Source organism: Salvelinus fontinalis, chromosome 2, assembly GCF_029448725.1.
Source record: "Salvelinus fontinalis isolate EN_2023a chromosome 2, ASM2944872v1, whole genome shotgun sequence".
NCBI lineage: Eukaryota > Metazoa > Chordata > Actinopteri > Salmoniformes > Salmonidae > Salvelinus > Salvelinus fontinalis.
Genome location: NC_074666.1, coordinates 72,932,382 through 73,076,560, shown reverse-complemented (window position 1 = coordinate 73,076,560; position 144,179 = coordinate 72,932,382). Strand labels below are relative to the sequence as shown.

Here is a 144,179-nt window from a genome sequence, read left to right as displayed (position 1 = left end):
AGGAAAATACCCTTGAGGTTAGAAACCTCATTGGCAGGGGGGACCTGGCAAGAGGTCACTAGGAAGTAGTACGCGTGTACACTCAACACAAGAGCATAATACCAGCGGTACACTGTGGTTATTGGGCCTTCAGTGGGGGAAAAAATCTTCCAAAACATTGTACCAAACAAAACAATTAAGAAAAACTCAGACAGCACCCACACTAACGTTACCAGCCACAACTACCATCCTGCCTACACAACCTATGGTAGCCTAACGCCATCACTATGACACTATCACCAAAAACGACCACAGTGACACATCAAAGGATACGAGTTTGACAGGCTTGTGATGCTGAAAGGACAGTGACTGTAATACCGGTGCACTCCATGTAGAAGAGCACACTTTTTGTAAAACACGTGAGCCAATAGAAAGACAGCAGTCACACACAGCATTATGTTAAAGAATATGCCAGTAAGTCCCAATCATAAGAATACAAAAACACAAAAATTAGGCTAAGCAATTCCAAATCTAAGTGTACAACCATTACTTCCCATTGCAAAACATCGTTATCATGTTCAGCACACAAAGTTACCAGTGATCTAAAGTTTAAATGCAAAAAGGTTTCACACGCATAACACATATTTTTAAAGCGATAGCTAACAAGTGAGCTGCCATTTGAAAAAATAACAGTTCCAATCACCAGATGATCATTTGAAATGTTACTTCTTGTTGAAAGTTAATCTTGAAAAGGGCGACGCTAACACATTAGCTTCAACATCCTCTTCGAAAACACCTGCTACTTAAGCCGCCATTGCACACCAGCCTACAACAAAAACGAGCTAGCTTAGACCTTGGGAAAACTACTGCTCTTGAGAAGGTGGAAGTTTCCATGGGTTTCTGTAAAAATAGTCTCACCCATTACAAGTAAAAATGTGATTGATTGATTCCACGGTCACTCCAAAATACAGCTCTAATACAGTTTAATGGAAGATGCTTTCTATCAACCTTCTGAGGGCCTAGCTAATAGTGACCTATCTAGCTAGATTTATCTCCCCAGAGCACCAAATAAAAATGATCAGTGCTATCCGGGATCCTTGGGACACCCTTACCCTAAACACTAACCCTTTGTAACGCTCGTCGTAATGTGGAAGAGAGGAGGACCAAATGGCAGCGTGGTATGTATCCATATTTATTTGAATACTCTTCAATACGAACAAAACAATAAACAGAACGAAACCAACGACGCTACAATCCTGAACTAGTGAACATAGAAAAAACAATGAACAGGAACAATCACCCACAAACAAACAGTGAAAACAGGCTACCTTAATATGGTTCCCAATCAGAGACAATGAAAAACACCTGCCTCTGATTGAGAACCATATTAGGCCAAACAACAAACCCAACATAGAAACACATAACATAGAATGCCCATCCAGCTCACGTCCTGACCAACTAAACAAAGACTAAACAAAGGAAATAAGGTCAGGAAGGTGACACCCTAACCCTGATTGGATCTTTTTTCTCCTCAGTTTTAACCCTTTCCTATCCAACACAAATTGAAGAGATTAAATCAGAATGTCATTTAAAATAATAATATAATAATATTATTGATAGTCAAAATAGAAATTAAAACAACATTTAAATTTAAAAAATACAACAATTATTTTATAAATCCTTGGCCTTCTCTGAAGGTGTAGAAGGCATTGACGTATAAAAGAACTGAAGACTGCTTCCAGACTTGACACCCTTGTTTTCAACTTAATCTACTCACGTTCGCATACCCCGTTTCGTGGTTGCTGCCATATGCTTTACAAAGCTTATACCACCTGTGCACTACCAAAGGTGGTACAAAGATGATAACAAAAATGTATATGGCAGATTTTTTTTATTCTACTTCTCTATGGGGCCATCAACGGGAATATCTTTTTGTCCTCAACTTCAGCTAAACTGCAGTACCGAAAGTGCCCTCTAAGCACAGTGGAAAGTGTGCTTCCAGACCGGAACTCTGGCCCCCTGGTAGAAGGCCTTGACGGTTCCCACTGCACAATACAATACTGTAACGACCCTGGGTGCGGCAGAGTCGATTTCCGCGCTTATAAACCCCTGGTCGTTACACTACATTCACAATGGTCAACAACATTTTACTTTATCAGACCTTTAAACTCAGCAAGAAATACCCTCTCCTGCAATTTTATGGTATTTTGTAAACACTAGGTAAAGTGTTTACACATTACAGCATATCAATTAGTATTTGGTGTTTTATATAACTTGCACTTCAAGGAGCCTTAAGAAAGGCTTCCAAACTGGTTGCAACTACAGTGCCAAACAGACCAAAATGACATTGCATTTAAGGTTTAAGGCTCCAATCTGTCCCCTAAACATTTTAAGTTGATAGGGCATTATAACCACATACGAGTTATATTGGTACGGCATTCTCAGTCATGGGTGCAACAAATATAGCCTCTTACAAGACCCGCCTCATAATATGTTAAGGAGCCAGAAACAACAATACCGTGCTCCCACTCACATTCCCACAATGCACCATCATTTACAGTGTGATGTAGTAAAGTGCAGTAAAGTGTTTCAGGTTTGTTTACTTTCGATAATAACAAAAATTACAGTATAAATTACAGTTTTCTGTTACAGTGTAGGTAATGTTATTTTCAATACTTGATCATTGTCTAAACTCCAACTCTTTGTAATGCACCAATCTATAGCTAATAATTGACTTTAGTCAGGTTGTTGAGTCAATATACATTCTTTCCTCATTTGTGTTCCATTGAAGTGCCCTGTTACGATCTCATCGCTTACAGTTAGTTTAGCTTGGCACAATGTATGTTGACTTGGGAAAAAACTTGATAACAGTTGGTGACGATTGATCTTTGCAACATAATCCCTTTGTTTAATTCAATCAGGATTCAAGGAGAGCTCCTTGGCAGGGAAAATGGTTCATTCGAATTGGCTAGAATTTGCTACAGAAAAACAAAATTTGCACAAGTGCTCTCTATTGAATTATTCTCATGTTTCTCTGTCATGAGTCGTGACTGCACCATGTGAATGACTCGTGCTCCCTGACTGGGTGTGTTCCTCAATGTTAAGCAAAAATTCCATATTGCGTCGTCAGAAATGTATTTGTGGTGCAGTAGGCAATTTTTCCCACTAGAGGGCAATGCTGGTCTTTACTAGGCTATACTTTACTTTGCCATATAGGCTCTGCATTAGAGATTTTGCACCAGGATTCATACTTGTGTCCTCTACCTAGCATAATTACTACTCAGAATGTAACAGTTTTGTGCACCGCTATATGTGAGACATGTATTCGCGGTTGCCTCTAATGTGCCAGCTTCTCTTATGATGTGTTAAATCTATCTTAAATGGTCCATTTACTTTAGTCGTAGACACCTAGAGTAGTCACACACTGACATGAATTTATTGTTACCTCATATTCTCTCAATAAACTTAGTTAAATGGATGAAGAGAAAAAAGACATGATTGTTGACTGGTCAATTGTATTGTGTATACTATTTGCAGACATGTGCATCAAAGATACATGGTAAGACTCCCTGTTTTTTGCGGAGGGAGGATGAAAGAGAAAAATACATTTGGATGAATAAAGTCACACTGACTCTTGATCCTAAACAGCTCATCATTAAATATCGATGAACCCTCCAGAGTCAGCTACATCCACCCAGCCTCAGACATAAATAGCATTCAGAAGAATACAATGATCTGTCTCACTATCACTGCAGACCCAGGTGACCTTGAGACTAATTATTCTCTATGGCAAGTTTGCATCATTTGCTAGAAAGGCCCACAGGAGGAGCCATGCTCCCTGGTTGAGGGCAAACAACAGCCGCAGCATTAATTCAACTTATCCACTCGACTGCTGAGAGAGGCTGCATGGGATGAGACCCTTCAGGTTTTGAAGATTCATTTGTCTCTTATTCACAAAGTACACCTATACTTGTTTGATCCAAACGCTGCGTTTCCCCTCTGTCTCACCTTCTCCTCAAAGGAAATAGATCATATTACATTTATTTGGTAGGCTGGATTTACTTATACTCTATTGCTCTCCCATATCCTTTGACAAGGCCTCCGTATTTATTCATCGCTACTGAAGAGAAACACGTAGCACACCACTCAACAGTCTCGTTTCGTTGTGTATGTAATTCCGGGACACTCCATTTAGTATGATAGGTTACGTTTGGTATGGTTACACAAGACAGATGGTTACTTAAGGCAAAAACGTAAGGTGGGTGGTTTGTCGGGGTGGATGGGTAAGTGTATAACACAAACATCTAGCAACCCATAGGTTGCATGTTGAAATCTCATCATGGACAACTTTAGCATTTGAGCTAATTAGAAACTTTTCAACTACTTACTACTTTTTTGCTACTTTGCAACTACTTAGCATGTTAGTTAACCCTTCCCCTAACCTTAACCCTTTTAGCTAACCCTTTCCCCTAACCCTAACCCTAACCCTTCAATCTAACTCCTAAACTTAAGCCTAACCTTAGGCCTAACCCCTAACCCTACCTAACGTTATCGACCTAGCTAGAATTCATAACATATCATAACATATCATAACATATCATAACATATCATAACAAATTCATAACATATTGTACATTTAGCAAATTCGTAACATATAATACAAATTGTAATTCATAACATATCATCCAAAATGGGTGATGGACATCCACAAATTAATACATACCATACGAAATGTAACATATCATACTAAATGGATTATCACGGGTTTACTTAAGGAATAATGTGAAATGCTCTGAGACGAGGTTGCACTCAAAGGAGAGGCATATGTAGTCTCCTGATGCTTCTTGTTCCTGGCTCCCATGCTACTTTGAAGTCAATGTCTTGCACTGTGCCACCCCTGCTAAAGTGTGTCAGGGAGATAGACAAAGCGAGAGAAAGAAAGAGAGACAGAGGGAGTAACAGAGAGAGAAACAGAGAGGGAGAGAGAGCACTAATGCATGCAGTTGGGAAGGTGTGGATTGTATAAACAGATCAATAGCTCAGGCAGGTCTTATTTCTGACAGATTTGTTTTCCCAGTCTGGTAATTGGCAGGGATGGAGCCCGCCACACTCCCTGGTTGATCTCAAGGTGCTCTGTTTGCCTTCTTTGCTGATGTCTGCCTTGGATTGTTCATTGAAGGTTGTTGATGGCTTCCGATTGAACTGAGACTGGACACATGGTTTGGCTCTATATTAAAGTATGGGGGCTCACTGAGGATTAAGTTTAAGAAAGCTGTCTTTCATTATATCCTCTTTGAATCTTTAAATCTCATACGAGCCTGGCCTTATCTATTAGTAATGGTGAAGGATCAGACCCATCTCTACATCTTCAGTCAGTGCATGTTTCTCTCTCTCTAGCTGAGTGGTTACTATCATGGGTAAAACCAAACCCGTAAGGTTATGTCTCTCGGATTACATTTTCTGAATGGATCTTCGACAGGGAAGCTAAGAATCATTATGCAAACAGAGTTATGAAAAAGGTTTGATTTCAGGTCATAGTCAGTTTTGAGTACCAGGGATTCTAAATAGCCTTTTTGAAAGTGAGTTTCTTAGGTAACTTTTTGGGATGTGCCCTGTAGGTGTCATCTCAGTTTAAACTCTGTCACTGCTGTTCTGCATGAGTGCAGTTCTTTCAATGAGAAATACAACCATTCAGGCAGAACAGAAGACTTTCTTTATGGCAGAGGCTATGCCCGTATGGCACCATCAGAGTCCTAGATGAACTCACTCCAGAAGATTCTAAAGTTAGAAGATTCAAAATATTTTCATTTAATTAGTCGGTGGTGACTCGACATCTTCCGTAGTGGTTGAGATGGGCATCGGATACACTCCTACTGTCAGCTGGAACACACAGTGTTGCTGGATATGTGGAGCAAGAGGCTGAAAAGCCCTAGTCAGCCCAACCTACACTACTGTCAGTTGGAACACACAGTGTTGGTGGATATGTGTAGCAAGAGGCTGAGAAGCCCTAGTCAGCCCAACCTACACTACTGTCAGTTGGAACACACAGTGTTGCTGGATATGTGGAGCAAGAGGCTGAGAAGCTCTAGTCACCCCAACCTACACTACTGTCAGCTGGAACACAGTGTTGGTGGATATGTGGAGCAGGAGGCTGAGAAGCTCTAGTCAGCCCAACCTACACTACTGTCAGCTGGAACACAGTGTTGCTGGATATGTGGAGCAGGAGGCTGAGAAGCTCTAGTCAGCCCAACCTACACTACTGTCAGCTGGAACACAGTGCTGCTGGATATGTGGAGCAGGAGGCTGAGAAGCTCTAGTCAGCCCAACCTACACTACTGTCAGCTGGAACACACAGTGTTGCTGGATATGTGGAGCAAGAGGCTGAGAAGCTCTAGTCAGCCCAACCTACACTACTGTCAGCTGGAACACACAGTGTTGCTGGATATGTGGAGCAAGAGGCTGAGAAGCTCTAGTCAGCCCAACCTACACTACTGTCAGCATCCCCTAGATGTAATTTGAGGTCAAGACGCTTTCAAGAGTGCCGATGCCGATGTTCTCTGCAGCCTTACACTTGAAAATGAAAATTAATTTAGCAAAGACAATACGATTTTAGAGGACTGCTGTACATCCAACTCCCATTCACACAGACCTCACAGAGGTCTGTGTGAACGGGAGTTGGATGTAGAGTCCCAAACAAAAAGATTGAATGGCCTTTGGTGGTTAACAAACTTTTATTGTCTGCCATCCCTTCTGCTCTATATAATCCCCTTAAAAGCAATAAAGCCGGTATGGTGTCAGCACCAAAGTGGGGTTGAGAGAGTTTCATTCGGAGGTTGCAAGCTGTCCACGTCGGGTAAAGCAATATACTGCAAGTTATGATTGTGCTTCATGAGAATCTGACCTCTAATTCCAGGTATTAAGAGAAAGGCTAATGGCATCAAAGGGTCAGACCATCCTGAGCCTTGGGAAATAAGAGCAATCGATAAGGGGTCAAAGAGATAAACAAGGTGCAGGCAACCCAGAAGTACGTATCTCTGCCTGTAAATATCTCTGTTCTCTGACAAACAACACTTTATCATGCCAGTGCTGTAGATTTATACTCTTGAAGGATGCCCATGAAGTGAGGAAAGGTTTGCCTGTGACACTAGACGTCAAAGGGTACAGTATATTACCAACCGTGTGGGGAGGAGGGTTTGTTTGTCTCGACACTGCCAAACTATGGCAAGGGATGTGTCTCCCTTGGACAGCCCCCCCCCCCCCCCCCCGTAACCTCCTAGCCGTAACTATAGATGCTTTTGAAATGCTAATCCCCCTGTGAGCGGTGGGTCCAGTCGATGGTATTGATCCAACATGCCCATCAGCATTGTGAAGAAGGTCCCTCGTTCTCATGGGAAAGTGCTCTACCATCCCTCCTCATTCTTACAGACCTCGATGACTTGTTTGTACCAAAAGGGGAATGGAGTGCTCAGAGTTTAGTCAGGGATAACCTTCAATGACAGATTGATGGCTAAGGCAGTGCAGATGTTGAAGTCTAATAAAGACAAAGGAGGCCTATTTTGCCTCATGCTTAAAATCCAATATGGCAGCTAGACTGTTACCTGTTAGTATTCTCTGTGGGGTATGTAGCCTTGCATACTTTAAATTAACAGGGAACTGGTAGAAGAATACCTATGTTAGTATGTAGAAAGTAAGTATAAAGTTTTCACTTTAATGTATTGCTTTTAAAGGGAATTTGCAATATTTTGGTATATAGTGAACACTTGGCCTCTGTCACAATGGCTTCTCTAAATATATTTGTGAGTGAATGTATTATTATCTTCAAATGCTTTTGAATGTCAGTCTGAGGGGAAGGTTCATCCTTGTGTCCAAGTGCAACCTCCTCGATTTTGAAGTGAGAGGCAACATGGCAGTTGGATATTACACTGCCCAGACAGAAACCCTGGAGACTAGCTTCAATAACAATAAGAGGTGGCTAGGTGATGTGGCTTTCTGTCCCCTCAAACCAATGTTTGTCCTCATGAGGTGAATCCAGTACATTGTTTCACATCTTGTTAGATTATGCTGGACTTCCCATTCAGCAAAGTCTAACTATTGCTGTCAGCATCTATTCATCCTTGAAATGTGTAGGTGGCTGACGTTCACAGTTTTTTGCAGATTGTTTTCACAACCGTTTACAAAGTGTTTAAATCGCACCAATAGCCTCAATGATTCAAAACCCTACAAATAGCAACAAATGGTTCTAAGACAACAAGTGAATGTTGTTCATGTCAAAACTGGTAACTATCAAACTCTTCCTAGATATATAGCCTAATGGTGGATGTTGTCAGGCAAGGCGGTTATTGGACAACACCATGAAATGAATACACTGAGAATACAAAACATTAGGAACACCTGCTCTTTCCATGACATAGACTAACCAGGTGAATCCAGGTGAAAGCTATGATCCCTTATTGATGTCACTTATTAAATCCACTTCAATCAGTGTAGATGAAGGGGAGGAGACAGGTTAAAGAAGGATTTAAGCCTTGAGACATTTGAGACATGCATTGTTGAGACATGCATTGTGTATACAGTATGTTCCATTCAGAGGGTAAATGGGAAAGAGAAAAGATTGAAGTGCCTTTGAGTAGGGTGTCGAGAACTGTAACGCTGTTGTTTTCTTTCACACTCAACAGTGTCCCTTGTGTATCAAGAATGGTCCAATGTTTGATCTACTCATTGAACCTTTTGGATAATATTTCACATTGATCAATTCCTTTGGCTGTGGAAGACTCACATTTTAGTTTAAAGACTTTGTTGTTCTGTTCAGGCTCCAATTCTGATCTGTCCAGACAAAGGAACACTCATGCCCCAGGATTATGTCGATAATATAGATTTTGTCTCTTATTTTCATCCTTTTTTTGAGAGAAAATAGATTTCTTTATTTCCTCACCAAAACGGGAATGAAAATGTCATCACAGTGACCCCTCAAGTCAAATCTCCTCATATTATTACATAATATATCTGTTTCTTAATCTGAATATAACTGATGTATATCATGCAATCAATCTACGTATCATACTGTAACACATTTCATATTGGGTTAAAATATGATAGTCACAGCTTTTTGATTTATAGCCTTGTCAATGTACTCTGGGGGTTTGTTTTATGAGAAACAGTTTTTGGTGGTACGTAATAACATGCTTAACATTGTCAGTATTAACATATTCTAGGAAGCCTTAATTTTTCTGCTCTCACAGTTCATTATAAAGTGGTATTTACTGAGGGACTAAGATACTGAATAATTCATGAGTGTTTTTCTTCCTTTGTATCAGTTTTTGCCTTCTACAAACTGTCTTCCTGCATTTGAAGCATTGTTAAGCCTCTTCAGACTTCAGGGACAGCACAGCCATAATAATAACACATAATTTGACCTTAACGCTGTTATCTTTTCACAATGGGATACGCACATTCATTACTTCTGTGTGGTGTTGTGGTGTTTATCAAATAACATATTAGTCATAGCTTCAAAACCAGTTTAAAGGTCAGTATACAATTTCTTCTCAGAAGATCTTAAGTTTTACCCTTGTCACGTTCCTGACCTATTTATGTTAGTTTTTGTGTGTTAGTTGGTCAGGACGTGAGGTTGGGTGGGCATTCTATGTTATCTGTTTCTATGTTGGTTTCGGTTTGCCTGGTATGGCTCTTGATTAGAGGCAGGTGGTTTGCGTTTGCCTCTAATTAAGAGTCATATTTAGGTAGGGCATTCTCACTGTTTGTTTGTGGGTGATTGTCTCCTGTGTCTGTATGTATGTTCGTACCACATAGGACTGTAGCGTTTGTTTGTTTCGTTTCGTTTCGATGTCGTCCGTTTCCTGTACGTAAGTTTATGTTTAGTTATGTAAGTTTATGTTCAGGTTTCGTTCAACGTCGTTTTGTTATTTTGTAGTTTTGAAAGTGTTTTGTTTCGTTTCGTGTTGCCATCATATTGTATAATAAAGATGGCTTATTTCCTAAAGCCTGCGTTTTGGTCTTCAGATCCCTCTCTCCTCACCTCATCCGAGGATGAGGAGAGCGTCACCCGTTACAGAATCACCCACCAACACGCTAAGACCAAGCGGCAAGGGAAAACGAAACGGAGTAAGGGACAAAACAAGGATTTCTGGACATGGGAACAGATAATGAATGGAGAAGGTCCCTGGGCTAAGGCAGGAGAAGATCGCCGTTCTCAGGAAGAGAGGGAGGCAGCTAAAGCCCAGGAACGGTGGTTTGAGGAGGCAGCAAGGAGACGTGGCTGGAAGCCCGAAAAGCCATGGAAACAGGTGGAGGCACTGAGGAGAGCAGAGGCTACCGGAGAGAGGAACCGGAGCTATGAGGGAACGCGTCTGGCACGGAAGCCGAAAAAGCCCGTGAGTAATTCCCAAAAATTTCTTGGGGGGGGGCTAGGAGATAGTGGGCCAAGGGCAGGTAGGAGACCTGCGCCCACTTCCCAGGCTTACCGTGGAGAGTGGGAGTACGGGCAGGCGCCGTGTTACGCAGTAGAGCGCACGGTGTCTCCTGTACGAGTGCATAGCCCGGTGCGGGTTATTCCACCTCCCCGCACTGGGAGGGCTAGATTGAGTATTGAGCCAGGTGTCATGAGGCCGGCTCAACGCGTCTGGTCTCCAGTGCGTCTCCTCGGGCCGGCATACATGGCACCGGCCTTACGCATGGTTTCTCCGGTTCGCCTACATAGGCCGGTGCGGGTTATTCCACCTCCCCGCACTGGTCGGGCAACCGGGAGCATTCAACCAGGTAAGGTCGGGCAGGCTCAATGCTCAAGAGAGCCAGTACGCCTCCACGGTCCGGTATTTCCGGCACCACCTCCCCGCCCCAGCCTAGTACCTTCAGTGTATACACTACGCACTAGGCTACCAGTGCGTATCCTGAGCCCTGTTCCTCCTCCACGCACTCTCCCTGTAGTGCATGTATCTAGCCCGGTGCCTCCAGTTCCGGCCCCACGCACTAAGCTACCAGTGCGTCTCCAGAGCCCTGTACACACTGTATATTCTCCCCCTACTAATCCTGATGTGCTTGTCCTCAGCCCGGCGTCACCAGTGCCGGTACCACGCATCAGGGATAGAGTAGGCTTTGAGAATACAGTGTGCCCTGTCCCTGCTCCCCGCACTAGTAGGAAGGTGCTTGTCATTAGCACGGTGCCTCCAGTTCTGGCACCACGCACCAGGTCTACAGTGCGCCATATCCGGCCAGAGCCATCCGTCTCCCCAGCGCCATCTGAGCCATCCGTCTCCCCAGCGCCATCTGAGCCATCCGTCTCCCCAGCGCCATCTGAGCCATCCGTCTCCCCAGCGCCATCTGAGCCATCCGTCTCCCCAGCGCCGTCTGAGCCATCCGTCTGCCAGGAGCCTGCAAAGCCGCCCATCTGCCATGAGCCTGCAAAGCCGCCCGTCTGCCATGAGCCTACAGAGCCGTCAGCCAGACAGGAGCCGCTAGAGCCATCAGCCAGACAGGAGCCGCTAGAGCCGTCAGCCAGACAGGATCTGCCAGAGCCGCCAACCAGACAGGATCTGCCAGAGCCGCCAACCAGACAGGATCTGCCAGAGCCGCCAACCAGACAGGATCTGCCAGAGCCGCAAACCAGACAGGATCTGCCAGAGCCGCCAGCGAGCCATGAGCAGCCAGAGCCGTCAGAGCGCCATGAGCAGCCAGAGCCGTCAGAGAGCCATGAGCAGCCAGAGCCGTCAGAGCGCCATGAGCAGCCAGAGCCGTCAGAGCGCCATGAGCAGCCAGAGCCGTCAGAGCGCCATGAGCAGCCAGAGCCGTCAGAGCGCCATGAGCGTCGAGAGACGTCAGCCTGCCATGAGCGTCGAGAGCCGTCAGCCTGCCATGAGCGTCGAGAGCCGTCAGCCTGCCATGAGCGTCGAGAGCCGTCAGCCTGCCATGAGCGTCGAGAGCCGTCAGCCTGCCATGAGCGTCGAGAGCCGTCAGCCTGCCATGAGCGTCGAGAGCCGTCAGCCTGCCATGAGCGTCGAGAGCCGTCAGCCAGCCATGAGCGTCGAGATTCGTCAGTCAGCCATGAGCTGACCTTCAGCCTGAAAAGGCTAGATACCCAGAACTGCCCATCAGTCCAGAGCTGTCTCTCTGTCCGGAGCTGCCTTTCAGTCCGGAGTTGCCCCTCTATCCTGATCTCCCTCTCTATCTTTATCTACCTCTATAGTCTTATCTATCCCTCTGTCTTGGTTTATCTCTCTGTCCCGGTATTGTCATTATTAGATATGTTATTAGGAGGATTTTGTGGGGGAAGTAAGAGGGTGGACATTCTTGAAGGGAGGGGGCTAGGATGGATTATGGTGGGGTGGGAACCGCGCCCGGAGCCTGAGCCACCACCGTGGTTAGATGCCCACCCAGACCCTCCCCTAGACTTTGTGCTGGTGCGTCCGGAGTTCGCACCTTGTGGGGGGGGTACTGTCACGTTCCTGACCTATTTATGTTAGTTTTTGTGTGTTAGTTGGTCAGGACGTGAGGTTGGGTGGGCATTCTATGTTATCTGTTTCTATGTTGGTTTCGGTTTGCCTGGTATGGCTGGTGGTTTGCGTTTGCCTCTAATTAAGAGTCATATTTAGGTAGGGCATTCTCACTGTTTGTTTGTGGGTGATTGTCTCCTGTGTCTGTATGTATGTTCGTACCACATAGGACTGTAGCGTTTGTTTGTTTCGTTTCGTTTCGATGTCGTCCGTTTCCTGTACGTAAGTTTATGTTTAGTTATGTAAGTTTATGTTCAGGTTTCGTTCAACGTCGTTTTGTTATTTTGTAGTTTTGAAAGTGTTTTGTTTCGTGTTGCCATCATATTGTATAATAAAGATGGCTTATTTCCTAAAGCCTGCGTTTTGGTCTTCAGATCCCTCTCTCCTCACCTCATCCGAGGATGAGGAGAGCGTCACCCGTTACAACCCTCTCCTTTTCTCTCCAGACTTGACGGAGCAGCTTCAGTGTACTTTGACTCGATACTAAAGTGATTCTTCACATTCAATAATTAAGATAAGATGAAAGGTGTGTTCTCCAGTGTGGACTCATAATGGTGAAAGAGTGACAAAGGAAGGTTGAGTCTTTTAGAGGTGGTGTTTAGGCTTTTTAATAATCCGCACTCCATGGATTTCACTCCTGCAGAAATCAAGGTCACGGAGTGTCTTCAGAATCTAGGACGCCTCGCCCTGTGAGACCTGCCGTTCATCTCACACCTATTATCATGGTGTGGTGGCAGAACGGCGGTTCCAACACCTGTAGACCGTGTGCACCACAATACTGCTATGTCAGTTGCAATTGGGGAGATAACAGGATGTTCATTGTGTAGGCAAAATGGTTAGACCTCCTCAAAGTTTACTATGCAATCTGCTCAAATGTTAGTTGGATATTTGTTGCACAGGGAATAGTGAAATGGGACATGGGGATTTTGATAGGAGTTTTGGTAGATTGAAGGGGAATTTTGTGCATATATGCCAACCATTCTAGCTGAATTTCATAAACCTGTGTGTGCATTTGTGTGTGCGTGCGTGTGTGTTAAATATACCTAGTGCTTGGTGAATGGGTCTTCGGCCTCATGTTGCACTCTCCACTCCAGCATTGTTGATTAATGGATTGGATTTGTGAACTTTTGAACTACCGATCTGCTGGAGGCCTTTCAGCGTTGTTTGCTTTAGAGAAACTTAAAAGGGAACAAGAGTATTTTTCCTTTTGTGTGCTCCCGCAGTGAAATCCTCTGAGGGATCTCAGCCTAGTTCCCTAGATTAAATTGTTCTGCCGTAGAGGGGAGCTGTTAAACAAGCAGAGAGCTCTTGCAAAAGTAAATTGCCCCCTTTGCAAATATAAAAAAATATAGAGTTAACACACTTCTTAGGACCTTCATGGCCCTTGATGAGAATGTATTTGTTGCATGCTGTGCACACAAGTGGAACCACAAGAAGTTATGTAATACAGTGAGTCATGAGAGGATTTCTCTCTCTTTCTCTCTTCTTGGTTAGTCCCGCATCTTGTTGACAGAGGAAGGTGCTGTGAACGCTCCATTTACAGCATATTAAACTACATGGAGGCTAACACCTCGACTTTAGTTCTCTCTTTAGACAGAAGAAACAGGTCCCAGCTCTCCTGCTCCTCTGTTACCATCATAAACAGTGTAGTTGATTTAAACAATCCTGCTCAGTTAAGGAGAGATCGAAATTTACACAACAGTTACCCGGAGGAAGATGGGGGAGGGTCATGCTTTTCAAATTTCAGTCAGGGGGAAGGTTTAGTATTTTTTTCAATTTAGTTCAGGGGGAGGATTATGTCATTTGTAATTGATTAAAACATTTTAATTTAACTAGGCAAGTCAGTTAAGAACAAATTCTTATTTACAATGACGGCCTACCCCAGACCACACTGTGCCAATTGTGCGCTGCCCTAAGGGACTCCCAATCATGGCCGAATATGATGCAGCCTGGATTTGAACCAGGGACTGCAGTGACATCTCTTGCACTGAGATGCAGTGCCTTAGACCGCTGCACCACACAGGAGCCCACAAAATTGCTCAGGGTTTGAGAATTAGTTGGTTATTATAGTACCTCATGTGTCCCGATGATGCCCCTCATCCCTGATCCTCGACTGGGCGCGCAATATCAACTGCACCTAGTGTGGTCTCAATCAAATGATCTATAGGCTATTCTATAGGCTATAGGCCTAAGTTATATGAAGAGCATGCTCAGAGAAGCACAGGACAAAGTTATATTTCCTTAGAAATTGTACTTCCTTCCCGAGTTTTTGAGCTGCTGGGATCGTGTATATAAAATAGGCTACACTACGTTACACACTGCAATTCCCAATCATGAGCCTCGGCCTTCCCTTCTCTTGCTTTGTGCTGCCAAACCAATGATTGTGCTGTGTATGGTGGCACTTCAGGAGGCAAGGCAATTTGCAACAACAAAAAATAAACAATATCTGTGCACGCTGACTAGGCCGACTGATGTCCTGTTCAGTTTGAGAGGGAGAGTGTGAAGATGAGAAGGAGGACCGAAGGTAAGCATACTACAGCTATAATTAATTTAAATAAAAACAATATGTTTCGTTGCCCACAATGAAGCTATTTATCAGAGTTATTGACCTCACAATAAGCCATATTCTAGTATTTTACATAACTTACATTACTATGAAGCGGCAGTTGCTGAGATGACAGCACATGGGTGCTGAAAGTAGGCTAATTCGAGGTGGCCTAATTCATTTAAACAGTCTTCATTTTAATTTGACTTTAGGCTACTAACAACATGAGGGCTTTGTGATGGAGCCTATTTCTTCCTATTCAAGAAAATATTTCACAGACAAGATTATAGTCTACTATCCATAGATTTTGTCAGCCAATTCCTTCAGTCACCATTAGGATTTAATATTTTCCCGGTATTTTACAAATGTTCCATCCCGAAAAAAAAATCACTTTTCTCCCGGTATTTCCCGACAAAACCAGCAGTGTCATTCAAACACATATAACTACTGTATATCTGGATTTGATTAGAGCTTCAATTGGCATGAAAATTCCAGCCTGATGCTACCTGAGTCTGATGAAGGGAACCATGTTGTGCTTGAAAGTGAGATTCCTGTACAAGAAGGGCTAGCTTTGCACTAGTAGCTAAGCTAAAAAGGGGAGAGCAGGCATCTGTCCTTTGTTCACACTGAAATCCCGCACCATGTGGAAATCCCGTTGATTTCAGCTTTCAGGGATAAGTGACCACTGGCGGTGAAGGTTCGCCAGTCATTTTTGGAAAAAAATCCATGTGAGGGCACACGCCTTCTCACCTCTGTTACAACGGGTTACACTGTATGATATCCAACCAATCTCAACTGATTGGATATGTTTTCTCATTCAATTTAACAAGGAAGATAAATGGCCAAACAAACCTTCTTCCAGGTTGATCATTTGGATAAGGACCAAATTAGTTTGTTCCAACCAATGAGACAATTTAAACGTTCCCACATTAACTTCTCTGATCTGCGGATACCGGATGCGGGTTTGAATTCGACAACATACGGTGATCGCCACAAATAGTCATATTAAACATTCCTGAAAATACAAGTGTCTCACATGCTTCAAAAGCCTAGAATCTTGCTAATCCAACTGCGTTGTCAGATTTAAAAAAGGGATTATCTGAGCACAGAGCCCCATACCAAACTACTTTTTCAACCAGCACAGGCGTAACAAAATCACAGATAGCAATGAAATAAATCGTTTACCTTTGAAGAGCTTGCTCTGTTTGCAATCCCAAGGCTCATTGTTACACAATAAATGGTCTTTTGTTCGGTTAAATCCATTTTTATAGCCTAACACGAATTATTTTGTGAATGCTTATCTCGTTGAATTTCGTGTCATTCAATTTTCGACTAAACATTCGACGTAAATACACAGACTAAACCTGACTTTATCCAGTCATGTTTGGTTTCCTTGCAATCAACTGTTTGTTTGTAACACAACCAAACTTGATGGGTCATTTCGTGGGACGTATTGACCCGAAAGAAACGATTGGAAGACAACAAGTAACGACCTCATTGTGCACCAATTATATGACCGCTGTTTCGTTGATTGACTGTATTTTTACCCAATGACCACTGATCGTCTTGAAATCTAGCTGGGTAGATAGCCAATGAGCAGAGGTAAACGGCAATACCTAATGGTTCTCCATTGGAAGACCAACCCATATAGTAAACTCCAGCGTAAAGACGGTCTTTTACAGTTGCATTTTCATACTGGAAGGAGCGAAGCTTGTTACGCACAGCATTATTTTGCTAACTCGCATCTTCAGCTGTTTATATATCTAACATGGCGAATAAGTCAGGGAAAGCTAAATCTAAGACTAGATATACGAATGTAGACAAAATTATAGAGGAAATTGATGGTGAAAGTGAGACAGATCTGCTTTTGGAAGAGGACTCCATTAGCGACCATAGCTATGATTCTCAAATGGTGGCATATTTTTTGAACGGAGAGGATATTGTTTTGGACTGGTAAGTTCTTCTCATGTTAATGCCGTTGTTTGAAATTAATAATATAAAATATTATTTGTGATTGTTTTTACATTTTATTTGCAATATATAAAAATGTAATGAAATGTGTAAAGTACACGTTGGCTATTCATTGTGAGTGAGGGTATGTTTGTATGTATGTGAACGACCCATAGCCTATGTTTGTCTGTGTATATACACTGCTCAAAAAAATAAAGGGAACACTTAAACAACAAAATGTAACTCCAAGTCAATCACACTTCTGTGAAATCAAACTGTCCACTTAGGAAGCAACACTGATTGACAATAAATTTCACATGCTGCTGTGCAAATGAAATAGACAAAAGGTGGAAATTATAGGCAATTAGCAAGACACCCCCAAAAAAGGAGTGATTCTGCAGGTGGTGACCACAGACCACTTCTCAGTTCCTATGCTTCCTGGCTGATGTTTTGGTCACTTTTGAATGCTGGCGGTGCTCTCACACTAGTGGTAGCATGAGACGGAGTCTACAACCCACACAAGTGGCTCAGGTAGTGCAGTTCATCCAGGATGGCACATCAATGCTAGCTGTGGCAAAAAGGTTTGCTGTGTCTGTCACTCCCTCATGGAGTCTGTTTCTGACCGTTTGAGCAGACACATGCACATTTGTGGCCTGCTGGAGGTCATTTTGCAGGGCTCTGGCAGTGCACCTCCTTGCACAAAGGCGGAGGTAGCAGTCCTGCTGCTGGGTTGTTGCCCTCCTACGGCCTCCTCCACGTCTCCTGATGTACTGGCCTGTCTCCTGGTAGCGCCTCCATGCTCTGGACACTACGCTGACAGACACAGCAAACCTTTTTGCCACAGCTAGCATTGATGTGCCATCCTGGATGAACTGCACTACCTGAGCCACTTGTGTGGGTTGTAGACTCCGTCTCATGCTACCACTAGAGTGAGAGCACCGCCAGCATTCAAAAGTCAAAAGTCAAAAACCAGGAGACAGGCCAGTACATCAGGAGACGTGGAGGAGGCCGTAGGAGGGCAACAACCCAGCAGCAGGACCGCTACCTCCGCCTTTGTGCAAGGAGGTGCACTGCCAGAGCCCTGCAAAATGACCTCCAGCAGGCCACAAATGTGCATGTGTCTGCTCAAACGGTCAGAAACAGACTCCATGAGGGAGTGACAGACACAGCAAACCTTTTTGCCACAGCTAGCATTGATGTGCCATCCTGGATGAACTGCACTACCTGAGCCACTTGTGTGGGTTGTAGACTCCGTCTCATGCTACCACTAGAGTGAGAGCACCGCCAGCATTCAAAAGTGACCAAAACATCAGCCAGGAAGCATAGGAACTGAGAAGTGGTCTGTGGTCACCACCTGCAGAATCACTCCTTTTTTGGGGGTGTCTTGCTAATTGCCTATAATTTCCACCTTTTGTCTATTTCATTTGCACAGCAGCATGTGAAATTTATTGTCAATCAGTGTTGCTTCCTAAGTGGACAGTTTGATTTCACAGAAGTGTGATTGACTTGGAGTTACATTGTGTTGTTTAAGTGTTCCCTTTATTTTTTTGAGCAGTGTATATAAAAATGGTACGGTGTAGAATGCAACAGCAAACTCACATCTCAACACAGCGACCATATATATATATATGTTTGCTGTGGTCAGTATATATATATATATATGGTCAGTCTGCTGCTCCATCCCACCCCCACATGAAATAGCCTATTTGAGGCAGGCCAACAACAATGGCCAAAGTGAAATGGAACAGCAATTTATGTTCCCTGTACTCAATATATCTGTTTATTATACCTGTTGATACAGGGCTCATATGTGAAACTATTCTAACTGAATATTTTCTTTCACAGTGACACTGACTCCAACTGGGAGCCCCCAGTGCCAACTTGTCCATCCCCCTCTGAAGCTGGTTCATCCAGCTGGACCCCTGCTGTCTCTGGCTCCACACCTTCCGGGCCATCTAGAGGTGTGAAGGCACTGACAAAGAAGCGGAGGAGGGGAAGTGTGCCACCTGTTAACAAAGGGACAGAAGAGCGTTTGCACACTGTCCTAGAAGATGATGTGGAGCCACCCCAACCAACTTTTAGGCCGAAAAGGAAGCCAGGACCTCAGGTGAACACGACCACAACTCACACCCCCCTTCAGCTTTTTTAGCTGTTTTTCACACAATCTGTTGTAGATTTGCTAGCACGGTGGCTAGGAAAAACTCCCTAGAAAGGCCAAAACCTAGGAAGAAACCTAGAGAGGAACCGGGCTATGAGGGGTGGCCAGTCCTCTTCTGGCTGTGCCGGGTGGAGATCACAGTGGTTGTAGAGGGTGCAACAGGACAGCACCTCAAGAGTAAATATGAACAGTTTAGGGCTCCATAGCCGCAGGCAGAACACTTGAAACTGGAGCAGCAGCATGACCAGGTGGACTGGGGACAGCAAGTAGTCATCAGGCCAGGTAGTCCTGAGGCATGGTCCTAGGGCTCAGGTCCTCCGAGAGAAAGAGAGAGAGAGAAGTTAGAAGCTTAATATGCATAACCTATCATTTATTAGCTAAGTATAATGATAATACTGCATTGAATGTATTACCTGAAAGAGGTCATCTAGGACATCTATCTATATATATATATACATCTCTGTACATTCAGAGAATAGCTGGTTTCTGTATTACAGTATTCATACCACTGACAGACTTTTATAAAAGGTGTTTTGACTGCAACTAAATCAATTGTAATTTGGATTTTGTATACGCTCATAGGTATATATATCTTGAAGTGGATTATCTATTTTGGATGCAATTTGAATGGAACTGATGGAGTGAGAAAGACTAAAATCAAATCAAATTTATTGGTCACATACACATATTTAGCAGATGTTATTGCGAGTGTAGTGAAATGCTTGTGTTTCTAGGTCCAACAGTGCAGCAGTATCTAACAGTTCACAACAATACACATTAATCTAAAAGTAAAAGAATGGAATTAAGAAATATATAAATATTAGATTGACCAATGTTGGAGTGGATTTGACTAAAATACAGTAGAATAGAATACAGTATATACATATGAGATGAGTAAAACAGTATGTAAACATTATTTAAACATTATTAAAGTGACTAGTGTTCCATTATTAAAACGGCCAGTGATTCCATGTCTATGTATATAGGGCACTAGCCTCTAAGGTGCAGGGTTACGTAACCGGTTGGAAGCTGGCGTGTGATAGGCTGTTTTAAAACTCTGCAGCTGCAATCAAAAAATGTATGTTTACAATCAAAAAATAAGGTGCCCCTCGAAAGCCAGATGGAGATGTGTAAATTAGACGCACACTCAGTCCTTATATTACTGTAGCATAGACTATGCTGCAGCAGCAAATGCAGGCCTACCAGTCACAAGAAAGAAAGTTACCATGATGAGATGATAGGTCTCAATGCATTGTGAACTGCGCTCCAGACTGAGATGTCCCCACCCTGGGCCCACCCTGGGCTTTCTGTCCCCACCCTGGGCGTTGATGACTGATCATGCAGATAGCAGAGAGAAGACCGTAGAGAAGCCAGATTTAGACATTGCATATGATTTAACAGTTCCATTTTACATCATGCTGTTCATATAAATAATGTATTATAATTGACCAGTTTCTCACAGTTATTTATTCCTGGAAAAGGGGGTGGGTTTGGGTGGTAAATCTCGGTAATAGCAGTTCCTGCTACTCAACCCTAGTCTCCATGCACTCCTTAAATATCCCAGTGTCAGTGAAGAGCTTGGTGTGTTGAGTTAAAACCAGGGCTGAATTGAGGAAATGGCTGATTATATAACGCGATCTGTAACAACACTTTAGTCCACAATGCTTTAAGTAAGAAACAAGCTGTAATATGTTGAGAGACGTGACAGATGCATATAAGATATCTTTGATTTGTCTCTATGATATTCAGAGGCTGCGCTACAACCTTTGATAGGAGATTCAAAAAATGTACTTTGCTTGGGAAGTAATGTGTGATTCTGTCACTATCAATTGATGTTTGACATTTCAACAGGCTATATAACAACATACTGAATCTAAATCAGTCAGGAGCAAGCCAGGTAGCCTAAGAAGGAACGGAAATAAATACTTTTGTTTATAATATTATTATTTCAAGGCTATAGCCTGCCATTTAAGAAATCAATTGTGAAGCATTTGTGACATGCTACAGGCTGGCAGGAGAACTCAGCATTTCAACAACACATCAACAACAGCACATCAACAACATGCCTATAAATAATTACTCAGAGTTAAATAATAATGAAACAAAAAATGCCTTACGAGGCTATACCCTTAAATTAAAGCTGACAGTCTGCACTTTAACCTCATAGTCATTATATCATTTCAAATCCAAAGAGCTGGAGTACAGAGCCAAAACAACAATACATGTGTCACTGTCCCAATACTTCTGGAGCTCACTTTATAGTATACAAAATGGGTTCTATGTATTTACCTGTCTGGGATTACATAAGAAACTGTTAAAAAAATACCCAACAAGGAATGACACCTATCAGTTTGTTGTTAACAAAATAGCATGCTAGTGGTTGAACACATTCCTGCTGATGTTCCTGCATCATAAGGTGAGTGCGGCCTTCTCGTTGAATGATTTTTGCTGGCATTTGATCAAATGGAAATATCTGCCAATCACACACCAATGACTTGAGGGATTGCCTCATCTGCAGTCTGAGGTGCATTGATCCGTTGCTTGATCCTGGCCATGTGAAGTCTGGATGGGAGGTGAAGCTCCTGACTTGAAGTTTAGCACGTAAATTCAAAGTGACTTTGCTGTGGTAAAAAAAAGATGAAAGGAAAGAAAGAAGTGAGAAGAGAGAAAAATAGAGAGAGCGGGAGAGGAGGAGGACCAGATGGAGAGTGAATTGTGGACTGTGTATGTATGTGTGGTGATTAATGGAAGCGGTTGTCAATAAGACAAAGCAGACAGCATATTCATTAAGGCGGCAGAAACCACTGACAATAATTGAAAACACTTCCTGAGTAGTTGGGAAGTCGAGATAGGAGAAATGTAAGCAGTTGCGAGACTTTTGACTTCAGCAGTACATGCATAATTAATCCATATGACTGCAGTTGTTTTGACAGGTTCTGAGTCTCAACATTACAGAATTCATGACTGACTTTGTTAAACATGAGTTAACCCTTAAGGGGGTGAATTCCGACCTGAGTTAAGTGCATGTAAATGGAACGTAATTCCCTTTTTATGCACTTTTCCAGTAGTGATTTTAGCATGTAAATCTTGGTGGGGCAAACCATTTTTTGGGTTGCGGGGTAGTGCATGCCAGCAAAGCCATTACACAACACAACACTAAACAATACATTCATTGTACTATAACGGTGACAAACTATGCCCACAAACTGTTAGGGCCTACATAAAACCGTCCCAACAGCAGTCCCAACACCTTACCACTGCTACACCTGGCTATCAGCAGAACCTTGTCTGGCAGCGAAACAGTTCATTCAGCCTCATTTACTGCCTTTAAAAAAAACGTAGCTGATATGGGTGACTTGCTTAATCAAATGTGTTTTCTACTGACGATTGAGATATACAAACTATGGCATAAGGGGACGACAAGCGGATAAGAGGCAATCTGTAATTTCGATTAAGACATTAAATGAGTGAGCTAGGACAGATGTAGTCAATATAACTATTTGTTCAGCACTTTTGAAATGTACAGCAACAGAGTTCAGAACATGGGCCGTTCTTACAGAGTTCTCCCTGTACACCAAGTCAGAACCGTAGGATAAATAAAGGGGGCATATAAGCAGACAATGAAAGCTCTTACAATATTCGATGACTATATTTATCTAAAACAGGTTATAGGATACATGTGCACCAACAAGTCAGAACAGCAGGTGAAATTAAGAGGGGAAAAAATACCAAGTGATTAGGGTGAGGCATATGGGCTACTAACAGGTTACTACACAACATACACTTAGTATTACTTTCTTAGCTACAGTATACATATCTCCTAGGCATATTACATCATTTATGCAGCAGCATACAAGACATTTTTGGACTTGCTGTGCTCACTTGAACAGGAAGGTGGTGCGATGGTCCTTTGTGGGTAAATTTGCCATCAAAGTCTGCCATTCTCTGGATTTATGGGGCGTTCAAGACTACTGGGAATTTGGAAAAAAACAAGGTAGAAACATAATGACGCCAGTGAACTTCAGGTCGCAGCTCTAGAAAGAGGCCCAAGTTCCCGACTTACAATTCCTCCGAGTTGGATGACTGTTCAAAACTTGTTTTCACAGTCAGCTCGTTTTCTCCCTGAGTTCCCAGTTGTCTTGAACTTACTGAAGTCAGATTTCCCAGTTCCGAGTTAACAGTTGTTTTGAGCGCGGCTGAAGTCATGCTGGATTGACAGCATGGCCAATGTTGGATGTTTATCATTTAGGAAAATAATATTTTGGAAAAGAGACCCCTAAACACAGACTTAGGACCACACACACTCTCCACTGAATAGCAGGCTATTGATTTTTGTGCAATGCTTGCAGTTAGCCACTGACTCCATCCAAACCACTCATTGTTGAATTTGCGATTTCAAACGTGTTGTGTAATGTTTATGTCCAATGGCCAATGACCACCGATACATTTTATCTATAATTTCTCTACATATGACAAGGATTAAAAAGGATTTGCCAGTAGATTGTCGACTTGATTCATGATGATGACTGCTTGTCTAGCTTGCTAGCTAAGATTTTGAAAGTATGATGTTGACATGATCATCCAATAAAAGCTACTGTAGATATAACATGATTTGACAAAAACAATTATGTGGCCAATGACCTTTAGCCTTCTTGGATGGGCACTTCTAATGTAACTCTATAGCAGCACCCAAAGGGCTTGGATTTTTGAGCCCTACCCTTTTGACGGTGACGTAGCGTCCCCATGAGTGACAGAACACAGAGCCAATCACGACGCAACTAGAGAACATTACCAACCCCTATGCTCCATATTTTCCGCTGGCTGCCCCACCACCACATAAAGCACTGAGCTAGGCTGAAACGCCTGCATTTTGGAGCTGCCTTACTAAAGAAAGCATAAAATAGACCATCTTTGTATGCTGTTTAATTAACTCAATGATTTTTTTATATATATTTTTTTACATTGTTTGCAAACTGATATGTGACAAAACAGGTAACCCAAAAATGTGGTGCTCAAAACATGTGGTGCTCAAAACATGTGTGGCTCTGCCCCACCTGCCCTAAATGACGGGTCACCACTGCACTTTTCTCTCTATGCCTATTCTGACATTGAATTTAAGCATAAGAATAGCATGCTATTCACACACTATTCGGTCGGGGTGGAGATCTAAGAAATGAAGGTGTGGTGGAGGTGTGTCTACAGATATGTCCTATTCTGACCTTGACTTAATTCCCTCATAATTCCACCAACTTTGTGGAAAAAGCAGTGGAAAAAGAATCTACTTCATTTTTTCTGATAGAAATAAAGGACTGTAATTTATAAAATGATAAGAGCTATTGATAAGAGCTAGGTAAATAAGTAATCTGTTTGGAGAAGGGGATTGTAAATACACATAGCAATTGTTTCGATGATTTTTCCCTATGATCCCTGGATACGAATGTGAAACCAGTCATATGGAAGCTAACTGAAAATCATATTAACATGACAGAAATGGCGGCCCCATTTCTAAAGTGAAGTAGGCTATAAATAGCTGTGCCATTATTCAATTGTTTTATTGTATGCCCTCATAATTTGCGTGGATGAGATTTGTAGATCCAAGCTATAGGCTTCTGTAGGGCTGAACCTGCCGAGTTGATGAATGCACTTTAGAATGTTTAAATTATATGCCCGGACTTTAATCCATTTTACAATTTATATCATATTAAATATTAGCCACCATCAGGAGCCACCGTCAGTAATACCCACATACATTTATAACTGGGACTTTAGTGTTAGTTTTCTTCAAGTTGTAGCTTACATTTTGCATCATTCCATCCCATTTACTTTTCTTTCCTCTGTCAACCTGTGTAAATTGTTCCTGAGGATTGCTAGCAATGCTGGATCATATTAGGCTAACGTTGTGCAATAATTGGGGACACATTGCTTATTTGAATCATTATGGAACTCAGAACACATGTAGCAGTTTAAACCTGGAGCCTGGTGCACGGTTCACAACTACTGGACCGTTGGCATCACAATTCCATGATTAGTGAGGATTAAGGTAGATTTATAAAACTATTGTTCAATTCTTATTGTACCATTTTTTCCAGCTTCCAATATTTAATGGATTGAACTTGAATATGAAAACTTTCAGGATGAGCCAAACACTGTATTTCTGATTAATCAGTATATTTTGTGTATAAAGGCTCTCCAAACATGTTTTTTGAATGATTCATACATACTTTCCTCACCCCAAAATGTGCCTCAATAATCTACAAAATCAGAGTATTTTTCATCTACCAGTTGGTGCTGAAACAGAGACGAACAAGCATATATTTAGATGCATTTTTTTCTTTTTCTTTTGGGGGTGGGGGGGGGGGGGATTTTAAAACATACAATCTACCTGCAGTGAAGCCACTCAACATTTACATTACATTCAGTAATCTAGCAGACACTCCCATCCAGAGCGACCCACAGGAGCAACCGGGGTCAAGCGCCCCGCCCAAGGGCACATCGACAAAAACCTCCCCCTCCACTGTATTTGATATAGTCATTGTGTCAGAAAGGTGTCAGAAAGGTGCTAATATAATGTAACACCATATGATGTAATATGAGAAAATAAAAAAAGGTAAAGCAGACATCCACCTCAAACCGGGCATGAGTGTTCTGACCTAAATGCATGAGGTCCATAGGCCTACTTGCGAACATAAGCAAACATTCACATTTAAACAGGTTCTCCTGCACAAAATGCATAGCAGACTTGATTTACTTGCATGTGACAGAACACTAAATTGTAGCTGGTCCCATCAGATAACATGACATATGCTAACCCTATGCAAATTCTTCATCAGCCTATCAAAGATCTGAGGTTTTATATCGACCAACCAATGGAATTTCTTAAAATAGGTCAACCCTGGCCACTAGAGGAACATTTTAAATCAACAAATTCAAGGTTCACTTTTTGTTCAATTGGTCTGTAACAAAATGTTGTGGGCCAACATTGCAATGATGCATCTTTGACTAGGCTACTTGCTACTAATAGGAAGTGTTTTCCTACATTAAGACTGTCGATTCAAGTCCTATGGATTTGCGATAAACTTCTTTAAAATAACTGCAATACTGCCATCTGTAGGATGATAACTAGAGTGCAAACTTCAATCCTACTATACGTACACTTTGTAATGCTCATCCTCCTCGTGCCAAATAAATCGTATGTGACAAAGCAGATGATTATAAAAATGCATGCAAAGCGTTGTAGGCCTACATTTAGGTGTACACGTCTATGTAATATAGCCTATGTAATATGATTACTAGGCAATAGCAGTCTGTTGTGTACAACGCCAAAGAAATAGGTAGGGGAGAGTGGGGTAAGTTTAACCATCTTTTACATTCAGCATCACTCCGTCAAGGGAAATATTATATTCTTTCTAAAAGCGATATCTATATATATTGCAGGACGTTGTGTATCGCTGGAAATAATCAGATTTCATGGAAACATTACAGTTTTCAAAACATAGCATATCCCCAAAAAATGATCTATTGGCACAACTTACTCTGGGTACGGGGTAAATTGAGCCTAGGACAGGGTGAGTTGAATCGCCTACAAATTTCTGTACTGAATTCAATTTTAAATCAACCTTTTTAAAACCATGTCTATCTTTATTTCCCAAACACAGTTCAACACGACCACAATCACTTTTTTGTCTTTTAATCATTTTAAGCATCTTTTAACACAGTATTAACACAGGATTAACACCTAACAAAGACATTGTACTTTTAAAAAACACTTTTAACATAGGCCAGGCCCAGTTGTTACCTCATATCCCAGCGATAATGCCTTACATTACACCTGGGAAGAAAACACTTACATTTGCTCAACTTGCCATTGGCTCAAACATTGGCTCACCTTATCCCAAGGTAAACGTTTTAATATATTAACCAACATAGTTACAAGGATGAAACCCACGGCTGTAATGTTTATGTGATGATGCTTTATTTATTATTATGGTCTATGTAATGTGGTTTCTCCTAAACCCCTCTCTCTTACTGCAGTGCTACATTGAACAGCTATTCTCATGAGCTGTACAGTAGAAAGGTTTTCCATAGTTACTCCCCTGATTGTTGTAATTAGGGTTATTACAGTAATCATCATCATCATCATTTGCTGGGCAGATGCCCTTTCCCACTTAGTCCTCTTTCACAGTAGGCTCTTAACCTCACACTGTGGCTGAAAGCAGCCAAGGTGATGAGGTCCCAGATCAACGATATGAGAGAACATGATTGGCCGCCCGTGGTCTGGTGGCGCTTCATCAAGCCTCTATGAAATGACCCTAATAGTATATCCATTATGTATCATTACCTGCATACAGCCACTTCTCATGATCGTCCATTAATTTACCACTCGATGAGGGGAAGTTCTGGTTGGCTAAGCAGCTGAGTGGCCGGTGACTTGAGTTGACTGAAGGTTCATTATTGGTTTAACTGAAAGTCGAACATCATCATAGACGCCTACAGGCTTTTACAACACCAAACCTCACCAACTGTAGTTACACTCGTTCTCCCCTCTCCTTCCTCCACCCAACCACACCATTCCCAAGAGAGAATACCTTGGCCGCCTACGAGCCTGTACAGTATCCAATTGACTGCACTAATTTAAGTGGTGGCGAGGCAGTGTTGGGGGGATCAATACTTTCAGCCTGTGGGGGCTGTGTGGGGCTATGTGTGAGCTTTGGGGATTTAGTGCTGGGAGCAGTGCTGCGCCCCGTTAGGTGCATTCATCATCTGACACCCATGGTCGGCTGGTCAGCGCTGAATGTCATGCTGTTAACACTCCTCACACACAGGCCTCCCTTAGCACCGACACTTACTCTCTGCATTTACATGTTACCCACATTCATAGCCTACATTGCACCTATGAGCCCTGGAGCTGCAGTGGTGACCCATACATTACACACATCCAATCAATGTCGTCCAATCTTTTGGTATGTTTCTGAATAGGTTATTAAAGTGTAATTGCTGTAGAGGAAATGGCTACTATATCCGTTCTGGTTGGTCAACACCTGTCATTTGAGTTTTTACTGTAAGTGACAGGGCAGTGTGCTACCCCCGTCTCCATTCCTCATAGTATTCCTACCCTGTACTGTGCTATCAATCCTAGACAACCTATTCTCCATGGTGTTGTGGATTCTGATCTGATCAGGTACGTAGGTGGTGAGACAGAAGGTCAACCCCAGTTCTCTGAATTCCTTCACCTCACAAGTCAGCTTAACCAACAAATGCCAACTGTAATACAGAGGAATGAAATACAGCGAGAAGTCTGTCATACTCTTAAGTTGTCATGTTGCTCAAATTCTTCCCAGAAGGATAGAAAGGTCACTCCATAAAAAACCTGGCCTAAAAGCAGTAGTCTGGCGAAATGTGCAGTGAATGACAAGTGCCATGGCAGAAACAACATGGCCGTTTTCCTGTTGGCAGTGGCATTTCCTTTGAACTGTTTACCCTGAGGTAAAGCCACAACTTCTCTGATATCAGAGAACTCCCTTGAGTTGTATGGCTTAGAATATACAGATGTTTGACCTATATTGTCAGAGCAAAATAATCTTGCAGCAACAGGAGTTGAACGTTTATTCTATAATGTTGCCTGATTGGTGGTTAGGCTATTAGCTGGCCAAAAGTAGACTACGTGAAAATGCAATACTGTTAGTCTGAGTTTTCAGTGAATATATGTAAATCCTAAAGCGGTGCAGGAAAATTCTCACCAACAAAAGATTGATCAAATTGATCCCTACATCTGTAAGTTCGTTTTTGGCAGGACTATTTTTTTTATTTTAAAAACTATTAGTGGAAAACAAGTTCAGTTGGTTAATGTACTCTGCCATGGACCAATTTTGCGCAGATTCATTTTCCTTTCTGTCTGTTAATGTGTCTGACCACGGCTGTTTCCTTCTTACCTCACATGTTCCAATAGCCATGACCTTTTCCCATCTAAATGCAAATGAAAGGGTCCTACACAAAGTGAAAACCATAGCTGTTTCCCATTTATCTGTACATAATTGCAACCACAAGGCTTTTGTTTTCATGTTGCGACAAAATGTTTTCTTCTGACTCTATGAATTTAAAGAGGCTTTGAAATTGCACTGGCTGTTCTGGAAACAGTGGGTATTAATATGTGTGTCATCAGAGTAATGGGAGTCATAATGTATTCTGTTGTTACTGTGAGTGCCATTAGGTCAATGACCTCTGATAGTACAATACAGTAGATTAAACCTCTCAGGGGAAGAGGATGGGAAAAAGAGTTGATAATGCTCCCCTATTGATTTTAATCATTAATGTGTAGTTAACAACTTTACCTACCAATAGAATTATACAAACTGCAGCAGTGGAAGAGCACTGGAAACTTTATTTAATGACAAAGGACAAAGGGATATACTATAGCAGGTCTTGTCATCAATGCACTGCAGTGGATAAAGATGCTGTTTCTTTATCTTGTTTCATGTGTATTCCAAATGTGTGGCGTGTAAGACCTTGTGGGTGAGGTTGCAATTTGGGCAACTTGTTGCAGAAATCTCAGAGTAGCATTTAGTCTAGTTAATATGGGTGACATGATAACAACGATTTGTAACTTAACCTGGAGGTCCATAGTATTATATCTATGGGGTACATGCTAATTTGATGTTGAAATGTTTAGGTTTATACATTTATTAGACTGTCAAACAAGTTGTATAATTCCATATATACAGTAGATGTGGGTTATGGTTCTCTGTCATTCTTTACAAACAGTTAGTTATATGTTTATACCTCAGCCATGAAAAAACATAATACCAATATTAACAATTCACTCTCTAATTCGTGAATATTGTTTAAATGAATATGTGAAAAAATTCCCCCAGACTCCATATTTACTAAACTGATTATTGTTTTGTACAATACACATGGGATGTGCTTTAATAATTCATTTGTAAACAAACCATTTGCACAGGAACAGTCATATACTGCTTGCTTTGAAGCTTTTTAAATTAGTCCTCCATTGTTTGTGCAACAAAGACACAAAGGAATTTTCATTCATACCACATTGACACATAAAAAGCTTAATAAATGGCAAGGAATATTTGCAACAAAAGTAAACAGTGCTTTTACAGCAGACAGATGATGGGACGCAACAACATAGCAGCACGTTAGTCTCAGAACCTACTGCCAAAACTGAGCTCTAGCCTCATGTGTGTGGGAAAAGCTTCTTGTGGACAATATCATTGACTGACTGGAAAGTAAAACCGGAGCTCTGCAATGGAGTGGATGTATTTGAGCCAGACAGATGGTTGCTTAGAGACATGTCTGTAAGATTCCGGTGGTGTAACATCAGTACAACACAGTGTTGCAGCTCCACCATGTCAGAGTCAGGGCCATCAAATGTCATTTTTTCGTTGCTCAATTTTTTTGTTGCTCTGAGATAGCTACAAATGGCTATAAAACTATCATTGGAGCTTGACAAGGACTATGAAACTCCATAGTGAACTATCACGTTTTTTTTGGTACTCTGGCCTTAACTTGAACCTCAAAAGAAATGACATTTTAGTTGCTATCCTCTCAGTATCTTAGCTGATACAGGGGCTTGAAACTAGTGTAATAGATGCTCGTAATATTTCAAGTGCATCAATTTCTGCTGTGTCTACATTGCATGTGAACATACAGTATAATATAGCTAGTCATATAATGATATACGCATATCATTTAATAAGAAAAATTCCAGTGTTAGCCTCTGTTGTAATGACAAATTCTAAGCAAAATTAAGTCTTAAATATGGACACACTGCACAAGTTGTAACAATATTATGCAAGCTCCTAACATTTTAGGTAGTACACCAGTGACAATGTTTGAAATTGTCAATGACCAGCAAATTTATATAACATCTCTACAGTAAATGTCTATATACCCATTTCCATGACCCAGGATTTTACGATAATATTTGGACTTTCTTGTTAACTGAAGAGATAGTTGAAAAGTAAAAACAACGACAAATCATGTACTTGATGTCTCTGTTACTCTGTAAGTATAAGAGGACACAGTGGGAGTCCACAAGGAAGTCTGGATGAATTCGATAATGTGGAAGACATTTTTTTTAATCACGTGAAATATTTTTTCAATTCTAGTTTCTTATGTTTTTTGCTTAAAATAATCACTTCCTTTGCTTCTTTTCAAATAACATTTAGTTAATTTAAGAATATCATCCTTGTAAAATGTGTGTCCTATAGATTCTGAGGTATATCACCGAAACTGATTCTGTCCTTTGCTTCTATAGTGCTGGTAAATCATCCATGATAAAAAATGACATACAAAGCTGGTTATGGATCAACACGTAAGACACAAGACATAAAAACACAAGCGTGATTATACAATTAAGAACATGAGTATGGGCTTCCACACAATAAGGCATTGCTTTAATGAAAACATCTGGACATAAAAATCACAGTTTTAATCCTTGCTTAGCTAGTGATTATATTGATGTCCTCTTTGTCGATTGTTTCAGGTACGTCAACACACCTGCAACAATGTAACAATTGTAAACACATAACAACAACTATTATTATTCAACTTTGATGAATGGAGTCAAATATACAACGATACTGTATATCAAAATGAAAGCAGCTTTTCCCAACTCAAAACAAACTGGATGTCATCCACTTGGATTATATAGCGAGGGAATGAGTGCAGAAAATGAAGCTTTTTAAAGAAGCATTAGTTTACATGGTCACCTGTGGAGTAGTGTGCCTACAGTCTAAAGCTGCCAATTAACAGGGGCATGAGGTTGATTCAACCCTAGCCATACACAATCATCCTACAAGCACAGTTACAAAAATATACACACATACGCACACACACATTATTGTACATGTTTGTTAGTATCAAGTATTTGTTGAGGGGTTGGACTAATCTGAAATTGGGATCTTTAATTGTGAAAACACTGTAGACTCTTGGGTAGAAACTCAACAATTCCACTTGTCCAGCTCTTCTCATTTAGTGTATACTTCTGCTAATATAGCCTATTTACAATCATTTATGCAACGGAAATTGCCACTATATCCACTAATAAGCTGATATGTGCTGTCCGTTACCAAAAAACAAGAATAAATCAACAGAGAAAAAAACCATTAATTGTGCTTTTTAACCCACAAGTCCACGTCATCATTGAATTGGGAACAATTTCGAGAGGCACCTCTTGAAGTTCTAACACCAGTTAAGTTCAATAAGAATCTCTAAAGCTATAACAAGGACTGAAAATACAAATAGTAAATATATGTATATATTTATAAAGTTGATCCAGTTCCTTTCCAATTCCCCTTTTTAAAAAATATTGTCTTCTTACGAATAACCTCACATAAAGCATTCCTTATGTGTCAACGTGCAAAGCCCTTATGTTGCCCTATAGAGAAAGAACAGATGTCTTTGTGGTTGTTGATTCTAGTTGTGATAATCCAAATCTGAATGAAACAGAGAGCTTGAGCTGAAAGCAAGAAGGGTTAGTAGTTGGTTACTTTGAAAAGAAGACATACGGTGAGGTTGCACACCTCTGGAAGTATCTGCTGTTTTCATCTGTTGACAGTCTGTTGACACAGGAATCCTTGGCCAGCCACCCTCTCGTTAAACAGTTACCTCGTTCTTACTGGCTGTGCGGTACTGGTTGTTGTGCTGGTGGCCTGGGATGTACTGTAGATGGTCCACCGTGTGTGTCCGTCGTGAGGCAAACTGCTGCCTCTTGTTGGTGGTCGGGTGGTTGACGGTGAGTGTGTTGTATGAGTCGTTGATGGTAGTGGGATGGGAGTGCATCTTTTGCATCTTAGCGTAGCGCTCACTGCGGTCCATGACAGGTGTAGTGGGCACAAAGTTGATGTCTACATGGGACATGGCCCGCGACATGGCCTTCTCCCGGAAGTTGGAGCGCCGCAGTGACAGCATCTTGTCAGGCGAGAGCAGGGGGTCCTGGGACTGGAGGCGGTCTGCGGAGAGCAGCTGCTCCTCTGAGAGAATGCGGCTGCCGTAGGAAGAGATGCCCATGTTGTAGGCTGAGAGGCCGTAGCCATGACGTGGGGTCCTCTCTGGGGACAGCACATGGTCCTGGGACATGGTCCTCTGGACACGGTGAGGCCGCTGACGGTGCTGCTGGTGGGGCTCTGTGTTCAGCTTCACCATGTGGGGCGGCTGCAGAATCTGCCGACCTGCCAAGTCTTGGTGTCGCTTCCGCGTGTAGTACTCATCTATGTCCTTATCACCTGAGTGGGAAAGGAGTGAGGGGAGGAGAGAGGGAGAAGGACAGGAGAAACATTACACTCTATATAAAGAATGATTCTATACCTCCTCCTGACTGGATCAGCTCAGCAGTTCTACTGTGACAACTCCTACAATTCCCCTTTGATTATGATTGCATTTTCTGTCCTTCTGCTTTCATGGGAGAAGGCAGGGGCTCTCTCGCATCACAATAATTCCACTCCTGTTCTGGTGTGAAAAGGACTATACGCCTGCCGCGAGGCAAAACAATCAAACTGTCAGTGATGCGAGTGTTGCACTGCAGGGTAGCCAGTGGTTTGACAGAGGGGCTCTACAGCGAGTGCCAACACTCTGCTGATGTTAAAGTCATTACATCTGCATGAGGAAAGCGGCGGGCTCCTCTCAAATGACTTTTAAACAGGCTTTTAGACCGGCTGGGCCTGGAAACATCAGATTGATGGCACCCTGAAACTACTGTGACTAACTGTCATCTCTGGGGGTTAGATACCTCAGCGGAAGCTCATTTCCCAAGGCCTCAAGAACACACAGAGGTGGTCTAAAAATGTCGAGACAAGACTGTGCTTGACTAAGATTTGGATGATAAGGATTTTGTTTTAGTATGGATATTTAAACCCTCCTCCTTAGATAGATGCCACGCCTGGATAGAGAAGATCACCTTTTTTTTCTCTACGTAAGGGATTTATTTTCCCCAGCCATGCATCACTAATGAAGAAGACCTGGGTTAGGCTTCTGGCATTAGCGTTTTGTATTTTTCTCCAGGGGTCCCTTTAGGTGTGACATTATGGTAAGAAATGTCAACAACACTGACCCAGAGGCTATAGCTTGCCCACAGTAGACAGGACATGTCCCTTAGCTTCATTTAAGTTCCTCTTCGTTGCCAAGAGTTAAAGGGATTAGGGTTCAGTTTATCCTAAGCCTATAGATCAAATCATTAGAATTGACATCATTGCATTCAAAATACTATGCCATGTTGAAATAGGGGTTGATTTCATGTTGTACTCAGAGACATTTCCACCAACTCTCCTCAGATGCTTTAGTTTGACATTTCAAAATCAATTTAAATTTGACATTTTAACTGCTGTTAAAAATGTTAGGCCTTTCGTAAATAATTCACATAGGGCATTAGGCCACATTATTAGTATGAAAGATGCAACTTTGTAACTCTTATCATGGCCAGCATGGAGTCTGACAGCTCACTAAACTAGGCAATCCATAGGCAGGTCAACCTTGTGTGTTTTGTGTCCATGCTCATGATGTTACAAAGAACAAATGAATTTCCTTCCTTTTTACTTTTATGTTAAAGAAATATATGCTGGATTCATTTCTTTGCTGCTTTGAATAAGACGTTGCACTTTAACTTGCATTCGATTTTGAGAGGGCATGGGGTCTCAAAGGTAAGGTGAGGTGAAACCACAAACATGCTAGCTGTGGCTAACTGACTAGGTATCCCCTTTCCCTTTCCTTACCCTTAATTAAACTAAAGTCTCCACTCTCCCAGATTAAATTCAATATGGTGAGTATATTCATCTGTGGTAGCTATTGATCCCAATACGCCATCATCCGGCCCAGACGGAGCAGTAATCACATAATGCACATACACTTGTAAAAAAACTTGTGAAACATCAATTATAAAGGGATCTTTAGAGGGGATTAAGATAAGGCGTGGTAAGAGAAAGGGGCCCACAATAATATCATTTCGCTTTTTGCTTGGCATGGGGATTAAAAGGGCTCTGTTGTTCTGACGAGTGTTCTAATGCCTTTTAAGTTGATTACAGAAAGAAGGAGAAGACCGAGCCAGATAAGATTGCTGCTGCCTCCTCCCTTCCCTCCACTCGCTAGCTCTTTGGAGGGTCTGAGCAGGTTATTTTAGAGTAGTGTCCTCCATCTCCATCCCCGGCTCCCTCCAGTCCTGTCTGATGGACAGGGGAAAACGAAGGAGGCGGAGGAAGAGGAGGAATCCCACACAGACTACAGTATGTGCATTTAGAATCACAAATGAACCATATTAATTAGATTTTCGTCATCATCTCTCCAGATGGTTTCATTAAAAAAGCAACTCGTTATATACTCTCCTTGCACAAAGCCACAGCATCTATCAGAGGTATGAGGGACCTCTGCTCTCAGAAGAGCTGTCACTGTACTGTAGGTAGGTAGAGAACTGAAATATTCCCTTTTCTGACAAATACTTTAGGGTTTATGGGTCCCAGCTCAAACAGTTTTTCATTTAATTGGATTCCTCTCTGTGATGTCAGTGTGTTTACAATGCCCTATGACATTAAGAGAAGACCCCTTGGTTTGATAAGGGAGAGATACAATCTACGATCTAAAGGCATGTAACATACTATGAAGGGAGTTTAAATTGGTGCATAACATGTATGAGATTTTTCATTTTTTCATCAAGGTTATGAAATCCTTGGATTATTTTATGGTCTTCTATCTACCCACTGGGCACAGACATCAATTCAACGTCTATTATAGACGTTGGTTCAACGTAATTACATTGAATTGAGGAGGAATCAATGTTGATTCAGCCAGTGTGTGCCCAGTGGGTAATGTTTCTATTGAGCAGTACTACATGAAGAAGCAGTACAACGCATTGCTGAGTATAGACAATTCAGATGTTATCAATGTTGTCCACATCGAAGGTTTCGTCACATTGATTCTCTGTGTCCACACTGAGCATAACATACAAGCCTGCACTAGAATACCACACCCTATTTATTTTAATACAGCACTAATGAACATTCGAGCAGGAAGGAACTAATGCTTTTGCATGACACATGCAACGCAACCAACCACAGGATACTAGAGGAGGAGCATACTGTAGATCATGCAGCTGTCATAGGGGATATGGAGAATGGGGAAAGTCAAGCCATCATGCAGAGGAAGTATAATGATAATAATCGGGCTGACCCAGATCTCATCTCAGAGACATTAGTCCCATCTTGTTGGCGTCTAGACTCATGTGGGTATGGAGAAATGGCTGTTAATATGTCATTACCAGACATTAGCTACATGACATGTGCCACAGATGGAGCCAAATAACATGACAATTAGATGTCAGTCAATGGGTCAGTAGATGGGGACAATGGGGCTGAATCCAGTGACTTTAACATGTGCTTGTGCATTTCAAGAAACCCATCTCACACACAGAGATGTCTTCCTATGGATTCAGCTCATAACCCCAATGACTTTGTGCTCATGACTTATGTTTGCATCCCTGTAATAGGCATCCATACAGGGTTACTATTGCATCACAGTTCTTGAATGCAATGTGGACTTCAACACAATGTGTTAAGATCAACCTTTTCTCCCCCCTGTGGACTGGCGGGGTCCAGGCAGGAGATCAAGCAAACATGATGGTGTATGTAATGAAAGACCACCTACTTAATTTGTGGAGAGAGGAGTATTTACTTAAGTCAGCTTTGCTCATTGCCGCCAGCTCGTAGTTGGGAGGCAGGTGGGTGAGGTTCTGGAAGGAGCGTGAGAAGGACATGTCCAGGTCGTACGGCTCTGTCTGCGAGGTTAGGATGTTGTTCATGCGCTGGGGCTTCTCTGCAGGGGAGACAGGAGAGATTGACACAGTGCAATCAGGCTACAATCAGACAGTCTGGAGGATGCCACAGAGAGGGGCGCGTACACAGGGGGTCTTCACTGGAGGAGACAGGAGGATACAGAGTGTGGGTGTGAGGAGGGTGTGTGGGTGCGGTGGGGGTATGTGGGTGAGAATAGATGAAGTGGGGACTGTTATGTTCGACTCTTCTAACCGGGATTTAACATGATTTGTTGAAGTTTTTTTTAAATGTTATTTCAGAGTGCAATTCTGGTGTGCTAGGATTGGTTTCGACTGCAAGTGCACTCGCCACACTAGCTGTCACTAGTAGGCGTGGCGCCATTGCGGGTGGCTATGCTGCCTGCCTGGCTGCTGTGGCCATGGTTATGTGGGACAAGTGGTCGTGGCGCAGGCAGCTGGAGCGTTAGCAGTCCTCTGAGGTGCTGGTCAGCGGTGGCAGGTTTATAAATAGGGCTGGGTGACTACTGTGATAGAGAGGACGGGGACACACAACACCAAGGACCATGTGGAACAGAAGTGAGGCATTCCGTGAGAGAGAGAGACAGCGTGAAAGAGAATGTGAGTGTGAGCAAGAAAAGATGGAAGGGAGTAGAATGTGTATTTTGTGTAACAAAGGTCCGGTTCTGAAGCGTTACCACAGATCTTAATGAGATTCTACAAATTGCAAACACTGTGTGGAAGCTAACCCAACAAAGAGAGATACTGGAGAGAGAGAGAGAGAGAGAGAAAGAGAGCAGAGCAGAGTGAGAAGTTAAGTGAGAGTTTGGTGTCAACTTTGGTTCATTCAGTCTGAACAAAAAGGAAGAGTGACCCCCCGCCTTGACCCCAGCGATATACAAGACGTCACTGTCACCAACTGTCACAACAAAAGGTCGACATATACAGTACGTAAAAGAGAAAGGGAATACACATGTACAGCAGGTGTATATGCGTATTACTTACCATGTCTCATTTGTCTGTGGGCTACATAACAAATCCAAGTAAGAGAAAATGGATGAGTAACAAACATTATTCATAGTATGTATTAATAACCAAACCAATGTGTATGACATTTTCTGTTTCAAATTAGTTGTTGAAAGTCTATGCTATTTATAATGATCGTATTAGTCAAATAAAGTAATCAGATTCCTATGTATTGTGGCCATTCTCAATAGTAGTGATTCATAATCAGCTCTGGTTTGATCCACCTTGAAAGCTATCCTTTGGTGTCTGTGTTGGAGAGATCTATCTACTTATGGGTACTTTCAAAGTCCCTTTGCCTTTGAAAATGTTGGCCTCAAAACATACAATTGGAAAACTATCCTGCCATGAGGTTGGAGTCCACAGCTCCACTGATGTTGAAACAGACATTGTAGCATGGTGTAGAGTTTCAGTGCATTGTGCAACAACGCACAAATAGCTTTTCTCTCTGAACTCATGGTGTTTCACTGCAGTGTTAAAGCTGTGACCACTCAATCATTTCATGCTAAAAAGCATCTCTCTTTTCATAGAAAATCTCATTTAGGAAAATAGATAAGGCACAATATAAGTAATTGAAGTTTTTCAATAACTTGAGTAAGCCATACAGATGCCATTATAATTCATTTTCCACAAGAACCCGTTTAATTTGCTATCCAAGCTATTCATTTCCTGTCAAGAAAAATAGTGTTGTCCTCGCTTGAATTCTAAAAAATAATATTTTGACTTATTTCTAATTTAGTCAAAGTTCATGTGTCGTACTGGAGCTGATGCATTCAGGAAATCAATATGACCTAATCCTCCCTCAAATTTATTGGGGTAAATGAAGATATCTTTGTAGCATACCCAAGAGCCACTGTGTGTTGTGTGACAGTATAAATCTCACACTTAAAAGGGCATGGTTAGTATCCATAATGTACTTTCCATCTACCATATATCTCTACAGACGGTTAGTTACTATCTAAACATTTTTATTACTCATTGGAAAGAGTGAAATATTAGCAACCAACCACAGTCATATTATATATACTGTACTTATGTGAACGTGCAAACCTTAAATATCCTTACCAATTTTAGGTGTGTGGGCCTGGGTAAGATCCAGGTGACTATGTTGATAATCATGTTGGTGGTTGCCTATTGGGAAAACAATGAAAAGGTTAGGTTTGGAAATCAAATGAAACATTACCATAGATTCACATTATGTGCATTTCATGTCAAATAAATGGCTGTTAATACATGACAATATTATCAACTTTTCCCTCATTTTTGTGATCATTGACTCTTGTAATGCAGGCTGACTGGACACCACTGTGAATGATCACATTAACCTATGTCCCATTGACAGACATTTTAGTAAATTGTCTATGCGTTACTAAATTCAAAGAATGAGATCTGTCTAAAGATAGCAGTGGTGTGCTTTGATATCTGACTGATGATTTATGGGATTTTGTGCATCTTTACTCTACTACACAGTTTTCACATTTTAAGGCAGGCATTTTGTGCTATTCCCTTTTGAGCAACAAAGAATGAGGTAAGACAGATTTCATCAGAATCGTCAACTTCCTGACATCTGTGGGACTTCATGTCATGTGAGGGAGTGAATATGTTCCCTTTATTCGATGAGGTCTATTTGGTCAATGTAGAGCACAGCTTCTCCTCTGCTACAGCAGCAGATGCAGGACACTCTACCTTATTTGCATTTCAACAAATGCATTGATCATCCCATTAGAACCCTAAACACAAAAGAAACTCAAATAAAATGTGAACTCTTTAGAATGTTTAACGTGAAGTGACAGGAGAGCATCTCCGTGGCGTTAGAACAACAGTTGCTTTCTTTCCGTTACTTGCTAATGGAGAGTTGTGACAGTTACAAAAAAGATGTGTGGCAACACAAGCCTTCATTTCGTCTTCTGGTTTCAGATAAGTAGTTGGAACTGTGCATAACATACATTTTGCAGGGAAAAGTGCTTCCTGTTGGAGAGATTTATGTCAAAGCAATCAGCACAGTAGGGTAAAGTACCTTGTTAAACTGGATTTTACCACAGTTCTAAAGGAATAGCTTTTTAGAAACAATACAATGGAGTAGAACAACAACCAATGGACAACACCATCCAATTAAATGGCAATGTACCGGTATTCCAAATCCCAATATCCTTTACGAACATAAAACAAGATTTGTGCCCAATCTCCCTTCACGCTATAGCTGTATTGCCCTGTTCAATCACCCTGTTTGATCAAGGGACCAATTACACAATCTTCAGATGGCTGAGCTAAACTAACCTGCTTTGAGCTTGCCAGGGAAAAAGTTTTACACTGAAAAGAAGAGGTTCCCTGCTATCTACAAACTGTCTAACAATCAGGCCGTCCCAAAAAAAGGTTGTTTAAAAACTGATTGGAGTGACTGCTCCTATATCTGCCTTCCTGTTGTATTGGCTTTCCTTTGGCTTTTTATAAACCTTGGTAACATTACGTTTTTCTTATACAGTATGTGCGTCCATTTTGTATTGCATCACCATTGATTATCTTCTCAGAGTGGACCTCCTACAGTTGCACGCCTTAAAAAGTTAAGCAAATGTGAACAACCGCAGATGATGTTGTTTGCTGAAGAACACCCATATCCTGTCTGTTGTGTGTAAGGAGGTGGGAAGATGTCATGCCCCAGGACTCCCATATCCACCCACCACTATGTAAATGCATCAACTCATGAATCTGATGGACAGTAGATAAGTCACACGACTCTCAGAAATGCAGAGGTGTCCAGTCATTTCATTCCAATCTGTAACGTGTCCAGAAACAGGTACAGGAATGAACAGCTGTACTGCCTGCAGGGCTCTGGATCATAAAAATAACAATGAATAGAACAGGCTTGGAACCTCTAAATCTGGCAATTCTACTGGTAAACTCCTGGGTACACTCGCAAAGACCGCCATGCCCATCCCATAATGCCATCGTTGGCTTGAATGGGAAAGCCCATTCTATTCATTCTTCTTTATATGCTCTGGAGCCTGTCAGTGGATGGGCTTTGTGAGAATTTGAAATAATGAATGCCATAAAACAGTATTGTTGGAGTTATACACATCTGCACTTCAGGTGTAGTCTATCCACTGTAATAGAGCTCATTTGGAATGGCTTTGTTGTGTGAAAGTCTTCATCCAGACGATGCTTTACTTGATACCAACAATTGTTTGCATTTTACCCATTATGAGTCCACATTGTACTTTGTCATAACCCTCAAACCGATATCGCTGGTTATTATAATGAATAAACTTTGTTATTACATAGGAACTACATACATACTACATATCTAATGGTTTAACATCACCTCAACATGTCAAACATGCTTGGTTGAACATAATGCAGGCATTTTGGGAACCACTGAGTGAAACCCTTCCAGGTTCCAGCGGCTGGACAAGACAGAAGGGATCCCACTGTTACCCAGATCCATTTTGAAAGCCTCACTCTGCCCCTGTCAGGGAAACCTGATGGACTGCCTGTAACGATGAGAGCCCACGCCGTGTCATTACCCTGGCAGTGTGTAAAGTGTCATGTGGGCCCTGCAGGGTGGCTGGCTGGGGCTGAGGCTCACCTCACCTCATCTCTCCCCCTTACACCCTGCGGTGGTAGAGGGAGGGACAGGAGCCTGCTGGGGCAGATGCACTGCAAGAACCTACCATCAACACAGACAGGTTCTGCATGAATATGGGCTTTGTATCGATATGCGCTGATACCAGGGGTTCTATTGTGCACAAGGCAGGATGTTTTTGGGGTGTGATTATGGTTTGCAGGTGCTGCTTTGTTTCAGTGTACAGCAGCGTCGTTGTTGCTAAAATTCATAATAAGTGAATATCCCAGCTCTTCACACATTCAGAAGAAATCCAGGACTTCTAATTGTTAAGTTCAAGATGACTAACTGAATCCCTGTGCTTCAAAGAAAGAATATTAGTCACTCTACAGACAAAACAACAATAAAGCTTGGAAGAGAAGACAAAACAATATTGTGAGAGTAAACCTCAATTCATGTGGCACAATGAAAGATGACACTTTGAACAGGTTGCAAGGCATGTCTGGATACATCACTGTTGCTTTAAGAAACACTGAGCCACATGAGCTTGAACTAATGCTGGTCTATAACTGTATCTGCCCTACATTGACAAATCTTTAGGGGGTCAGGACATTTTTCATCCAGCTCATCTGCCAATGCCATCACAGCGTCTGTTAGTTTTCTGCATCACATACTGCAAAGAGATCCCAGTGATACTTTTTTACACTATGCAATTGTTGTAACAACCATATTGGGAGAGACATAAAAAGCAAGTTACATGACATAAACCAAAAACATGTTGCAACTTTACCAAACCTCCTCCGGTGGCCTGAAGTTTGTTGATCTCGTGACTTGCTAACAAGGATAAGCACAGATTTATCTGATGTCTCCTTCAATTCGAAAGAAGTAACATCATTCAAAGCTGCCTTTATCCCTGCCTTAGCATCTTATCATCTTCTTGAAGGATCCAAGTTGAATAGAACAGCAACACCTGGAATCATGTAGGAGAGAAGCATACGGTATCCACTTGCAAAAACAGCACTCTATAGATTGGATATGTAACTAAAAAAACTAAAACAAACATTTAAAAAACTGCAATTATAATGTTCTAAACAGCAGAGTCATATGATATGAATTGATGGGATTGGATCAGTTCTAATGGAAAGGTTATTTTCTAACTCTGAAAAGAAATGCATGAAGCTCAAAGACACCGAATTTGACATTGAGCTCTACCTATTAAGTGGTAATCCAGAGCCGAGCAAATGTTTGGCATACAGGAACATTTCTCCCATAACCTTCCCCAGATAAGATTTGAGGATCAGACTAATATCAGCCTTTTGCACACTCTTTCTACGGCTGTTCCTATTACTAACAGATGTCTATACTAAAGAGCTGTAAGGGGTGCGAACTGGCGGCAGAGAAGTCAGACGCAGGAGAGAAATAACTATGTTTCCAACGGCGCAGTTCATTAACAAAACCCACCGGAAAACAGAATAATAAAATAAATGGGTACATAACCCAACGCACACCAGGACAGACGTGCACAAGCACTTACAATAAACAATCACCGACAAGGACATGAGGGGGAACAGAGGGTAAAATACATAACATGTAATGATGGGATTGGAATCAGGTGTGATGGAAGACAAGACAAAACCAAAGGAAAATGAAAAGAGGATCAGCGATGGCTAGAAGGTCGGTGACTTCGACCGCAGAACGCCGCCCGAACAAGGAGGGACCAACTTCGGCGGAAGTCATGACAAGAGCTCTCATATTCATTGAATAAGCCATATTCAAGAATGCTCAACAACCAAATTCATTTAATTTTCAGTGACGCTAATTAAAAATTAAAGGAGTCAGTTTTTCATGGAAGAAATGCAAAAATCCTACCGAATACAAATGATCAATTAATTTCCATTTTAATTTCCCTTTATTTTTTTGTTTGAATAATTACTTTCTATGTTTTCCCGCAATTCTATATGTATTTTCAGCATAAGGCAATTGTTAATGGGGGAGGTGATGAAACATTTGAATGAAGGAGAAATGCCAGGCTTTGTGAAGACAACAAGCTGGAAAAATAACAACTGAAATTACTTTGCAATTATGAGCTTGGGTTGACTGCACACTGGCATTTAATCACAAAGGTATGGAATGCAAAGTGTAAACATTTACGTTTCAATTCAATTTGCTTTCATTCAGTTCGGCTAATTTGTTTTCACCCACATTTTGAAGAGACAAAGTCAATTGTGTAGCTAAGGTAGACCGGTCAACAACCTTGAGCGTGAGTATTGAGATCTCTGAGCACCTCTACTGCAGCTTTGTGCTGTGAGGTCCATCTATTACAATGACAGATCAGTGTGTCTCTGACTGTGAGGCTCTGAATCTCTCTGTCAATGCTCCCTTCCCTCAGAGAGGCCAATGACAGTAGGTTGAGAGTGCTGGTCTATCGTTCCACATGACATCGTCCCATTATGGGCCCCCGGGAATGAGGCTCTTTGATCCATTTCCATCGATTCTGTATCACCTTCCATATCGCCTCCTGATTGTCTTAGGCTGAGGTGAATCATGCTCTGGTGGCATACTGCTTCCAGTCAACTGGAGGCTAAAGCCTTCCTCTCCCTTTCAGCCTGACCTTGTGACTCATGTACAGGAAATCCCATCTAACACTGAGCCCTGGACTGGAGGGAATCACATCTAACACTGAGCCCTGGACTGGAGGGAATCACATCTAACACTGAGCCCTGGACTGGAGGGAATCACATCTAACACTGAGCCCTGGACTGGAAGGAATCACATCTAACACCGAGCCCTGGACTGGAGGGAATCACATCTAACACCGAGCACTGGACTGGAGGGAATGACATCTAACACCGAGCCCTGGACTGGAGAGAATCACATCTTACACCGAGCCCTGGACTGGAGGGAATCACATCTAACACCGAGCCCTGGACAGGATAGCTTTTAAACTCCATTTTAAGAGCAATGTGGAGGTTTTAGCCCCCTTAGTAAAAATAGTCTTCACTCACCTTGACACGCCACGATAAAGGATGGTGACATGCCATCAATGCCCAATCGTTTGAGAATGACTTATAGAAACTCTTAGCAGGAAGCTTCGTGTTATTATACAACTTTTTCAGGGAGTGAGAGATGACTTGGCTCAGTATCCCTTTGTTTATCAGTCGCTTCATCTCGCTTTTTTTATCCCAGCCTTTCAGATGATGGCTGGCCTCTTTTCCTACCCAACCCAATTTCTTACCCAGCCCTCCTGCGAGTAACCAATCCTGCAACAATCAATCCACAAGATGAGTACACGAGGTGATTGTAACTATTTACATAATGACTGTGATAGATACTAGTCCTACAGAGTTCAGTTTGTTTATCATGGCCAAGTATCTGCATGAATTGTTTGCTGTTCATCTTGTTATCCCGTCTTCAAAATATTTACCCCGTATCTCCCATCTAAAGTTCGCTAATGAAATGATCGCTCACAGCCCGCAAACATTTGGGGACGATGATGACGCTAATTAATAGTCGTTGGACGCAGTGAGGCGCTACGTGTGACGTGTTGCACTGGATGACATTCGTCTCCTAGCATTTATTAAGACACTTGTGATTAATGGTGTGCTGTTCTATGATAGGGTGAGAGCCAGAGCTGCAGCCCCAGACTTCGAGTGATGGAGAGAATGCCACACTTGAGCGCCGCTCGAGAATATATGGACCATGTTGATTAGTCGCCTTTCCATGTGCCTTCGCCCATAATGATGAGCGTACTTCTATGTATCTCAGATAAACAGTGTCTGCAATCTGCACTCCAGCGCAGTTATGCCCATATTAATTACAGATCCTGCACACTGGCAGGATTGGAGACGCTTCTTTGGAAAGTGGTGGGTCTCCCTTTAATTAGCATACTAGGGAAATAATTGACGCCATATGCCTGTCCCCCATGCTACCGTAGCGGGTGGTGGCACAATGCGCCGCAGCTCGTCTGGCATTCCACATCCCATGGTGAGGGTTGTGTCACCTTTCTATCCCCATGCTTTCTAAATGTACAACCACAGAAACTTGGCATCAAGAGGCACTTATTAGTGTGCATACATCAAGGTGATAACTATCTGCTACTGTCGGCTAGAAGAGGCGGCTCATTAATTGACTTGTTTGGTGGAGGAGTGTTTGTTTGGGTGTCCAGTGTTCTACCCAGTAACCCCTTCTCTGATGCTGTGTTGAGGAGTGACAACTAATTAAATAACAGCGGAGTAGCTCTGAGAAACACAGGCCTGGTAACTGTTCAAATATCTAACCACTCCTCTCCTCATAACAGTTCTTATAATCACCTGATCTCCTTACCAATGGGGAGGCAGAGAGACAGAAAGGGAGAATCTGTATCTCAAAATATGGTATTGATGAGATGGAGATGGAAGTGATTGAACCAGTGGTGGATTATATTCAAGGGAGAAACATTGATAGATGGCACTGGGAGATATTGATCGAACACAGATAAATGCAGTGATGTTTTTAGGGGCTTTCACACCAGACTGGTAGGATACGGACTGATTCCATCCACATAGTTCCTTATTATGGAACATTGTCCTTTTTGTTTTCATAGTAGAACTGCATTAGTCTAAAATCTAACTAGCATAACATCAGAGAAGATGGTACGTCAAGAAGCAACTGAAGTATTAGAAGACATTGAACATGTGATGGAGGTCAGGGAAGAGAGGTGAGGTGCTTAGGTTGAGGCTTATCTAAATGTATGTATGTTGAAGCAGAGATGTTGATGGACAGAATATTTCTAAGGGAAACAAGAAAAGACAGGTCCTGCCAGATTGAGGTGAGTCAAGGGAGGGGGGGGGGGGAATATTAGCTTTCATGACATGGGAGAGCGTATCATGAGAACACTTTTATTCTGAAATGTGAAAGGTTCAATCAGAGAAGCTGAGATGAGAAAAGGGACAAGAGGAAATGAGGGAGATGAGGGATAGGAGAGAGAGAGAGAGGCTAGAGAAATGATGAGAAGGAGGGCGGAGTGCATGAAAGAGACTGATGTGGGTGGACTGCTGTGCATTGCAGCAGAGGAGAGTTTGACAGGATCAGAGAGGAGAGAGGTGAAGGGGATGAAGGCAGTCAGAAGGGTGAAATTTACCAAAGACATATGGTGAAGGGAGCAGGAAATGACTAAACAAAGAGAATCAGAAATATTTGTGGGCAGAAAAGGGCAGCCAAGTCAATCAGCAGTATAAGGGGACATTCATAGAGAAGCTAAAGACAATTTAGGTTGATGGTGAGATGCCAGAAGGGGAATACATTGAGCATTTGCTTGCAGTCTGCTAAGGGGGATGAAGAGAGGAGAGGATGAAATGTGATCTGATTGTGAAGGAAACAGAAATACTCATGTCTACATGTCTCTGAATGGAGTAATCACACCCCAAAATTATGTGAAACCTTTAATTTACTGATAAGACCACAACCCTCTAGTTAAAGTCATGATCTATATTATGCTTATGTCAATCACAAACAGAAGTGCATGTGATTGACATCAATGATTAGCAGTCAGTCTCCATTATTGCTTAGCTCTGTTCTTGATCATATTACTTAAACATTGTCTGAAAAGGATCAATATTTCTCACAAGAAAACCCCAGAGAAGCCACATCTCTTTGTGAGTATCAGTGAAACGAGCGTTCTCTGTTATGGTCTCCTCTAGTAATGGCATTTCTCTGATCACCATATCCCCCCTGCAACCTTCTTTTCTTCTTCAGGAGAGCCTGAGTCAGATACCTGATGTGGCGACTCAATGGGAAAATCAAAGAGCAAAGTGGCCCTAAAAGCATTTCTGAGAGGCTTTTTTCACCTCCAGATTGAGCCAGACATCCATCACAAAAGAAATCTGTGTGATGTGCTGTGTGAATGCAGCTATTTAAATAATGTTCTTGTATGTACGTATAAAGGTACCTCTATGATGAGCGTAAGTTTAGGCGTTAAATTAAACGTATAAATGTGGCGGTACACCATTTTCAGCAATGCCTATGAGCTACAACAAACCATGCTTACTCATCGCTCAAAATTATCTTCATCCCAGTCTATACCTGAAAGGTACACGTTACTTACACTGGGAGACCCCAAAGTGCTCAGTAGCCCTTTCCACTCACAGCCCTTGTCATCCTTTATACGGGTTGAAAATGGCAGATTTTGTCATTAGTAGGCGCTTTAATTGGAATGCAGTGGCTGTACAGTAAAATGATATACATGACGTCAGAGCTCAGGTTCTCTGCTCATCTGGTTTTGACTGACAGCCATTAGGGAAAGGGAAGGGGGATACCTAGTCAGTTGCACAACTTCCGCATTTAACCCAACCCCTTTGCATCAGAGAGTTGCAGGGGGCTGCCTTAATCGACATCATCAGCAACCGGGGATCAGCTGTTGTGGGGGTTAACTGCCTTGGTCAAGGGCAGAACGACAGGTTTTGCATATTGTCGGCTCAGGGATTTGAACAAGCAACCGGTTACTGTCCCGCCACTAATCGCTAGGCTCCTTGCCGTCCCAAGTTATAAACTTGAGCACTGCGCACGACAAGATGATGCCCCCATCCCTCCCGCCATTGCCGATTTTAGAGTGTAAATCTTGGTGGGGCAAACCCCCCAAACATTTTTCTTTTGCATGCCAGCAAAGCCACTACACATCACATCACAACACAACACTAATCAATACATTAATTGCACTATAATGGTGACAAACGGTGTCCACAAACTGTTAGGGCCTACATAAAGCTGTCCCAACAGCAGAGTCCCAACAGCAGTCCCAACACCGTACCACTGCTACACCTGCCTATCAGCAGAGCCTTGTCTGGCAGTGACACAGATAATTCAGCCTCATTTATTCTTTAAAAAAACATAGCTGATATGGCTGACTTGCTTAAACAAATGTAGTTTCTACTGAAAATTGAGATGTACAAACTAGGGCATGAAGGGATGACGAGCAGATAAGAGGCAATCTGTAATTTTGATTAAGACATTAATGAACAAGCTCAGACGGACGTAGTCAAAATAACTATTTGTTCAGCAATTTTGAAATGTACAGCAACAGAATTCAGAACATGGGCTGTTCTTACAGTATTCTCCCTGTACATCAAGTCAGAACTGTAGGATAAACAAAGGGGGCATATAAGCAGACAAAGAAAGCTCTTACAATATTCAATGATTACATTTCTCTAAAACAGGTTATAGGCTACATGTGCACCACCAAGTCAGAACAATACGCAAAATTAGGGTGAGGCACATGGACTACTAACAGGTTACTACACAACATACACTTATTATTACTTTCTTAGTTACAGTATACATATCTCCCGGGCATATTACATAATGTTAGCAGCAGCATACAAGACATTTTTGGACTCACCTTGTTGTGCTGTGCTCACTTGAACAGGAAGGTGGAGCGGCGGTCCTTCGTGGTCAAATTTTGTAATCAAACTTTGTCATCAAAGTCTGGAATTCTCTGGATTTATGGTGCTTACAAGAGAACTAGGAACTCAGAAAAAAAACAAGCTTGAATCATGATTATGCCAGTGATCTTCAGGTCGTAGCTCTAGAAAGAGGCCTGAGTTCCCGACTTACAATTCAGAGTTGGATGCCGTTCAAAGCGTATTTGCTCTGCCGGAGCTCCTTTTTTCAGATTTCCCAGTTGTCTTAAACTCACTGAAGTCAGATTTCCCAGTTCCCAGTTTCCAGCTGTTTTGAGCACGTCAGAAGTCATGCTGGATTGACAGCATGACCAATGTTGAATGTTTATCATTTTAAGCTTGGAAAAGACACCCTTAAAACAAGACTTGGGTCCCACACAAACACTCCACTAAATAGCAGGCTAGTGATTGCTTTGCAATGCTTGCAGTTAGCCACTGATTCCTTCCAAACCACTCATCGTTGAATTTGCGATTTCGAACTTGTTGTGTAATGTTTATGTTCAATGGCCGATGAGCACCGATACGTTTTATCTATAATTTCTCTCCATTATTTATCTTCATATGACAAGGATTAAAAAGGATTTGCCTGTAGATTGTCGACTTGATTCATGATGATGACTGCTAGATAAGATTTTGAATGTATCAGTCCAATCAAAGCTACTGTAGATATAACCTAATTTGTCATTATTTTTTCTACCATCCCCTACACATTTAATTGAAATGACGATGAAACAAAGTTGATTCTACCAGTGTGTGTCCAGTGAGCAGTTACAAGGATGCTTGCTTCAGTTCCTCAATGGGAAAGCTAGGAGAGCACGGAAATGCACCTTAAAGTTGAAGGCTCTTTCCTTGTCATAAAAGTGAGTTAGAATTACTCAGGAAATGTACAGTTTGGAGAGGTGTGTGTGCACTTGGACCACCAGTACCCTTGTAATTGTTTTTTTCTGATCTTGCACCTTCTCAAATATTCTTATTATGTTACTGAATGTATCCAGAGAATTTTCAGATTTCGTTATTGACAAATGCTGTGAAAAGTATAGTTAATGTAAAATGCACATAAAATCAACAGTGTGACGTTTGGATTCAGTCTTGTGCCAGGTGAACTGTTGTGTCCTAACCTTTGGTCTGATAATTTCCCCATAATCTCCAAAGGGTTCTCTTTCAATTGCTACCATGGTCGTTTATATGCTTTGTGTAGTTTTTCTGTTAGAAACGTTTTAATTTGTCCATGTCCACATGGGCCAATTTCCACAAGTGTAAAGGGTTAAGCACACATATAGAAGAAATTAAACAACAATTTGAGGGAACAATTTGTTTTGAGCTGTGACGTGTTTAGGAAGGCATCAAACTGTAGGGTAATTGAAGTACTTGCTATCTCTACACTGCTCTTGTTGTCTTCCGTCTGAAGACTTCTGCTGTCAATATGCCTGCACAGGTCAAATGTTGCTCTTCTCTTTTATGTCTCTCTTTCTTTCTCTCTCTCTTTCCCTCTCTCTCTTCCCCCAGCCATACAGCTCAGCTCTTTAATTAGACAACAGGAAGAGATAATTTCACTGTGCCTTTTCAAGGCTGCCTGTTTCAAGATGTCCCTGAAAAACCCATTTCCACTGAAAGAGACCATGCTCAGCAAGGTACTTTTCAGACTGTTTACAGAAAGTATAGGTCTGTAGCTAATATGTTTGATCAGAGAGAGATAGAGGGTGCTGTAAATCTGTGTTAATAGAAAATGACACCTCATCGAGCTGTGAGATGACTTTGAACTCAGACTGTATGGGCTAAAATGGCTTGAAGGCATGGGGTTTGGAGACGAAAGTACCCCTATGACTATGAGTGGGATGATTTTACAGGTATTCCTCAAAGTCTCATATTTCCACCACTCTCCTTTTTGCACATTTTGGGGTGTAAGGCACATCTATCCATTGGTTTTGTGGGTTTTGACTCCTCGGAGATGAATAGTCAACAGGCATTAAAGGACTATGATCTATTTGGTCATTCAATCTCATAGCTGTGCTGTCTGCTCCTGCCTTAGAACTCAGAACACAATGTACTAAGGGGAACATGGGGGAAAACAAAGAACTGCCTGTTGAGTCAGTCTTACACACAGCATGTCTCATAGGGTACAGTATACACCACTCCACCCACCAGTGTTGAAAATTACATAGCTGACACTCCACACCTGTCAGGATTTCCAAATAGTCAAAGAAGGCGATGTAAATCCAATTACAAAAGGTCTTCAGCAACTTTCCGGAAACGCTGATCATAAGTGTGTTAGAGATAATGGGTCTCTTTAAGAAGTGAACTGGCTGACACCGCCCTCTCTGCTGACTCCATTAAACATCTATTATCAGTCTGTCAGATTAAACAATCAACGGTAGATATGGAAATTCATCATTCACATCCCCGTTTGGGATATTGAATGAAAAAATGAAGGGAAAAAAACGGGGCGTGGCTCATTATTCACAGAGGCAGTCAGAGGAGAGAGCGTTGAGCATGGAAACAGACACAAATAACAGGGCACAATGGGAGAGACCATTTCAAACAACGCCCTGCTAATGACATGTTCTTATATGTAAGTCTGGTAAAGGCTATTCAAAATGACAGCAATATGGACCCGTGCAATATGGACCCGTGCAATATGGCGTTATGGAACCGGTGCCCCCGCACATTGACTCTGTACTGGTACCCCCTGTGTATAGTCTCGCTATTGTTATTTTACTGCTGCTCTTTAATGACTTGTTCCTTTTATTTCTTATTCTTATTCGTATTTCTTAAACTGAATTGTTGGTTAGGGGCTTATAAGTAAGCATTTCACTGTAAGATCTAGACCTGTTGTATTCGGCGCATGTGACTAATACAATTTGATTTGATTTGATTTTGAAATCACATTTGTCTGAAACTCATCAGAAGACAAAATGGTGCTATGTGAAATACTTTAACTGAAAGCCACTGCTGTGTTGGGTCATGACGATCATCAATTCACTTTTTCCTCTTTTTCATCAGGATACTTAATGCAAGGGCTTCACCCAGATGACTCAGTATCCAACAACAATGTGCACGTTTATCTAGTTATTATAGAAACTACCCTCTAAAAGGGTTTCACAGCATCAAACATTTTTCTTCTGATACGGATTCAGTTATTGATGTATCATGCAGTTTTTACAAGTCATTCAATTACTTTTCATACCATTAATCATACAAGCACTTCAACATTGCAAGACAATGTCGCCTTCCCAATCTCATTCTTGTAATACGCACTTCATTTGAATTCTTTGTTTAGCAGACAACAATATTATTGAGTAGAACAGATAATCACTGACTGTCCACAAATGATGTGGAAACAACGTTGATTCAACCAGTGTGTTCCCAGTGGGAGACCTTCTGTTTTGGTAGCAGTATTTGTAGCATACAATTCACTGAGAGAAGACAGGTACATGGTGCCACAATATGTACAACGAGGCTGACTTTCTTACGCTGATTCCTTCAATCTGTAGGAGATGGATGCTTCAGAAGGAGAAGAGGCTGAACTTAAGAAAGAGACAGACTGCCGTTAGAGGGCAAATAAACCCGTCTGGGAAGTCTTAAAATACCCCTTTAACTAGGGCAGCCTGTGCAGCGCGAGGAGGCTTGGGGTCGATTTGCACTACCACTACCCGCATCGACCCGCAGTGCCAACAACCTGTCCACAGACCCAGCAACTTGATCTCACGAGCTCATTTCGACATTTGTCTGGACCCAGGACAGCACTTATATAACACACAACACGTCTCAGGACCTTGTGGTCCATAGAAAGGTGCAAGGGGAGGGGTGAGTGCCACGAGCCACTCACAGATGTCATGACTTTGGAACCCAAATACAAGTGAGCTGCCCCCAAAGCGACCAGGCAGAGCCAAAGATAAAGTCTTGCACTTCCATTTTAAAGTTTAGGTTGCCAACTAAGCAAGTTCTGTAATCAGGCCTCTAAACCCAGCTGATATAGTAGGGTGTTTTGAAGATGCATGGGCTCTGCATTCACAGCCATCCATTTCATTGATGAGGTCTAGCAAGGGATTAAGGACGCCCTGCATATTGTTAAAGTAAATTGGTACCTTTCAATTCGCCAGGCCTGTCCGCCAGGCCTGTCCACAGTGCATAATGAATTCTAGTAATGAACGGGCTCTGTACAGGAGAGTACAGTATAAATTGTAAAGTGTTGTGCTGTGCAGGACACATTTGTCACAATTAGCCAATATTTTGTGAGTGCCACAAGACAAATGTGTTCCTTTGGGAACCATGAAAGAGGACTGCTCTAATCTAATGTGAGTCATGCTTTCCCCAGCTCCAGGTAATGGCCTGGCATTACACTCCACACAACTCTGTTGACTTGTCTTCCACACAGTGCCAGCCATGGGCTGGTCCTGGCCTCTGGTAGATTACCTAAGATTCACAAAAACACCCACCCAATTCTTACCAGTCCTTTTCAAAGATCAACTAGGTCAAAATGATTCCGCTGGTAGCAGCATGGTGCTGGTAACACTAAGAATTTAAAGTTTAATATAAATAATAATTTAACACGTTTACTTGTATAATAAGTTTGTAAATATATATTAAAAAACATTTGTTTACGTCAGATCGAATTTACAGAGGGACTTATTTTAGGAGAATTATTTCACCACATAATAATAAGAACCTTCAAATGTGGAAAATCCGGAGATCTCTCATATTCAACGTTATTGAAACGAACAAGATGGTTGGCTGAATTATCTCTTGTGGCAGGCTATAAAAAAAACTGCTCTCAACCAATTGAAGAGTTTAATGGATTTGTGGTCCCTCAGTAACCAAACCTTGCCAAAAATGTACCCCTGTTCAGCTGATGCAACACAGCCAACGTGAATGTCAATTATCATCAGATCACTCTATCTTCCATTAAGCCCTGCTAATGAGAATATGTTTCATGCAATAACCACTCCAGACAACGTAGTGTGCATTGAAATGTGTTCCTCATTCCCGACATGAAAAGCTAAACCGCTGCCTACTGAGCATCTGTCTTCCCAGGGAGCGTGGTGGGAAAACTGGATAATTTCTCCACCTCATTAAGCCTGTGGATCCCCTGGTTTCATTAGAATCCAGCCATTCCACCCAGTATGTCAACAGGCTGGCTGCAGCAGTGAGAACATGTCTTGGAGCCTCTCGGCACACAACCCAGGCAGGACCAGAGGGATATTACCATGCATATTGAGTGTAAACTTCAGATCCACACCCAACCCCAAGTACGGTATATCAAACATCAATCTATTGCAAAACAGTATGAAAACACAATTTCCTGGGCCGTGTTTCTATGGTAACCTCATATATGGTGACAGCCTCTGATAGAGGTGTTGATATAAGAACGACAGCTGCTGTGATAGTCTGCACCCTGAAAAACACCCACCCACAGAAAGAAATTGAAACATGTAATAAATTGTATGATCTCTACGCACACACCTAAATAAACAAGTTACGTCATTGTTGGTAATTGTTAGGTTTAAAACTTTCCTCAAAAACACATGAATCAGAAAGTTCTGTAGTTCTACTACATATTGGTAGATTCGAGTGGTAAAACAGAACAACTTTGAACAGTCTAAAATAATCCAATCGGAGGTCATTTCAAATAAAAATCTCCAATGAGGTGTCTAATCACAACTTCATTCATTTCAGTTGTGAAACTAGGCCATGAGCAGCAACAAAGATCATATCATTTTCTCAAATGAACGAAGTCAGTGCAAAGGGCAATAAAGCCGAGACACAACTCCCCGCTCACTCTGAATAATGGGGTCAAGTGCCAGCACTCACTGTAGATTTCATTTCCTCTCCCTGATCTCGTTATCTGGCTTGGGCTTCATTGCGTCTTATTGTCAGTCTGCGTTTTTAAGCCTTTTCCTTGGCTCTGACATTTTAATTGTCTGTCTAGTCACTTCCACTGAGTACTGGCATTGCCAAGGCAAAATGTCAGACACCTATGCATCCCGATGAAGTCATTTAAATCGTAATGTGTGTAATCGTATTCTAAATGGCTTTAATTTGCTAAAGACCAACACCGCTTTGATTTAACATGCAGTAATCAGTACGTCTATACAATTTGAGGGAGTTTTTTTCTTGTTGTTGGCCTACTACTCATTTCATATAGAAAATGTTATGCATTTAAAATGCTAGGCAATATTCAAACGTTTTTTTTCTGTGAAAAAACATTTACAATTTGGAGTTTGTTTCTGCTTTCGTACATCCCAACATGGATGTGTAGAGCTGAACTGCATTATTTTGGTTATCATAAATAACGTTGACAAACTCCTGTGGGCAGATTTATCAAACCAAAGTGTGTACACATTTAATTAACTGTGGATGCAATGCCGGGCTCAGAGAAGAGATGCCCACATGGCTGTACGACTACAGCACAGTGCCTCGATGCATACAACGTCAGAAGACGTGAACAGACAGAAGCTAATGAAATTCTGTACGCTCTGCCCGACTTTTTGGGCTAACAGCTAACTTTGGCCACAGTCTGAGGCCTTTTAAGGTTATGATATCAAGTCCAATAGAGAATGGTGATGTCTTCAAAGAGAAGACAATCATGTTAAAACCAGCAGAGCATAACTGGTTTCGTCAGATGGGGTTGAATGTGATGTGTTGTGATACACTATTCTACGTAGGCCAGCCGGAGGTCTTCCTGTAATAAAATACACTCTCTCATGAGCAACCCTGGCTCTTTGTCAGTGGTTATGATATACAACAATGTTGCTGATCAAACTTTACGTTGCCACCTAGGACATCACTGCAATGGGATGCAGAACAAATTATCATACGATGAGATGCTATACTCCATTCAGACAGGATTCATCTTGGATCCCTGCCAAACATTTACGTCTAATTGCGAGAACTACTATGAAAAGTTCAACACTCCGGAACAAGTTCTGTAAATTATTTGGAATGCTGCGTACTGTGTGTGTGTGTGTGTGTGTGTGTGTGTGTGTGTGTGTGTGTGTGTGTGTGTGTGTGTGTGTGTGTGTATGTGTGTGTGTGTGTTGTGTGTGTGTGTGTATGTGTGTGTGTGTGTGTGTGTTGTGTGTGTGTGTATGTGTGTGTGTGTGTTTTGTGTGTGTGCGTGTGTGTGTGTACGTGGATACACAAAAAACCCAGTGCAGTCAAAAACAAAGAAAATTATGATAATGCCATTTTAGTGTAAGAGCTGTTTGAAAAGACCACCTGAAATTTCAGCCTGTTTTGGTGGGATGGAGTTTTGGCCTGCCTGGTGACATCACCAGGTGGTAAATGAGTTTCCCCTCCCCACTCAGAACACTCCCAGACCACTCTTGGTAAGAAGTTGTTTTTGTTTCTTTTTGACTTTTTGATTGAAAACAATCACAGTTTCTACCCAGAAATTATTTGATATTGAGATAAAAATAACTGCATTGGGCCTTTAAGTTATAATACTGTAAATGTCATTTTTTTTGATGAATGTGAAAGTGATTCATGTTTGAGATCGCATTAGGAGACATGTTAAGGCATGGTCAACTGGATCAGGCCTCAGGTTGACTTTTCATCTGCTGACTGGAGCTAATGGATCAGATGAAATGACGATTCAGCTTTAGAAGTGGAGTAGGAGTGGGGTGATTGTCTTAAGTACTGAGATGTTGAGATGACTGAAGAAATATACTCTTATTCACTTCCCTCCACTACAATGAATAGGCCTTTCCATCATCTGATTATTCTCTGGTGCAAAATAGGGCTTATGATGATCACTTTTTGTCTAGCACGTCTGGCAATTGTCAATCTCCTGCTGTGTATGAAAGACTTTAAAGTGGTCATTGAGCACCATACACTACGCACCACAAGTAACATGATTTTGAAATGGAATAAGTGGACCATACCTGGTATTCTGTGGAACACTGGGTGAAATAATGTTATGGAGATAGATGTAGTGAAGAGTTGATTGGAGTCAGAGGGCATTGGAGAAGAGGAGAGAGAATTTGTTAGTTTGGCTCATGGAGATGCTTCAGCCTCGAAGTAAAGCAGGAACTTTTGATACATCTTTTTTTATATATTGCATTACCACACTGCACATATGACGAACACACAGACTTGTAAGTGGAAATCGGGCATCATGCTCCGTAAGACCAGAGAGCTGTTGAGAGGATTATCTCCTCCCGAATATAACACAGCATTACGCTGTATGCAATTTATTTGAAATTTTATCTCAGATGATGGAGTGCAGTAATCTGAGTGTTAATGGGAATATCTCCCTCTGAGGGTGACACATGATGAGGAATACATGAGAGCTAAGTCTCTTTTACAGTACTCTTCTATGTCTCAATGTTTAAATGTCACCTGGGTGATATCTATCCACAAGATATAGTTACTGTGGTACATTTATATTTGTTGTTGTTAGGCCTTCAGAGTGGCGCAACGGTCTAAGGCACTGCATTGCAGTGCTTGAGGCATCACTACAAACTCGGGTTTGATCCCAGGCTGTGTTGCAGCTGGCCGCGACCAGCAGAAACATGAGGCGGCGCCCAATTGGCCCAGCGTTGTCCGGGTTAGGGGATGGTTTAGCCGGCCAGGATGTCCTTGTCCCATCATGCTCTAGTGACTCCTTGTGACTTTGGTTATACGGTGTTTCCTCCGACACATTGGTACGGCTGGCTTCCAGGTTAAGCAAGCAGTGTGTCAAGAAGCAGTGCAGCTTGGCAAAATATTTAAAGTTAGAGAAATTAAAGAACTGTGAGAAGTCTAGGGTGAAAGGGGGAATATCTACGATATTCTCAGTGAACACCACTATTTTCTTATGATCTATTTGCCTGGCTGCTTTTTCGAAATTGGTAACAGTTGATACGTTTTATTTGTAGATGCTGGAGCTCATGTCCTTGACAAAGTGTCTTTTCATGAACCTGGCATTAGACCGCATCACAAATACCGTAGATGGCTGGAGCTGCATTCGTGCCCAGAATGAATCAGTCTGGTTTCAATTTTGAACTGACTGGCTGGTTTCTCAAAGAAAAGGCTGACGCTTTCTTGTTCCCCTACAATCTGCCTTCCTCCATTTTTTTCTTCATTTTCTTCGGGGTCCTCTGAAGGATAGATTACAAATGATAAAAGTGGGTTTTGCATCCAATCTCCCCAACACAATGCCCAAGCACTCTGCCGTGCCTTCTGTAACGAGGTCATTATTATGCATATCTCAGATATTTGGTGGAATGCGGCTTAAAAGCTTAGACGTTTCAATTGATTAAGTAAAGCAGCCTCCATTTGCAACACAGATGGTTGTGTTCATGAAGGTCATAATATTTGAACGCCATATTCAAAGCATTCTAATTAAATATCGCTATATTCTGAATGCTAAACAGCGCATTCGGAAAGTATTCAGACCCCTTCACTTTTCCTACATTACAGCCTTATTCTTAAATGGATTAAATCGTTTTCCCCGTTTGTCAATTTACACACAACACCCCATAATGACAAGCAAAAACAGGTTTTAAGAAATGTTTTCAAAAAATAATTGAAATAGAATGAAATCTTACATTCACATAAGAATTCAGACCCTTTACTCAATACTTTGTTGAAGCACCTTTGGCAGCGATTACAGCGTCGAGTCTTCTTGGGTATGACGCTATAAGCTTGACTCTACAAGCTTGGCACACCTGTATTTGGGGATTCTCCCATTCTTCTCTGCAGATCCTCTCAAGCTCTGTCAGATTGGATGGGGAGCGTCGCATGACACACCTTTTCAGGTCTGTCCAGAGATGTTCAATCAGGTTCAAGTCCGGGCTCTGGCTGGGCCACTCAAGGACATTCAGATACTTCTCCCGAAGCCACTCCTGTGCTGTCTTGGCTGTGTGCTTAGGGTCATTGTCCTGTTAGAAGGTGAACCTTTGCCCCAGTCTGAGGTCCTGAGTGCTCTGGAGCAGGTTTTCATCAAGGATCCCTCTGTACTTTGCTTCGTTCATCTTTCCCTTAATTCTGACAATTCTCCCAGTCCCTGCCGCTGAGAAACATCCCCATAGCCTGATGCTGCCACCACCAAGTTTCACCGTAGGGAGGGTATTGGCCAGGTGGTGAGCGGTGCCTGGTTTTCTCCAGACGTGATGCTTAGCATTCAGGCCAAAGAGTAACATTTTGGTTTCATCAGACCAGAGAATCTTATTTCTCATGGTCTGAAAGTAACTGTCACGACTTCTGCCGAAGTCGTTGCCTCTCCTTGTCCGGGCGGTGTTCGGCGGTCGACTTCACCGGTCTTCTAGTCATCATCGATCTATTTTTCATTTTCCATTGGTTTTGTCTTGTCTTCCCACACACCTGTTGTCAATCCCATTCATTACCTGTTGTGTATTTAACCCTCTGTTTCCCTTCATGTGTTTGTCAGAGATTGTTCGTTGTCAAGTGTTGTGTGTTTTGTGTATAAGTGTGCGATGGGTCTTCGTACCCAGATTTTGTATTATATTTTTTCGTGAGTGTTATGGAGCTTATTACTGGAACTTTTATTAAAGTACTCCATGCTACACTCTATTTTGACTCTCCTGCGCCTGACTTCCTCTGCCACTTATACACGCCATTGTGACAGTAACCTTTAGATGCCTTTTGGAAAGCTCCATGTGGGCTGTCATATGCCTTTTACTGAGGAGTGTCTTCCGTCTGGCCACTTTACCATAAAGGCCTGATTGGTGGTGCTGCAGAGATTGTTGTCCTTCTGGAAGGTTCTCACAGCTCCACAGAGGAACTCTGGAGCTCTGTCAGAGTGACCATCGGGTTCCTGGTCACCTCCCTGACCAAGGCCCTTCTCCCCAGATTGCTCAGTTTGGCTGGACAGCTAGCTGTAGGAAGAGTCTTGGTGGTTCCAAACTTCTTCCATTCAAGAATTATGGAGGCCACTGTTTTCTTGGGGACCTTCAATGCTGCAGACACAATCCTGTCTCTCAGCTCTACGGACAATTCCTTCGACAGCATGGCTTTGGTTTTTGCTCTGACATGCACTGTCAACTGTGGGACCTTATATACACAGGTGTGTGCCTTTCCAAATCATGTCCAATCAATTGAATTTACCACAAGTGGACTCCAATCAAATTGTAGAAACATCTCAAGGATGATCAATGAAAACAGGATGCGCCTGAGCTCAATTTCGAGTTTCTGTTTTCGCTTTGTCGTTATGGGGTAATGTGTGTAGATTGATTACATTTTTAAAATCAATTTTAGAATAAGGCTGTAACGTAACAAAATGTGGAAAAAGTCAAGAGGTCTGAATACTTTCCGAATGCACTGTATATAAGTGAATGTAATTTCCTTAGTCCAGGAAGCAACACCAAGATGATATTCGACCAGCATCGCCTTGAGACATGAACATCATATGTCTAGTAAAGCAACTCATTCACTACCTTCCTGAAAATTTTCCATAACAATGTATTCTGGAGAGGTATTCATATTTAATGTGCGATTTTTGGACAAGCGATTAACAAGCGATTTTTGGAGGTAAAAATCTCTCCTTGACAAATGATCTGTGGTCAGTTTTGAACTGAAATACTGTTCAGATCAGGGAGAAGCACTAAGGTTGTTATTCATGACTTGTAGACTAGCCTGGAGTACAGACTCTTGCAGTAGAGGGGTATTTTACCACTCATTCTCCAGTCTATTGTCACAGCTTTTTATATCACTCTTGTTAGTTTGTCTTAATTATGTTGCAAATCCACTGTACTTAGAGTTGTTAAAGGCTTGTCTCATTATCTTTGCATTACCCTTTTTATCAGGATGCTCTTACTTGCAAGGTTTGACCGTTTTCAACAAAATGTTACCCTTCATTATGTACTCTTTTAAAAAAGGGTTTCAAAAGAGTTATTCTCTCCCCATAAGATAACCATTTTTGGTTCCAGGTGGAACACTTTTGGGAAAGGCTTTGATCATTTCTACACGTGAGGATCACAATGGGTCAGATCAGCTTGGCAATGACTGACAATCACCAGACTCTCTCCCATCCGCAAAGGGGGGGAGGAGGGAACGGTGGGGTTTTTGACACCTTCACACCCGGTCGTAAAATGTAAGCAGGAGAGAACTCTCTTTCTGTCTCTCTAGTACTGGGATTGAAATGTTCTTCGTCTCCAGAAGACTTTTACCCACCAAAACCTCTGATGTCCAAAAAGTGGATAATGGAACAATAATTCTATCATAAAGCATGTGGGAAATGGTCAGTGGGGAGATGTAGAAAACTAATATGATATTGTTTTTCATTTTGTGATGTTATTAAACACTGTATGGACCAAATACTGTAACTTGGAATGGATACCCCCTTTATATGTTAAGTTTCCATCCAATACGTTGTGCATAGGATATAACAAATGATATTTGTGTTAATCTCTTCACAAATAATTTCATATTCAAACATTTGAATTAAACAACAATTCCATGTGAATCCGATACCTCTGACGTTTAGACTTTCCACAGTAGAGTTTATGTCATTCTATCATTGATGAGAATGTGTCAGAGGGCAACCGAACTGACATAATATACCTTAAGTACCACCGCATATGTTCAGTTGGTCGGATTACCAGAATATAGTTCATCCCCCCCCACTTTCTGATGTCCCCAGCATCTCTATGTTAACCAAGGGGTTTTCTTATGTCACATCAGTTATAGTAGGGAGAAGGAAAAGGGGGGAAAGAGGTATTTATGACTGTCATAAACCTACCCCTAGGCCAACGTCATGACAGTACACTAGGGACCTTTGTCTCATGGACGTGTGTATGTGTATACTGTGTTATTTTTTAGTTTGCTAATAAATAAATATTGAAACTAATTTGTGTAGTACTCAAGGCTGGGGTTTTTGCGTATCCAAGAAGGTTGTGACCATTCAGAATTATGAGACTGATATGAGGTAATGATTAATAAATTACTGTTATCCATATATAACTGTGTCACGTTCCTGACCTATTTCTGTTAATTTGTTATATGTGTTAGTTGGTCAGGACGTGAGTTTGGGTGGGCATTCTATGTTTTCTGTTTCTGTGTTGGTTTTGGGTTGCCTGGTATGGCTCTTAATTAGAGGCAGGTGTTTGGCGTTCCTCTAATTAAGAGTCATATTTAGGTAGGCGTTGTCACAGTGTTCGTTGTGGGTGATTGTCTTCCGTGTCTGTATGTTATTTCGTACCACACGGGACTGTTTCGGTTTATGTAGTCTGTTTCCTATTTCGTGCGTTCTTCGTGTCTATGTAAGTTCTCATGTTTAGGTCAGTCTACGTCGTTTGTTATTTTGTATCATTTCAAGTGTAGTTCGTGTTCGTTTTTCGTCTTGTTGAATAAATATGTGTTCAAACTTCGCTGCGCCTTGGTTCCCTCAATACTCCTCCTTTTCCGAAGATGGAGAGGAGGAGGATCGCCGTTACAAACTGGAGGAAGAGGAGTTTATCTCTTGAGTTTAATTCGGGAGATGGTAACTCGTTTAACAATTTATTCCATGGTGCCCCAAATCCTAATGAGTTAATTGTTACATGATTAATTTAATCGGGTAACAATTAAACATATTTAGTGGATTAAATGAATAACAGTAATCAGATTAATGAAGGTAAAGTCACGACAGGTTCTACATGGAACCCAATAGGTTTTTAGCTTGGACCAAAAGGGTTTTACCTGGAACCAAAAAGGGTTCTTCAAAGGGTTCTCCTATGGGAAGAACCCTTCCAGGTTCTAGATAGCTGTTATATTATTGCTCCTCTCACCATGTATCCTTGCATTAAAGTCCTTTACACTTGGCTGAATTAGTGGATGTAAATATATACTTTGTGAAATCATGCTCTATTGGTTGCAAGTTTAGACACTGATAGCCTGATAGAGCCTTTTGTCACTTCTAAACTCTAAACCACAACCATCCACCTTAAGGCAGAGTCTTTCAGTGCTGCTGCTGTGTGACTGGTGCAATTTGACCTCAATGTAGGTTTCAGGGTAGTTATCTAATGTGGGGCAGCAGAGATTGCATTGTATCCATGGGGCCTGCCAGAGACTGCATTTCTGGGAGCCTTTGGAGGCACACAAACTTCTTAAAGCAATGCACTTGTGATGGCCTACTCGCCGCACTGCATGCATCGGCAGTCTGTTTCAAGCCTCCATCCATCCATCCCCTCTGTGTCGGGTGGGCAGACAATATATTTTCCACTAAAATGTAACAGCCCCCTACAAATATGTATCAGTGTGTCCAGAAGCAGGCTGTACTGTAATTGAATTCTTGAGTCCACTGATAAAATTCTATTATATCCCCAAAATGGTGAGCGTGTGTTCAGGCAGTGTTCTTAACCTTCTGGTCCCCTGTGTAATCATTGATTTACTGGTTGAAAGTCTATTCCTACAACAATAATGTGGCTCTTTGAAAGATTATCATTGAAAGAATCTTAATGATTGAAAAATATCTGACATGTTTAACACTACAGATTATAACATTACTTTTCCCCAAAAAAATTTATCCCGCACAAGATCCAAATGAAAAAGCTGCAAGCTGTCACCCAAGTCAACTGGAGCAGTAATCCAGCCATGTCCGTAGACATCTTAGTGTGGAAAGAAACTGACCTGGGATGCATTGCCTCTGGGCTCTGTTGTTCCTTTGTCATGGGCTAATGTTTGCGTGGACACACACATGCCTCCTCAGGGTGAATACTAGTCCCTACCCCTCAGATCACAAGTTCAATTAATTTCACAGTTGGCGGCACCCACAGTCCTTTTGCCCAGCCTGTTGTCTGAGGCTGGAGAGAGATGGAAGAATATGATGTGCCTCGAGCTGCAGTCTCTCCCCCCATGAAGACTCAACTCGCCCAGGGACAGATCTCGTCTGATAGAACCGCTGTGCTGCCTGCCTGCTTCCCTGCCTGCCTGCCTGCCTGCCTGCCTGCCTGCCTGCCCGCCTGCCCGCCTGCCCGCCCGCCCGCCCGCCTGGCTGACTGTCTTCTGCACTCGCCTGCCTGCATGCCTGCCTGCCTGGTGGCCTGTCTGCCTGTCTGCCTGGCTGCCTGCACTCGCCTGCCTGCCTGCTTGCCTCTCTGCCACATATTACAAGTGTCCAGACACAGAAAAAACATGTTCAGACACCTGAAATGATAAGGATACAAGAGGAGATGAGTGTCCAGACACCTGAAATGATAAGGATACAAGAGTAGATGAGAGTGCTTAATGCATCATTACTGCTCCATAAAGGCAAATTACTTATTTTCCTTTCCTATAAAAACATCTTAGATGTTATTTAGTCATGTTTCTGTATTTTACTCTATATTATTGAACCATATCACACCAACATTATTTTTGCCAGGGACAGATCTGGTCTGATAGAACCGCTGTGCTGCCTGCCTGCTTCCCTGCCCGCCCGCCTGGCTGACTGTCTGCCATTGTCAACAACTTGGCTATACTTTATTTATGTTGTAACCAGCTCGGCTATATAAAAAATAAAGATTCTCAAGATTTTGGTGTTAGAAAATGCCATTACTGATGGGCGGTGTCGACAGTTCATGAGAACGTGCACCACAATGATTTGTTTGAAGACAAATAGCTGCTATTATAAGATATGGCCTTCAAAGCCACTGTTCTCCATGGCCAGATTAATGGGACCAGCCTCTTGCCGATATCCCACTGCAACATGATGAACGGGAAATTAGCATAAAAGACTCCTTGCATTCTCTTAATGAGCTTTAATAAAAAGTGGCCACACAGCATGAGGAAATGGTCCTGACTGATGTCTCACATTATTGGGGATTGCACCCCTCAGAACTCCAAAACCATTGTCTTCTGCCTGGTTCTCTTGCCCTCTCTCCCTATCTCTATCCCTCTCCTTCTCTCTCAATCTCTCTCTACTTCTCTCTCATTCTCTCTGTCAGTACTGCCTGCTGCTGAAGCCTGGTTCCTTCCTTTCCAGGACAACACCCAAGGGACAGTCTAGTGATAACAGGCCTGTCATACCGGCCCACTCTCGGCTCTCACACCTCTATTTTATTCAATAGCACAGTTCTGAAGTCAACCCGCGTTTTCTTTCATGCCACAAATATTAGATTTTTCATATCCCTAAGCAACAACTCCCTTCATCAGGGTGTCTTCAATGTGAACAACACAGAGCTGTGTTTCTGAATGGGTTATGGATTTGTTTAGGATGTCAATACTATGTTCGTGTTACAGGTCTGAGAGAGAGTTAACACGCTGTGCTTCCCTGAATGAGTGAACACTACAGGATACAGTACAGGATATAGAGGATATACACTGAGTGTACAAAACATCAGGAACTCCTGCTCTTTCCATGACATAGACTGACCAGATGAATCCAGGTGAAAGCTATGATCCCTTATTGATGTCACTTTTTAAATCTTGTTCAACCAGTGTAGATGAGGAGGAGGAGACAGGTTAAATAAGGATTTTTAAGCCTCAAGACAATTGAGACATGGATTGTGTATGTGTGCCATTCAGAGGGTGAATGGGCAAGACAAAATATTGAAGTGCCTTTGAACAGGGTATTGTAGTAGGTGCCCGGCGCACCGGTTTGAGTGTGTCACGAACTGCACCTCTGCTGGGTTTTTCACGCTCAACAGTTTCTCATGTGTTTCAAGAATGGTCCACCACCCAAAGGACATCCAGCCAACTTGACACAACTGTAGGAAGTATTAGAGTCAACATGGGCCAGCATCCATGTGGAATGCTTTCGACACATTCCATGCCCGCCGAATTGAGGCTGTTCTGAGAGCAAAAGGGGGTGCAAATCAATATTAGAAAGGTGTTCCCAATGTTTTGTGCACTCAGTATCTATATATATATATATATATATATATACTGTATATATATATATATATATATATATATATGTGTGTGAGGGAAAATGTACTGCTCTAGTGTATGGACCTGTCCTTCTTCCTCTTGTCACTCTAAATCTACTCTGAGGCGTTGTCTAATGAAGCAGCCAGCGGAGAGTATATGATGACTATGGATCAGCCGCAATTGTGATTTTGGGACGCCATTCCACCGAGCTGCAATTACCAGCCATTTGTGGCTGGAATGAGAGCTTGTCGCTTACAGCTCAATGTTCCACCACCATTATGCCGAAAAGCTAGAGGATTTGATGTGCATAACAAAACACACATCTCATTGCTCGTTCTCCACCCTACTGGGCACTGATTTGCACTCACTGCAGTTTCCTCTCTCTCTGATGAGCTGATTGTGGATATTCCTGTGTGTTTGTGTGTGTGTGTATGTGCGTGTGTGTTTGCATGCACCTGTGTCTCTATTTATGAGTAAATACATTCTGAAAAATGTAGACACTCCATTGGCTTTCCACATTAGCTAAGACATTGTACACATCACAGCCAACAAACCCCCAAATACACAGCCTGGCCTGGGCTTCTTGCAGTGTTTTGGCATTTGGGTGTCAGATGGTTTGTATCTCTCAGCCATTTGCTCCATTTGTGTCAGCTTTGGTCCAGCTTTGAATGAGCTATCCCTTCAACGTAATGGCAGAACCTCCCTTTACAGAACAACAGTCTTTCTTCAATAGCAGCACTGAGTGTCTGGGCCACATACAGCACAGTACTGTAGCTGTCCTGCTATGCATGCTAGATCTGCTCTCCCTGGTATTAGTATTCAGACAGGTGTGGTATGGTCACTGCTGCTCTTCTGGTGTCAGCTAGCTTGTTGGCGTAATGCTGACAGAAGCAATTCCATGTCCACCACTGCCCTGTGCTGCTCTCTCCTCATAATAGATATTGACAGGTGGAGTGCAGATAACACTAATCTCCATCCTAACACAATTGGATATGTCATAGAGGGCTTTTTCATCATTATAGCATTCAATTCACAACTTTGTCAGCCCGCTAATAGCATTTCATGCTAGTATACGCCGTGCCCTGTAGCTGAATGGCTGTGTAATTGTCACCCTTCCTCTCTTCTCTGGTTCCTCGTGCTCCAGCCCAGCAGGTAATAAGCCCTGCCAGTGGTCTTATACTTCATCTTTACTTCAACCCCCAACCTGAAGGCTGCGTGGTCTCCTCATCTCTCGCTAGTGTCCGACTGTTTCCCTGTTTACATAAAAAATGCTGTTTTATACCTTGCCATCAAAATGCACAGTTGATGAATAATGCATGTCTCTTATTAATGAGCTCATGGAGCATGCAACCCTAATGCAGATAGAGACAGCAATATATCCCTGCCCTGATAAAAGGCTGTGTATCTATATACAATATATAGATGTAAATTAATCCTTCAAATAACCCGCCTGACATTGTCTTTAATATGGTGTGATGTTTCCAACTGTATGAGCAAACTAATGGAATATAAAGCTATGCTGGGAAGACAGGGGGAATGTTTTACATTTTAGCAGATGCTCTTATCCAGAGTGACTTACAGGAGCAATTAGGGTTAAGTGCCTTGCTCAAGGGCACATCGACAGATTTTTCACCTACTCGTCTCGGGGATTTGACCCAGCGACCTTTCAGTTACTGGCCCAACGCACACTGTCTCCTGACCCCTCCTGTCTCAGCCTCCAGTATTTATGCTGCAGTAGTTTATGTGTCAGGGGGCTAGGGTCAGTCTGTTATATCTGGAGTATTTCTCCTGTCTTATCTGGTGTCCTGTGTGAATTTAAGTATGCTGTCTCTGATTCTCTCTCTTTTTCTTTCTTTCTGTCTCTTTTTCTTTCTTTCTTTCTTTCTTTCTTTCCTTCTTTCTTTCTTTCTTTTTTTCTCTCTCTCTCGGAGGACCTGAGCCCTAGGACCATGCCTCAGGGCTACCTGGCCTGATGACTCCTTGCTGTCCCCAGTCCACCTGGCCGTACTGCTGCTCCAGTTTCAACTGTTCTGCCTGCGGCAATGGAACCCTCACCTCTTCACCGGATGTGCTACCTGTCCCAGACCTGCTGTTTTCAACTCTCTAGAGACAGCAGGAGCGGTAGAGATACTCTGAATGATTGGCTATGAAAAGCCAACTGACATTTACTCCTGAGGTGCTGACCTGTTGCACCCTCGACAACCACTGTGATTATTATTATTTGACCCTGCTGGTCATCCCTGCTGGTCATCATTTGAACATCTTGGCCATGTTCTGTTATAATCTCCACCCGGCATAGCCAGAAGAGGACTGGCCACCCCTCATAGCCTGGTTCCTCTCTAGGTTTCTTCCTAGGTTCTGGCCTTTCTAGGAAGTTTTTCCTAGCCACCGTCCTTCTACACCTGCATTGCTTGCTGTTTGGGGTTTTAGGCTGGGTTTCTGTACAGCACTTTGACATATCAGCTGATGTAAGAAGGGCTTTATAATTACATTTGATTTTGATTTATTTTGACTTACCCACTAGGCTACCATCCGCCCCTTCAGGAGCTCATAACATTAAGTCACACAGAGATAATCACAACGTTATAGTGTACAGTGTCCTTGCTTTTCAACATAGTAAGAGATACAGACAGTTATGAATGGAATGCCATGTAAAGGATAGAATGAATAGGAGTCTCTTAAACCTGAGGAGAACTATAATAAGACATACTAGCCTCCCAATGACTTTTACCTGCATCACACTTAACGTGTGCTTTAATGTGTGAGATCACAAATACTAATTCCCTACAATAGGCTATACAATTATGTTTGTATTGCTGTGCAAGTTGGTGTATCATTTTCACAAAGCACATTCATACAACATGATACAAATGTGAAAATCATTTAACTGAATAGTAAACACTGTCGCACACACTGAATCCTAACTCAAGCTCAACAGGCACAATGGAATTCAAGGAGGCTCTGCGATTCTATTCTGAAGTGGTATGTCCTCAAGAATAAATGCACCAACTCCTGATATGGAGATGGGAGAAAGATAATTATATTTCCAATTTGACATAAAGACACTTTGGGATAAGTAAGCAATGAATGAATGCATATCTAGGTGTTTCCATGCCAATTCATAATGCAGAGTACCATCAAAACTCAGATGGCATCAATATGCATATTGCTCTTGCACGCGCACACACACACACCATACATGCTGATCCATCTCCGGCACTTCAAATGTGATTTCAGTGGACAAACACACACAACAGCAGTGCATAATGCATGAAATGACCATGGATCACTAGAGGTGATGTGAGGGTATCATTGTGTTTATCAGTAAGATAAAGAAATAAGAACTTGTTCTTAACTGACTTGCCTAGTTAAATAAACGTAAAATAAAACAAATAAAATAAATAATAAAAATCAGAAGGCTAGCGGTTAGAGAGCTGAGTCCCAGCCCACAGCCACCCAGGCCACTGTTAAAGGCATGTGGGACTAAGGGAGCATGAGACTCATGAAGCCAACCTAATCACTTCCTTTAGCCTGCTTCTTTAATAGACAGGATATAAGGATTATAATCAATTCATATTGTGCATTTGGCTGTTCCAGATTCCTACAGCACAGAGCAGAGGCTGTACACTGCTCAGAGACATGCTCATCAGGAGAGAGAAAGAAAACACAGCTTGTGCCAATGAGGCTCTTGCTGAGAACAGAAAGGAACAAGGTCAGTGAGAGCAGTGTCGCTCGATAGCCTTTATGAGTTTGTGAACTATTCACAAGGATCTTTTATACATCTGAATTCATCTATGATTTACCTTCACCCTGCTGCATTGATTGACTGATTGATTTTGGATTACGATCGAAAAGAATGTCAGATTATCTAAAATACCATTTGCAAACAATTTGTCCATATTTCCATATCTAACGCAACATTTGGCACGCTATGACACAAACTGTTATGTCACAACAGACATGACCTTAACAAGAAGCACTTTAGATGTCTTGCAAGAGCTCCAACTCTGAATAGTGCCCTGGTTCTTAAAATAAAAATGGATTGCGCCTCTTTCCAAAGACAGGCAACAAAGAGAATATTCTCCCATCAACTATATCACCATGAATAAATCCTTTAGAATTTTTTCCTGGATTTTTTTAGACAGAAAACTCATAATAGTGGGGAGAGAGTCGTATGCGTGTGAAGGTAGAGAGTTCTGTGCCTCCGTCACAATGGCCCACTATTATTGGATTACAGTCCGTCTTGGTGCTCAGGCCTGTCCATTAGGATCTAGCTGGCAGGGCCATGCGTGGCATTCCTCTCCTCCTCCCCTGGCTGTCACACAGCCGAAGGGCACAGTGAAGTGGTCACAGTAGACTGGTCAGGAGGGGTGATGGACGGCTGGGCAGCTCACGCTACTGGGAGGTCCCTCAGAGGTTAAGCTTTTAACACCCTCCCAATCTGGCGTGAACAGTAGAGGTCACAGCTAAGACACTCTGCCCAGCCATTTCCTTTTCCACTTGTCTTGGAACTGCAACATTTCACTACAGGGCGTGGTACCCCTTTACTCCTCTGCACTGGGTCTTTGACTGTCCCTCGTAGTGATATAGTGGGGCGGCAGGTAGCCTAATGGTTAGAGAGTTGGGCCAGTAACTGAAAGGTTGCTAGATTGAATCCCTGAGCTGCCAAGGTAAAACTCTGTCGTTCTGTCCCACTGTTCCTAGGCAGTCATTGTAAATAAGAATTGGTTCTTAACTCACTTGCCAAGTTAAATACAAATATACTGTATACAGTTTCCTCTTCAGTACCTACCTCCTCTTACACCCCTCCTTTCTGGGATATCACTTAGCTGAAATGTCTGCCTTTAGACCTGAGACATGGAGAGATCTCCATAATGGGTCAGGTGACACCTGCTTGGTGTACTTGACCTCCCCTACCAATGTGGAGCCTCAGGGACTAGAGAAAAAGGGAGGGATGTGGGAGGGCTGCAGCACTGTCCCTATGAGACAAGGTCACCTTAAATGGATTGGGATGAGGAGAAACCAATTCCCCCTGGGACAAAATCAGGGAGCAACTTATGAAAAAATAATTAAGCAGGATGCACATCAGTGGATGTCACAGCCAGAGGGGTGAGGGGGGGACACAAAAAATCCTTAAGACAAGGGTAATGTTTGTTCACTTGATATCTGAAAGCGCCACAATGGACAAAGGATAATTTTTTGGACCTCAAAAACAGTTCGGTTTTGTGAAAGGAGTTACTTTTGAAGGAAAAAGGCCTGGGGTTCAGAATGACGAAATTACATTTATAACAATATTCTGAAATATTCGACCCACATTAGTCTACTCCCACTGGCAATGCCCTCACATTCTTGTCTTAAGTCAGTTAGGACAAACAGATTAGCATTTATTACATTCGTGACATAACTTAGCTTTGGTAAGATTTTATTTTCACAACCAATTAGTCATTTGCAAGGTTAATGTCTCATTTGAGGACAAATCATTTCTAACTCTGATTTATGGCTGTTCCACTCCAACATACCTCTAATCTGTCAAACATCTTGGATAGTTTTATTGTAACAATCCGATTCTCTCTCTCAAATTCTCCAACAACCTTGCAATGACCTCCAAACAATGCAGGAAGAAGCCCACCCCTCTTCAGAAACTCCCCCAAGTGGAGATACTTATATCAGCTGGCAGACATATCTTCACCAGCTTCAAAAACACCTTTTATCAATTCAATGTTTGTCATTTAGATGAATGAAGTGGAATCTACTGAAGCATTTCCTGTGTGGCAGCTGCTTGGCCTTTAGCTGTGTCTAATAAATCTGTTGTGGTCCACAGTGGCTAAATGGACACGTCTGCCTGGCCAATCCATCACGGAAGAGTGGAGATGGATAGACATTGCCAATTCAAACCACTCACTGATATCATTTATAAATCACAGTCACTCCACAAGCCTTCCAACAGACACTTCACTAGCCAGCCACAAAAACTATCTACCGTGAGCTATATGAGCTTGTACGTTAGCTTGCAGCCCCATAGTGTCTGTATGAGTAGAGTGTACGCCCCCACAGAGAACTAAAGATTTTGCTCAATAAAATTTGAGGTCATTCCTATTGTGCTAAGCAGTTGTTTTTCTTGTAACTATCTTGATTGTACACTGCGTTATATCTCCCTATTAGCATATGGATATTCATTAATACATATTGATAGTTCCACATGAATGTATGGGGAAAAGATCCAGAATATCATAATACACCCTTGAAAGGAACTTAGGGACTGAAGAGAGATGCTAGAGATACAGATGGTGTATTGTAGCAGGGTTACAGTATGGTGTATTGTAGCAGGGTTACAGTATGGTGTATTGTAGCAGGGTTACAGTATGGTGTATTGTAGCAGGGTTACAGTATGGTGTATTGTAGCAGGGTTACAGTATGGTGTATTGTAGCAGGGTTACAGTATGGTGTATTGTAGCAGGGTTACAGTATGGTGTATTGTAGCAGGGTTACAGTATGATGTATTGTAGCAGTGTTACAGTATGGTGTATTGTAGCAGGGTTACAGTATGGTGTATTGTAGCAGGGTTACAGTATGGTGTATTGTAGCAGGGTTACAGTATGGTGTATTGTAGGAGGGTTACAGTATGGTGTATTGTAGCAGGGTTATAATGATGTGGTGGGGACACGTAACATGTCTGTCAAGTTAAGCTTTATTGTCACATGTACAAGTACAGTTAAATGCTTTTCAATTTACATTGTATTTAAAAAACAAATATATACAGTGGCTTGCGAAAGTATTCACCCCCCTTGACATGTTTCCTATTTTGTTACCTTACAACCTGGAATTAAAATGTATTTTTGGGGTGGTGTAGCATTTGATTTACACAACATGCCTACCACTTTGAAGATGAAAATTGTAAAAAAAAACAAGAAATAAGACAAAAAAACTGAAAACTTGAGCATACATAACTATTCACCCACCCAAAGTCAATACTTTGTAGAGCCACCTTTTGCAGTATTTACAGCTGCAAGTCTCTTGGGGTATGTCTCTATAAGCTTGGCACATCTAGCCACTGGGATTTTTGCCCATTCTTCAAGGCAAAACTGCTCCAGTTCCTTCAAGTTGGATGGGTTCCTCTTGTGTACAGCAATCTGTAAGTCATACCACAGATTCTCAATTGGATTGAAGTCTTGGCTTTGACTAGGCCATTCCAAGACTTTTAATGTTTCCCCTTAAACCACTCAAGTGTTGCTTTAGGGTCATTGTCCTGCTGGAAGGTGAACCTGTGTCCAGTCTCAAATCCCTGGAAGACTGAAACAGGTTTCCCTCAAGAATTTCCCTGTATTTAGTGCCATCCATCGTTCCTTCAATTCTGACCAGTTTCCCAGTCCCTGCCAATGAAAAACATCCCCACAGTATGATGCTGCCACCACCATGCTTCACTGTGGGGATGGTGTTCTCGGGGTTAATGAGAGGTGTTGGGTTTGCACCAGACATAGCGTTTTTTCTTGATGGACAAAAAGCTCAATTTTAGTCTCATCTGACCAGAGTACCTTCATCCATATGTTTGGGGAGTCGCCCACATGCCTTTTGGCGAACACCAAATGTTCTTTCTTATTTTTTTCTATAATGGCTTTTTTTCTGGCCACTCTTCCATAAATCCCAGCTCTGTGCAGTGTACGGCTTAAAGTGGACAGATACTCCAATTTCCGCTGTGGAGCTTTGCTGCTCCTTCAGGGTTATCTTTGTTCTCTTTGTTGCCTCTCTGATGAATGCCCTCCTTGCCTGTTCTGTGAGTGTTGGTGGGCGGCCCTCTCTTGGCAGGTTTGTTGTGGCGCCATGTTCTTTAAAAAAAATTATAATGGATTTAATGGTGCTCTTTGGGATGCTCAAAGTTTCTGATATTTTTTAATAACCCAACCCTGATCTGTACTTCTCCACAACTTTGTCTCTGACCTGTTTGGAGAGCTCCTTGGTCTTCGTAGTGCCGCTTGCTTGGTGGTGCCCATTGCTTAGTGGTGTTACAGACTCTGTGGCCTTTCAGAACAGGTGTATATATACTGTGATCATGTGACAGATCATTTGACACTTAGATTGCACACAGGTGGACTGGTGGTTTATTTAACAAATCATGTGACTTCTGAAGGTAATTGGTTGCGCCAGATCTTATTTAGGGGCTTCATAGCATAAGGGGTGAATACATATGCACACACCACTTCTCTGTTCTTAATTTATTTAAAATTTTTAAACAAGTTATTTTTTAAATTTCACTTCACCAATATGGACTATTTTGTTTATTATTTTGTTTATGTCCATTACATGAAATCCAAATAAAAATCTATTAAAATTACAGGTTGTAATGCAACAAAATAGGAAAAACACCAAGGGGGGTGAATACTTTTGCAAGGCACTGTATATATTGTCATGACCTGGCTAGATCATAAATTAACAATTGTTCAGACAGAGAATTGAGTTTACAAATTCCCAATTTATTAACCAAACTCAACACAGGCTACTGTTTGGCCGTAGCCCACGCCAAATAAGGATACCCATATTAATCAACCGTGACCGTCTCTTGTTAAGACCAGACGTCAGAGAGAGAACAATGGCTAAGCGTGGTCTTAAACTGGTGATGCTCCACCCCCCAGCCAAAACCCCCCACACACCCCACCCGCCGCTCCACCAACCATCAGGATGCCGGGCACCAGAACATTCCAGGCATTCCCGTGGTTGGCAGATAGCAGTTTGACTGGCATGTCGGACCCCGTGAACACTGGGTACTGGTAAGTACAACACAACCAACGAACAGCATAACACATAATACACAGCTGTCTGTGCAGGTCGCTACAATATATATAAATATAATAAAGAAAACACGAGAAATAAGAAATAAGAGAGTAAGCTGTATACTGGGTCAGTGCCAATACTGGCTGTCAAACTGGTGATAGTAACAGGAGGTACAGGGAGCAGACAGAGAGCCTGTTGACAGCCAGCTGTTTGAGGTGGAAAAGCCCTCGGCTTTGTAATGACAGTTACTGTAACACCAGGCAGCAGTGATGTGGCCTAACAGGAAGGCAGAGGATTGCTGTTCAAACCCCAATTAGCCTACCCAATTTCCACATACATTCTTTGTATAAAGATATAAACATATTGAACAACTATATAGATTTGCAAGGAAATATTTGAATTTGAATTAGAAGCAAATGTAAAACAGTACTTGTTTTTGTCACTTGGTAAAATACCACTTACCTTGCAGACACCTAAAATTTACAAGATGTGGTTATAAAATTGCAGACACAATAACACCATCAGAATGTGTCTCGTCACACACACACACACACACACACACACACACACACACACACACACACACACACACACACACACACACACACACACACACACACACACACACACACACACACACACACACACACACACACACACACACACACACACTGTTAATCATGACATAGCAACCATTTTAATGCTTGTCACCCTCCTTGTCTATCCTAATCATCTACAGAACCCATAACTGCTTCCTACTTTGGAGAACAGACCAGCACAGACATTCAAGCCTGCTTTCCACTCCTCCTTGTGGAGTTGTTTCTCTATGTTCAGCATTAGGTACACCAGACAGCCATGCTTTCTGAAAGCTGTACTGGGCTGGTTAATGATAGTGGCAGGGCGTCTGCTCTGATGCCCTGCATTATGAGGAGCTGGTGTGATTAGCCGTCAAACCCACTCTATGGGCACAGGGTCTAGGTGTGTGAAGTGTGTGAGAGTGGTCTTATCTGGCGGGAGCAGAAAGCAGGTGTGTGGCTGTTTTCCGGCAGGAAGCAGGGGTCTCCATAGTGAGAATGAGTTACATACTGTAGGAGATATTAGGAACGTCCAGATCTCCCTGCCAGGACAGCTGCCCTAAATCGTCTACAGAGTGCTGCGCTGCAAAGACAGAGAACAGCCATTTGTTTACTACTTAGCTTTATGCACCAACTCTAGCTATTACCATCTTATACTACCAGATTAAGAACATTTAGTTTTCTATGTTGCAATTCAGTCTATTTAAATTTCGACTGAAACATTCAATAGGTGTATATCATAATGTAGTTTTCTTGGCATTTGACAGGAAGTCACTTATGTACAACTATCATCAATGATTTTAAGCCTCCTTAGTGAGCGGAGACGAGACTCTGTCAGCTCAACTGACTCCATTGTTCTCGTACAGTAGACAGTTCTGTACACAGTGATCTGGCACGAAGAAGAGTTGGAGGATGTGACAAGTACAGCATGCAGTGCTGATAATGCTGAGTGTTATTTCATCCACACATGGCCATTGTGTAAATGCCTATATGAGTCAGTCAAGGGGAAAAACATAACAAAAAGGAGAGAGTACTTTTCAAATCTGAACAAAGCAGTAACTCATTGAGGCATTTCTCTTTTCAATTAGCTTTGAGAAATGCCGTTATTGTTCTGCCAAAAGCTTCAGTCCCATTTCCCAAGGTGACTGCCAGCTGAGAAGTGAGCAAGGAAAATAATTGGATGGGCTATTGCACTGTTTCCCCCTGATCTACTCAAACAGTGGTTCAAAAAATGGAAGAAGACTTTTTGGAGAAAGAGTGGAGGAAATGTGTGGAGGTGAGAGGCAAGGTGAAAATGAGAGTGAGATTTGTGTTAGAAGTTTGTACCCCAACGCTGTCTTTACTCTTGAAGAGTAATTGCATCAGACCAACAGACAATGGAGATGGACAATACCTTTTAGGTGCGGTCGTCCCAGTGTCACGAATCCAGAGGAGATGAAGTTATGATCAAGTTGGCCTTGGCGGAAGTTCTCTTTCCCGTAGTGCCCTGTGGGAGAAATGCAGAGTTAAGATAGCATGAGATGACCAACACCAGTTATCTGACCGAGACAATTCACTAAGCATATTCGTTGCTGATTTTCGTTCCAACCCTCACATATGAAATTACAAACAACTGTGTACACATATCAGAGTCTGGGACACTCTTAATCAGAGGTGTGGACTCGAGTCACATGACTTGGACTCGTGCCAGACTCAAGTCACAAATATGATGACTTGCAACTCGACTTTGACTTTAACACCAATGACTCGTGACTTGACTTGGACTTGAGCCCTTTGACTCGAACTGACTTGATACCCTCCCCAAGCCCAAATATGAAAAATTATGCTATTAAAAAAGTGTGCAGCGCATCAACTCTTCACTTAACTGATTATTGAATCGGACGGGAGCCAATCAAATTGTGCCAGCTGAGAAAAAGTTGCGCGTGGCAGTGCAGAGGAATGTCGGCAAGTGAATTCAGATGGAGCCCTTGGAAAGATGATACCCAAAAGTATTATTTTCGGATATGAAGACTACGCTGTAGTCAACAAAAAAACGGATTGCAACTTGCAAAACATGCAGGAAGAAAATTAGACGGAGGCACAACTACTTCCAACTTGGTTCGACATTTGAAGCTGCACAAAGAACGGTAAGTCGTGGCTAATATAGCCGACAGCTATATATAACTTTGCTTGTACAGCATGTTGGCTAACATAACATTAAGTCAATGAGCCTCCATACAGTAAGTCAGTGCGGGAACGTGTTCATTGGACCTAAGATTGAGCTACAACTGGCTAGGCAGTTGGTAGCCTAAATCCTGCCTGATGTTACTGCTGTTCCTAAATCTATTGACATACGTTAGCCTACTGTAACCACACACAGAGAGGGTTTGTGTGTTGTGTGTTTAGGTTGGGCGATTGTGTATAAGCCTACATCGCGTGATAGTTGATCGCTATGGGGGGGTCTTTCTCATGGCTACCCATGTATTTCCATGGAAATATAATGTTTATTTGGAAAGTAATAAATATATATATTTTATAAAGCATTCATGATTTGCGTAAATGTAGTATACTTGTGACGCCCTGACCATAGATTGCTTTGTATGTTTCTATTTTTTGTTTGGTCAGGGTGTGATGTGGGTGGGCATTCTATGTTTGTATGTCTGTTTTCTATTTTTATTGTGTTTGGCCTGGTATGGTTCCCAATCAGAGGCAGCTGTCAATCGTTGTCTCTGATTGAGAACCATACTTAGGTAGCCTGTTTTCCCACTTTGAATTGTGGGTGGTTATTTTCTGTTTAGTGTTTGTTGCACCTTTCAGAACTGTTCGTTGGTCGTTTTGTTGTTTTTTGTTTGAGTGTTCATATTTATTAAAAGTATTATGAATACTTATCACGCTGCACTTTGGTCCTCTTCTCCTTCTCCCGACGACGTTTGTGACAATACTAACTATTACTCTTGTTAAAAATATGAAATGGTATTACATTTGGTGAAGAGTACATTATGACTTGTTTAGGATTCGAAACTCAAAGTTTAGGACTTGAGACTTGACTCGGACTTGCCTGCCTTGACTTGGGACTTGACTTGAGTGCTAAGACTTGAGACTTACTTGTGACTTGTAAAACAATGACTTGGTCCCACCTCTGGTCTTAATACATCCAACCACCCTAGTTAATGAACATATTGTATGATGCATTAGCCTCATTATTTAGTTAGCTGAATAGCTGTGTTCACGGGAGTTTGTCTTTTATGGAGTCTTAGTTCAGTTCAGCCAGTACTCTGACAGATAGTGAGGAGGCCTCTGTATTTCACTCCCTCTTTGGCTCAGACAACTGGTAAAGGAACAGGGACACAGAGGGAAAGGAAGGTCTTACATTAACAATTTATGCTGTCTGATGTACACTCAGGATCATCACCACCGCAAAAGGTCACACTCCCCAAAGCTGCGAGCTGGGGGAGCTAGTGAAGACCTCCCCTTCTCATATCGTTCACAAATTAAACAAAGATTCCCATTTAGGGTCAAAAGCCCTGCCCTTTTGCCAAAGCAGGTAAGACATTCAAACTTTAATTGGATGGCAAAATGTCTTTCAGGCTTGGGCACTTGACCCTGAAGATGTGGAGAGATTCTAAAGAACCCTTCTAACCGAGACACTCTCCTGTGTTTTAAAACTGATTCATTCCATCCTCAATTTATACAGTAGAATACTTTGCCCCACATAGACCTACAATATGGAGGGACCTTATATAATTGATTCATAAACTGTGTAATTGGATCTATCTTCATAATCATGACAGCTGCATTGTAGTACTGTATCTATGAAATGTCAGTTTATAAAAAATGTGCCTTGCAACAAAACAATTCATCCTGGATTTCCTTGGTCTTAAAGATCACAATGTAACATAATTTGTTCCAAGATGATATATTGTGTCTGGCTGGAACAAGTCCTGTAAATGAGAGTGCAGAGGTCCACAATGGACCGTCAAAGTGCCTGCCAGCAGTCTGACGACAACCATTTGTCCTGCCAATCGAACACCAAAATGTTGTGCACAAAAAGATGCAGGTAGGCTGAGAAAGTGAGTGTGTGTCAGACAGTGAAAGCTTAAACTGAAAATAGAGGAGAAACAACATGACGGTCTGTCTTACAAAGGCCTATTGAGTTCCCCTCCCCTAGCTCTCTTCCTTCCTGTTAGTGCCAGTCTGCATTAGCTGGCAAATAGTTCAACAGCCTCATCTCAATGGAGCAACTTCAAAGTCAATAGCGTCACTCAGACCTTTGGGCCATAGAGGCAGATATCGAACCACATTTCAAATTATCATAATGAGAAGGAACACCTGGGACCATTAGCCCTGGTCTTCATTACACTGACGTTTGACACAGGCCTGAGCTCTCTAAAGCCTGTTTGGTTCTGTTTTCAAGCCCAACGGATACTGTAAACTGATTGCTGAAACATTTTGCCCATCACTGTTACTTTGGGATTTTCATACTTAGAAACTAGTAAATACGTAATGACTCCCAGGATTTAAGAAGTTGACTGTGTCCGATTTATGCTGAATAAAAAGAGGCTTTAATGTGCAAGTCTTTTTAATCTGTTCGAAGTATGCCTTCATGAAGTGTTCTTGGCTTAGAATAATACCAAAGGGTAAACAACTACAACACATACAATGCATTCTGAAAGTATTCAGACCTCTTCCCTTTTTCCACATTACAGCCTTATTCTAAAATGGATGAAATCATTTACACAGTCTACACAAAATGCCCCATAAAAAAACAGAAATACCTTATAATACCTTATAAGTATTCAGACCCTTTGCTATTAGACTTCGAAATTGAGCTCAGGTGCATCCTGTTTCCATTGATCATCCTTGAGATGTTTCTACAATTTGATTTGAGTCCACCTGTGGTAAATTCAATTGATTGGACATGATTTGGAAAGGCACAAACCTGTCTATATAAGGTCCCACAGTTGACAGTGCATGTCAGAGAAAAAACCAAGCCGTGAGGTCGAAGGAATTGTTCGTAGAGCTGCAAGACAGAATTGTGTCGAGGTACAGATCTGGGGAAGGGTACCAAAACATTTCTGCATCATCGAAGGTCATCAAAAACACAGTGGCCTCCACCATTCTTAAATGGAAGAAGTTTGGAATCACCAAGACTCTTCCTAAATCTGGCCGCTCGGCCAAACTGAGCAATAGGGGGAGAAGGGCCTTGGTCAGGGAGGTGACCAAGAACCTGATGGTCACTCTGAAAGAGCTCCAGAGTTCCTCTGTGGAGATGGGACAACCTTCCAGAAGGACAACCATCTCTGAAACCCTCCACCAATCAGGCCTTTATGGTAGAGTGGTCAGACGGAAGCCACTCCTCAGTAAAAGGCACATGACAGCCCGCTTAGAGTTTGCCAAAAGGCACCTAAAGGACTCTCAAACCATGAGAAGAAAGGTGGAACTCTTTTGGCCTGAATGCCAAGCGTCACGTCTGGAGGAAACCTGGCACCATCCCTATGGTGAAGCAGGGACTGGGAGACTAGTCAGGATCGAGGGAAAGATGAACAGAGCAAAATACAGAGAAATCCTTGATGAAAACTTGCTCAAACAGTGCTCAGGACCTCAGATTGGTGCGAAGGTTCACCTTCCAACAGGACAACGATCCTAAGAACACAGCCAAGACAATGCAGGAGTGGCTACAGAACAAGTCTCTGAATACTCTTTAGTGGCCCCGCCAGAGGCAGACTAATCAATTTTAGAATAAGGCTGTAACGTAACAAAATGTGGAAAATGTGAAGGGGTCTGAATACTTTCCGAATGCACTGTATCTCCGCCAGTGTTTGACAAGCTGTGATGTGGATAATCAGCTTTCTAACCTTGGTCTACTCTAAGGACAGCGCCTAAGGGCTGAATTCAGGTTCTACTGTAGGAGACGTTGACTATGATACATTGTGTTCTTATGCTGAAATACACTGATACATTATCTCGAACGGGTAATTTAACTGATTTTCCTTTAGCAGAAGACTTTAGGGTCCAAGCAGAGACCAACCAACATCAATGAGAAAAATATGTTAGAACATAATATATTTCCAAGTGTGAAAATAAAACAACATAGAATAGAATCTGAATTGTGAAAAACATATATAATAATTTGAGGATCTTATGTATTACTGCAGATTCCCAGGTATATCCACATATAATCTACATGAGCCACCAAAGACACCAACTAGCATTGTAATACAGTATGTAATGGAACCATACTGTATTTGAGGCTAGTTCAGTCAAGGCCAGTTTAACCCAGTATAGTACAGCTGATGCCAGATTTGAGAGAGACCCGTACAGTATTTCACAACAGAAAGATGAGTCGTGTCAGAAAGGAGGCCACAAGGGATGAAGACCAATTACAGGACTGACATGAACCCAAACAAAATAGTCAGCCTCTAGGGAAGTATCCTGCATAGTCCACAATCTCTTAATGTAAAACACTGGGGATGTGTCCAGCACAGTCCACAATCTCTTAATGTAAAACACTGGGGATGTGTCCAGCACAGTCCACAATCTCTTAACCTGTTTGGGCTGCAAGCCCGAGGTCGGTACACCTATGACAACATCCAGCTCAAAGTGCAGGGCGCGAAATTCAAAGAAATATTTTTTTTAAATATTTAACTTTCACACATTAACAAGTCCAATACAGCATATTTTTTTTTTTTTTTTTTTTTTACCTTTATTTAACTAGGCAAGTCAGTTAAGAACAAATTCTTATTTTCAATGACGGCCTAGGAACAGTGGGTTAACTGCCTGTTCAGGGGCAGAACGACAGATATGTACCTTGTCAGCTCGGGGATTTGAACTTGCAACCTTCCGGTTACTAATTCAACGCTCTAACCACTAGGCCACCCTGCCGCCCCCTATGAAAGGTACACATCTTGTGAATCAAGCCAACATGTCCGATTTTTAAAATGTTTTACAGGGAAGACAAAATATGTAAATCTATTAGCTAACCACGTTAGCAAAAGACACAACTTTTCTAACTCCATCAGTTTCTTACTCCATCAGGTGCTATCACAAATTCGACCAAATAAAGATATAAATAGCCACTAACCAAGAAAAAACTTCATCAGATGCCAGTCTGATAACATATTTATTGTATAGCATAGGTTTTGTTAGACAAATGTGCATATTTCAGGTATAAATCATAGTTTGCCATTGCAGCCACCATCACAAATCTCACCAAAGCGACTAGAATTACTACAGAGAGCAACGTGTATTACCAATTTACTCATCATAAAACATTTCTTAAAAATACACAGCGCATAGCAATGGAAAGACACAGATCTTGTGAATTCAGACAACATTTCAGATTTTCTAAGTGTTTTACAGCGAAAACACAATAAATCGTTATATTAGCATACCACATATGCAAACGTTACCCGAGCATTAATTCAAGCCAAAGAGAGCGATATCGTTATCATCGCCAAAATATATAAATTTTTTCACTAACCTTCTCAGAATTCTTCCGATGACACTCCTGTAACATCATATTACAACATACATATAGAGTTTGTTCGAAAATGTGCATATTTAGCCAGAAAAATCGTGGTTATACAATGAGAATAGTAGCCAAACTGGTCTGAAAATGTCGGGCGCCATCTTTGAGAGTGATCTAGTCTAATCGATAACTAATCTTAAACTTGACTAAAAAATACAGGGTTGACAGGAATCGAAAGACAAATTAGTTCTTAATGCAATCGCTGAATTACATTTCTAAAATTATCCTTACTGTGCAATACAGGGTTCGCCAAGTGAAGCTACAACAAAAAAAATGGCGATATATGCGTTTAACATTTTTCTACAGAACAACGATTTATCATCATAAATAGTTCTTACTATGAGCTGATCTTCCATCAGAATCTTGGGCAATGAATCCTTTCTCCGGTCTAATCGTCTTTTGGTCGAAAGATGTCCTCTTGCCCTGTCGAAATGGCCACTAACGTTCGGCATGCACTGGAAACGTGCCCAGCCGTTCAAAGTGCATCAGAAAGAAATGCCTCAAAATCGCACTAAACGGATATAAATTGCTATAAAACGGTTTAAATTAACTACCTTATGATGTTTTTAACACCTATAACGAGTAAAAACATGACCGGAGAAATATTACTGGCTAAACAACAGCTTGGAAAGAGAGCCAGTCCGACGTCCATCGTGCGTCAGGCGCAGGAAGAAAAGAAAGCTACTTCCACCTTGTGCTCTTTTATACAGGCCCTGATTGCGCAATCGACTCCATTCAAATTGTCACCTCTTACTGACATCTAGAGGAAGGCGTAGGCAGTGTTTGTATCCTCATAGCATTTACAGGGACCTTAAAACTGACCCCAGAACAGGGGCCAAGATTTCTGAAATCTCACTCCCTGTCAGAAAAAGTGCTGTAGAATGAGTTCTGTTTCACTCAGAGACATAATTCCAACGGCTATAGAAACTAGAGAGTGTTTTCTATCCAATAATAATAATAATATGCATATTGTACGAGCAAGAATTGAGTACGAGGCCGTTTGAAATGGGCACGATTTAACTGGCTACTCAATACGCCCCCTGCAGCCATTGTAAAACACTGGGGATGTGTCCAGCACAGTCCACAATCTCTTAATGTAAAACACTGGGGATGTATCCAGCGTAGTCCACAATCTCTTAATGTAAAACACTGGGGAAGTATCCAGCGTAGTCCACAATCTCTTAATGTAAAACACTGGGGGTGTGTCCAGCACAGTCCACAATCTCTTAATGTAAAACACTGGGGATGTGTCCAGCACAGTCCACAATCTCTTAATGTAAAACACTGGGGATGTGTCCAGCACAGTCCACAATCTCTTAATGTAAAACACTGGGGAAGTATTGTCAGGTTCTTATTTTTTAGAGTAAATAACTCACGGACACTAGAGAAGCTTTAACCAAGTGTCATTCTTCCTACAGGTTCTGTAGAGCTGTAATCAGACAGCAAAACATTTCTCTCGATCACAGTTATATACATCCTACTTAAGACACTCCCTCTCTCCATCCTTCGTTTATGCCCAAGAGAAAGAAGGTAACCAGATACAACCCTGATTACTCCCTTAAGGGGAACTGACCTCACCCCTCCTTCACCTAATCCACAGATATCCATCTGTCTTCCCTACATCAACACATCGCTCTCCTCTCCTCCATCAAGCACATTCCAAAGCCTTCTGGGTTGCTACAGATTATTTCTATTCAAGGCTTCGTCTCTATCATTTATTTAATATCTCAATGTTCAAAGTTTAGCCGATTCCAACAGTATGCAGCACAGTCCATATTCTTTTCATGTTAAACACTGGGGAAGTATGCAGCACAGTCCATAATCTCTTAATGTAAAACACTGGGGAAGTATGCAGCACAGTCCATAATCTCTTAATGTAAAACACTGGCGAAGTATGCAGCACAGTCCATAATCTCTTAATGTAAAACACTGGGGAAGTATGCAGCACAGTCCATAATCTCTTAATGTAAAACACTGGCGAAGTATGCAGCACAGTCCATAATCTCTTAATGTTAAACACTGGGGAAGTATGCAGCACAGTCCATAATCTCTTAATGTTAAACACTGGGGAAGTATGCAGCACAGTCCATAATCTCTTAATGTTAAACACTGGGGAAGTATGCAGCACAGTCCATAATCTCTTAATGTAAAACACTGGGGAAGTATGCAGCACAGTCCATAATCTCTTAATGTAAAACACTGGCGAAGTATGCAGCACAGTCCATAATGTCTTAATGTAAAACACTGGTGTGTAATGGTAGTCTGGAGGTCACTTCAGGGTTAACATTATGGATTAATGAAGCACAGTGAGAGCTGTTAGAGGGGATGAAAGCCGATAAGGGGTTAGACAATCCTAGTTTTGGGCAACTGTAAAATGGCAGTCAAAGTGGTTATTGATTCCAATGAGAATTATTGAAGTGTCAAGTGCTGGAATTCAGGCAAACATAACTGTAACTACCTCTGTGTGCTAGCCCTTACAGTGGTTTCATTTAATAAACTGCACATACCAGCAGCTGTGGCTTTTGTGGCTCGAGTCAAGTCTGAGAAAAGCGGCTCACATCCCATGGTGTAGCACGTAACAGTTCTCCTCTGACACAATCCCTGGGTGAGGAGGAGTGTCTACTTTGACACGAGAGTGAAACATAACACTGAATCTGGGACACCATACTCGGGCACTTAGCAAGCGATCCCCGGAGCAGGGATCTGCAGACCGGATAAAAGAAGGAGGAACAGCGATGCAAGACAGAATTATCTCAGGACAAAAGCCATGTGTCTCCCGAAGAACATATTAATTTGCATCTCCATTTTGAGCCAATGCTGAGTAGGCTTATGGAACCCCAGCATGAAAATAGACTCAGCCGAGGCCCTTTGTCTAAACTGCTATATCCTTTTCAGTCTTAAAAAATATATACTTAAGTAGCAGGGCCCCATCATCAATTTGGGGGAGTAGTGAACTACATGTGGTTTAACTAGCAATTTAAATACATTTTTGCAGTAGCTTTGTGGTAGTTGACCTAAATTCAAATCTTGGTAGTGTTTTCAGTAGTTCATTACTCTGTTGCCATGTAGTGGTGTAGCTTACTACTGGAACTACACACAACTTTTTTTTTTGCAAAAATAAAATATTGGTGAAGTAGGCAAGAATTGCCTTTATTTTTCAGCATCAAACCTGCCTAATTCTCACTTGAAACACTTTTTGTGTGCCTAATTCCACATGTTTGAGTTTAATAGGCCAGAATACACATGCTGTTAACATCTGACTCCAGAGTGATATGTTCTTGCAATGTGTAGTCTGTGACATTTCAGATTCAGGTATGATAATTTTTCGCTAAGTAGTTTGGATGTCGTGAACTACTTTTTAAAAGTAGCTTTAAGGTTAGCTTTAGTGTAGTTTAACTTACAATAGTGTGAAGTAACTGGTAGCTCGTTAATTATATTTTCAGAGTAGCTTCCCCAACACTGCCCATCATCTATTTCAGTGCGTGTGTCAAAGACCATTTTGACCAATAATGAAAGCAATAAGGTCCCACTTTACAATGCAAAGGTCGCATACCATAGAAATAACATTATTGTACACATGTCAGCCAAGTATAATGACAGTAGTTATATATACTGTTACATAGAAGCGTGTACAATGGAGATTACTGTGTAGTCATAAAAAGCTATTGAAAGTCCATAATAGAATGTCTCCTTATTCAGTCATCCCTGCTTGTCTCGTTTCTATGAGATTTCTATAGATCTACCTCCATAATTCCTACCAATCACTACTGTATATTTGAAATTCAGACTGGATCTCCACCACTCAGAGAATGTAACTGAGGGCAAAGAATATGGCTTTAATAACACCTTCTCTATTATGTTCTCATGACATTTATATTGAACCTCTTTTTATTTTATCTAACTATTTAACATAACCTCTGTTTCCATAGTAACTCTGTCATCTTGGGTATCGATTTTATACAGAGAAAGGACTTTGATTCAACTCATAGTGCACCATGCAGCGTACTAGAGGTAAAGACCATTTCAGAACCTATGCTTAGGACATGTCACGTTCCTGACCTGTTTTCCTTTGTTTTGTATTCATTTTAGTTGGTCAGGGCGTGAGTTGGGTGGGTTTGTCTATGTTTGTATTTCTATGTGGGGTTTTGTGTTCGGCCTGGTATGATTCTCAATTAGAGACAGGTGTGTATTGTTTGTCTCTAATTGAGAGTCATACAAAGGCAGCCAGGGTTTCACTGGTGTTTTGTGGGTGTTTGTTTCCTGTGTCAGTGTTTGGACCACACAGGACTGTTTAAGGTTAGTCACGTTTGTTATTTTGTAGGTTTAAGTGTTTTCTTGTTGTTTCATTAAATCATGAACACTTACCTCTCCGCATCTTGGTCTGATCCATGCTCCTCCTCGTCTGAGGAGGAGAACTACATTGACTGCCTTAACAGGACAAATACAGTTTGAATCATTTTTGCAAGATATTCTTGTGAAGTAAAAACAGTGCAGGTACCCACCGTGGTTTGCTAGCATGGTGTGAACTGGGGTGTAATGGTTCTTGGACGTTCGGAGAGGTGTGTCTATGTCTTTGGGTGAACCCTCCAACGCTGCAATATTTTCATTCTCCTTATTTAGTCCTTGTTGCCTCAAAATGTCTGCAAGGGCTCTGCAAAAGAAATGTAAAAACACAGATGTAATTTTATCGTTTTCAGACTATACAAACAGAACCAGAAATACTTTCCTGTTTTCAATCACCGACAACCATTATTCTCAACATCCCCAGAAGGTCTACTTAATTTATTTTGTTACATACAGCTCCAATTGTGTTGGTGGCGCTCCAGAACAAGGCAGTGTAAAGTGTAATTACACCCAAGGTGGCCAATAGGCCAGGTTTCAATACTGAGCCACACTGAGTACAGATGGGCCTTTCCCCTCAGGCCAAGGGAAGACAGCTAAAACTATTCATCAATGTTCCTTGAAGAATGTTCTGCTAGAGCTATACGCCCCCACTACTAAGGTTTAAATGGGAATCTAACTCCTACCAAGTTACCAATTTAAGGGCTCTGCACAAAGCATCTTGCTATCACCATTTTTAACATTGGTCCCCATTGAAGCACAGTGGTGAGGATGGTGGACATATTGGTTTCTTCAAAGAGCTGAAAGGGTAATGTAACTGTGTCAAAGTCGACCTGAGTCAACTTCTTTCCATAACTCTCTGTGACTTTGGGAGCTATGTATTAATAGCCTTTCCCTTCTAGGATGGGCACACTTTAACCATATCCTTTTCACAGACTGAGGCGACCTGCTTTTCATCGCCCCAGTTGACTACTTTGTGTCTTGTATAGCAGGAACACGTTCACACAGTGGAGGAATAGAGGTGCTTTTTAAAAATATTGTGTTTGAAAACCCCAAAGTCTAGACCTGTCACAGTTTCCTCTCCTACAAAATCTCTTAGGTAAATCATGTTTCAATAGCACCAGTATATTCCTATGTATGGGAAGGGAAAAAACATCTATAAGAAATGGGAACGTATAAAATAATCTTCAAACGATACACCCGTCATCCATCGATGTAAAGTCGAAGTAAAGTAAATATTGTAAAGAGAAGTGAAAATAAATTGTAATTCCCTTTACTCTGCACTTGCAGCACATGACAGAGGATATAGTTCAGTCTTGTTGGTTATCAGAGGGACTTGCCTCCGCAGTGAAATGGGATTTTTTTCTTCTCTTTTTTTCTATTTTAACACATTTCTACATTGTCAAACATAAGGAAGCCTAGAATGTGTTTACAGATATGGCGACATGTTTGCAATTATTTCAGACTGAGACAGAGATTGAATTATTATGAGCATGTGGTGTAGATGTTCAACAAGTCTATCATCTGCATTCTAAATGGATTAGTTTAGTTTATTAGGATCCCATTAGCTACTGCACATGCAGCAGATACTCTTCCTGGGGTCCACATACAATGTACAAATACATGACAAAGTACAGAACAGTTATAGACAAGAAAAACATAAGATATTACATTAAATTAAAAATTAAAAATGCACATTAAATAAGAGTTATATATTTGAAAGAGACCAAGAGACAACAAAAATAGTATTTACATATTCATATTATTCATAGTATTCACATATTCATATTCTTATATACAATACATTAAATCTTTAGAAATAGGAGAGATGATGTGATACAACACATTTTTTTTGTCCGTTTCTTAAAGCTAAACTTACTTTTTGCCTGAGTAAGGTCTTTTGGCAGAGCATTCCACAATGACATGGCTCTAAACATACAGTAACTGAGCGATGCATTAAATCTGTCTCTGGTTTGGGTACTGTGAAGAAACCCATGGTGGCGTATCTGGTGGAGTATGTACAGTATGTCTGTTTGAAGTGTATGCATATAGATTATACAAGTGGTTAGGCATTTTCAACACACACACATTTCTTAAAAAGACTAGTAGAGAAGTAACACATTTCTCCTCAACCCTCAACCATGAAAGACTCATGCATGCTATTGATGTTAGTTCTGTGTGTACAGTTAAGGGCAAGGCTGCTTTGTTTTGTGCCAGCTGCAGCTTTACTAGGTCTTTCTTTGCTGCACCGGACCATTTACCAATTAAAATAGGTTCAAAAGCATTGGGGAGAAGAAAATGGAAACCAATGTGAATGTCTACTCCCCTTGGATCCTGAACTCCACAAAATGTTTGTCAAGCCATGATTCATGGCTGAATGAACATGTTAGAACAGTATTGCAGCATTGACCCTGCCTATCAGGTTGTCAGTAATCTTGGTTAATGCAGAACTAAAATCTTTTGTAATTTGGTCAGATGCTCGAGGACCAGTACCAATTAGGTATATGTAGTCTGTCTATGAGAGATTAGGTTGTCAGGAACACCAAAGAAATGAATATTCCCAATGTGAGCAGAGAGAAGGATATCACTGATATGCCAACCACTAATGGAGTAGAAGCAGACACTGGAGAGGAAATAAATCCATGTAGGTGTGCTTTACATACATTAATATTATACAAGAGACATCGCAGAGTCATACTATCTCACCTACCTCACCCAATCTGCTTTCTCTGCCCAATATTAGGGTAAAATCGCTCAAAAATGACATATTCAATCTCACTGCATGCAGGTCAATTTAGAAATCCCTTTTGAATGTATTGGAACTGACTCTCACTGGCATAACAAAACCGAATATGTACTCAATCTGAGAGTAGATACTTTTTTGCAACAGATCCATCTTATATTGCATCCAGGTTTGCTTTCGAGAAAGTGATCAATATAGACCACTCAAATCCCTGGCTTTGGCTTTCACTCGACATTTATTGTGCCTCCGTGAAGGTCACAGAAGAAACAACAAAGGTCTGCCAATGCCTTAGCATTCCCCTCACAATCCATCCACAGTCACTGAGATAAAACTCTGAATCACTTCACAGGGCTAAATACATTTAAACCATTGCCTAGTATATAGTTAATCCCATGTTCCAATACAGCTTTCTAGACAGGGTTATCAGCATGGATGTCTCAAGCCAGCCACAGAAGTTAATTTTTTCCCCCGGGAGAGATCATTATTACCAAATGTGCCAAGTGATTGTTGGAAATAAATCATTAAAAAAGCTACTGAATGTCCACTATGCAATGTCACCTCGTTTAGTCATCCCTACTCTGGCTGCATTTACACAGGCAGCCCAATTCTGATTTTACACTAATTGGTCTTTTGACCAGTCACATGAGATATTTTCACATTATATATTTTTTGAGCTGATCTGATTGGTCAAAAAACCAATTAGTACAAAAAAAATCTGAATTGGGCAGCATCTGTCTCATCTCTCTCACCACCACTCATACTGATGTGGTGGTGGCAGTGAGCATCTCCATTTGAAAGTATGCCCCATGGCTAGGATAGGAGAGCATTAAGGGTCCAGAAATCCTCACAGTCTCCTCAGTTCTGAGTACTGAGATGGAGGCACTGCTACAGCCTCAGAAGTCTAATACTCTTTAGTGGGATCAAAGTGAGTCGTTTGGTAGGTTGCATGAAATAGCTTTGACTAGAACTGTAGGAATACACTAGAGACAGACAGATATTGGTATCATATTTCTACTTGTACTGTCATCGTTGAAACTGTCAAGGTAATGGCTTGGCTTGCATTTAAGGATTGTATATTTGAATGTCTCTACGAGCAGAAAAATGTGTCTGAGAACATTATCTCTTAAACCAAAGACCTGTACTTGACACCATCTTTTGGTGTGACTATTAAATCAATAGCTATTGAGGTTGTAGACATAACCATGAATTTCCGAAAGGAAAAATGAATGGGGGGTACTTATCCAAGCCTTGTTCTCGTATCTATATTTTGTCAACAGAACTGTCCACCTGAAAGATTTCTCTTCAGAACCAGACGTTTAATAAACTGAGGGGAACAAAAAGGTTTCCTTTCTAATGCTTTGATATGCATTGTTCAGCTAGGAGTCAATGACATTTGACAAGCTGAAGTATGGACTTCTAACAACAGTGTGAGTGTGACTCATCTAACAGCAGAAGTATTAATGGAGAAAACAGGTGCTGAGGTTAATGGATGTTGTGGGAGACAGATCTATGGTTGTAGATCCCTGTCATGAGAAGATGACAGTTAGTGTCATCCTTGGAGCTTACCCCATACTGAACATCTGGCCACCGCTACAGTTCAAGTTGCATTTAACTCCAGACAAAGGTCTTCCAGTCTGCTAGACCAGCCACTATATCCACTAGGTTTGTGGTACAAATGATCTCTAGTGGAGAAATATACATTTTCTATCTTGGGTTGATGCCATGGGAGGGGCTTGCTTAAGAATGGGTACAAATGAATACTGCATTGAGTCTGAGAACAATCAATCTGAATTCCACTCACTGCCTTGATTTTATGGAGCCAGCAGGTAACGAGGGTACAGAAGCCAGTCCTAGCAAGGCACAATTAGCCTCACATGGGCTTTAATCAAGATCTTAGCTTTGGCTGAACAGGTAGACAACCCCCTCTGCTATGGGCTAATAGACACCAGACCACCATTAGACAACCACAATGATTGGCTAACCACATGTGGTTTCTCCACCCAAATCATCTCTTTGGGTACTGTCTTGTTATAGCTTTTCTTGCAAGGCATAGGTATACTACTCACATACAACACCGTGAGTGAATGAGATAGTTGCTGGCTTAATCTGCAAAATTCATCATGGCGGGTTGATGTCAGAGCACAAAATCCCTAACATACTCTTCCACTTCAGAAGGTTAACAGTCTTTCAATTCAGACTACAGTACATTAGTTACCCTCCTAGCTCTAGGAAGTGCTTAACAATATAGTCAAGGCTTCTAATGTGTCATGGAAAAAATCACCAGCTTCAATAATTGCGGAGGCAATTTGTTATTTTCAGCACCTATCCAAATACTTGGAAATTGTTGGACTGCATAGTGCCTGATTATAAGGATTGTTGGTACAGTATGCATTCATAGGGACATAATATAATGAATACATTGAGACATTGATTCCTCAGCAGTTAGATGTATTCCACTATAATGTGTTTAGCTCATACTTTCCCAATAGCAGTCCATCCATGGGTCATTATCACGTAAGATACAAAGCCAATCAAAAGAAGGGAGAGTGACATCTGTACAGTATGTCCTCTGGGTTGTTAGCAGTGAAGCAACCCAACCTTGCTCCTAGCCTGAATGTTATACTGTGACCATGAATGTGATGCCTATTCTTTGACAGAGCCATTCAATTCCACACCTGCCTCATGGAGGTTTGTTTGTGCTGCTGATGAAAACGGAACAATACTTTAGTTGACAAGAGACATTTAATGTTCCAATGTATGGTGGTGGTTGTGGTGGTGTTTGTAGTGGTAGTGGTAGTAGTGGTGTTGGTAGTGGTGAATCGGGTTGACTGTCAGTTGGGGGATTGTGTATATCTGCATAAGAGAGGTATTTGAAAAGGAGTTGATTGTAATGATCAGTTTCCCCTTGCATAATGGCTTGCAGGTGGTGTAACATTTATTTTTCAGAGAGGAATGAAATTGAGCATCATTGTGAATTATGGCTTCATCCCTATTCAAAAGTTGAGCATATAGCTGCACACCTGTGATGGTCAGATTTATATGCATCATTGTGATGAAGTACTCATGATTTAGTCTATTCACAAATCTAATTTAACTTGCTATACCCACTGTACACATTTTTACTGCCATCAGCAGACTTTTCATGTCTGTGAAAACTGAAGTTGGTGTTTCTTAACAGTGAGCGCACACACACACACACACACACACACACACACACACACACACACACACAGAGGAAAAAAGTGGCCCCCATAATAAATTACTATTTCTTAACCTGAATGTCAGGGTGACTTACCTATGGACATTCATTTCCTGAGGGGGCTTGGTTGCTTTGTCGTAGGCAACTTTTGCAGAAACTCCGATGAGTATGATAAAAGCTATGACACCACAGGTGATGTATACCGTTGTGTTAGTCTGATCCAAGTCAGGGTCGTAAGTGTCACCTGTTGGTGCCGGGGAGGGAGGCTGCGTTTTGATCCAATCTGGGGTGTTATAATTTGTGCAAGTTTTCTGTTCTATGCGTTTCCCTTTTTCTGCACAGCAATAGCGCAGGAAACAACTTCCACAACAGTAGCGGTGCTCGGTGTTGTTGCACTCGAACACTTTATCGTACGCTCCGCTCACGTCATAGTAGCCCAGACACGTGTCATGGGTAGCGATCGAAGGTGCCTGGACCTGAGTGTTTCGCCGCGGAACCGCAGTAGGCGCCTCCGTGCCGTTCACCTCCTTCATCTTCTGATTCCGCTTTGGAGCGTTTTTCTTCTTGTTGGCTGTAGCCGCGCACAGTACATTCAGCGGGTCCAAGTAAATTAAAAGAAGCAGAAGATGCTGTATCCCCATGATTTGAGGTTGTATGTCTTTGCTGATCCGATCGTTTGCCCCCCACTTTTTTTAGTTGTATGCTTTCTCTCCTCACACGAAGACCTCTGCTTCTTTACCTAGCCGTGCTCCTGCCACTGACCCAGTCTTGCGGCTGTCCACAGGGGTTCATTTCCGAAGCCCTTTTCCAACTGTCCACTGCTGAGAGTGTCATGCTCTGGTTGAGGGAAGGACGCTTCTTGCACCAATCAATTGCAGTCGGACGACCGTGTCACACATTGTGCAGCATCCTCCGAATATAAGTGGAGTTCTGTGGTCATCGGGGGACTTTTGGTTGGAGGAAGTGTCATTTGGATTCAGCTTGAGAAATGGGCTGAAGAATCCCCTCCGGCTGTCTCCGACAATGCCATCTACCATAAGTATATCTTTATTAGCAAAGCTCTAAATCTTGTGCAGTTGAACGCTGATTGTGTTCTGTAGAAAAAGCAGGAGAGAAAGACAGAGGATTCAGTAAATTCCTATTGTAAAAAAATACTTTGTTAAAATTAAAAAAAGGACCAAACATTTTGCATAAGAAAAATAACATAACAATCTGCACAAAATTAAATCTAATTTTATGAATTGCGTATCACTGCCAATTTAACAGACGCATATGAACACGCGTAAAACAATTCCGCTCAGTCAAAGAAACGTTCCCTCGCAGACGCGCAAACTGTTTCAGCACCATGGACAGCGCAACCCAGCGCGGACACTATGCGGATATATCTTTTGTGTAGTTCTTGGTGCTATGCTTTCTATTTTTGAATGTCCACTTCAAAGTTATAACGCAGACAACTAAAAAGTCTTAACTCATTTTCCAGAGAAATAGCCTAACATATTCAATGCTGGTAGTTCCCCCCCTCTTTTCTTGTACGAAGTTTACTTTCCTCCAGCTCTATTCATGGAGAGAAGAAGACGAATCTAACGAAACTTTTGTACAAACAAGACAACCAAAATCACACAGCAACTTAACAGATAAGCACTTACCCGTTGATGGTCTCCGGCAACTGGGTGTCTCGACTCTGCCACAGACTGAACCAAAGTACCCCAGCTCCGCGTGAGACCCCGCTCTGCTCCGACCCGACTCCATTCCTCACTCCCCCCTCCACATGAGCGCGTCTACGTCACCAATACAGGTACCTCAGTTAATTAGAAAACGGCCCCTGACAGCAGTGTGCTCGGTCATGCCTACAGGCTGCACTCAATAATCTGGACCATTCTAGAACTGCATTAGAGCTTTCTCTTTCAGAGTGCGACGTTGGTGGTGTAAATCTTCGCTCTACTGCACAATGCTGCGTTCACTCATACCATGTAACAGCAGCATGTTGCAATTGTTGGTGCTTCTATATAGTTGGCTTTTATTATGCCCTATTATGCGAGAGATTGGGAATGATCTGCTTTAGGTAATACAATAACATGCCACAATATGCTGGTAATACACAGTTTAACATGCCATGATAGCAGAGTTTGTCTCCAGGCTATTGAAATGTTCCGTTCTGGTGTTCAGAAAAGTGGCTATATTTCCTAAGACATTGATATCTAATCTGAAATGTGGCTCGTTGGAGAGACACCATACATTACAACGGAAAGCAGTTGGTTAATATTCAGTGAAAAAGCTGCATTAAAGCTAACACACTTACTTATAGGAGGCTCCAGAAACCGCAGTAGCCTAATTTTGAATGAAAGGCACTGCATCATGTTCAACCTCCATGTAATTTTGGATGAGGCAGTGGAGACTGAAAAAGAACAATGGCCTACATAATTGACTTCAGCCCCTAGTTCAGTGGAGTTTCCTGGGAGACCTTGTGCAATCTAAATCTAACAATCCCTATCGTTTCAGACAACTCTACATTCTTGATGTACTTTCCCCCCTCATTTTTCATTTTACAGGTTTGTGTACTTTCAGTTGTGTTTGACCCATATTACAGTATGAGTATAAGGCTATGATGAGCTACTATTACTCAGTAAGTTACTTTGTGGCCCATGGTTGAATGAGGTATCCTTTTTTAAATTTGTCCACACGTTGAGTTGCATGTTGAAAACAGCGAGGCCTTTGAAATGAAATCCATAAACTCCACGCTGCCCTGACAGTGTTCAGAAGCTAATATGACACGGAGGCAAGAAAAGGGCACAGGGCTTTTGAGAAATGTGTTTCTTCACTGGATGCTATGGATGGCAGCATTTGCAAATTAGCCCCCCGACTCTCTGTCAGTCAAAATGACACATCAGATGTCATATCGAGCACAAAGGGAAGAAGGATTGTCCATTAATGTTTAACAGCTTAGGACGGAGAAAGCTAGCCTCAGCAAAAAGCATTGACAGGTAACGACTGGGTCGACATTGGCTCAGGAATAATGAGACCATTCCTCAGAAGAATGTAATCATTAGGGTTCCAACCTGGGAATTCTGCTCTTTTGTTTTCTCCCAATTAAGTGGAATGAGCAACATCTTGAAACAACAACTAATTGGAAACAATACTGTCTAATGTTATGTTTTCTCCAAACAGAAGACTAAGTGACAATAATGAGGTGTCATTGTTATGACATCATGAATATGCCCCACCTACTGTACCACATCTGTTTGCTGTGTCTAAAAACCTGCTCTTTCAATCAGGGACTGTACGGGGATCTTGTTTGGGCTTCAGCTCAGAGCATAACCAAAATGTCTGCCCCAGTTCTTATGCAAAACAGAGTAGTGTGTAATGTTGAAATGTTTGGGTACGTTTGAGTTAATGGAACTGTCAAAAAACGTTTCATCAAAAAAGCAAATACTATTTAAAAAATGAATTGTTTAAGGCATTTGTATAAGATTTTATAAGATTTGAATTCCTAGAAGTACCATCAGCCCACATCCAAGTATTCCAAAGTCCTAAAATCATTGAGTCTGGAAGGGTTATGCTAAATCTACATGAATGTCCTCTGAGATGTAGAAGTAAACCCAGTTCAAACTATCAATACACCTTTCAATTTAATGAGAACATATGTAATGGCACCCTATCTCCTTCATTTTGACAGGCCCAAGCCATCTCCTATCAAGAGCAGATAGGCATGGGGAAATTAGTCGATGTTATCAAAGCTGATGTTATCAAAGTTAGTCATTCGGGGCATACTAGGCAGCTTCTGTGTGGCCTAATCCTTATCTCCAATTTCAGAGTGAAGCCAGAACGGCATAGTTGTTACTGACTTCAAACACTTCTGCCGTATCTATATGGTTGCTTTCATGCCGTTTTTCGGGAAATGCACCGGCACATAGTAAAGAACCACAACATGGTCCAGTGGGATGTGTCAAAGAAAGTTTGGACCCATGTGGCATGTGGAGAGAAAGTGAGCATGGAGGGACGGAGGGAGAGTGTTATGGTTAGAGAGAGGAGGAGGAGGAGGCGGTTCTGGCCTGTGTCTGTTCCACCACACCATGCTATCAGAGAGAGACAGAGTAAAGAGAAACAGCAGCCAGTCTGGGGAAAATTAGAGCAAAGCTGTAGCAGCACTGCCTCTCTCTCCCTCTTTCGCTTTATCAGCCCCAGCAAAGCTGCACAACCAGCACTGACTGAGGCAACTGCTGCTGCTGCTGGCACGCTCAGACCATGAAAGGAGTGGCTCTCTGTGTGGTGTGCTGTTAGCGGTTAACGCCAGCAAAACCTTATCTCCCTCCAACACGTCAGTGCTCTGTGATTCAGAGGAAAGGCATAGTAGAAGGGTCGGTTAAACTTCCATGTGAACTGATTTGTTACTTACTTGACGTGACACTGTGTGATGTAGTTCACTATTTGGGTATTGAACATCATGATAAGTCCAGGACACAGTTAATGGAGACATAACAACACAGTCGAGGTGGACATATTGGATGTGGACATGTCGACCTTTCAGGTAAAAAACAAATCTGTAATGGTAAAACACATAAGAGTTTATCTGCACACATGGTGGAACCTCAGTGTAGCAAAACACACTGAAAGGAAACAAAATATGTGAGTGTAAAAAGCAATAGTAAAATAGAAACAACCCCCCAGACAGTAATAGAGGAGGGTGGGGGGACAGAGGACAGGCAGCACTGTGTGTCACAGTTGCTTTTGGATGAACAAACGTGCATTTCTGGGAAGGCATCATGGCAGCTAAGATTGGTTGTTGTATGGAAGAAAACACTGTTTTAATAACTCCCCCACTGTAGGGAAAGACAATTCTACACTAACCTGGTCCTTCACTAACTGAGACTGACATTCCATTACCTCCAGCACAAGTAGGCTACAGACACACGAACACAGTGAAAATGTATACAGGACCATTATGAGTGTTCTCTTTTTATCATTCTGAACAACATTAAGAGAACAGATATACAATTTTCTTCTGCCGTGATAACATTATGTTTCCTTAATTGCCGCTTAATGTGGTTCATGATAAATGAGTAGCTATAAGCACATTGGTATACACAGCTGTTATAGAAAAGTGTAATGAGGACAATAGCACAAAATGACCAGTGCTGATGATCGCCACGGGTCATGTTTAATGCCCATCATTACGGCATTCGTCTTTACGATGTCATCTTTATAAATGACCGTGGTCAATACTTTTGAGAAGTAACTGTGAGGGACTCTGTCAGAGCCGTGTGTATAGGTGGCAGGGAAGTCAGGCGCAGGAGAGTTAAACTGAGTGTAAATGGAGCCTTTTAATAAATGTCCACTTAACAATGCTCCAAACACGAAAATGTACATACATAAAATAAACATGGGTACGAGGACCCGTCGCGCACCTATACACCAATAAACAACAGTTGACATAAAACAATCCCTAACAAAGACATGAGGGGAAACAGAGGGTTAAATACACAAGAGGTAATGGATGGGATTGAAAACAGGTGTGTGGGAAGACAAGACAAAAGCAATGGAAAATGAAAAATGGATCGATGATGGCTAGAAGACCGGTGACGTCGACCGCCGAACACCGCCCGAACAAGGAGAGGCAACGACTTCGGCAGAAGTCGTGACAGACTCTTTCAGCATTTTTTGGAATCCTGGGTGGTTTGTACTGAGATTGTTGCCAGACTTTCCTTGGGAAAAGCTTGACAGCGTCTGTGGAAGTTGGAGGATTACTATTGCTTGTCTCTCCCTGTTGTGGCGGCCTGGCTTTCCAGTGGTGGAGACTATGCCGCACCAGTAAACACAGCACAGAGCTTGGATAGCATGCACTAGGTTCCTTTATTCCTGCAGCAGCCAATCAATAGTAGCCTCACAACCAGGGTTGTCTCACTACCAGGGTTGTGCTGGGCCTGGATGTTTGTAGAGTAAGGTAAGCCGCTAAGCAGAACGTGGAGAACAAGAAATCTGTTCCAATCTCCTCTTACACAGTTGCCCGGGCTTGGCTGCCCTCTCTGTGGTGTGGAACGTGGGCAGTCTCAAATTGGCATTCGGTAAACATTCAGTACAACTCATTTCCTGTTTCTCCTTCCCACAGCTTGACACCCCCTGAGACGGGTTGTTAAATTGTAGCTGCATACCAACAGCTTCCTCTGAATCAATTACCATTTGGACGTAAATGTCACAGCTTTGGAATTACATCACAAACTGTCGCTGGACCAGGATTGAGAGGAAACCGATGCCTAGTGGAAAGAGAGTCTCTGGGGGAATTTGCACACAGTTTAACATGCATGAAACTGTATACATCAAATTACCTTAGCACTTGGAGCGACAGTAACCATGACCAGCCCTGGCAGTTCCTTAGATTTTATGTACTTATCAAAACCTTACAAAAGACACTGCATTTGTATGTGAATAATTAATGGTGTAGTGACAAGTGACGAGTGAGGCTATAGGCAACCATGAAGGTAAAGCTTTTTTTTTCTTCAAATAAACATTTTTATAAAAATTAGGGCCAAAGGGAATTTCATAAGATACGCGATAGTCAGTGAATTGAAGAAAATGAAGTTAACTGATTGAAATGCCAATGGTTATTGTAAGGAGGTGTTGAAGTAAGATAGTTTAGAGGGTTGTACAGCTTAACCAAGCAGCTACAGTAGTATGACTAGGAATAGGCCTGTTCCCATAGTGGCCATACCCTCTCATGTATTCTCAATATATTGTTCTTGGGCTCTGGATTTTTAACTGACCGTTTTTTTTTCAATGTCTGCGGCAGTAGCAAAACAGATCTTTGAAACTTCAATGATTCATGTAATGGGCATCTTGTCATGACGTGGTTCATATGAAAGAGTAGTTATCTGTTAATCCTGAACTACCAGCTATTCTTATATCCCAGTCTCTCTCTCTCTCTCTCTTCCTCTAACTCTTTCGCTCCCTCTCCCTCAGATCACAAGGCATTATTAAGTAGCTTCTGCAAAATGCATCTGGCGGAGTTTTAAAAGTGCTACTTAAGACAGACAGTGGATGAGGTGAATAGTAGGGAAGGAGAGAGAGAGAGCACATCCTCTCTGGTCTAATGTAGCTTTCACACATACCATTTGCTGAGTTTGATTTGATTTGATTTGAAGTCCTGATCAGATCAGAGGTCATTTGTAAGTTATTTTTACCCAACTTGCCTGCATTAGTTCCACACTACAAAATGTGTAAAAACTAGCACATTTTTCAGGGTAAATCTGATCTGAAATGACTCAACCAATTAAACCAGGTGTGAGAGATACCTTAGTCCCACAGCCTCAATGTGACTCTCTCCACACAAGTCTTCATCCCACACTAACCTGTCAATGCCAAGTTTCCAACTACCCAATTTCTTTCAGAGACTGCTGTTCCTAAATGATACTGAGAGGCTCTGTTTCATTCCGGCCCTTCGAGAGAATCCTGCTCCTTGTGTTTAGTGTGTGTTTGTCTGTGTGTGCCCTGCTGTGTGTTGGCAATGTAAAATGTCCTATCAAGATGGCCAGAAGATCATGCAGGCTCTGGCCTACAGGGACCAGGCGGACCCAGCAGGGGTGCAGGGGCACACTGACAAAGTCGCAGAGTACACAGCACACATACAGTAAGTCATTGGAATAGAGCCAAGTAACAAACTGTTTTTGTGGCATCCAAATTTAATTATGGCACATGCCTTCAGGATCTCATAGAAGCCTCTCCTCTCCTTTTCTTGTTATTGTTTTTAAATCGAATCATACTTTTGTTTCAATATCTTTCAAAGAAAATGGTATGTTATCTGCCAATTACAAGTGCTGTATTGTGCCGTGAAAAACGTTGGTTTAAAGAAGAAAATTCTCATATCATAAGACTTGAGAAAAATACGGCGAATAGTGAAGAGTTGACAGAAACAAGATATACTAGAGAGCTGTTAGATTATGCATATTATATGAATGATACCTTCTAGCGTCAGATCAGGAATGAAATGTGGTTTGTCAGTTCCTAGAAGCTACTAGAGAAACAGATACAGCAGGCTACATACTGTACTGTAGATGCAACTTAATATTTGTAGATGTAGATACTGTAGATGTGACTTTATATTTGTATATGTAGATACTGTAGATGTGACTTTATATTTGTAGATGTAGATACTGTAGATGTGACTTTATATTTGTATATCTAGATACTGTAGATGTGACTTTATATTTGTATATCTAGATACTGTAGATGTGACTTTATATTTGTATATGTAGATACTGTAGATGTGACTTTATATTTGTATATCTAGATACTGTAGATGTGACTTTATCTTTGTATATCTAGATACTGTAGATGTGACTTTATATTTGTAGATGTAGATACTGTAGATGTGACTTTATATTTGGAGATGTAGATACTGTAGATGTGACTTTATATTTGTATATCTAGATACTGTAGATGTGACTTTATATTTGGAGATGTAGATACTGTAGATGTGACTTTATATTTGTAGATGTAGATACTGTAGATGTGACTTTATATTTGTAGATGTAGATACTGTAGAAGTGACTTTATATTTGTAGATGTAGATACTGTAGAAGTGACTTTATATTTGTAGATGTAGATACTCTTGATGTGATTTTATATTTGTAGATGTAGATGTGACTGTATTTGTAGATGTAGATTTGACTTTATATTTGTAGATGTAGATACTGTAGATGTGACTTTATATTTGTAGATGTAGATACTGTAGATGTGGCTTTGTATTTTGAGATGTAGATGTGACTTTATATTTGTATATCTAGATACTGTAGATGTGACTTTATATTTGGAGATGGAGATGTGACTTTATATTTCTAGATGTAGATACTGTAGATGTGACTTTATATTTGTAGATGTAGATACTGTAGAAGTGACTTTATATTTGTAGATGTAGATACCATAGCCGTGACTATATTTGTAGATGTAGATACTGTTGATGTGACTTTATATTTGAAGATGTAGATACCGTAGATGTGACTTTATATTTGTAGATGTAGATACTGTAGATGTGACTTTATATTTGCAGATGTAGATACCATAGCCTTGACTATATTTGTAGATGTAGATACTGTTGATGTGACTTTATATTTGAAGATGTAGATACCGTAGATGTGACTTTATATTTGTAGATGTAGATGTGACTTTATATTTGTAGATACTGTAAATGTGACTTTATATTTGCAGATGTAGATACCATAGCTGAGACTTTATATTTATAGATGTAGATACTGTTGATGTGACTTTATATTTGGAGATGTAGATGTGACTTTATATGTGTATATCTAGATACTGTAGATGTGACTTTATATTTGTATATCTAGATACTGTAGATGTGACTTTATATTTGGAGATGGAGATGTGACTTTATATTTCTAGATGTAGATACTGTAGATGTGACTTTATATTTGTAGATGTAGATACTGTAGAAGTGACTTTATATTTGCAGATGTAGATACCATAGCCGTGACTATATTTGTAGATGTAGATACTGTTGATGTGACTTTATATTTGTAGATGTAGATACCGTAGATGTGACTTTATATTTGTAGATGTAGATACTGTAGATGTGACTTTATATTTGCAGATGTAGATACCATAGCCTTGACTATATTTGTAGATGTAGATACTGTTGATGTGACTTTATATTTGTAGATGTAGATACCGTAGATGTGACTTTATATTTGTAGATGTAGATGTGACTTTATATTTGTAGATACTGTAGATGTGACTTTATATTTGCAGATGTAGATACCATAGCTGAGACTTTATATTTGTAGATGTAGATACTGTTGATGTGACTTTATATTTGGAGATGTAGATGTGACTTTATATGTGTATATCTAGATACTGTAGATGTGACTTTATATTTGTATATCTAGATACTGTAGATGTGACTTTATATTTGGAGATGTAGATACTGTAGATGTGACTTTATATTTGTATATCTAGATACTGTAGATGTGACTTTATATTTGGAGATGTAGATACTGTAGATGGGACTTTATATTTGTAGATGTAGATACTGTAGATGTGACTTTATATTTGGAGATGTAGATGTGACATTATGTTTGTATATCTAGATACTGTAGATGTGACTTTATATTTGTATATCTAGATACTGTAGATGTGACTTTATATTTGGAGATGTAGATACTGTAGATGTGACTTTATATTTGGAGATGTAGATACTGTAGATGTGACTTTATATTTGTAGATGTAGATACTGTAGATGTGACTTTATATTTGGAGATGTAGATGTGACATTGTATATGTATATCTAGATACTGTAGATGTGACTTTATATTTGGAGATGTAGATGTGACTTTATATTTGGAGATGTAGATACTGTAGATGTGACTTTATATTTGTAGATGTAGATACTGTAGAAGTGACTTTATATGTCACGCCCTGACCTTAGTATTCTTTGTTTTCTTTATTATTTTGGTTACGTCAGGGTGTGACATGGGTGATATATGTTTTTGCTCTGTCTAGGGTTTTTGTATTGTTTATGGGGTTGTAACCAGTCTAGGGTTTTTTGTATGTCTATGGTTGCCTAGATTGGTTCTCAATTAGAGGCAGCTGTTTATCGTTGTCTCTGATTGGGAACCATATTTAGGCAGCCATATTCCTTGAGTATTTGGTGGGTGATTATCTATGTCTATGTTTAGTTGCTTGTGTCAGCACTATTAGTATATAGCTTCACGTTCGTTTTGTTGTTTTTGTATAGTTCGTCCTGTGTTCTTTCTTGATTAAAGAAGCTGCATTCTAATCACGCTGCGCTTTGGTCTCATCGCTATAACGAACGTGACAGAATCACCCACCAACCAAGGACCAAGCAGCGTGATATCGGCAGCAGCAGAAATCTCAGGACTCATGGACATGGGAGGAGATTCTGGACGGAAAGGGACCCTGGGCACAGGCTGGGGAATATCGCCGCCCCAAGGCAGAGCTGGAGGCAGCGAAAGCTGAGCGGAGTTGGTATGAGGAGGCAGCACGGCAGCGCAGCTGGGACGAGAGGCAGCCCCAAAAATGTATTGGGGGGGGGGGGGGGGGGTGGTGGCACACAGTGTGGCTAAGTCAGGTAGGAGACCTGAGCCAACTCCCCGTGCTTACCGTGGAGAGAGAGTGACCGGGCAGGCACCGTGTTACGCGGTGAAGCGCACAGTGTCCCCAGTGTGCATACGTAGCCCGGTGCGCTACATTGCAGCTCCTCGTATCGGCCGGGCTAGAGTGGGCATCGAGCCAGGAGTAATGATGCTGGCTCAGCTCATCTGGTCTCCAGTGCGTCTCCTCGGTCCGTGTTATATGGCACCAGCCCTACGCACTGTGTCTCCCGTGGGTTTACACAGCCCAGTGCGTCCTGTGCCTGCGCCCCGCAAGTGCTGGGCTAAAATCAACATCCAGCCAGGAGGGGTTGTTCAGGCTCTTAGTTCGAGACCCCCAGTGCGCCTCCACGGACCGGTCTATCCTCTGCCTCCTCCAAGGACCAGGCCTCCAGTAGATCTCTCCAGCCTGGTGAGTACTGTGCCTGTTCTAAGAACCAAGTCTCCTGTGTGTCCCTCCTCCAGTCCGGACCCTCCAGAGCCGCCCGTCTGTCCTGAGCTGCCAGAGCCGCCCGTCAGTCAGGAGCTGCCTGAGCCGCCCGTCAGTCAGGAGCTGCCTGAGCCGCCCGTCAGTCAGGAGCTGCCTGAGCCGCCCGTCAGTCAGGAGCTGCCTGAGCCGCCCGTGAGTCAGGAGCTGCCTGAGCCACTTTATATTTGTAGATGTGACTTCATATTTGTAGATGTATATACTGTAGATGTGACTGTACATTTGATGGCTACAGCCCATAATGATTTCACAACGATTGATGTGTTCATTTCCTTCTCTCCCTGTGATGGTGGGAGTGATGGAGGAAAATGTGAACTCCCCTTCATTCTGTCCATCTAATGGGCCTGGCCCACCTGACAGGCAGGCTTTATCACCCCCATCACTCCACTTAATCAAATGTGCCAGCTTAGGAGTTCCTTTAATCAGCCCAATTAGGCACTAAGACCATGCCATTCTAGGGGAAAGTTTCTCAGCCCGGGAAACTTTCAAGCTTTCTCTTGAAGTATGTGGTTCATTGACAGGCTCACTGAAGCCCAGCGGTCTTGGCTTGATCCGCTTCAGTCTTTTCTTTGCTCCCATGTCACTACTTTCTCCATTTATCTGCACTAGTAGTTAAAGCACTGACAGACTTCAATCACACAGCCTGTTTGAAACCTGTGAGACCTTTCGAGAGCTAGATATTTTCTGATTGCAAAACTTGAACTGCGTGACAAACTGTATTTTCACATGACAGTAATTTTCATGTAGTTGCAATGTGTTTACAAACGATATGTTGTTGGTTAGGTTTTGCTGGCTATGCTATATGGAAGTTGTTGGAAGGTTGTCTACTACAGGCAAGACAAAATAGAAGAAAATGGTGTCTGGGTAAAGAGGAAATATCCTGAGAGTAAACCTCACATTCTTCAAATGTTTACTTTCAAATAAATTACTGATCAAGGAACCATAGCAACAGGTCTTTCTTTCACTTCTTTTACTTTTTAATAGTTTTTGACATTTGAAATTTCTGAAACATGTTTAATCTCAATATAATTATCTTAAATACAGGAGCATTATCCATCATTGTCAGTTGTAATAACCTCCTTATAAATCAATGTCATATGAAAAAGATCATCAAGGGGGGGTCCTGTGTTGTATGGAATGGAGAAATGACATCAAAACACACAGGCCCAACAGCCAGATGCAGTGATTGTACATGAGTCTTAATAAGGGCAGGTATCTCCACTCAGACAGCTCCAGGCACAGGACACAGAACTGACAGGTGCATCAACAACTCTATCCCCATGGATGACTGAGCTCTACACACAAGCTGTTCCTATATCCAATGCACTGTTGAATCTGTTGAATGGTGTGGTCATAGTTCATATAGAGATGAGGGAGATCACTGTATTGCTACTGTAGGAAATTATTCTTTTAAGAAGATAAAAATAGATCTATGAATTAATTTGGCATGTAGAGAGCACTGTATTGCATCATTGGTTAAACCATAAAATGCTGAGAGGTTTTGGCTCCAACATGGTTGTGACTGAGTACATCCACGCAAGTGTAATAGTGTATTGACACAGAATCAACCTGTGCCAGACAGTCAGTAAAGTTATCCCCCAGTTTAAATGCAGAAGGCCCATAGTAAAACAACCCCATGGCCAGCTGTTTCTAAGGCTCTAATAATGGAGACTCTCTAAACTACTGACGAAAGATATGATGTTCCCACAATGAATGAAAGATAATTAGCCAGAAAAGTAAAAAGGAAGAGAGGGGGGTTCATTTGAAACTAATTGAATTTGGGTCTAATCACACTAAAGGATTAGAATGGATGGTTATCAGATGCTGGTAAGGAAATAATTTTCAATATTTCACTAGCATCTATTATTCAGAATAGTTGAAGTTGAGGACAGGATGAGACAAGATAGAACAGAGTGAATGGTCAAGACTGCTTTCAACTTCAAGATCTCAAACTTTCAAAGTGAAAATATGGACTTAATTGTTAACATTTTAACAAGGTAGATATGAGTTCACAGACATAGCAGCAAGGTGCTATATTGCCCCATTCATCTCTATTACTGTTAAAATCTATTTAAAACTTTTTTTAAAGTATTTTTTCTATTTAATAAGCTCATTTTATTTGATGTTCCTTTCAAAATGTGAATTTGGGTTGCCATAATCCCTTAGACTTGGTATGAAATCAATATGCAGTATTTTAAGTGCTAAATCTTGTCAGCTAGTGAGAATCCCAATGGGGTTTTCTGTTTCATCAGGTGCAGTCGCTTCCTTTCTCCGACCTGGAGTACCTGGGCACAGATACCATGAATACAGTCTTTCTCTAAAGGGGAGTGTTCTTCTGCCAGGTTGTAGGTCCTCTGCCAAAATGGATTCCATGACTAGTCTTATACAGAATTAACCCCTGTTAAATACAGCAAGTCTCTTGACAAGCTAAGAAATTAAAAATAACTAAGTTCACAATTTTTTTACAAGATATGATGGCCACATCAGAAGTCAACAAATGCCGTTTTTGCCTTCGTCTGTCATTAGAAGGTTGGCACCATAGAAAGCTGTGGCAGTGCCAGTGTAGGGGGATGGTGTGTGTGCCCCAGAAAATCAAATGTGTGTTCCCACTCTGGATCTGGTGTCCTCCCCACCAACACTGTGCTGGTGAGAGTCTATGAACTGGGTCACAGCTGCACAGAGTGGCACCATGGCACATTTCTCATTGCTCTAAATGGGGACTATCTGAGGGCTGGGTGAAAACAAGCGTGCTTGTTAAACTCTCTCTTCCCCCCCTTACAAGTGAGATGAGAAGAGCAAGAAGGCTGTGCAATAAATCATTAATCCACCGCAGGGGAGGCATCTCACTCTCTTTTCATGTAAGGTACACAATGAAGCTGATGGCACTGAAGCTGCTCTCCCAGGCACCTCGACATGGCACACTGGAAGAAGAGGGAGGGACGAAAAAGAATGTAGACAAAAAAGTATATATAAATAAATCACACAATATCTGGGTTTCTTCACCAGGCTCCTCCGCTGTTCTGGGAATTGGCCAAGGATAAAGGCTGCATCGTGGGTAAGTTCCCCAGGAACATCCCCAGGAATCATCAACAAAGACAGGAATCTTGGGGATCCTATTGAAGAAAGTCACTCACACCCCTGCCTCTGTCACTGAGAAGCCCCAGATGGATGGCTCTCACTGATGATTCGCATTTAGAGTAAAGACACTGTGGGTTTCTTCTACTTACTACAACTACAATATTTACTGAGAAGACAATGCAGATAAAGAAACAGGTCTATATGGCTGCGTTTAGACAGGCAGCCCAATTCTGATCTTGTTTCCACCAACTGGTCTTTTCATAAATCACATCAAATATTTTAACATCAGATCTTTTTCAGAGCTGACTGGATTGGTCAAAAGACCAATTAGTGAAAAAAAGAGCAAAATTGCCTGTCTAAATGCAGCCTACATGACTCAATCAAAGGAGAACCCTTTGAAGAACCATTTTGGGTTCCATGTAGGACCCTTTCCACAGAGGGTTCTAAATGGAACCGCAAAGGGTTTATGTATAACCAGAAAGGGTTCTCCATGGAACAAAAAAAGGTTCTCCTAAGGCGACAGCCAAAGAACCCTTTTGGAACCATTTTCTCTAAGAGTGTACCTTTTAGGTTACATTAAGAACAGAATGACGTGGGGCAGCTGTGAGGGGAAAGATGTAACAAGGCAGTTAAATGAATAATGAATTACCGTACACAGTACACACACTTATATTTGTGTGCTTGTGTTAGTGAATGTTTGGTACCCATTAAAGATTAAGGCTATATAACATTATTTATAATACAATATTGAGGTATCACCAGTCACTGTGAAAATGGAATATAGATTAAGAGAAAGTTCAGGTAGAGGTGGTCATTTTCTAGTCACTGGAAAGAGTTGAACTTTTTTAACAAGAAAAATGCATTTACAGAGACCACTGATTATCATCAAGACAAAATCTCATGTACTTCTAATATCTAAATGACTTAATCAAACCAGGACTTAATGCTTTGAGGGATTTATACAATAGCTTCAAGAAGAGTATTCATTTGGTCTCTTTGCATTCAGCTCAAGATTATCTTTGAAACCAAGTTAGTTGTTGGAGATAAAACAGGAATACTTGAATTCCCTGGTCTCTTCACTACAGTACTGTTGGTACATTAGAGCCCTGGTCCCTTCACTACAGTACTGTTGGCACATCAGAGCCCTGGTCCCTTCACTACAGTACTGTTGGTACATTAGAGCCCTGGTCCCTTCACTGCAGTACTGTTGGTACATCAGAGCCCTGGTCCCTTCACTACAGTACTGTTGGTACATCAGAGCCCTGGTCCCTTCACTACAGTACTGTTGGTACATCAGAGCCCTGGTCCCTTTACTACAGTTATGTTGGGACATTGGAGCTTTCCCCTTGTCCTCCTTCCTGACAGCATGCACCAGACAAAAATTAGCATGACTATGACCCTCTTTCTCTTCGTATGTGCTGTGGCTTTCATATTGTGTTACTGTTACAGAAGAAAGGAGAAATATAGCAATCACACACACACACACACAGACACATGCGCACGCAAGCACGCACGCACGCACGCACACACAGACACACGCGCACAAAGACACACACGCACACACACATACACACTGGTGTTGCGCATAGAACAAATGGTTCCCGGAAAGAGTCAACCAGCTTGCTTGTTTTTTTATTGCTTTTTAAATTTTTAGGGGGTAGATCAGCTTTAATATTGCAGATAGATTGTAGCTTCCATCAATGTCTGCGTCACTTCCAATCCCCCATATATTTTTGGGAAATATATATACAGTTGAAGTCGGAAGTTTACATACAACTTAGCCAAATACATTTAAACTCAGTTTTTCACAATTCCTGACATTTAATCCTAGTAAAAGGAAAAAAATGAAATAGTAAAAATAAATAAAAACCCTTGAATGAGTAGGTGTGTCCAAACTTTTGACTGGTACTGTATGTATCTGTATGTTTGTGTCCATATGTACAGTTAGAATTCCGAAGGTTACACACACTTAGGTTTGAGTCATTAAAACTCGTTTTTCAACCACTCCACAAATTTCTTGTTCACAAACTATAGTTTTGGCAACTCGGTTAGGACATCTACTTTGTGCATGACAAGTCATTTTTCCAACAATTGTATACAGACAGATTATTTCACTTATAATTCACTGTATCACAATTCCAGTGGGTCAGAAGTTTACATACACTAAGTTGACTGTGCCTTTAAACAGCTTGGAAAATTCCAGAAAATTATGTTATGGCTTTAGAAGCTTCTGATAGGCTAATTGACATCATTTGAGTCAATTGAAAGTGTACCTGTGGATGTATTTCATGGCCTATCTTCAAACTAAGTGACTCTTTGCTTGATATCATGAGAAAATCAAAAGAAATCAGCCAAGACCTCAGAAAAATAATTGTAGAACTCAACAAGTCTGGTTCATCCATGGGAGCTATTTTCAAATGCCTGAAGGTACCATGTTCATCTGTACAAACAATAGTACGCAAGTATAAACATCATGGGACCACGCAGCCGTCATACTGCTCAGGAAGGAGACGCGTTCTGTCTCCTAGAGAATAACGTACCTTGGTGCGAAAAGTGCAAATCAATCCCAGAACAACAGCAAAGGACCTTGTGAATATGCTGAAGGAAACAGGTACAAAGTATTTATATCCACAGTAACATAAGATAACCTGAAAGGCCGCTCGGCAAGGAAGAAGCCACTGCTCCAAAACCACCATAAAAAAAAACAGACTATGGTTTGCAACTGCACATGGGGACAAAGATCGTACTTTTTAGAGAAATGTCCTCTGGTCTGATGAAACAAAAATACTGTGTAGTTTTGACCAATCAACAGATCAATGTAATAGTTATAATATAAACCTTAGCAAGAAATTGAATATTATAATTTGTGAATTTAAACATGCACGTCTCGCAATATTTGCATATTTTCACTGCAGAATTATTTAGGTTATGGAGATGCAAAAAAGTATTTTTTTTTAATTCTCATTGGGGTTAAATTATTAAATAATTTGGGCACACGTGTCACGCCCTGGCCTTAGTATTATTGGTTTTCTTTATTATTTTAGTTAGGTCAGGGTGTGACATGGGTAATGTTTATGTTTTGTTTGTTTTGGGTGTTTATTTGGTAAAGGGGTTATGGGGTGTAGTATATGGTTTTGTGTTGAGTGTAGATGTTTAGCATTGTCTATGGTGGTTAGTTATCTAGGAGAGTCTATGGTTGCCTGAATGAGTTCCCAATTAGAGACAGCTGATTTCGGTTGTCTCTGATTGGGAGCCTTATTTAGGGTAGCCATGGGCTCTCATTGGTTGTGGGTAATTGTCTATGTAAACGTTTGTAGCCTGTGTGTGCACGACGTTAGTAGCTTCACGGTCGTTTTCTTGTTTTGTATAGTGTGTCAGTGTTTTGTTTCGTTTCTTGCCTTCTTCATAATAAAAGGAAGATGGCTTATTTTCCAACTGCTGCGTTTTGGTCCGTTAACCTGTTGGGGATGGGGGCGCTGTTTAGACTATTTATGCTAATGTGGCTAATTTTTTAAACGGCTTCCCACAAAATCCTTGATCGTACAATATGCATATTATTATTATTATTGGATAGAAAACAGTCTATAGTTTCTATAGGAGTTGAAATTTTGTCTCTAAGTGGAACAGAGCCCATTCTACAGCAATTTCCCTGACATGGAGTCAGATTTGAGAAACGTTGGCCACTTTTCTGAAGTCATTTAAAAGGGCTCTGTCGTTGCTATGACTATACGGACACTTCTTACGTCTTCCCCTGGATGCCTTTACGTGATGACGATTCCAACGGGCTCGATTGCTCGTTCACAGGCCCTACAAATGAAAAAAACCTTTAGCTAGCAAGTCTTTTCTTGCTGCGTAACGCGCGTGGAAGACACCGACCCTCTCCTGTTCCAAGCATTAGTTTAGCCTGTTATATTTCTCCGGTCATCTTTTCACTCGTTATAGGAGTTACAAACATCACAAAGTAGTTAATTTAAAGCGTTTTATAGCAATTTATATCCGTTTAGTGCGATTTTGGGACATTTATTTTTGCAACGATGTGAAAAGTTGGAAACGCTTTTCAGTTCATCCCGAACGTAGTTGACATTTCCACATGGCAAGAGGACAGCTTTCCACCAAAAGACGATTTCTCCCAAGAAAGGATCCTTTGCCCAAGATACTGATGGAAGAACAGCTCAAGGTAGGACATTTTTATTATGATAAATCGTGTTTCTGTCGAAACATTTTAGTGGCTTAGGACGCCATGTTTTTTGACGTAGCTTCGCTTGGCGCAAACTGTATTGAAAAGTAAGGATAAATTGAAAAATGTAATAACGCAATTGTATTAAGAATTAAATTGTCTATCAATCCCTGTCCACCCTATATTTTTTAGTCACGTTTATGTGTATTTATGTATAAGAGTAGATCACTGTCTAAGTGGCGCAAGGACGTTTTCTTTACCAGCTTGTCTACATTTCACATTGTCTAACCATGATTTTGGTGGCTAAATATAAACATTTTCGATCAAACTGTATATGCATGTTGTAATGTGATGTTACAGGAGTGTCATCGGAAGAATTCTGAGAAGGTTAGTGAAAAAATTAATATCTTTTGGCGATGTTGACTTTTATCGCTCACTTTGGCTAGAATCAATGCTGGGCTGCTAATTGCTATGTGCTAAGCTAATATAACGATTTATTGTGTTTTCGCTGTAAGACACTTAGAAAATCTGAAATATTGTCTGTATTCACAGGATCTGTGTCTTTCGATTCGTGTATGCTGTGTATTTTTACGAAATGTTTGATGATTAGTAGTTAGGTAAACACGTTGCTCATTGTAATTATTCTAGTCCATTTGTGATGGTGGGTGCAATTGTAAACTATGCCATATACCTGAAATATGCACTTTTTTCTAACAAAACCTATCCCATACCATAAATATGTTATCAGACTGTCATCTAATGAGTTTTTTTGTTGGTTAGGGGCTATAAATATCTTAGTTTAGCCGAATTGGTGATGGCTACTGGTGTTGGTGGACAAATAAAAGATGGTGGATTATGCTAATGTGTTTTTAGGTAATAGATGTACATCTTTACATATTGTGTCTTCCCTGTAAAACATTTTAAAAATCGGAAATGTTGACTGGATTCATAAGATCTGTGTCTTTCATTAGCTGTATTGGACTTTAATGTGTGAAAGTTAAATATTTAAAAAAAATATTTTTTTTGAATTTCGCGGCACTGGTTTTTCAGTGGGGGGGGGGGGGGTGTGCCGCTAGCGCCACGCTGATCCTAGACAGGTTAATCCGCCACACGATCGTGACAGAATTACCCACCATAGGACCAAGCGGCATGACCAGCGGCAACAGGACCTACCTACACAGGATTTCTGGAGATGGGAGGACGAATTGGAAGGAAAGGGACCTTGGGTTCAACCTGGAGAATATCGCCTCCCTCGTGAAGAGCTAGAGGCAGCGAAAGCCGAGAGGAGGCGATATGAGGAGGCAGCACGGAAGCAAGGCTGGAGACCCGTGAGTAATACCCAAAAATTTCTTGGGGAGGGGCTCATGGGGAATGTGTCGAGTCCAGATGGGAGAACTGCGTCAACTTCCCGTGCTTCCTCTAAGAGGGAACCTGAGCCAGTCGGGCTGAGAGTGGAGGGGAGCAATGGGAATGATGCAGAGACTGTTAAGGATTTATTGGGGAGGTTGGAAGAGAGTGAGATGAGGGAGCTGCTGTGTTGGTGCGTGAGGCACAAGATCCGCCCGACAGAGCGTGTGCGGGATGTGAGGTTACCTGAGTCAGCTCTCCATGCTCGTCCTGATGTGCGTGCTACCCGTCTGGAAAGGACAGTCCCACGAACCAGGCCTCCTGTACGCCTCCCTAGTCCTGCACCTCCTATATTAGCCCTATGTACTAACTCTCCTGTGACGGTCCCCAGCCCAGTACAACCAGTGCCTCCTCCACGCACTAGCCTTATGGTGCGTGTCTCCAGCCCTTTACCACCAGTGCCTAAATTACGCACCAAGCCTCCTGTGTATACCCAGAGTCCTGTGCGTCCTGTTGCTGCTCCCCGCATTAGCCCTGAGATGCGTGTCCCCAGTCCGGTACCACCAGTTCCGGCCCCACGCACTAGGCCTAATGTGCGTCCCCAGGGTCCAGTATGCCCTGTTCCTGCTCCCCGCACTAGCCCTGAGATGCGTGTCCCCAGCCCGGTACCACCAGTTCCGGCACCACGCACTAGGCCTAATGTGCGCTCCCAGGGTCCAGTATGCCCTGTTCCTGCTCCCCGCATTAGCCCTGAGATGCGTGTCCCCAGTCCGGTGCCACCAGTCCCGGCACCACGCACCAGGCCTACAGTGCGCCTCAGCCGGCAGGAGTCTGCCGTCTGCACAGCGATGACTGAACTGCCCGTCTGCCAAGCGCCATCTGAGCCATCCGTCTCCCCAGCGCCATCTGAGCCATCCGTCTCCCCAGCGCCATCTGAGCCATCCGTCTCCCCAGCGCCATCTGAGCCATCCGTCTCCCCAGCGCCATCTGAGCCATCCGTCTGCAATGAGCCTGCAAAGCCGCCCGTCTGCCATGAGCCTACTGAGCCGTCCGCCAGACAGGAGCCGCTAGAGCCGCCAGCCAGACAGGAGCCGCTAGAGCCGTCCGTCAGACAGGAGCCGCCAGAGCCGCCAACCAGACAGGATCTGCCAGAGCCGCCAACCAGACAGGATCTGCCAGAGCCGCCAACCAGACAGGATCTGCCAGAGCCGCCAACCAGACAGGATCTGCCAGAGCCGCCAACCAGACAGGATCTGCCAGAGCCGCCAACCAGACAGGATCTGCCAGAGCCGCCAACCAGACAGGATCTGCCAGAGCCGCCAACCAGACAGGATCTGCCAGAGCCGCCAACCAGACATGAGCAGCCAGATCCGTCAGCTAGCCATGAGCAGCCAGATCCGTCAGCTAGCCATGAGCAGCCAGATCCGTCAGCTAGCCATGAGCAGCCAGATCCGTCAGCTAGCCATGAGCAGCCAGATCCGTCAGCTAGCCATGAGCAGCCAGATCCGTCAGCTAGCCATGAGCAGCCAGATCCGTCAGCTAGCCATGAGCAGCCAGATCCGTCAGCTAGCCATGAGCAGCCAGATCCGTCAGCTAGCCATGAGCAGCCAGATCAGTTAGCCAGCCATGAGCAGCCAGATCCGTTAGCCAGCCATGAGCAGCCAGATCTGTCAGCCAGCCATGGGCCGTCCCTCAGTCCGGAGCTGCAGTCCCTCAGTCCGGAGCTGCAGTCCCTCAGTCCGGAGCTGCAGTCCCTCAGTCCGGAGCTGCCATTCCTCAGTCCGGAGCTGCCCCTTACCCTGGAGCTGCCCCTTACCCTGGAGCTGCCCCTTACCCTGGTGCTGCCCCTTACCCTGGTGCTGCCCCTTACCCTGGTGCTGCCTCTTACCCTGGTACTGCCCCTGACCCTGGTACTGTCCCTGACCCTTGTACTGCCCCTGACCCTGGTACTGCCTCTTACCCTGGTACTGCCCCTTAGTCCGGAACTGCCCCTGAATGCAATGGGGTTAAGGTGGAGGGGGGTCATTTGGAGGAAGCCTAGGAGGTGTTTAGGTACTGTGGTGACGTGGGGACCGCGACCAGAGCCGGAGCCGCCACCGTGGATGGAAGCCCACCCAGACCCTCCCCTAGACTGTGTATGGTGCGCCCGGAGTTCGCGCCTCAAGGGGGGGGTTATGTCACGCCCTGGCCTTAGTATTATTGGTTTTCTTTATTATTTTAGTTAGGTCAGGGTGTGACATGGGTAATGTTTATGTTTTGTTTGTTTTGGGTGTTTATTTGGTAAAGGGGTTATGGGGTGTAGTATATGGTTTTGTGTTGAGTGTAGATGTTTAGCATTGTCTATGGTGGTTAGTTATCTAGGAGAGTCTATGGTTGCCTGAATGAGTTCCCAATTAGAGACAGCTGATTTCGGTTGTCTCTGATTGGGAGCCTTATTTAGGGTAGCCATGGGCTCTCATTGGTTGTGGGTAATTGTCTATGTAAACGTTTGTAGCCTGTGTGTGCACGACGTTAGTAGCTTCACGGTCGTTTTCTTGTTTTGTATAGTGTGTCAGTGTTTTGTTTCGTTTCTTGCCTTCTTCATAATAAAAGGAAGATGGCTTATTTTCCAACTGCTGCGTTTTGGTCCGTTAATCCGCCACACGATCGTGACAACACGGCTTTGAATGCCTTGTACAAGAGTTTAATAGAAGACAATTAGAATCGTTTTATTTTCTTTTTTATGAGTATTTTGTTTGGCCATAATGATCATCGTTATGTTTGGAGGGAAAAAGGGAATGCTTGCAAGCCAAAGAACACCATCCCAACCGTGAAGCACTGGGGTGATAGCATCATGTTGTGGGGGTGCTTTGCTGCAGGAGGGACTGGTGCACTTCACAAAATAGATGGCATCATGAGGATGGAAAGTTATGTGGATATATTGAAGCAACATCTCAAGACATCAGTCAGGAAGTTAAAGCTTGGTCGCAAATGGCTCTTCCAAATGGACAATGACCCCAAGCACACTTTCAAAGTTGTTGCAAAATGGCTTAAGGACAAGAAAGTCAAGGTATTGGAGTGGCCATCACAAAGCCCTGACCTCAATCCTATAGAACATTTGTGGGCAGAACTGAAAAAGCTTGTGCGAGTAAGGAGGCCTACAAACCTGACTCAGTTACACCAGCTCTGTTAGGAGGAATGGGCCAAAATTCACTCAACTTATTGTGGGAAGCTTGTGGAAGCCTACCCAAAACGTTTGACCCAAGTTAAACAATTTAAAGGCAATGCTACCAAATACTAATTGAGTGTATGTAAACTTCTGACCCACTGAGAATGTGATGAAGGAAATAAAAGCTGAAATAAATCATTCTCTCTACTATTATTCTGACATTTCACATTCTTAAAATGAAGTGGTGATCCTAACTGACCTAAGACAGGGAATTTTACTAGGATTAAATGTCAGGAATTGTGAAAAACTGAGTTTAAATGTATTTGGCTAAGGTGTATGTAAACTTCAGACTTCAACTGTACATACAGACACAATTTGTATTTGTGTCTGTACATACAGACACAAATACATTCATACACACGTATACATACACATATATACATACATATACACATTCATACATATGAATACATATATATATATATATATTTTATATATTTTTTATATATATATATATTATATATATCTATATATATTTTTTTAAACACCTTGCACATTTATAAAAGGCAGAAATTGCAATGTTTCATGGTTACAGTTGAGTGGTGACAGCTCGATGGCAGAGAACATGTTATGTTCAGAGGCATAGAGAAGGAAAGGGGGGAAGAATGGAGAGTAGTGAACATGAAAGACCCATATGGATGACAGAGTCATGATGATCCATTGGAGGTCAACAGCATACTATTATCAGGGAATGTTTTTTCAGTTCTAAATGATTACTGCCAATTCATAGCTGTTTTGTGAAAGAGATCTGCAAATGTCCCTTTGAGCTGTGAAGGAATACACATTTTGTCCATGTTATGACGTTTGGGAAAGTTTTACTCGTAAAAATAAAGGACAACATTTTAAGTTGCATCCCATTAAGTGGAACGCTACAGTAGATCGTCCACAGAGAAAACCAGCCATGTCTCAGCTGTCTCTTGCAATCACAAGCTAATTGCCGTGCAACACCACAGCTAATAGCCTTCAGCTTGCGGCCAGCCTAGCCATTAGCTGATTGCCGCACGCCCACTTTCTCTTTAATATAAATCCTTGGGAGAGAAAAAATTATGGGTGAAACACAATATTTATTTTCTGGGCTATTCAGAAGCACACAGACTCAGTAGGGTCCCAACTACAGAACTCTTTAATGAATCTTAACCAACCGCCAGACACTTATAATTCTGCTGACTGCCCCAGTCACATATTTTTGCAGAAGAGGCACTTGGAGAGGTAAATATACTGCATTTTAATTTACTGTTTGGGAACAGCCATAATCCATCAACCTTTGTATCTGCGGCAAATATAATTGATCCCCCACTTATCTTGTCTGTATGACTTAATATATGATCCTCTTTCCTTGGTCGACTCTATTGTTTTAAATTCATCAGTGGCCGTGTCACATCTCTCATGCTCTGCATGGCCAAGGTTGTGCTGTTCTTCAACTAACCCCATTTAGCAAAACCTACGCCAATTAATAACAGGCCGACTGCAGTCATACTCAAAATACAAGTCTGTGATTTATCATCTGTAAACAGACACAGTCACAAATCTGGCAAAATGAAAACATCCATTGTACAATGAGGTTCCTGTTTTTGCATTTGTTTTTAGAGATACATAGTTCTCTGAATTCCAAGTTCACATTTGTGTGGAATTAAAGTCTCTACATTTGGGTCATTGTCAAGATGGACTGTCTGTTTCCCTTGTTCTGATTTAGCATTAGAAACCATGACAAAAACTCTGCCAGGGCCCGTTCATGCATGCCATTATTACAACAGCGACAACTCCCTTCCTTCTGTCCCCAGTTCTTCCCTATCGTGGATACTGTAGGTACTCCAGCTGTCACGCCCTGATCTGTTTCACCAGTCTTTGTGCTCGTCTCTACCCCCCTCCAGGTGTCGCCCATCTTCCCCTATCCCCTGTGTATTTATACCTGTGTTCTCTGTTTGTCTGTTGCCAATTCGTTTTGTTTTGTAGAACCTACCAGCGTTTTGTTTCCCTGATCCGGCCTGTTCCTCGCTCCTGTTTTCTAGTTCCCGGTTCTGACTGTTCTGCCTGCCCTGACCCTGAGCCTGCCTGTCGTCCTGTACCTTTGCCCCACTATTCTGTATTACTGACCTCTGCTGACCTGACCCTGAGCCCGCCTGCTGTTCCGGTGCCTTACACCCTTTCTGGATTATTGACCCCTGCCTGCCTTGATGTCACGTTCCTGACCTTATTTCCTTTGTTTAGTCTTGTTTAGTTGGTCAGGACGTGAGCTGGGGGGGCATTCTATGTTATGTGTTTCTATGTTGGGTTGTCAACTAGCCTGATATGGTTCTCAATCAGGGGCAGGTGTTTTATGTTTCCTCTGATTGAGAACCATATTAAGGTAGGCTGTTCTCACTGTTTGTTTGTGGGTGATTGTTGCTGTGTCTGTGTTTGTTCACCACACGGTACTGTTTCGTTTCGTTCGTTCGTTTGTTCCTGTTCGTGCGTTCATGTTTTATGTTCTCATGTTCAGGTCTGTTCACGTCGTTTTGTTGTTTTGTAGTTTATCAAGTGTTTTTCGTCTTCGTTGATATTATTAAAAGTATGTATTCAAACCACGCTGCATTTTGGTCCGATCCTTACTCATCCTCAGACGAGGAGGAAGACGAGCGTTACACTTGACCTGTCGTTTGCCTGTCCCTGTTTAAAGAATAAGCTTTTGTTTCTTCAACACTGTCTGCACCTGGGTCATACCTCAAAACGTGATACCAGCACCTTGCTCTCCAGTGCCCCCGGAATTGACTGGGAATAGTGGAACAGACCCTGTGCATTAGGAGCCCACAGACAGACAGCCTAGCTCCTATTAGATCCAGGGGAGATGCCTGCTGTCACTTCGGCTCCATGGCTACAGCCGATTTACAGGCCTAATCTCCTCTCGTGCTGCTCTGTCACCTGCCCCAATATGTCCTCATTTAAGAAATCGCCCAAGCTGATAAATGGCCATACTCTTTCTCACCATAACTAACGGGCCACCAGCAGCCTGTAGGCTCAACAGACAGGTGCTCATTCTACCGTGACAAAATTACATCTCATTGGCCATTGGGATGCTACCATGAGCCTTTAGATGGGAGAGAAAATCATAGCTCCACAATAATATAATTATTCTCTATTGCTTTCTAACTGTGTTATCTGGCTGTCTCACTCTTTCACAATATTATCTGCTTCCTTCAACACACTCCCAGCTAGACGAGAACTAACTGGAGAGATCTCCAAAGTCTGGGCCCTTGAATCGATACTAAATCAATGCAGTCCGCTTCTTTGTGTCTTTGTGTGAAAGGAAGCTGTCTACATCCGAGAGGCCTGAGTCTTATCTCCCCAGAACAATCAGGCCCATCACTCTGGAGCCAGGCTCTGGGTAGGTTTGGTGCCGCAGTGTGTTTACACTGTAAATGGCATCCTATTGGTCACTCTGGAGCCAGTTTCCCTAAAGGGAGATTCTGGGTAGGTTTGGTGCTGCAATGTGTTTACACTGTAAATGGTATCCTATTGCTGCATCAAATCCTCTTCTTCTATACACTTGTTTACAGGTTACAGGTTTTGACCCTGACAATGTAGCCTCTATTATTTCGATATGACAAGCAGCAATGCAAAGTGGCCTAGATTGTGTAATCAATCCAACCACAAAGTCATCAGCATAACAATACCATATAGTGCTTCAGTCTGCCAAAACCAACTGCATATTTTCACATAGTAACTGTTCAGGGAAGTGAACCTTAATATCAACAAAGGGAAGACTCTCTTGAATAAAGAAACAGGGGGAGAGAATGGAGAGGGAGAGTGCAGGGGGAGACATATGGAGGGAGAGGGAGAAGTGGGCCAGGGTATTCCTGGGGAGGCGGAAGCAACCTTTCAGTAGCGGCTAAATTTGGTGAAGTGTTCATTTTGGACTCACCCCTTGTCTGCTGGACGGGGTTGATTAATGTAGCTGTTCGTCACTGTTAGGCTGGCAGAACCAGGACAGGCACATCCAGTTCATCCTCCTGTTTTAAACCTCTCCTCCACGGCTGCCAAGTTACAGGTGCTGCTGTTCTGGCCCATTCTGTCTGTTTCAACATCCTGCATCATGAAAAACAACAGGCAAGATCATATTTTACAGCTATTTCCACTTTACTTGTATAATCCTATTTAAGTGCTACAATTCCATTCATCCTCACTAAGTATGAGAGTTTAATAGTCACAGTACGTACTAAAAAATGCCCCCAGGCAGCAGTCAGACCTCGTAGAACAATGTTAGCGAAAATGCAGAAGGGTAGACAAACAAACAGAGGTCTGTACAAACACCTGTTCATAAAGGTTAATGTGGGTGGGGAGGCTGTTAAAACATGATTATCATTCAGCCCTGTTCACTTAGCTGGGGGATACTAGGTCAGGCCAGATGTTCAGTGTCAGTGGACAAGGACAGCAGCTTATCAATAGGTGTGTCTCTTCATGATTACAAGAGTGAATACTCACACACACACACAGACACACACACACCACACACACAGACACACTCCCTGCCTCCTGTCTTTCTCTTCCTGCTCGACAGCCTCGTCCTGATCTGTGATTTGACGGCGTCTGATCCCACAAGGCAACCGCCTCCTTATCTCTGCAACAAGAAGCACTGCTGTGATGGTGTGGAGGACAAGTGCAAAAGGCCCACTGTCTTTATCAACTGCATGCATTCTCAGCTTTACCCCAGGAGAACTTTGAAGGGCAACTTCCCATAGACTGAACACATGAATGGTGGAACAGAGCTAAGGGAGCATTCGATACATTTACAAATGTGAGATACTGTATATATCTATAAGGAATGTAACACTGTATGCACATACTCTACATCAACCAACTGTAGACAAGGATGAAATAGTGGCTAAAAATAATTGCAATACATTTACACTGAAGGACACGTGTATACATAATGAATGGATTTAATAAAGGTATCACTAGTCACTTTAAATAATGCCACTTTAATAATGTTTACATATCCTACATTACTCATGTCATATGTGTATATATACTGTATTTCATACCGTCTATTGCATCTTGCCTATGCCGCACGGCCATCCATATATTGATATGTACATATTCTTATTCCATCCCTTTACATTTGTGTGTATAAGGTAGTTGTTGTGAATGTGTTAGATTACTTGTTAGATATTACTGGACTGTCACAACTAGAAGCACAAGCATTTCGCTACACTCGAATTAACATCTGCTAACCATGTGTATGTGACAAATAAAATGTGATTTGATTTATACAACCACTCGATCTAACAAGTATGACAGTAATGCTGTCTTGCTTGTTCAGTTAATGCTTCATAGTTACGGTATAATGATTCATGCTTCCTGTATAGGTTAGCCTGCAAAGAATAGCCATTGTATTAGCCCTGCTTATTCAGCCCATGCTTTTCATGCTCCTAATTAAAGTGCATATCTCTATAAGTTCCACTGCATTGTCTTCTATTGTCTTCCATTACTTTTACATTCATGGTTTTTCTTCCTTTCTGATTCAATACTAGTTTGATTGACAGTTTCTTGAAGGCAGCAGAAACTTGGGATTTACCTCTATTCCAGTTTTACATTCATGTGTAGAGCTAGACTGTTATCTCGCCAGTTGTGATGCTGAGCAAAGTCTATACAGCTTGGAGCAGACACAAAGACACAGAGATAAATGTTTAAGTATAAAGAAATAAAGGGGAATCCTCCAGCGCCAAACACTATATTAACAATGGGATTTTCCTTTGAGTCTACTTCATGACACCACACATCCAGAGGACACCGGTAGACTGAGATCCTTTCATGAGGAGCAACATTTCATAACGAATTACTCATCTCTCTCTCTCTCTCTCTCTCTCTCTCTCTCTCTCTCTCTCTCTCTCTCTCTCTCTCTCTCTCTCTCTCTCTCTCAAGTTTCTGATGCTTTCAAGAAACTGTCAATCAGACCAGTATTGAATCAGAAAGGAAGAACCATGAATGTAAAAGTAATGGAAGACAATGCAGTGGAACTTATAGAGATATGCACTTTAATTGGGAGCATGTAAAGCAGCCCATTTCTGCGTTGCGGACACTTTATGTTTGAGGCTTTACTAAGCAGGATAAACTTCTCTCTTTGAGGAGAGCACCGTACTTCACTCATGTTTGCGCAGATCAAGTATGCATATATCTGCGCAGTTTTGCTAGAAACATTTTCTTGCTGGCGCTCGCTTTGCCTGCTTTGTTGTTTTCCTTACACATAATAACTTTGGATATGTGTGTGTTCCTGTCAAAGTAAGTTCCTTATTTTCTGTATATTGTGTTGTCGTTTCAACTGTAGGTGCATACAGTATGTATGTATGTATGTATGGAGCATAATGTATTTACAGTTTTATTCACATGTTTTCAATTACTGGTGACAAATAATGCATTCCGATTATTGCAAATGTTGTAATGGACACCTATGATGTGTGGAAAATACTTTTTTGAAGGTTGTACTGATTATAATGAGCTAAGCTATTTGCCAGCTATGTGTGGCACCATGTTTGTTGACATTATACAATGCATTCTGGGTGTCACGTATCTGTCACACCAAAGATGTGATAATGAGGTGAAGGAATGGTTCACTCATCTTTCAGGTAAACTTCTGGAAGTGAATGAAGGGAAGTAGATGATCATAGACGACACAACCCCTTCAACATGCATACTATAAACAGACCAAACTCATCTTGTCTCCTCTTAGTATCTTTGGTTGATGCGAGAAGAAAAAAAACATGGCGGCGCGCAGAAACTACCCATCCTCAGATTATTTTCGATTTCTATAAAGTGTTTTACTCAGTTACTTCAATCAATGGTGAGCTCACCCGTGATGTGATTAATTATAAATAGTAATTGCTATGAGCTAATTCATATTGTAGTTTCTGTCTGCTGAGAGTTATAAAAATATGACCGCTTGTGTTATGTCAATCTTTCCTCAGAAAGCTCTAGGACAAATGTAGCCTGCATTTTTCCGGTTTGGATGATTGTGTTATGCTGTAGATACTTCTGTGAATGTCTGAACATTGCATCCAAAAATAAACTGCTCACATTCTGGACATAACCTTGTAAGGACTGTGTTTGTTCAAAATGTTTCTGAAAGAACAGTGTGGCCAGCTCAAATGCTGATTGTTGCATCATACCGAAACTGGACGTTCTAAATATGCGTTCAACACCTGTGTGTTGGTATGTGTGAAAAGGTTAACAATGGGGTTTTCTTTTGAGTACTTCATGACACCACACATCCAGAGGACACAGGAAGACAGATCCTTTCATGACTCTGAAATAGCTCCTTCTGCTATTGCTCATTCTGGTTTGTCAAAAATTATATGTATTGTTTTTTTTACTTTTTGGATTATGTGTGTTTTGTTATTGTATTGCAAGATATTGATGCATTGTTGTAAGGGGTGAGTGACTGGCTGCTGGGAAGTCAGGTGCAGGAGAGCAGAACTGGGTAATAACCGGAGCAGTTTAATATGCAAAACCAACGGCACCCAGAACAACAAAATATGGGTACAAAATAACCCGTCGCGAACGAGTCAGAGTGCACAAGCACTTTACAACAAACAATTTCACACACAGACATGGGGAGAACAGAGGGTTAAATACACGACAAGTAAGGAGGGAATGTAAACCAGGTGTGTGGGAAAACAAGACAAAACAAATGGAAAATGAAAGGTGGATCGGCGATGGCTAGAAGACCGGTGACGTCGACCGCCGAACGCCGCCCGAACAAGGAGAGGAACCGACCTCGGCGGAAGTCGTGACAATTGTTGGAGTTAGAAAAATAAGCATTCCGTTGCACCTGAGATCTGCAAAAGTGTGTGTACGCGACCAATAAACTTTTATTTGATTTGAATCAGTGTAAATGTATTGCAATTATTTCAAATAATTATTTCATCATTGCCTACAGTTGCATGGTATTCAGTAGGCCTACACTCTAGAGTAAGTGCATACACTGTTGCAATCCTTTATATATATATATACTGAGTGTACAAAATATAAATGGTGAGTTACACCCCCTTTTTCCCTCAGAACAGCCTCAAATCGTCAGGGAATGGATTCTACAAGGTGTCGAAAGCATTCCACGGGGATGCTGGCCCATGTTGACTCCAATGCTTCCCACACCTCTGTCAAATTGGCTGGATGTCTTTTGGGTGGTGGACCATTCTTGATACAAACGGGAAACAGTATAGCGTGAAAACCCAGTGTTGTAGTTCTTGACACAAACCGGTGTGCCTGGCACCTACTGCCATACCCCATTCAACGGCACTTAAATCTTTTGTCTTGCCCATTCACCCTCTGAATGGTACACATACACAATCCATGTCTCAATTGTCTCAAGGCTTAAACATCATTCTTTATTAACCTGTCTCCTCCCTTTCATCTACACTGATTGAAGTGGATTTAACAAGTTACATCAATAACGGATTTTAGCTTTCACCTGGCTTCAACTGGTCAGTCTATGTCATGGAAAGAGCAGCTGTTCCTAATGTTTTATATTGGTGGTTTGGGATGAGTTGGACCTCAGAGTGAAGGAAAAGCAGCCAAGAAGTGCTAAGCATATGTGGGAATTCCTTCAAGACTGTTGGAAAAGGATTCCGGGTGACTACATCATGAAGCTGGTAGAGAGAATGCCAAGAGTGTGCAAAGCTGTTATCAATGCAAAGGGTGGCTACTTTGAAGAATCTCAAATATAAAATATATAGTTTGATTGGTTTATGACTTTTTAGGTTACTACATGATTCCATGTGTGTTATTTCATAGTTTTTAAGTCTTCACTATTATTCTACAATGTTTAAAATAGTCAAATAAAGAAAAACCCTGGAATGAATAGGTGTGTCCAAAGTTTTGACTGGTACTTTATATATATGGTATATACAGTGCATTCGGATAGTATTCATCCACGACATTGGTCCCATTATGCCTGGCGAAAACCAAATACTGCATTCCACAGTAAGAATCTTATACCAACGGTCAAGCATGTGGTGGTAGTGTGATGCTTTTGGGATGCTTTGTTGCCTCAGGACCTGGACGACTTGCCTTAATAGAAGGAATCATGAATTCTGCTCTGAATCAGAGAATTCTACAAGAGAATGTCAGGCCATCCATCTGTGAGTTGAAGCTGAAGCGCAGCTGGGTCATGCAGCAAGACAACGATCCAAAACACACAATAAAGTCTACATGAAAATGGTTTATAAGCAGTCCAGACCTAACCCATTTGAGATGTTGTAGCAGGACTTGAAATGAGCAGTTCATGCTTGAAAAAACACAAATGTGACTTGTTTCAGGAAACTAGGCATACAGTATGTCACACATCTTGACACAATTTCAAAGTACTTCACAGGAGCCACATTTGAACGTAAACATTTGTTTTTTATCAACATTTGTTTTTGGGCTGAAATTCCTTCTGGAACATGTGAACCTTCATGTGCCTTAATAAAAAAACATATATTCCATCCATAAATACGAATACAATTGTTAAATTACAAGCCTAGTTGGTTTAGCCATGGAAAAAGGCATGAACTTTCCAACTAGCCATGATTGGCTGAGATAATGTATGGGCTGGACATGTCGGTAGATGAGTTTGGATTGGTCTGCCATATAGCATGCTTCTGTCTAGAACTTGAACTGTTCAGTATGTGTTGATAGTCCTTTCTACCATGCCGTCTTTGAAAGATATAATGTTAGCTACCTAGCTAGCTACATGTCTAAACAAAAGACTCCACTTCGGCCGGATTATTATTACATGACCCATCAAATTAGCATGTGTGTCTGGTGGTGATTACGGCCATCGATTGTATTTCATGAACATCTGTACACTCTGTTTTTGATATTGCTACTATTAAAGTATGCAAGTTCTACCACTGTACCATTTACACCTTCTGTATCCTGTGCATGTGACAAATAAACATACATTTTATTTGATATAGCGTCTGTTTACCACATGGCCTCACATGTGAATCCTTAAAGAGATGGGTGGGGATAAGGCTTAAGAGGGTGTGAGCGATGCTGAATGGGTGTAGACAAAGAAGAGCTCTTCAGTATGTGTACCAAACATTTAAGGGCCATTTTCTCAAAAGTGGAGTTACAAGTTATTCAACATTCAAAGCAGAATTACTTTCCCATTATTCCTCAACTGCAGTGTATGATATAAATGTTTTTTGCTCTACTTTTATCCAATGTAAAAAACACAATTTCAAATGTTGCTACATAAGACTGAATCGAAGCAGTCAGTCACAAATGTCGCTGAGTTAAAGCAGTTCTGTATGCTAGAGTGGGCCAAAATCCCCCCACAGCGATGTGAGAGACCGATCAACAACTACAGGAAGCATTTGGTTGGAGTTATTGCAGCTAAAGGCGGCAAAACCATTTATTGAGTGTAAGGGGGCAATTACGTTTTCACACAGGGGCATTGGGTGTTGCATAACTTAGTTCATGAAATAAATGAAATAAGTATGTAAATGTTGTGTTATTTGTTAACTCAGGTTCTGTTTATCAAATTTTAGGTTTTGGTTGAAGATCTGATAACATTCAATATCATAAATATGCAAAAGTAGAGACAATTAGAAAGGGGGCAAGTACTTTTTCACAGCACTGTATATACAGTATATATACTGTATATGTTCATGTATTTTATTGAGATAGGACAGTGAAGAAGAGACAGGAAAGGTGAGATAGATTGTAAGTCAGAAGGGCATAGGGCAGATTCAAATTCTGGTAGCCTAGGCTGTACATGTGTGCCAGGTTACGCGGCACTAGCCATTGGACCACACAGGCCACCAGTGTTGCATTTCTAAGTTAAAGGCCAAGGAAAGTAATCCTAAACTCTTTAAAAAGTCTAAGTATTTGATAAATGGGCTTTCTATCCTAAAGAAACCGCAGCCCACCTGACAAGCACTGACATCAAGCTATAAATGTGTTCCTGTTGGTCCATGAGTTAATCCTGGAGAGCACTCTGGATCATTAAGAAAACATTTACTGTATACTGTATTATGTAAATAAAGTTTATTAAGTATAGAGTTCACAAAAGTAAACCTTGCCAGTAGCCTATCCAAAAGGGATTTTTTGAAGTTTGTAGTCGGCATGACAACATTCATTTTGTTTTATTGAAAAACAATTTGTTTGTTGCCCGCTAATATTGGGTGTGTTTTAGCAGAAAGGCTAACGATACCGACTATAGATGGAAATTGGCGAGTGAAGTCGGGGGCGGTATATCTGTGACAGCCAAAAGTCAGACATGGTAGTGGTTTTCCAAACAGCAAGGCTCAGATCAAAATGGCAGTGTCAACACAGCTGCTATTGTTTATAAAAGTTTGTCTTTATAAATGTCAAAATGAACTTTTCTATACTCCCATATCGTGCACTCACAAACTAATCGACCTGGCCCGAGTATCCTGGAAGGATATTGACCTCATCCCATCAGTAGAGGATGCCTGGTCATTCTTTAAAAGTGCCTTCCTCACCATAAGCATGCCCCTTTCAAAAAATTTAGAACTAGGAACAAATATAGCCCTTGGTTCTCTCCAGACCTGACTGCCCTTGACCAGCACAAAAACATCCTGTGGTGTTCTGCATTAGCATCGAATAGCCCCCGTGATATGCAACTTTTCGGGGAAGTTAGGAACAAATATACACAGGCAGTTAGGAAAGCTAAGGCTAGCTTTTTCAAGCAGGAATTTGCATCCTGTAGCACAAACTCAAAAAAAGTTCTGGGACACTGTAAAGTCCATGGAGAATAAGAGCACCTTATCCCAGCTGCCCACTGCACTGAGGCTAGGAAACACTGTCACCACAGATAAATCCACTATAATTCTACGGCTGGCCATGCTTTCCACCTGGCTACCCCTACCCCGGTCAACAGCCCTGCACTCCCCACAGCAACTCGCCCAAGCCTCCACCATTTCTCCTTCACCCAAATCCAGATAGCTGATGTTCTTAAAGAACTGTAAAACCTGGACCCCTACAAATCAGCCAGGCAAGACAATCTGGACCCTCTCTTTTTTAAATTATCTGCCGAAATTGTTGCAACCCCTATTACTAGCCTGTTCAACCTCTCTTTCATATCATCTGAGATTCCCAAAGATTGGAAAGCTGCCGCGGTCATCCCCCTCTTCAAAGGGGGAGACACTCTAAACCCAAATTGCTACAGACCTATATCTATCCTACCCTGCCTTTCTAAGGTCTTCGAAAGCCAAGTCAACAAACAGATTACCGACCATTTCGAATCCCACCGTACCTTCTCCGCTAAGAAATCTGGTTTCAGAGCTGGTCATGGGTGCACCTCAGCCACGCTCAAGGTCCTAAACGATATCATAACCGCCATCGATAAGAGACATTACTGTGCAGCCGTATTCATCGACCTGGCCAAGGCTTTCGACTCTGTCAATCACCACATTCTTATTGGCAGACTCAACAGCCTTGGTTTCTCAAAGGATTGCCTCGCCTGGTTCACCAACTACTTCTCTGATAGAGTTCAGTGTGTCAAATCGGAGGGCCTGTTGTCCGGACCTCTGGCAGTCTCTATGGGGGTGCCACAGGGTTCAATTCTCGGGCCGACTCTCTTCTCTGTATACATCAATGATGTCGCTCTCGCTGCTGGTGATTCTCTGATCCACCTCTATGCAGACAACACCATTCTGTATACTTCTGGCCCTTCTTTGGACACTGTGTTAACTAACCTCCAGACGAACTTCAATGCCATACAACTCTCCTTCCGTGGCCTCTAACTGCTCTTAAATGCAAGTAAAACTGAATGCATGCTGAATGCAAGCATCATTACTCTGGACGGTTCTGACTTAGAATATGTGGACAACTACAAATACCTAGGTGTCTGGCTAGACTGTAAACTCTCCTTCCAGACTCACATTAAGCATCTCCAATGCAAAATGAAATCTAGAATCGGCTTCCTATTTCGCAACAAAGCATCCTTCACTCCTGCTGCCAAACATACATCGACTTTGGCGATGTCATCTATAAAATAACACTCTACTCAACAAATTGGATGCAGTCTATCACAGTGCCATCCATTTTGTCACCAAAGCTCCATATACTACCCACCACTGCGACCTGTACACTCTCGTTGGCTGGCCATCGCTTCATACTCGTCGCCAAACCCACTGGCTCCAGGTCATCTACAAGTCTCTGCTAGGTAAAGCCCGCCTTATCTCAGCTCACTGGTCACCATAGCAGCACCCACCCGTAGCACGCGCTCCAGCAGGTATATCTCACTGGTCCCCCCCAAAGCCAATTCGTCCTTTGGCTGCCTTTCCTTCCAGTTCTCTGCTGCCAACGTCTGGAACGAACTGCAAAAATCACTAAAGCTGGACTCTTATCTCCCTCACTAACTTTAAGCACCAGCTGTCAGAGCCACTCACAGATCACATGGCCCATCTGTAAACAGCCCATCCAACTACCTCATCCCCATACTGTATTTATTTATTTATCTTGCTCCTTTGCACCGCAGTATCTCTACTTGCACATTCATCTTCTGCACATCTACCATTCCAGTGTCTAATTTCTATATTGTAATTACTTCGACACCATGGCCTATTTATTGCCTCTCTTATCTTACCTCATTTACACTCTTTCTACTGTATTATTGACTGTATGTTTGTTTATTCCATGTGTAACTCTTTGTTGTTGTATGTGTTGAACTGCTGTGCTTTATCTTGGCCAGGTCGCAGTTGTAAATGAGAACATGTTTTCAACTAGCCTACCTGGTTAAATAAAGGTGAAATCCTTTTTTAACTGAACGCATAATGCCTGTGCAATTAATTGGTTAGAGAGAGGTCTCAAGTATCACTTTCATTTGTATCCCCTGTAGTTTTAGAATTGCGGAAAAAATGGTTCCTGTTTCAGTCATGTCTTTGGTCACATTCGTGTGGGCCAACCAAAAACACCCTAATGATTGGTTGACAAATAGTGGCTCCAAAAATGCAGGTGATGGCTGCATGGTGCAATTTGTGAGAAGAAACTGCAATGACTTGATAACCTTTTATCATGTTTTTTGTAAAGTTAATTCAGTCGTAATGCTACTGACATTGTCAACGACTTTACAAAATGTATCTGCTTGAACACGCCCAGTAGCGTGGGGGGTATGGGAGGGGTCAAACAGGTCAAACAGAGCTGCGTTCAGGAACACCAACTATCCTGTGTGGTTAATGCAATGTTGCTTAATCCGAAGAAGGAGATAAATGTGTTCCCTGGTTGACTTACTGCTTAAAGCAGGGTTAAACAGTTTTATTGAAAATGTGTATATTTCTGATAATTGCCTGAATATGTTATTTGTACTTTCATGCCTTATTTGAACTTGTTAATTGGTTAATATTGGTATTTTTAAATTGAGGCCTTTGTGAGTCAGGTTAAGGTTGGCGTGCTGCCAGTTACAGCCATGATTGAGGCCTGGCTATTTTGAGCCCAACTTATTATTGGACTTAGGCCTACTTTCAGTTATTCTCCATTCTAGTTTCGTTCCTGTCTCAATCTATGCAATGTTTGTTATTTTTGTTTTGTACATACAGTCAGGTCCATAAGTATGTGGACAGTGACACAATTTGCATAATTTTGGCTCTGTATGTGACCACAATGTATTTTGAATAAAACAATCAAGATGTGCTTTAATTGTAGACTTGCGTCTTTAATTTAAGGGTTTTGTCAAAATGATTGTATGAACCGTGTAGGAATTACAACCATTTTTATACAAAGCCCCCCAAATTTAGAGGCTCAAAAGTAATTGGGCAAACTAACATAATCATACATTAAATTGTGAGTTTTAATACTTGGTTGTAAATTCTTTGCAGTCAATGACTGCCTGAAGTCTGGAACCCATAGACATCCCCAGATGCTGGGTTTCTTCCCTGGTAATGCTCTGCCAGACCTTTACTGCAGCTGTCTTCAGTTCCTGCTTGTTCTTGGGGCGTTTGCCTTCAGTTATGCCTTCAGCAAGTGAAATGCACGCTCAATTGAATTCAGGTCAGGTGATGGACTTGGCCATTCCAGAACATTCCACTTCTTTGCCTTAAAAAAGTATTGGGTTTCTTTCGCAGTCTGCTTCGGGTCATTGTCCATCTGCACTGTGAAGCGCCGTCAAATGAGTTTTGAAGCATTTGGCTGAATCTGAGCAGATAATATCGCCCTAAACACTTCAGAATTCATCTTGCTGCTTTTGTCAGCAGTCACATCATCAATAAATACAAGGGAACCAGTTCCATTTGCAGCCATACATGCCCACATCATAACACTACCTCCACCATACTTCACAGATGAGGTGGTATGCTTCGGATCATGAGCAGTTCCTTCCCTTCTCCATACTCTTCTCTTCTTCCATCATTCTGGTACAAGTTGATCTTTGTCTCATCTGTCCATAGAATTTTGTTTGAGAAATGTACAGGCTTTTTAAGATGTTTTTTGGCAAACTCTAATCTGGTCTTCCTGTTTTTGAGGCTTGCCAATGGTTTACATCTTGTAGTAAACCCTCTGTACTTACTCTCATGAAGTCTTCTCTTGAATGTTGACTTTGACACAGATACGCCTACCTCCTGGGGGTTGTTCTTGATTTGGACAACTGTTGCGAGGTGGTTTTTCTTCACCAGGGAAATAATTATTCTGTCATCCACCACAGTTGTTTTCCATGGTCTTCGAGGATTTTGGTGTTCCTGAGCTCACCAGTGTGTTCTTTATTTTTTAGAATGTACCAAATAGTTGATTTGGCCACACCTAATGTTTTTGCTTTCTCTCTGATGGGTTTGTTTAGATTTTTCAGCCTGACACGGAACCCAAAATGGCTGCGCGCGTTCGCCATTGTGCGCCATCGTGCATAAATGTATTTTGTCCCCCCACACCAAACGCGATCACAACACGCTGGTTAAAATATCAAAACAAACTCTGAACCAATTATATTAATTTGGGGACAGGTCGAAAGCATGAAACATTTATGGCAATTTAGCTAGCTAGCATGCACTTGCTAGCTAATTTGTCCTGGGATATAAACATTGAGTTGTTATTTTACCTGAAATGCAGAAGGTCCTCTACTCCGGCAATTAATCCACACAGAAAACGGTCAACCGAATCGTTTCTAGTCATCTCTCCTCCTTCCAGGCTTTTTCTCCTCTTGACTTTATATTGCAATTGGCAACTTTCATAAATTAGGTGTATTACTGCCACTGACTTCGTTCATCTTTCAGTCACCCATGTGGTTATAACCAATGAGGAGATGGCATGTGGGTACCTGCTTCTATAAACCAATGAGGAGAGGGGAGAGGCAGGACTTGCAGCGCAATCTGCGTCAGAAATAGAACTGACTTCTATTTTAGCCCTTGGCAACGCAACACTCGTTGGCACGCGCGAGCACTGTGGATGCAATAATTGAATAACATAGATTTCTACATTTATTTTGCTACGCGACGCGCACGCGACGCGAGCGGTGTAGTCAGCCTGTAAGGATGGCTTGCTTCACTGGTAGTGACAGCTCTTTGGACTTCATATTGAGGGTTAACAGCAACAGATACCAAATGCAACACTTGAAATCAACTCTAGACCTTTTACCTGCTTACTTGTCAATAAACTAATGAGGGAATAACACACACCTGGCCATGGAACAGCTGAGCAGCCAATTGTCCAATTACTTTTGGTCCCTTAAAAAGGGGGATCACGTATAAAAGTGCTGTAATTCCTACAACGTTCACCCGATTTGGATGTAAATACCCTCAAATTAAAGCTGAAAGTCTGCAATTTCAGCTCATATTCATTATTTAATTTGAACTACAATATGCTGTGGTAGACAGCTAAAATAATAATAACTTGGTCAATGTCCAAATATTTATGGACATGACTGTATGTTCCACAGGAGGCTGCTGAGGGGAGAACGGCTCATGAAAACCATGTATTTGATGTAGTTGATACCATTCCACTGATTCCACTCCAATCATTCCAGCAGCATACCACCCTGCATACCACTACTGGCTTGCTTCTGAAGCTAAGCAGGGTTGGTCCTGGTCAGTCCCTGGATGGGAGACCAGATGCTGCTGGAAGTGGTGTTGGAGGGCCAGTAGGAGGCACTCTTTCCTCTGGTCTAAAAAATATCCCAATGCCCCAGGGCAGTGATTGGGGACACTGCCCTGTGTAGGGTGCCGTCTTTCGGATGGGACGTTAAACGGGTGTCCTGACTCTCTGAGGTCATTAAAGATCCCATGGCACTTATTGTAAGAGTAGGGGTGTTAACCCCGGTGTCCTGGCTAAATTCCCAACCTGGCCCTCAAACCATCATGGTCACCTAATAATCCCCAGTTTACAATTGGCTCATTCATCCCCCTCCTCTCCCCTGTTACTATTCCCCAGGTCGTTGCTGCAAATGAGAATGTGTTCTCAGTCAACTTACCTGGTAAAATAACGGTAAATAAAATAAAATAAATACCACAAGCCCATCCTCTCCAATTAAGGTGTTACCAGCCTCCTGTGGTATGTACATATAGTGTACAGTCAGCTTCACCCTCATCCTGGGCATTGCACTGGCAGCATCTTGTCTGCCTACTCAGTACTCCACCACAACAGTCTCCCTAAGGCATGTTTTAATTAATTATGTTTTTTACCTACCCCTTATGATATATGAAAAAAATCTGGTATAAAAAAAGCAGGCGTGATAAATTTGTGGGATTTTGGTCTGTGTATGAAAGGGATATAACAGGACAGTGTTGACCTCCTGTTACATAGTAGTGATACCTTGCCAGTTGGAAATGTACACTATTCCCTTTTAAAGTTCATGACAGTCTCACAGATGTGAAAGCGGCTCTACAGTATATCATGATCTCGAACGTCAAATGAATTGCAGCAGATACAGATGGGCCCCACAGAGCTGCATCCAGTGATCCTGGGATAGGAGGCACGCAGACTGCACGGCCCTGGAGACACTAGACCACCGTGCTGCTGAATGCACCAGTAGTTCCTCCCTCCCTGGGTTTCACACTGAAGCTCTGCCCTGAGTGGCCTTCTCTCCTCATTAAGAAAGAGCTTGGTTTCTTTCCATGGTCTGGTATAATTTAACAATCTTAGATACTCATAAGTCGTCTACCTAAGGATACTTTCTCCAGATAGGCTGTTATCTAGGCACTGAGAAGATCAAGTGAATTAGATATGTATCGTAATTGCGATGGTTGCTTAGGATAAAATATATATACATAAACAAACTTGCAGTAAGATTGACGGCATGGAGAGATTTAGTGGTAAGCAAGTCAGCAGTGGACCATTTGGGGTGTAACAGAAGTATATATCTAAATAGTGACAGCAGGTCCAAGTATTTTCACTGCAGAATACTATAACTGGCAAGACGTGAATGTATACTGTCATTTATCTCCGAAAGGAGGTGAAATTATGTCAGAGACAATTAAGCTAAATGTATTGGTATGAGTTCCACAGAAGTGGAAGTAGTTGCCAAGAATATAGATATTCAGTTTTGGTGCCAGTAATTTGTTATCATTTGTCTTATACGCACATCCATTTAACAAAACCATTAAGAGATTTGAACAACTGGAACTTGTGGAAAGTGATAAATCGCCTGAACCATCCACAGGTAATGGCATCTCAGGGTTGAATAGAGAGGAGTTGACAGGCCTGAACATAACTGAAAAAAGCAAATATTGTGGCATAACTCCTCATTTGCATATTTGATGTGAGAAGGCTTTTTATGATAAAAAAAATAATTATACCTGACATTGGTTGGGCAATTAATTGTCCACGAGCTGAAAAGAATGTTTGAAAAGAAAGACAAAGAGATGACACGAGTTGTTCCAGAAGCCCCCAGTTAGACAGAACCCTGCTGGACTCTACAAAAGGAGACAACTGCAAAAACAGGCTGGCAAGCATGTGACACGTTCTCCAGACAGGCTTTGTGACAATGCCAAAACACTGAGGACTCGCTTTGCTGCTGACCTTTGACAATTCTGAGTCCTTCTAGAAAGTACAACTTCCGAGAAAGTTTTTTCATATTTAAAACATTAAGGTTTTGTTTAGGAGAGACTACTGCACACCATGTCCTCCTTGTCATTCAGGAAAATATTAAGTGAGAGAAAATAATTCCATCAATAATTCCATTTTCTTCTGAGCGAGGCTGCGTATTGCTCATTAAATATTAACTGACTGTCCTGAGCTCCCTTGCATTTGAATGATTATTATTTATATATTTATTTCTGGGAGATGCACTGTGGGTGGTTAGTACAAACAGTCTACCGTGTGCAAATAAGTACATTTCAAATAAATGCAAATCAAAAAGCGAAACTCATTTCCATAGTTTTGGAATTCATCATTACCTGAACAATTGACATGCAAGCAGAGATTGTGAAAAGCTGGATGATAAGCTTGGATGACGGTCGTGCTCTACCTCTTGACGTGAGAAGCACCCTGTATCTGTGGATAGCAGTTCATGCTCTACCTCCACTGACAGAAGGAGCTCACTGGCCTGTATCTGTGGGTAGCAGAGGCCTGTATCCTAGGCCTGTATCTGTGGGTAGCAGAGGCCTGTATCCTAGGCCTGTATCTGTGGGTAGCAGAGGCCTGTATCCCGGGCCTGTATCTGTGGGTAGCAGAGGCCTGTATCCTAGGCCTGTATCTGTGGGTAGCAGAGGCCTGTATCCCGGGCCTGTATCTGTGGGTAGCAGAGGAGGCTTACTGAATGCAGTAAGTCTGTCTAGAGAGGTTTGGCGACTGTGTTATTACTATATGTAAGCAGTGTTGAGATGTACAGTATACATGATAGTGGAGAAAGCAGCTCTAGCATTGTCAGCTAGTGTGGATATCACATCATGCCCTTTTTAGACACTGATCCAAGGCCCCATGTCCACCAGGCCAGAGGTTTTATCCTGATCTTGAGCTGATACCACTAGGCATGTTTATTTGTATCATCTGGTTGTCAATAAGCCAGCTATTCAATCTACTTGGTATAGTTGATGACAAGCTCTGACTGTGCCCAACGCACCAGTGTACTGAATTATGAAAACCATTGATGGGTGAAATATGAACATCAATCTTGTTCAGCTCCTGTCTGCTGAATGAATTACTTTGAAAAAGTTCAGTGGCATGTTTGCAGACATGTACTTGATTTTCTATACTTTTCTCTCTCTAGTGGCTGACTTCCAATTCCCTTCAATAACAGCTTCCGTTCTCTGCAGTGCGAGAATCTCAGTGAGAGGGTAAGGTAATCAACAATCACACAACAGCACATGAAAGATGCTGTCCCTGAGTATGACTGAATAAGACTGAAAGGACGATGCATTGGTGCTGACCAAAGCAAATGTTTTGCGATTGGGTATGACAACAGAACATGGCTAAATATAACTAATGGATCAGCATACTAAGATATTTACTCCTGCTCTAAAACGTCACACATTTCATTGTGCATTTTGGTAAATGTACTCTTTGATGTGAGTCACTCGGTGCCCTGTGTTCTGACAGATACATTTCTCAAGTTTTAAGGCTAATGCATAAGGGTTATTTGTCATGGTGTAAGTCTCTTGTGTCCTGGGTGTACATCAATACACTTAGACAGAGTATTGGGAGAGGGCAGAGCAGTGGTTGACATTCTGCTCCAAATGGACTGCATTGATTAGCTGCGGTTTTCTACTGATGTCCCAAAAATACTTATTATCCTTCCCTACATAGTCCACAGGATGAAGGGGCTCTACAGCCAGCTATAGCCAAACACAGTGAGTGATTTGGGCCAGAATTTTTTTATTTTTTATTATTTAACTTGGCAAGTCAGTTCAGAACAAATTCTCATTTACAATGACAGACTACCCCAGCCAAACGATGCTGGGCCAATTGTGCGCCGCCCTATGGGACTCCAATCACAGCCGGTTGTGATACAGCCTGGAATTGAACCAGGGTCTGTAGTGATATCTCTAGCACTGAGATGAAGTGCCTTAGACCGCTGCGCCATTCGGGATGGCTTGGAATATGGTTAAATGGGTTGGAATATAGGAGATACAAAGCCTGTGTTATTGGGTGCTCAGAACCTACACTCATTCATTAATGCATTCCATTGCGCCTCCTTCATGTCTACCTGCGTCATACTGGTTTTGACTTGACTTCAGAGCTATTTATAGGCCTATTCTGCATGGCCGTAATTGGTCCCTTGCTCTTTCCAGCCTGTGTTGTCCTATTTTGTCAATCTCTGTGCCCTCTACCATGATCTCTGTCTGCTAGCTTTTTCATTGTTCGTTCTTCGACTTCGCTATGATGCTATGGCTATTTAGCCAGCCAAAACCCAACCGGCAAAACGTTTCTAATGACAAGATTTTAAACAGGTTGTAATGACGTAATTTGAACTAGCTTTTTATGCTGGGAATTTACTAGCAGATAATTTTACCCAAAGTGTTATTGTGTCTCATTATTGATCCTGTAGTGCTAACACTATAATCCTATATAAACCTATTTGGAGAATCACCATCCCATTTAGTTGACTACATTTGCGTTCTGTATCACCCAGCCAAAGATCTGCTTCCAGGTAGCTCATCATCTAAAAACAATTACATTTCCATAATTCCGTTTGTCAAGGGCCTGCTCAATTACTATTTACATCTATTTCAGAGAGTAATACCGCATGCACACAAATTACATTAGAAGATCATAGTTGTGGCACCAGTAAATCATCCATCAGTCTCATTATGGGGTTTTAGGTGAGTCACACTAAATAGGTCATTACCGCAGAGTTTGCAATCTTTGGCATCCCTCCCTCCCTGCCTGAGCTAACAGACACCAACAGACCAGGCTGAGGCTCCAGATCTACCAGGAACATGAGTGATGACCTGCTCTCTACTCTCCCTCACCAGCTATTTGTCCTTGCAACAACGTTTGGTAACAGAAGTCTGTAAATATGAACAAATTAGCTAAAATATTCAACAGAATCAAGCAATGACGTATAGTAACCATGAAAAAGTAGTATTGCAAAGCTCTAAGAAAGCCATGTGCCGTAAAGCAAAGTCATTGTAGAGTGCTGATCATTCTCAAGACAGGCTGCCTGCTACAATCATAAGGTCAACTGTTATTAGCCTTATTGTCAAGAGCTTATTTAAACTAAATTTGAATTTCTGCTCCTTTCACTGTTGATTAAAAAAAGAAGTGTCACAAACAGAGACTACCAGTCTCTCCGTGAGTCTATTTACTCTCTTTGCACGGACTATTATGACTCCTGCGATGTAATAGATCCCTGATGGTACCTTGAATTAGCTTAGATGAGAGTATCTCTGTGGTCCAGTCACTTTTGTCCACATCAACATAATGTCACACAGTGCAGGGCTGGAAAAAATGGAGGCCTGGGCACTCAGTGTGATCAATAATTGCCTCAGACCCAGATTCCATGCTGATAAGGTGCTTTGATGTGGACCAAAGTGGAAGAGAGGATCCTTCCACAGGGAGAAAATTAGAGTAAAATAGGCCTCATTATTTTAGACATCTATCAGAGGGCAACATTCAATTAGCACAGAAACATTTGTTAGTTTGCCAAACACACCAAGAGTAAGAGAGAGATAAAAGCCCACTGTGTACAGTGTCTCTGGTCCGTTTCACACTGTTAACAAATCTGACACATACAGTACAGTACAGTAGTCTGTCTCTATATTGTTATTACAGGTGCACTGTACCAGACACACACATCACAGAAAGAGACAGAATGCATCGACACCCAATCACAGCTGCAGTTCCAAAAGAACGACTCTGTGCATCTTCTCTCTACCTTCAACAGCACGTCTGGGTCTTCCTCATTAGTATTCATGGATGGTGCAGTTGCCAGCATTCATTTCATATAAGTTCTGCTTCGCACCCTGGATCCAAATTACTTTCAATCACTTTGTTCTGGGCAGCGGTCCAGCCCAGAGGACCACAGAGTGATGCATTAAGGTGCTGCATTAATACGATACACCACACAACCACTGATGCCATTCATATTTCTGTCTTGCCACACTGTGTAGATCCAGGCAAAATACAAGATCACCCCAAGGCTTCCACTCCAGCCACCCACAACTGAGTTCTCCATCATCACAAAGATTTACTTCCTCTTATAAAGCTGTCCTCTCTGTTGCCAGGTACTATAGACCTCCCAATCGTCTTTATTATCAGTCACAAATCACACTATTCAGAAGACTGGAACATATCTGTCTTCCTATATCTATAATGCCTCTAAGAATATATCCAGAAACGCTGATATGTCTGTAATCCATTTGTTTGAAAATTAATCTTAATTCTCAGTCACAGACATTCGCCAAGCTAGGTTTTCTCATGACACTGCCCGGATCACACTCCAAATGAAGTGTGTTTTTCCCCTCCTTTGAGCTTTGTAAGTGTCTGTAGTGGATATTGTTATGGCGCTTTCCGCTGATTGGTGTCTGGCCTTGTGTTCTCTGGGTGATGCCAGCTCACTCATGGAGAGCTTGGATGAGCTAAAGCAGAAACAGTTACTGCTCTGAATACAAAGAAACCTCAAGCCAAATCTCAGCTAAGAGTTGTTATTATCTCTCATGGGCAGAAAGGATTGATATTTGGTCAAGTTGTGTCAGGGTTATGTAGATTCGAATTCAAACAGCCTTATCCAATGGTTGACTCCAACAGTGGCTGTTAGCTATAGGTTGTAGGTTGTGCATGTGCTAAATTCACACAGGATGTGTGAGCATGCCACAGTTCAGAGTGGCCAATGTGAGACAAGGTCCAGGGCATCTGTTCCATCCTCCAGCTCATGCCTGGGAGTCAGAGTGGACATGTGTTAGTCAAGGTTTCCCAAATGAACGGCATCTCTTTCCCACTTGACATGAATGGTAATTCCAATGAGACTATCTGTAGCTGGCTGGAATAGCTTCTTCACATACTCCAGTCATACTCAGAGAAATCCCACTGGGCACATACTGGTTGAATCAACGTTGTTTCCACGTCATTTCAATAAAATTACGTTGAACCAACGTGGAATAGATGTTGAATTAACATCTGTGCCCAGTGGGACATTTCCTAGTCTGCCATTGTGTTTTACTCTTCCCTTGCCTCTCACATGCAGCCACTCAACTTGTGTTTTTTACCTCTACAAATAGATGAGAGAGCGAGAAAGCGAGAGCGAGAGCGAGAGCGAGAGCGAGAGCGAGAGCGAGAGAGAGAGAGAGAGAGAGAGAGAGAGAGAGAGAGAGAACTTTACAAGTCACATGTATGGTGGTGTGTAGCCAGGCAGTGCAACCCCCGGATAGAACTGGGCTAGAGTACAGTATGCGGCTGTGAGCCTCAGAGGAGGAAACCTAGATACACCACTGATAACCTGTATATCAAGCTCTCAATCTGCCATGCACTGAAGGGGGGAAATAAATAGCCTTCATCTCAGTGAGAGTGCTCTCTCCTCATTTAAAAACGGGTAAATCTTGCCCACTGTGAAAGTGGGCCATGCTGAAAGGCTGAGGGAAAAGAGGCGAAGACAAGGGCACTGGAGTAAGGACCAGCAAGAGAGGATAGAAAAAGGCTGTGTTCCCTCCGTTATTACGTTTCTGTGGTGGTCGCCTACGCTACCTACATTTCTGAGATTTCCCTGCGGGCCCTCACAGACGTACGACCTTCCTCTTCCAATATCACATTGAGATTATGTGTTGACAAGCAATCAATGCAAATTGGCCCACGTCTGTAATGTCATTTTTGTTCTCTCTTTGTTGAGCCGCTGGTTTTCTCTTTTTCGGCCCCAGTCTGAAAGGAGTCGGTCGGCCAGGCCAATTCGAAAGTGGCCCATAATTATAGACTTGTCAGTAGTGATTTTCATCAACAAGTGTGCGTGTGATGATCCGGCAGGAATGTTAATGACTCCTGAAATGGAGTTAATCAGTTGCAGCCACCACAGTGGCCGCCTCAGCATTCTCTCTCCCAGGGTCCTCTGCTGCTGTCCTGTCCAGGGTCCACACTTGTTCAGTGCACCTTGGGAGAGTGCCAGTTGGTGGTAGCCCTTAGAGCTTGGTGGGAATGGTGCAGGATAGTTGCTTGGCTTTGGAACATACTCATCACATTTAAGGAGCTTGACAAAAAAATCATTTTCTTGGTATTTCATTACTTGAGCAGAACGTTTCCTAAAAGGTCAAACATGGTTACATTTCATTAAATCTTTGGTAATGTTCTAGGAACATTCTCCAACTGGTTTGACATTGGGAATGTTCTCAAATAGGTAGCCCTTTCCTACAGTCAAATGACCTAGCGGCCTCATGGGTGGAATGTTATTTTTTTTTAATCATAATTGAATAATTAATAAACAGTATTTTTTTTGAACCACCAAAATTCAGACATTTCTATGTCAAATGGTATTTCAGTCTTCTGTGATGTATATAAAGTGTAATATTGGGATGCAACCTCAAAAATGAATACATTTACAACTCTATATCTGACATGGTACATACAGCTGTCTTCTTATTTTAAAGCCCATAACCATGTGTGTGAGGTGTAGACGTTAGTTTCAAAGCAGATTTGTTTAAGACTACCAAGAAACACTCGGTGTGACCCTGATTTAGCCCACTGCAGTAAAATATTTTAAGAAACAATGTTCTTCTTTGGGAATTCCAGTACTTCCTACAGGTTTCCTCGGATCTATTTAAAGTCACGTTCTCAGAATTGTTCTGAGAACGTTAAGAAATAGCGTGCTTCTGTGGGAAATTCAGTACTTCAGCAAAACGTTTTTCCTACAGGTTTGCTCATTGTGTAGGGGTGTAGAAATATGTTAAATATAATAATAAACTACATTTATCAACCTGACCCCATTATTATGTGAATAAATGCAACCGGCCCTGTGTGTCTCTGGAGGAATCTAGTCAAGGTAGAGAGTCTTGCATCACCTCTCATTGTAATGAACATGTGTCTCTGGAGGAATCTAGTCAAGGTAGAGAGTCTTGCATCACCTCTCATTGTAATGAACATGTGTCTCTGGAGGAATCTAGTCAAGGTAGAGAGTCTTGCATCACCTCTCATTGTAATGAACATGTGTCTCTGGAGGAATCTAGTCAAGGTAGAGAGTCTTGCATCACCTCTCATTGTAATGAACATGTGTCTCTGGAGGAATCTAGTCAAGGTAGAGAGTCTTGCATCACCTCTCATTGTAATGAACATGTGTCTCTGGAGGAATCTAGTCAAGGTAGAGAGTCTTGCATCACCTCTCATTGTAATGAGCATGTGTCTCTGGAGGAATCTAGTCAAGGTAGAGAGTCTTGCATCACCTCTCATTGTAATGAACATGTGTCTCTGGAGGAATCTAGTCAAGGTAGAGAGTCTTGCATCACCTCTCATTGTAATGAACATGTGTCTCTGGAGGAATCTAGTCAAGGTAGAGAGTCTTGCATCACCTCTCATTGTAATGAACATGTGTCTCTGGAGGAATCTAGTCAAGGTAGAGAGTCTTGCATCACCTCTCATTGTAATGAACATGTGTCTCTGGAGGAATCTAGTCAAGGTAGAGAGTCTTGCATCACCTCTCATTGTAATGAACATGTGTCTCTGGAGGAATCTAGTCAAGGTAGAGAGTCTTGCATCACCTCTCATTGTAATGAACATGTGTCTAACTTGCACCGTTACGCAAGAGACTAGATACAAAATGGTCATCCTTACGACCAATGTTCTATCATTAATCTATTGAGGCAAGCAGATCAGACATGTCAAGGTGGTACCCAAGCATGTGTAGTTTATATAACAACTACCAATAGACCTACTAAATTATGAACGCATAGTCAATCAAAGAATTACTCTGTAAAATGAGGAATGCATTTACTCAAATCATCTAATAGAATGTATTAGTCATGATATAATTAACACTCAAACAATTAAAGTATGCATGAAATGCATGATACACTACAGACTACTCAGAGTAAATGATCACCAATAGGCTAAGACTTTTTTTTTTTTTTTTTTTACCAGGTAAGTTGACTGAGAACACATTCTCATTTGCAGCAACGACCTGGGGAATAGTAACAGGGGAGAGGAGGGGGATGAATGAGCCAATTGTAAACTGGGGATTATTAGGTGACCATGATGGTTTGAGGGCCAGATTGGGAATTTAGCCAGGACACCGGGGTTAACACCCCTACTCTTACGATAAGTGCCATGGGATCTTTAATGACCTCAGAGAGTCAGGACACCCGTTTAACGTCCCATCCGAAAGACGGCACCCTACACAGGGCAGTGTCCCCAATCACTACCCTGGGGCATTGGGATATTTTTTTTAGACCAGAGGAAAGAGTGCCTCCTACTGGCCCTCCAACACCACTTCCAGCAGCATCTGGTCTCCCATCCAGGGACTGACCAGGACCAACCCTGCTTAGCTTCAGCAGCAAGCCAGCGGTGGTATGGAGAGTGGTATGCTGCTGGCAATATGTGTAACTTAACGTGGTTACACGTTTCTTCAATTCAGAAAGATCTTGAATAGAAAAAAAATGATGTGCGTAATACAGTCAGGAGCTTGGTAGCAAGTTCTCAAAGTACAAACAAATTCACTGTCCTTTTAATCAAATTCAAGCAGAAACTCACCCCCAACCTGAATTAACATTTCTTTGCACTTTGCTAGTAAAAACAAAAGACTGGAAAACACACCCAGATTCTAATCTGATCAACTCAATTTAAATGATAAAAGCGCACCGTTGTTGCTATTTTTTAAACTGTGTGCTGTCCGCTGAACAAAATGTCCCTGTAAATCCATAGCACTTACAGTACAATAAAACATATCAACATTTATAGCTCTTTATGAACTCTTAAAACAATCCAAACATTACATTTTAATTCACAGTAACAATCGTTTAGTCGATTCATGTTTTCATCTGTCTTCACACCTCCAATGGTGTCCGTGCACCAAGGGTTCTGTGGGAACGTCTCTCCCAGGAGAAAACCACAGATAAGGTGTGTTTGACCTCTGTGATAGCCCACAAATGGTCAGCCATCCAAACAATGTCAGAAATTGTGATTGAGTCATCATGTTG

General features: G+C 41.9%; 1 protein-coding gene across 5 annotated transcripts; it reads right to left on the bottom strand.

Annotated features, from left to right (window-relative positions):
* Positions 1 to 29,493: 29,493 nt before the first annotated feature.
* LOC129825265 (protein shisa-6-like) lies at positions 29,494 to 94,701 on the bottom strand. 5 transcript variants are annotated; one of them, XM_055885221.1, is made up of 9 exons: positions 94,465 to 94,699; positions 92,915 to 93,912; positions 87,038 to 87,186; positions 76,422 to 76,514; positions 75,540 to 75,611; positions 38,994 to 39,059; positions 37,911 to 37,931; positions 36,782 to 36,949; positions 29,494 to 33,378 (listed from the first exon to the last, which is right to left on the bottom strand). In XM_055885221.1, the coding sequence occupies exons 2-9, from the start codon at positions 93,457 to 93,459 to the stop codon at positions 32,750 to 32,752; spliced, it is 1,743 nt and encodes a 580-aa protein (XP_055741196.1). In that variant the 5' UTR covers positions 93,460 to 93,912; positions 94,465 to 94,699; the 3' UTR covers positions 29,494 to 32,749. The 5 variants fall into 5 exon arrangements, with proteins under 5 accessions (XP_055741196.1, XP_055741214.1, XP_055741205.1 ...); XM_055885239.1 differs by having other exon boundaries at positions 36,809 to 36,949; positions 94,465 to 94,698; XM_055885230.1 differs by lacking the exon at positions 37,911 to 37,931 and having other exon boundaries at positions 94,465 to 94,700.
* Between the last annotated feature and the right edge of the window lie 49,478 nt (positions 94,702 to 144,179).

What these genes read in the sequence shown, in the direction of transcription:
- LOC129825265 (XM_055885221.1), bottom strand. Translation starts at nt 93,459, where the DNA reads ATGGGGATACAGCATCTTCTGCTTCTTTTAATTTACTTGGACCCGCTG. An exon ending in CAGGAAATGAATGTCCATAG is followed by an intron (nt 87,187 to 92,914) that starts GTAAGTCACCCT and finishes TTTCTTTTGCAG; the next exon opens with AGCCCTTGCAGACATTTTGA. An exon ending in CTCCTCTCTCCACAAATTAA is followed by an intron (nt 33,379 to 36,781) that starts GTAGGTGGTCTT and finishes TTTCCCACTCAG; the next exon opens with GTGATAAGGACATAGATGAG.